General features: G+C 39.1%; 7 protein-coding genes across 12 annotated transcripts; 3 read left to right on the top strand and 4 right to left on the bottom strand.

The window, feature by feature from the left end:
- The first annotated feature begins 1,807 nt into the window (after nt 1-1,807).
- On the top strand, nt 1,808-11,571 carry enpep (glutamyl aminopeptidase). Its single transcript, XM_053620913.1, has 20 exons — nt 1,808-2,828; nt 4,064-4,205; nt 4,420-4,551; nt 4,662-4,782; nt 5,013-5,167; nt 5,864-5,977; nt 6,210-6,344; nt 6,492-6,557; nt 6,662-6,727; nt 6,845-7,005; nt 7,184-7,266; nt 7,396-7,532; nt 7,640-7,695; nt 8,263-8,413; nt 9,602-9,675; nt 9,807-9,911; nt 10,003-10,176; nt 10,389-10,529; nt 10,705-10,786; nt 11,055-11,571. Exons 1-20 carry the CDS (start codon nt 2,197-2,199, stop codon nt 11,199-11,201), a joined length of 2,874 nt encoding a protein of 957 aa, XP_053476888.1. The 5' UTR covers nt 1,808-2,196; the 3' UTR covers nt 11,202-11,571.
- Nucleotides 11,572-11,800: 229 nt separating this feature from the next.
- rrh (retinal pigment epithelium-derived rhodopsin homolog) lies at nt 11,801-16,702 on the bottom strand. The gene is made up of 7 exons (XM_053620912.1): nt 16,496-16,702; nt 15,905-16,095; nt 14,727-14,826; nt 14,472-14,625; nt 12,519-12,687; nt 12,256-12,434; nt 11,801-12,153 (listed from the first exon to the last, which is right to left on the bottom strand). The coding sequence occupies exons 1-7, from the start codon at nt 16,602-16,604 to the stop codon at nt 12,048-12,050; spliced, it is 1,008 nt and encodes a 335-aa protein (XP_053476887.1). The 5' UTR covers nt 16,605-16,702; the 3' UTR covers nt 11,801-12,047.
- A 4,497-nt stretch (nt 16,703-21,199) lies between these two features.
- Nucleotides 21,200-23,882, top strand: lamtor3 (late endosomal/lysosomal adaptor, MAPK and MTOR activator 3). The gene is made up of 7 exons (XM_053620908.1): nt 21,200-21,279; nt 21,505-21,544; nt 21,636-21,670; nt 21,836-21,894; nt 23,027-23,160; nt 23,247-23,310; nt 23,593-23,882. Exons 2-7 carry the CDS (start codon nt 21,536-21,538, stop codon nt 23,664-23,666), a joined length of 375 nt encoding a protein of 124 aa, XP_053476883.1. The 5' UTR covers nt 21,200-21,279; nt 21,505-21,535; the 3' UTR covers nt 23,667-23,882.
- Nucleotides 23,883-23,921: 39 nt separating this feature from the next.
- dapp1 (dual adaptor of phosphotyrosine and 3-phosphoinositides) lies at nt 23,922-33,024 on the bottom strand. Its single transcript, XM_053620906.1, has 9 exons — nt 31,881-33,024; nt 30,271-30,393; nt 29,382-29,515; nt 28,907-29,037; nt 27,856-27,903; nt 26,639-26,701; nt 26,452-26,537; nt 26,078-26,165; nt 23,922-25,559 (listed from the first exon to the last, which is right to left on the bottom strand). Exons 1-9 carry the CDS (start codon nt 31,940-31,942, stop codon nt 25,536-25,538), a joined length of 759 nt encoding a protein of 252 aa, XP_053476881.1. The 5' UTR covers nt 31,943-33,024; the 3' UTR covers nt 23,922-25,535.
- A 118-nt stretch (nt 33,025-33,142) lies between these two features.
- On the bottom strand, nt 33,143-79,089 carry atp10d (ATPase phospholipid transporting 10D). Of its 6 annotated transcripts, none has more exons than XM_053620901.1 (23): nt 79,009-79,089; nt 73,432-73,802; nt 65,016-65,210; nt 60,467-60,671; nt 60,250-60,335; nt 58,827-58,933; nt 58,538-58,669; nt 58,263-58,375; nt 56,834-57,086; nt 54,500-54,696; nt 54,219-54,395; nt 53,425-53,995; nt 52,363-52,460; nt 52,015-52,141; nt 50,237-50,421; nt 49,820-50,114; nt 49,080-49,156; nt 46,755-46,880; nt 46,440-46,640; nt 44,734-44,814; nt 41,399-41,503; nt 35,522-35,709; nt 33,148-35,292 (listed from the first exon to the last, which is right to left on the bottom strand). In XM_053620901.1, the coding sequence occupies exons 2-23, from the start codon at nt 73,719-73,721 to the stop codon at nt 35,061-35,063; spliced, it is 4,041 nt and encodes a 1,346-aa protein (XP_053476876.1). In that variant the 5' UTR covers nt 73,722-73,802; nt 79,009-79,089; the 3' UTR covers nt 33,148-35,060. The 6 variants fall into 6 exon arrangements, with proteins under 6 accessions (XP_053476880.1, XP_053476877.1, XP_053476876.1 ...); XM_053620900.1 differs by lacking the exon at nt 79,009-79,089 and adding an exon at nt 75,184-75,685; XM_053620902.1 differs by lacking the exons at nt 46,755-46,880; nt 79,009-79,089 and adding an exon at nt 75,184-75,686 and having other exon boundaries at nt 33,147-35,292.
- Nucleotides 78,468-83,195, top strand: commd8 (COMM domain containing 8). Its single transcript, XM_053620907.1, has 5 exons — nt 78,468-78,689; nt 79,029-79,184; nt 81,226-81,378; nt 81,831-81,986; nt 82,101-83,195. Exons 1-5 carry the CDS (start codon nt 78,483-78,485, stop codon nt 82,119-82,121), a joined length of 693 nt encoding a protein of 230 aa, XP_053476882.1. The 5' UTR covers nt 78,468-78,482; the 3' UTR covers nt 82,122-83,195.
- A 1,678-nt stretch (nt 83,196-84,873) lies between these two features.
- gabrb1 (gamma-aminobutyric acid type A receptor subunit beta1) lies at nt 84,874-103,655 on the bottom strand. Its single transcript, XM_053620910.1, has 9 exons — nt 102,934-103,655; nt 102,736-102,827; nt 102,569-102,636; nt 94,981-95,201; nt 88,806-88,888; nt 86,526-86,660; nt 85,818-85,970; nt 85,364-85,614; nt 84,874-85,263 (listed from the first exon to the last, which is right to left on the bottom strand). The coding sequence occupies exons 1-9, from the start codon at nt 103,023-103,025 to the stop codon at nt 84,916-84,918; spliced, it is 1,443 nt and encodes a 480-aa protein (XP_053476885.1). The 5' UTR covers nt 103,026-103,655; the 3' UTR covers nt 84,874-84,915.
- Between the last annotated feature and the right edge of the window lie 10,284 nt (nt 103,656-113,939).

Below are 113,939 nucleotides of genomic sequence, written 5' to 3'. Positions count from 1 at the left end.
CCCCAAAGCAAGGGGAAAACATGCAAACTCCACACACAAACACAGGGCGGTGGTGGCGGGAATCAAACCTGATGGAAAATTATGCAAAACACCTACAAGAGGTTATTTCTGCTAAAGTTGGCAGTGCTAGTTTCTGAGGCCAAGGGTGTATTTACTTTTTCCACAAACGAATATCACATCTGTTGATATTTATGTTGAATAAATGATTGAAAAAGCTAACTTTCCTTGTGTTTTTTTCAAGCATATCATTAATAGGCACTGTTTCAAAGATGATTAAATGTTTGCTTATCCATATATGTTAAAAAAAAAAAAAAAAAAAAAAGGCAACAATTTCCATGGGGTGTACTTATTTTTCACATGACTGTACCACATATACGTATTTAGTTGTTCTGTATTTGTTCTTGACATGTACTGGCATGCCTGAATGAACCACACTGATGATAGTCCTTGGTGATGGCCTCTGCCACATAGGTAACAATCTGATTGGGTGATTATGTCCTGCTGTGCAGTGATGCCAGAGGATACCCTACCTCCGCTCTCATCTGGATCAGATCAGCCAGACGTAACCTCTGCAACAGAAGTCTCTACTGACACCCATACAATATAATTATAAAAAATTTTACCTACTAATGTAATGTGTTTTATTTTGCAGGCAGGATGACTCAAAATGACATTTTTGAAGGGTAATTAGATCTCCTGTCTTGTGTGTGTTGTAACACTGTTTGTTAACGTGTTTTTATTAAACTGACCTCTAGAGGGCTACCTTTACCTAATCATATGCATGAAATGCGAATTACTGTATTGCTACATTCTAAAAAACTGGTTAAGGAACTGAGATTTCCTTACAGTTAACTGTGCTTAAACTGATCAGCTACACTGACAGTCACAGACTTTCAGATTACTCCTATTTGCATGTGCACACCCAAGGTATTTGCATATATGCAGTGGTACTTTTGAACTCTGCCCTCTGGGTTTAAAGGTTCCAACCCCACCTTTCAGGTATTAGATGCAGCACATAAGAGTAAAATTTTGGCTAATTTATGAGTTGCCATATTTAGAATATGTCTGCTCAGCGTACCGCCCATTTTATTCTTATTCTTAGTCTTATTATTAAGACAGCACTGTTTACAGCGCACATAAAAGGTAATAATTGAATAACTGAATAGCTGAATAACCTTTAATCCCAGAATAGCTCTCATGCATCCCTAAAATGAAAAAATAAAAATAAAAATAGGAAAGAATTCCTCCACTTGTAGAATTTACTGACATTATTGGTTATATTTAAGTTTCGTTATTTATATTTATATGAACATAATGAATTATTATTATTATTATTATTATTATTATTATTATTATTATTATTATTATTCCTGTGAAGCTTAAATTAGTAAGTGAATGCTTAGAATCATGAACTTAGAATCAGGAGGCACAGATGATAAAGGACAATAATTGTTTGTACCATTTCCCCCCATTGTTTCCATTTTAATTGTAGGATTGACTATTTGTAAATTCTTCTTCAAATGCCACCTGTAAGACCATGATAATCCCAGTGGTCTCACTCTAAACAAGTGTAAAGCTCAAGAGAGTACAGTTATTTTCACCACTCCCATGTTTTAAGCCCCCTCCTCTTACTCACTTTCTTCTCCAGTCTCTCATTCTTTGCCCTTCTCTCTCTTTCCTTCTATTTTCCAAACCTACCTCCCTTTCTCCCTCTCACTCTCCCTCTCTTTCAGAGTTTGTGATCATTCCTCTCGATTGTTGATTAACCTGCATAGATTGATGGCTAACTAGATGAGGGTATGAAGTACAGGACATCTAGCTGTGTATGTCATTGCTATCAGACTGTTCAGAGGTTAACATCAGTCAGTGAATCCCCTTATTTGGACATTTGGACCAAAGCGAGTGCTTGTGGTCTTACAAACATTTAAATTATCGTCTTTGGGAAAACCTGCTGTTTTTATAATCTCTGTCTTGTATCTACATGTCCTGCATTTATATGCACATTCTGTAGACAGATTTTGATGAATGAGTGTGAGTGTATGCTTTACACAGCTGGAAAACTCTGAGATACCCAGTTGCAGCTGCTTTCTCTTTTGGGAGGGATAAGGAAGTAAGTGTGGATATCTGTGGAGTGTGTGACTATATAACAGAGGGAGTCTTTGAGTTGAGGTGAGTAAAAGTTTCCTACTGCTCACCATGGAACGGTTTGATCTGGAGACAAATCAGAAACGCTACTGCATTCAAGGGAAGCATGTTGCTCTCATATGCTTGGCTATAATAGTAACAGGCATCGCAGTGGGTCTTGGGGTGGGCCTGAGCCAGAAGACCTCCTCCACTGTTGATGAGACCAAGCCAACACCAACAACACCCACAACCACAAGCAGCCCGGTGACCAACAGGGGCCCCTGCAAACCCTCCAACAATACCAGCGGTGGCTGGACCAATTTTCGGCTGCCTGACTACATCAAACCAATACACTACGACCTGCACCTGGACCCCAACCTAGATACAGATGTTTATACTGGCAGCGTGGACATTCATCTGCATCTGACTAAGGCCAGTATGCATCTATGGCTACACATTCGAGAGACATTTGTATCAAACATGCCCACTCTGCAGCTCAAGGGCTCAACTGGTACCACCTCCATTGGGCTGAAGGGGTGCTTTGAGTACACTGCACAGGAGTATGTAGTCGTGGAGGCCACAGAGGAGCTTAGAGCCACTGGCACAGATGAGTACTACATCCTCACTCTGCAGTTCCAGGGCTGGCTGAACGGCTCTCTCGTCGGCTTCTACAAGACAACCTACGTTGAGGGTGGAGAAATCAAGTCAGTGCTCTTTCTTTTTCATCTCTGCTGTGGGAATGTAGGATGACACTGTATTAAAATGCATTGCTTCCACCAAACAATTATGTCGACACAGCTGGTATTTCATGGTGTGAGGGGAAATCTAATAGTGCAAAAATGTCATCACTGTGCTTTATCTCAGTGATTCAATGAAAAATAATCTCTAGTCATCATCCTCCCTTACAGTTTGTACCAGAATTGGATATATCTTAAATTTTTACTCCTAAAATTGTTTTCATCATATAGTCTTATCTAACAGTATATCTGACTTTTTTTTCTGGAGTGGAAACAGACGTCTGCGCAGCTGCTTAGGGACAGCTTTCACATTCCTTACAAGACCATTAGTGTGTAAGAGCAAAGATCAGAGCACAGATCACAGAAAAGGCCAAACATGAAAGACAGCAGAATGAGTTATAGCTTCCAGGGGGAGCACTGCAGACAGTAAAGGATCCCAGTGGATTGTTCCACAATAGTGTTCTTGGTCATATAGTGGAAATGGCCGAGGTGAAGTTTTATTTGACCACAAGTAGCATTAAGCATGTGTGAAGTATGCAAAATCTAAAGAGAATCTGAAGGCAAATGATTATAAAGTGTTTCTTGGGGCTGGACTGTAGCCTTGTGCAACAGTAGCTCTTTATTATCCTATTTGAGAATTGGTGGGAAATTTCACAAATTTCACAGCACAGGCAAATGTAGTAACCAGAGCAGAAATCCACATATTTACACTACACTGTTTGATCTTGTATTAATTGTGGGGTGTAAAATTATAATAATCAATAATTTGCATACAAAACTGTCATATGGGGTGCCATTTTGCTGCATAAAGTGTTAAGGCATAAAACAGGGATTGTTAATAGAATGCCCTTAGCCAATTTATATTGTACTGAATTACACTTACCTATTGTTGCATTGTTTCCCCACTTGGTTGGGTCAGTAGATTTAAAACTTGGTGGTAGTGCATGACTTGTGAAACTACTATATAGCACTACACAACACTATATCCTTGAGTATTATTTTGTGTCTAATACACAGAATCTGTCTAAAATCACCAAAATGAATTCTGCTGCACTTTAGAACCAAATGAGTCAAATCTTAATTCATCTTCATTAAGACTTTAATATGAAAGTGTCGTTGTGATGGAGTGTTCTCCACTTGAACTGTAGAAGAAAATGTCAACAAAGTGTTGGGTTTTACAAGTCCCTGATGCTCTCTTACAGAAAAATTGCAGCCACAGACCACGAACCCACCGATGCTCGTAAATCTTTCCCCTGTTTTGACGAGCCTAACAAAAAAGCCACATTCAAAATCTCCATCACCCATGACCAAGCTTATGAAGCGTTGTCCAACATGCCAGTGGAGGTATGCTGCACATGCTCAAACACACACAATTTGTAGAAATGCAGATTTTTAGACTTTTTCTATACTGTGCTGTAAATGTGTGTGTATGTTTGTGTATGTTTGTGTATGTGTGTGTATGTATATCTTAGCCCATTCACTTTCCCTTACCTTCTACTATTCCAGAAGCCTGACTGACAAATTAACTGACCTTTACTTTTATATGTTTCTTTAACAGAATATAGAGACGCTTCCTAACCAAAAGAAAAAAACGACTTTTAACACATCAGTTAAGATGAGCACCTACTTGGTGTGTTTTGCAGTGCACCGGTTCATTTCTGTGGAACGGACTTCTAAAAACAACGTTACTGTAAGTACACTCTTCTCCAATCATCAGTGTTTTCACTGTTTATGTTTCTATCAAAGACAAGAGTGGCACTTTTACGAAGGTCCTGTTTAGTCTCTTCTCTTACCCTTCAGCTTAAGATCTACGCCCAGCCTTCACAGATCCACACTGCTGTATATGCTGCAGATGTCACTAAGACCATCTTTGACTACTTTGAAGAATACTTTGATATGGAATACTCCATTCAAAAGCTTGGTAAATATATTTAATAGATTTACACACAGATTTATTATACAGTATATACAGTATACTTAGCATGTTTCCTTCAGGTTAACTACATATGACTCACTTTCTTTGTGTACATCATATTAAGTATATTGAAATTTTTAAAAATGTTTTTAATGTTTTTATAATGTTTTTAAAAAGTCCTCTTTATGACATGCAATGACTGCTACAAAAGAAACCAGTGCAGTTTCCTATTGCAGACAAGATAGCAATCCCAGACTTTGGGACAGGAGCAATGGAGAACTGGGGCTTGATCACCTACAGAGAGAGCAACCTGCTGTATGATGAGAAGGAATCTTCCTCTTATAATAAGCAGCGTGTGGCCAGTGTCATCGCTCATGAACTTGTGCACCAGGTTAATGACTCAAGTATCCTATAACAACCTTTAAAAGAATGCTTTAGAAGGCAGTGTTGAATGCTTGTCACAGTTTTATAGTCATTTCTAAATATGGCTCAGAATAGGATTCATAAGAGCCAAGGACTTTTCATACTCCTCTGACACTGTAATTTGTAACTAGCATGTTGCTACCTGAATCAATTGTCAGAATTTGCTATATGCCACAGGAATGATTACAATCCTGTTATTGTGTCATATTTTTACATAATATACTGCAGTTCTTCATATACGCATTTCATTTACAGTAATAAGCAAAGCAGAGATTACCCACATAAAGATAACTAACACAGTTACTTATCAAACTGTTTTATGATAAAAGTCACATTTTTCTCCTTTGATGAGCACATCCACCTCTGATTATGACCTTTGAATTACACCAGAACACTGATAAGCATATTTCATCTACAGGTTCAAGGTTGTTGGACATAATCCACATCCATAAAACAATCTTATTTTCAGAGATATCTGGCATTCATGCACTTGGATGAAACCCAAGTCATTTCCAACATACAAAGCCTCAGATTTTATCTCTTTCGTCAGTGTTTCCAACCCCTTTAATGGCAAAATCAAACGGGGTATATGATACGCTGTGTTGTTTTTTGATAAATGTTATTGCTCATGATTACTATATGATTGCTTGCACTGTACCTGCAGTGGTTTGGCAATATTGTCACGATGGACTGGTGGGATGACTTGTGGCTGAATGAGGGATTTGCCAGTTTTTTTGAGTATGTTGGCGTGGAGCAGGCTGAGCCCAGTTGGGGAATGGTGAGTCAGAACATTAACAATACGCACAACTAAACTTTATTGTTAAACATAACTTTACTAAGTTTTGGTAAATATTGATTAAAACCACAAGACAGATTTGCTAAGCTGTTAACCCCAGAATCACACAGGCAAGAGCACCAGCACCATAATGTAAACAAGTGTCATAGATATCTGATATAAGTATTTGATAAACCTGTTAAAAATTGCTTTGAAAATGTTTTTCTCTGACCAGCGTGACATCATGCTCATTGATGATGTATTTCCTGTGTTGGTTGATGACGCGCTCCTCACTTCTCACCCCATCATTGTTGACGTGTCCACCCCTTCAGAAATCACTTCTGTGTTTGATGCCATCTCATACAGCAAGGTGTGCTTACATCATGTCCTCACAGCAGTTATTGGTTAAAGCCATTTCATGGCTTTGTGGGCTTTTTTTTGTTTTGTTATTATATTGAATACATGAGTAAAAAAATTCAAAATGTCCAGATGTTAACCTGGTACCTCTAATTTTTAGGGAGCGTCTATTTTAAGAATGTTGGAGGGCTGGATGGGTCGAGACAAATTTAGAGATGGCTGTCGGGTAAGCTTTAAAAATGTTTAGATTTATTTAGTCATTTCTATTATGTCTATCTGTGTATCATCAATGTATCAACCATCCAACTCTGACCCTATTACTTTCAACAGAAATATTTGAAAGACTTCCCTTTTCAGAATGCCAAGACATCAGATTTTTGGAAAGCCCAGTCTGAGGTAGTCACTTTATTGAAGAGAATTTAAAAACAAAATATTGGTTTGTTTGGAGCAAATTCTACATTTTTACAATAAACGCCAGTGTCTTTCTAATAGCATGAATATGGATCATATTAGGTAAGTGGGTTGCCAGTAGCAGAAATCATGGATACGTGGACCAAACAGATGGGTTACCCAGTGCTGAGTCTTAATGATATAAATACAGAGGCTAAACTCACCCAAAAGAGGTTCCTCCTGGATCCTAATGCAGACCCAACTCAGCCCAGCTCTCCCATGGGGTGAGTCTGTTTACATCATTATGTCTTTCATTATCTCTGGTCCTCTACATTTACCAAATAAGGCATACATTACTTTGTCAAAATCTCCTCAATCTACATTATTTGAGTGCTACCCCATGCCTTCAGTTCAGAGCAATGTCTCTCCTTTGAGATTATTCATGATGAATCCCTCTCACAGTTACAAATGGACTATTCCTGTGCAGTGGAATTCACTCAACACCAGCAATGGTGGGATCATTCTGTTTGATAAAGGGCTAACAGGTACTAGTATGGAATCATGCTTACTGGATCAAATTAATTTCATTAATATCATTATCTAAATTCCTAAATCTCTTAACTGGAGATTAAGCACCTTTTAGAAAAATAGCTCTGATGTAATTTTTATTCCAGAGGTAATTATTAATAACTACTCCCTTGCTACTGATGGACTCATCAAAGTTAACAGCGACCACATGGGCTTTTACCGTGTCAATCATCCTGATGACATATGGGTTGACATCAGTCAGCAGCTGCTAACAGACCACCTGGTACTACTTCCTGTGTTTATACCTCATTTAATGCTTATTGCTGTGATAATGTGCACCCATAAAGGTTTCTAAATTGCCATTGCTTGTTTTTTATGGCTTTATTGCAGGTCTTGAGTGCAGCAGACAGAAGTGGTTATATTGATGATGTATTTGCTTTAGCAAGGTATATTTATTAATCAAAAACAGGGCCAGTGGTGGGTGGTGGTGATACTACATTTACATTTACATTTATTCACTTAGCAGATGCTTTTATCCAAAGCGACTTACAAATGAGAAAGCTGCAAGCAAACTAGATACTAGTTGGGAGGGCTAAAATCTTATACCTATCAATAGCTTGACAATTACACTATTAGAGTTAATCAATACATTGATACTACTACTACTACTACTACTACTACTACTACTAATAATAATAATAATAATAATAATCTGTTAGTTGTTCTGGATAAGGGCATATGTTAAATGCTGTAAATGTGCATAATATTGTCACACCCACATCCACACACACACACTTAAAGAAGATAGGGAGCTGATTATACCTGATATGCTATTGATACTAGCCTTACTAATCATGTCTAAATGATTGTCTACATGTCTATAATGAAAATCTCTACAAATTTGACCCATCCTTCCATATTTCTATGGATTGTATACTTGATTTTATTGTTTTTGCATACTTGAATGTTTAAAAGCATAGTTTTAAATTTCTTTTAACAATGTATTTCCACAGGGCAGACATAGTTAATTATAAAAACACTTTTGACTTACTCAAGTACCTGGCCAATGAGACAGAGTATATTGTATGGGACCGGGTTTCCGCATCAATAGCCTATGTGAGGGACATGTTGGCAAGTGACTCTACACTCTATTCCCAATTTCAGGTGAGCCTCTTGGGCTGAGACCACAATGCCTTTTTGTTAAAGTGAAAATATATACAGTCCCCTCAGAAGGTATTGGAATGGCAAGGTCAATTGTTTTGTTTTTGCTATACACTGAAGACATTTGGGTTTGAGATCAGAAGATGAATATGATATGATAGATCAGAAATTCATCTTTTATTTCCTGATATTTACATCTAGATTTGTTAAACAACTTAAAACATGGAACCTTTGGAGGCAGAGCAAAGGTTAGGTGAGCAACAGTATTGTAACAGATATTGTTAAAGTAAAGTAACTTAACAATATTACTTAATATTTGCATATTCCTTGCTAGCAATGAAGCTGGCAACATCACCAAACTATTGCCATTTCCAGACTTGTACCACAGCTTCTTCCAGTTGTTGTTTGTTTTGGAGGTTTCCTGTCGGTCTCCTCTGGTGAAATGCATGGTCAACTGGGTTAAGGTCTGGTGGTGAATGACTTGGCCAGTCTAAAACCTTTCACTTTTTCACCCTGATTGTCCTTATGTTGTGTTGGCAGTGTGTTTATTGTCTGCATGACGAAGTTCCTCCCAATTAGATTGGATGTATTTCTCTGCAAATTGGCAGACTATATAGCCTCTATATTTCTGCTTTTAAAGACTTCTCTGAATGGTGGGTTGTGATAGCTTCACCCCTGCCCTGTGGAGGTTATTCGTGATGTCACTGACTGTTGTTTTTGTATTTTTCTTCACAGCTCTTACAATGTTTCTGGTCTTCATGTTGGTTTATCATTTTTAATAACAAATGCGGTCTTCACAGGTGAAACTCATAACTCAAAACCAAGAGTACACATTCAAAGCTATCAATTGTTTAAAATCAGTGTAACAGTGCACGCCTGAGTAACAAGAAACACCTGTCAGTCACTTGTTCCAGTATTTTTGATTACTTGAAAAATGGGTGGGTTCAAACAAAAGGTGCCATGTTCTAAAGTTATTTAACGCATTTAAATGTAAATATCAGGAAATGAAAGTGGAAATTCTGATCTATCATCTTTTTATTATTATTAGCTCAAACTCAAATGTCTTTTGTTATAAATAATGGGCCTTGCCATTCCAATACTTTTGGTGGGGACTGAACATTCATGATTCTTAAGAACATTACCACAGTGTAAGTATTGTTCTAATTAAATTTTTCACTTATCCATGGTTAGAAACTTTTTCGTCACCATGTACAGAAGATCTCTAGAGAGCTGGGCTGGGATGATGTGGGCAACCAAACTGAACGGTGTGTGTTACTTGGCAGGCCCAAAAAAAGGAAACGAAACTCAACAGACAGATATGTACAAATATTCTATGCGTACGAACTCTACCTGTATAGCAAATATATTCTGATTGTGGTTTATTTGTCTTGCGTAGGCTTTTGAGGGAGACGGTTCTCAGCATTGCCTGCCAGATGGGCGATACAGAGGTTCTCTCTGAGGCTTCTGTCATTTTTGAAAAGTGGATTAATGGAACTATCAGGTACAGTCAATGATGATACAAAAATATAATCAACTCTACAAGTTGCTAAATAAGTAATGTGAACAGGATTTTCTTATCACTGTGAGTGCAGCAGTGTACCGGTGAATCTCAGGCTACTTGTGTACCGATACGGGATGAAGAATTCAGGAACAGAGGCAAGCTGGGAGATTATGTTTGAGAGGTACCTGAGTGCCACACTCGCTCAAGAAAAAGACAAGCTGCTCTATGGCCTGGCTTCTGTAGAAAATGTTTCACTCCTCAACAGGTAAAACATTCAATTTCACAAGGGGGCATTATGAAGAGTTACAAAAAATAAAATTACTGAGGGCAACATTCTATTAAGTTCTATGAACGTTCTAGTAATAATTATAAAAAATAATTTTCACTGACGTTGCATTTCTAATCTATGACTTCCTGTAAAGGAAACTGTAGCCTTGACAAATGATCTACAGAGACCTACAATTTTTTTTATGACAGGCTGCTTGAGGCATCTAAGAATGAGACCATTGTGAGGAGTCAAGACTTGTTCACCCTAGTGCGATATGTGTCCCTAAGCAAGTATGGTGAGAGCATGGCTTGGGACTGGGTGACTCTTAACTGGGATTACCTAGTGAAAAGGTGAGTGTATCCGAAGAAGACAGTCAGAAAGGTTTGAATTTAAATCAAAATAACAGCTAATAAGTTGTTGACACACCTTGTAAATCATATGTGTTCTGTTACATTAAACAAAAGTAGATATATTTTCTGTCATGTTATCAGCTGGCCTTTATCTGTGTCTTGCTATCTGATTTAGATACACAATTACAGACAGGAACCTGGGACGTCTGCTTAACAGAATCAGTACGTCATACAACACAGAGCTGCAGCTGTGGAAGGTAACACATACACATTATATGTGTATAGTCACAATCACAATCAGGTGGATATGTGAAACAATATATTGTTTTAAAGTACACAAGTTATTGTCTAAATTTACTTTGTAACATAAATTGAGTAGTATGTGGAAAAATAAAAGTGAGTGACAAGTGACTGTCTCTTTTTTTTTTGTACACCTTAGCTTTGCTAGATCTGCAGATGTCCTGGTGATTTCTACTAATAAATGCACCCACTATTTATTTATTTATTTATTCATTCTGTTTTCAGATGGAACACTTTTTTGCCCTACACCCAAATGCTGGAGCAGGAGAGACACCCAGAAAGCAGGCTTTGGAGAGAGTAAAGAGCAATATTGAGTGGGTGAAGCGCAACCGAGACGAGATCCAGTCCTGGCTGGACCAGAATGTGTCTTAAAAATATCACACACTTAAGCACACACTTAATCAAAACACTCCCCCATCCTCCTTAGAATTTTCTTTTTTTCCATAGAAACTACCCTTAAAATGGGAAGACTGAGAAAAACTGAAAAGACTGAACTCACAACCCCACAGACATAATTAATCAGTGCATAAGAGAACAGAAGGCTCTAATGATAAAAATACAGCTGTGTTTTGTTCTAGATTCAATATTAATCACTCCGACCTGACTCCTTGTTTTAGAAAAATTGACTGTACATATGTTTCTTTGTATTTAAGTGCACAGGTTGGTGTTATATGATTATATGTTATTATTACAACTGTCATCGTCATTCTATTAATGCAATCATTATATATATATATATATATATATATATATATATATATATATATATATACACACACACATACATATACACACACGCGCACACACACACACACACACACACACACACACACACACACATCTATCTATATATATATATATATATATATATATATATACACACACATATATATATATATATATATATATATATATATATATATATATATATATATATATATATATATATAAATAAACAGGGGTTAATGGGGTCATTCATATGATCACAACCTACAAATAATTTTATTTCTTTTGTGTCAAGACATTTCTATAGTGATAAGGCAAAATTAATTTCCACCCTGAAACTCAGTTTTTTTAAAAAATGGCAATGTTTAACTTACAGTACGTCTAGTAGCAAACAATCTACATCAGATCCTATGGTGCTATAACAATGCAAGGAAATATCAGCAGCCAGCGCTGAGTAGAGGACATGATGGGCTCTGTAAATATTATCGTAGGTCACTGGTTAAGAGGCAATTGTGAGATCGTCATAGGAACTTGGTTGTTGATGGTGACATGTCGTCGGGTCTGGCATCGCAACATACCCATGATGGCTCTTCTGAACCTTAAGCAAACAAAATGTAAATGTTGGCATGACCTGATCACAATCATTTCTTTTGCAAGAATTCATGTTCCAAACCATCTGAGCAAATTAGAATGACATTACTTCCTGTTGGCGATAACATAGATGCAGGGATTGTAGAATGTGGAGGACTTTGCAAAGAGTGGGGCGATGATGGCCATTGGTGCAGGAATCTTTCTAGGATCACTAAATGATGCCCAAAGACACACAATAGAGTATGGAGACCAGGCCACCAAGAACATCACAATCATCACGATAGACATCTGTAAAACACAGTTAAATATCAAGCTAACACCAACAACAGAATGAACACACATTAATTACATTGTAATATGAAAAATACTTGCCTTAGTCACATCTATCTGGTCTGACCAATCAATGTTAATTCTGTCCAGGCAGTTGCTTGCTTTGTACCTCTTCATGGTGACCGAAACATTGTAATAGCAATAGAACATGACAGACAGTGGTATGATAAAGTTAACAAAAATCACAGCCATTGTATAGGAGATAAAGGACCTGAGGGGACATAGGAAAAAAACATGTATTAACACAAACACAAAATTGCTGAGGTCCTATGTAAAATGGATTTAAATTATATTAAATGAGCACATTGTACAACCCCTGGCAAAAATTATGGCATCACCACACTTAAAGGATGCTCACTCTGCTTTTTTTTTTTTTTTTTCTTCATGAAACATACCTCAAACATATAAAAATAAATTGTTTTATTTAATGACATAAAAAAAATTCCAGATCAAGTAGGGGAAAAAAACAGGGAATCATTCAGTGTTGAGGAAAAAATTATGGAATGATCAACAAATCACAATTAGTACTTTGTTGCTCCTCCTTGGGCTTTTATGACAGCTTAATTTTTTGAGTCATGGACTTCACTAATTAAAAACAATATTCTCCATCAAGCTGCTTCCAACTTTCTCGTATAGCAGTTGATAGATCAGCTTTGCAGGATGGAGCCTTGTCATGGACCAATTTTTAAATTTCCACCATAAATTTTAAATTGGATTGAGATCTGGTCTGTTTGCTGGAAATTGTCATTGAGTTGATAAGCCTTTACTGAAGAAAAGCTTTTTGGCTCTGTGGCAAAATGCATTATCATCCTGACAAATGACTTCATCATCAACAAACCTAATTTCATTCAATGGAATGAGAAAAGTGTCCAAAACTTCAACGGAAACTTGTGCATTGACTGGAAATTGACAGGATTGTTTTATTCAGTCAGTCATCTTTATATGTTTCATTAGAATGGCACCAGACAAAAGTTCCAGCATCATCTCCTTGACCAATGCAGATTTGTGATTTATCACTGAATATCACTTTCATCCAATCATCCACACTCCATGATTGCTTCTCTTTAGCCCACTGTAACCTTGTTGTCTTCTGTTTAGGTGTTATTGTTGGCTTTTCTATACGTAAATCCAGTTTCATTCAGCCGATTTCTTACAGTTTTGTCACAAACATTGACTTGTGTTTCCGCCCGTTTGTTTTCCATTTGTTTTGTTGTGTATTTTCTATTTTCAAGGCATATTGCTTTGAGTTTTCTATCCTGATGCTTTACCATCTTCCTTGGTCTACCCATATGTTTTCCTTTTATAACCTTCCCATTTTGTTTATACCTGCACCAAATTTTAGACACCGCTGACTGACCAATATCTTTTGCCACTCTCCGTGTTGGATTTCCTTCTTGAATGAGTTTGAATATTTTCCATTGTTTCATTTGACAACTCTCTTGTTCGGACCATGTTTCCTTTCAAAAAGTCTAAGGTTAAGGTCTGTACACACTATTTTAATGTCTGTAAGCACTCTCTTATAACAGTAGACTAATTTGCATTTTTAAACTTGTGCTGGTATTTGTTTGGAAGTTTTACAAGGTGATTCCATAATTTTTTTCCTCTACTTGATTTGTAAAAAAAAATGCCATTAATTAAAATAATTTCATTTAACTTGTTTGAGGTATGTTTCACGAAGCCAGAATGTTCAGCTATTAAACAAACATTGTTTTTGTCATATCTGTGCTTTCTTTATTGGCTACGAAGTTAAAAAACCCTGACGAACATCCACGAAGTGTGGTGATTCCATAACTTTTGCCAGGGGTTGTAGCACAATAGTTCAGTATCATGTTTCCTAGGATTGTAATGAGATGTTACAGCAATGAAATAGAGTTGAGCAGAGAAAACATAAAGCTGACATTTTAAAACCACTGGTATATGTAAATGACTGGCTAAGTGACTGCCTATAAGAGAAGAGATGAGTTGTGAGTTGATGCCTCTTTGTGGAGAACCCACGCATCATTGTTCCTCCAGTTGATGGTGCATGTGGCTCCAGTCGGATCAGGAGCATATCCAGCCCAACCCACGATTGGCATGGCAGACCAGAACACTGCATTGAGCCATGCAGCCATAATCAACAGTGTATATGAGTGTGCCGTCATCTTCTGGCCTACAAGCACACCAACATGCAAAAAGTTCAGTCAGGTCAGTGTAAAAAAATCCATATAAACAATTCATAAAATTGATGTTGGAACACAAGTATGTTCATACCTATATGAGGTCTGCAGATGCTTATATATCTATCAATGGCTACCACAGTAAGCAGCCCAATGCTGGCCATCCCAAAGAATATATTCAAGGCAGCATAGACCTACAAGAGAGATATAAATAGATTATATATTCAACACTCATGAATAGATTAGCTCAGTGAACAATGTATCTCTAAAAAAAAGGCACACTCTTATAGTGAGAGGTGTAAAGATACACTCCAATAATGATTCAAATAAATTCATGATACTGGCTTCATGATTCAATTCAATTCTATACAATTCAATGCTCAGAATACTTTGAACAAAATTTTAATTAAACATTATGACTGAAAAGTCTCTGCTTTTATTTCTGACTCATAAACAATGTAAAACAATGTGTATTTTTGTCTATATGAAAGTAAATAAATCAAAAAATGGCTATGAACAGAAGTTTAATATTGTAAACAAAACGTACTACAGGGTCACCATATCTTTAAAAATAAATCAATTTATAAATTCTTCCAGAAATTTGATTGCATAATTAAAGTCTCTGCCCAGGTGAAATGATAAACTGAAACATAATGACCTCCTGTAGCAGCACCTCAGATGTCATTTTAACCGGAAATAGAGCTCTAAAGTCAACTTCAATGCCCGGCTTCCGCAACCTCTGAGCTATCGGTCACTTCACAAGTACAGATGGTTCTCAGTAACTGCACAGACTCTCCACAAAAGAATGAAATCATGTCACCAGTGTCCTCTCTATAAATTTTAACTCTATGGGTTGCGCAGATTGGGATCTCTAAAGTTCAAAAAGTGTAACTGTGTTAGATGTATAATTAATAGAATGCTGATATCCAAGATGTGAATCGTACCTTTCCACAATCCAATCATCACATTGTTTTGCATTACAATGCAAATGACACAATGCATCCGTACACCCCTAATGATAATGTAGCATATTATGAGCATTCTTAGGCAGCAGGCCCCCCTATTAAAGAACAAGCTAATTTCTCAGATTAGCATCACATGCTATTCCATGTTCTGTACACACACACACCATCCAACTCTGCACACAAACAAGGGTGGCAAATAATAATAAAAAGATAATAATTTGGGGTCTATAAATCTTCAATTGTATAATAACTATCAGTTCTTTGATTTCACCATATATGTCATCAGTAAATAAATATCGCAACAAACCTGGCAACCAGTGTACCCGAATTTCCAGCTGCCATGCAGATCAGAAGCAGCAGACATGGGGTAACCAATACCTGCTACTCCAACATCAGTGAAAGCCAGATTAATGATGATGGCATTAGTGGCATTACGCAGTTCTTTAAACTTTACAAACATAATCAGCACCACAAGGTTACTGGACAAACTGATCACACCTGCACATGGAAAAAAAAGAAAGAAAGAAAGAAAGAAAGATAGAAAGAAAGAAAGAAAGAAAGAAATACAAGCACATTTTATAACATTATGAATTTAGTTTAATGGCTCACTGAGCACTCCTGCTGGTTAGGTTTGGCCACTATACAGCTACACTATACAAGTTTGGGAACAAGACACCAGGTATTTATTATAAATATCTATTAAAACCCCTCAGCCACATAATATCCAAATCTATTATGAATTGATTGCTCTACGTTCTGTATCCAGCAATAAGCTCTGTGCTATTTCTCTAACATAAGCACTACAAAATAGTATAGACATGTAACCATAGATCTATGTTATATTTTACAACACACTGTCACATCCATACAGACACACAGATACACGAATACTCTTTACATGCAACAATGAGGTATCCAGCAACAATGTTGTGTTCCAGTTGTGAGAAGGCACTTTGTCCACCAAAGCTGACGGCTTCATTTGAGGAATTCAGGATTTCAGCTTCCATGTCTCAAAAATACACTCACTCCCACACCAAAAGCACTAGTCAGACGTCGTTACTGTCCAGCCTAGTTCACATAGATGAATGGAACGTCCTCCAGCATATCCAGCAAGCAGTGAGGAGAAAAAAGAGAGGAGAGAGGGAAAGGTTTGGAGATGAGGTTTGGGGGTTTAGGCCCTCTGAACGTTGCCAGGGGGACTGTGTGATTGAGTAAGTGAAGTGAATTCGACATGAGGATTAAGCTCTTTATTGGTTTGCAAATACTGAGAAGCTCATTGTTTTTGTTCTAATCCTCACATGAAGGATTTTCATTCTTGCATGAGACTAGCTTTCTAAAAAAGACAGCAGAACAGCACATTCTCAGCTCAACCAAGAAAATATCAGTGCAGCCAAGCAACATGACAAACCCAAAGCTCAACATCACTGCTGGAAAAAGAACAACTTACACCAACAAAGTTGGTCACCAGCCTACAGTGCATCTGGAAAGTATTCACAGCGCTTCACTTTTTCCACATTTTGTTATGTTACAGCCTTATTCCAAAATGGATTCAATTCATTATTTTCCTCAAAATTCTACAAACAATACCCCATAATGACCACATGAAAGAAGTTTGTTTGAAATCTTTGCAAATTTATTAAAAATAATAATAAAAATAAAGCACATGTACATAAGTATTCACAGCCTTTGCTCAATACTTTGTTGAAGCACCTTTGGCACCAATTACAGTCTCGAGTCTTTTTAAGTATGATGCTACAAGCTTGACACACCTATTTTTGGGCAGTTTCTCCCATTCTTCTTTGCAGGACCTCTCAAGCTCCATCAGGCTGGATGGGGGCGTCGGTGCACAGCCATTTTCAGATCTCTCCAGAGATGTTCAATCGGTTTCAAGTCTGGGCTCTGGCTGAGCCACTCAAGGACATTCACAAGGACTCCTTTGTTATCTTGGCTGTGTGCTTAGGGTCGTTGTCCTGTTGTAAGATGAACCTTTGCCCCAGACTGAGGTCCAGAGCGCTCTGGAGCAGGTTTTCATCAAGGATGTCTCTGTACATTGCTGCATTCATCTTTCCCTCGATCCTGACCAGTCTCCCAGTTCCTGTTGCTGAAAAAGATCCCTACAACATGATGCTGCCACCACCATGCTTCACTGTAGGGATGGTATTGGCCAGGTGATGACTGGTGCCTGGTTTCCTCCAGACATGATGCTTGCCTTTCAGGCCAAAGAGTTCAATCTTTGTCTTGGTCTTGGTCTGAGAGTCCTTCAGGTGCCTTTTGGCAAACTCCAGGGGGGCTGTCATGAAGCCACTGATGAGTGGCTTCCGTCTGGCCACTCTTCCATACAGGCTTGATTGGTGGAGTGCTGCAGAGATGGTTGTTCTTCTGGAAGGTTCTCCTCTCTCCACAGAGACATGCTGGAGCTCTGTCAGAGTGACCATCAGGTTTTTGGTCACCTCCCTGAATAAGGCCCTTCTCCCCCGATCGCTCAGTTTGGCTGGGCGGCCAGCTCTAGGAAGAGTCCTGGTGGTTCCAAACTTCTTAGATTTACGGATGATGGAGGCCACTGTGCTCATTGGGACCTTCAATGCTGCAGAAATGTTTCTGTACCCTTCCCCAGATCTGTGCCTGGATACAATCCTGTCTCGGAGGTTTACAGACAATTCCTTGGACTTCATGGCTTGGTTTGTGCTCTGACATGCATTGTTAACTGTGGGACCTTATATAGACAGGTGTGTGCCTTTCCAAATCATGTCCAATCAACTGAATTTACCACAGGTGGACTCCAATCGTTGAAGAAACATCTCAAGGATGATCAGTGGAAACAGGATGCACCTGAGCTCAATTTTGAGTGTCATGGCAAAGGCTGTGAATACTAATGTACATGTGCTTTTTTTGATTTTTAATAAATTTGCAAAGATTTCAAATAAACTTCTTTCATGTTGTCATTATGGGGTATTGTTTGTAGAATTTTGAGGAAAATAATGAATTGAATCCATTTTGGAATAAGGCTGTAACATAACTAAATGTGGAAAAAGTGAAGTGCTGTGAATACTTTCCGGATGCACTGTACATGCAATAATCAGCAAAACCATATTAGTTCCACCAGCAAAGTTCAAAGATCTGCTCATCACAAGCATGGCCATACTAAAGCAGCACTAGACTAGCACAAACAAGCATAACACCTTGGACCATCATGGAATTCACAATGGTCAAAACTGTTGTTTTTCAGCAGGGATTAAAAGACCAAGAATAGTTAAAAGCAGTAGAATTTAGGCTAGACAAAATCCTAGGATTTTAAATAAAATCCTGAATGTTATATATCCTAACTTGCACACATCAGCATAAGTATTAAAATAAAATGAGAAGTGCTTTAAAATCAGCATTACATGTTTATTCACATAAATTAAACCTGGGAATGTGTTAGATTGAAATGGTTTATCTTTGCTGAGGTAACAAGAGAAAACTTAGCTCCTAGCAGCAAATAACTTTTTGATTGTAGGAGTTATTCATGTAAAACTAAATATACTTGGATACAGTTCATTATTGGTATCAACTAAAGCAAATAGATTAAAAAAAATTTTGTTTTATTTTATTTATTTTTTTAAAAGAAATTTTAAATGTTTAGAATGTTTTTTGCATAACTCCTACAATCAAAAAGTTATTATTTTTCTTTTTTTCTTTTTTTTTCCTTTTTAACAAAAACAACCCTTTTCAAAATCGAGTTGTGTCTGATAGGAACAATTGAATATATTATAGTGTGAATCATAACATTTGTTGAGTGTCATTTCTGTTTGTTTGCAGGTAAAATATGTGGCAATAAAAACCACTTCCTTTTTTTCTTACAGCATTTTGCTGTAGTTGCTAAGATTAACCCAGGGTTTTATGTGGCATAATAATGTTTATATAATAATAATTGTTTATATGTGTAATCACTCATTTAAAAATGTATATCATTATATGTATATCATGTTGTCCTTTGTGTGTATTTATTGTTTGAGAAATAGAAGAGAGAATCTCAGTGAATGTCCGGAGGCAGTCTAAAATGCGGTCGTCTGTGAGTGACGTCACTTCCAAATACAAACACGCCCCATAGTATATTCCCACCCCAACAGTGATTGACAGGTTTCTGTGTAAGGCATGGGAAATGCAGATGCAAATGGATTTTGCGTTTCCGTTTGAAATTTGGCAGACACTGAAAATGCAAACGGTAATACACTATTTGCCTTTTCATTTGAATTATGTCACAATTTATGCATCCACAAATAGGAAATGCAATTGCAAGTACAATTTGCAATTGCTTTTGAATATTGTCCGCAAAATACTTCCATATAAGATGTTAGTTAAGATGTTATGCTCTTAAGTAAGGGTCAAGCTGTTAATAGTTATTAAAAACTGTTAAACTGCCACTCACGCATTATTATTATTGTTGTTGTTGTTGTTATTATTATTATTATTATTATTATTATTATTATTATTATTATTATTATTATTATTATTATAGGGCGCACGGTGGCTTAGTGGCTAGCACTAGTGATGTGCCGTTCATGAACGATTCGTTTCATTTTGAACGAATCTTTAATATGACTCAGGAGCAGAGAGTTGTCTCAGAGAGTGATTCGTTCATTTTTGACTGCGCATGCGCTGCAACATCCCCATATATTCTATACCGGAAACCGAAATGATTAGTTCACCTCTCGTCTTCTGGTTTGATTCGTTCGTTCATCCGATGACCGCCCCGTGCAGTGCCGGAAACGGGATGAACGAATGACTCGAACCCGAAGACTCGAGACGTTAACTAATCATTTCTGTTTCCGGGGAACAGACGTGACAAATGTGACGTGAGAAAAGAAAGAAGGACTCGGATTGGGAGATGAAGTGAACTAACAGACTGCATAGCCTGAAGACCTAATGCGAAAGCAATTAATTAATCATTTCTGTTTCTCATAATTCGGCCTTGGGTGCGGTAGCCTATAGTTTATTGTATAGTTTATTAAGGACTAGATGTGTTGGGGGAATTTAACATGTAACATTTTAATTATATTCTACTGAAATGAACGAAATGACTCGATTCATAAAAAAAATTCAAAAAAATGAAAAAGATTTGTTCATTTTGCTGAACGAGATTCAAAGATCCGAGTCAGTAAAATGACCCGAACTTCCCATCACTAGTTAGCACGTTCCCTTCACACCTCCAGAGTCGGGGGATCGATTCCTGCCAAGGCCCTGTGTGTGCGGAGTTTGCATGTTCTCCCCGTGCTTCGGGGGTTGTAGGCTGATTGGCATGTCCCAAGTGTCCGTAGTGTATGAATGGGTGTGTGAATGTATATGTGATTGTGCCCTGCGATGGATTGGCACCCTGTCCAGGGTGTCTTGTTTTTGTGCCCCATTCTCCCTGTGATAGGCTCCAGGTTCCCCGCGACCCTGTTGGATAAGTGGTATAGAAAAATGGATGGACAATTATAATAATCATAATCATAATAATAATTATTATTATGGTTATGATTATTATTATTATTATTATTATTGATGCAATCAGCGGGACTATATCTGTAATTACACTGGCTTACCACTAGAGGGCGCACGAAACGATTTCTCAATGGCAGGAAATTACGATTACGGAAGTGTGTGTCATGTGATATATACATTACGCGACGCAGAGAGCGTCAAAAAAAGGGCTAAATAAAGGTAATGGCAGTTGTATTGATTTTCGTTCTTCACGTATTATTTGCAGGCATGCAGCCTAATGTGGTCGTGTAACAACGTACGTAATGTAAACATAAAAGCGCTGCAAAGATAACTAACTTCGCTACAGATCCTGCTGTCTGAGCTGGTGTGACTTACATGTCGAGTGTTCAGGATGTTTATCTGTTTCTTATTTTAAAGTTAACGTAAATAAGCGTTTTGTTACAGGAAGAGGCGCACGCACTTGCCAGTTTTCACCATGGCAGATGTAAGTATTATCGGTTATTTACATGAAGCAGTGCTCTGATCTCTGTAGTGAACTGTAGATGTGTATAACGGATGTGATGTAATGTTTGCAGGATTTGAAGAGGTACCTGTACAAACAGCTGCCAACGTAAGTTGTGTTTTTTGTGTTAGGGTTAGCTTTTCATTGTTTAAAGATTTAACTCAAATATAATTCACCAGTATTAAAAACAGTAAAAACGTAGTGTTTATACTATTATGGGATTATACTACTACTACTTATAATAATAATAAATTACCTATTTTCTCTTGTCAGGGTTGAAGGCCTCCACGCAATAGTAGTAACAGACAGAGATGGAGTTCCTATAATCAAAGGTAATCAAAATAGTCTTAGTTATACACTATATAGCTAAAAGTATGTGACACCTGACGATCACACCAATATGTGCTTTTTGAACATCCCATTCCAGATGTATCCCTCCTTTGCTGTTATAATAACCTCTATTTGTCTGGGAAGATTTTGCACTAGATTTGGCTATAGACAGTGGCTATAGGGATTTGTGTTCATTCACAAACAGGAGCATTAGTGAAGTTCATCCCAAAGGTATTCAGTGGGGATGAGGTCAGGGCTCTGTGCAGGACACTCATGTACACTTCTTCTCCAACCTTGGCACATCATGGGCGTTTCTCAAATGGAAAGCTGAGTCCTAGTAAGGTTGCGTATCTCGGCTGCTACGTCATCAAGCGCCGTCGAAGGCCGTCTCAGTCTGAAGGATCCTTAGAAATTCACGAAAAAATGGTGGGACACTAGTCGGCACTGAGCTTCCCTCGAGTTTGTTATGAAATGTAAGCCCAAAAATGTTTTCGGAGATGGAAGCATTCGAGTTTTGTTTTGTCGTAAATTAAATGCTGCCCATGTTACAGACGGTTGTCATACTATTCGCATTTAATGTATTGCATTATATAAAAAGTCAGTTATAAAGATTTTTTAAAAGTATTTTTTCCTAAATTATTTTTAAATAGTATAACAATTCTACAATTATAACAAAAATCAATAGTACTTATAAAAATATTAGGGCATTACTGTCACGACTGGGGGGGGCGGAAAACTTCATGACGTAGACATGCGTACTTACTAGGCCATCTCATTGCGTCAATGCGTCTAGCATTGAAGCCTCAGAAGGACATTTTTAGGGAGGACTCAACTTTACTTGTGCTTGAGAAACACCCCATGTTTAAATGGGCCTTGTTTTGTGCACAGGTGCATTGTTATGCTGGAACACATTTTGGCCCCTTCTTTGAAGTGAAGAGAAATTGCAGAGACATCCTATACAATCTTTGTGGCAACAGTTTGGTGAATGTCCACATGTGGGTGTGATGGTCAGGTGTCCTCATACCTTTGGCCATATTGTGTATAATTAACCACTGTGGTTACAGTATCTCAAATGTTACATGGTTTAGTTTCCCATTGCTCTTAAGTGGTCACTGATGTGGTTGTGCTCTGTAGTTGCCAATGACAATGCTCCAGAGTATGCTCTGCGACCAGGCTTTCTCTCAACATTTGCGCTGGCCACAGATCAAGGCAGCAAGCTGGGTCTGTCCAAAAATAAGAGCATCATTTGCTACTACAACACATATCAGGTATTGTGCCTCACAATCTCTACTCAGCTGAAATTATTTGTATGACTTGCTAAATGTTTTCACTGTCATTTTGTTGTTGTTTTCAGATTGTGCAATTTAACCGATTGCCCTTAGTGATCAGCTTCATTGCAAGTAGCAGTGCCAACACAGGTAAGTGTGCCATGGATGTGAATAACTGACAGTTAAGGAGCTGGCAGATAAATATTTTATTTGGAAACACTTTACAACTTTAGCTTAAACAATACATGGTGACTCAAAGCCTGAAAATACATTGGTTTACTAGAGATATTGTTATTAAAAAAAAAATTCCTAACACACTCAGATCCTTGCCACAGTTAAATACTATTAAATACATTCCACTTGGTGTGTTTTTAATGCACACTGATATTTGCATCACAGGGTTAGTGAATCAGTTTCTTATGTTATTTTTAGGTTTGATCATCAGTTTGGAGAAGGAGCTTGTTCCACTGATAGAGGAACTGAGACAGGTGGTTGAGGTTGCCTAGAAGACAGACAGCTTGATAACCACTGCAGTGTATACCTGGACTGGATCAAGACACACATACACATATGCACCTTGGACATTATTATAATAATAGTATGATGTTGGCTGTGAACTTGGATTTCATGTCAGTTGCTCTTGATGCTGTATGTTTCTCTTTTGAATGTAACCCTGTCTGGTTGTATTTTTGATTTCTTCTAATTAATAAATTTGTTTATGACTTTGATGTACAAAATACATTTACCCCCCCCCCCCCCCCCCCCCCATTTTCACAGTGTTATCTCAAAGCATTATCTGAAACCAGCATGAGGACAAATGTAAACTAATTTTTTTTTTCTTCTCACAAAAGCATGTACACATAGATGCACAGCAGTCTTTACTCATTATTCATGTTTTACATAATTTTGCCATCACTCCAGTCAATGGTACAATGTTAAATGAACACATATTACTCCATCAGACATGCTGAACCCAAAAGCTGGTGGATAACACAATAATATCAATATGGAGCAAGATCACGATTTATATAACAAAAAAACTCATTCAATTCTTCTGGAAAAGGTCTTACTGCACAATTCAAATATTAAATATGGTTTTATGAATCAAGTAGGAGGAAGTAATCTACTACAGACTATTCTCTAGAATATTCTATAATGAGACCATGTAAAGTGTTTGACTTCCTCCTTGTGTTAAAGCAACTACAGAATTTAGCAACAAATGTAGGGACATCTTGAAGGACAGGTGCACCTGGTCCAGTGAAATGCAGCCCCATGTTCCTATACAAAGCAATTCTCTGAACTAATTACAATCCCTTTGTAATGCTTTTCCAGGCTTTTACCACAGCTTACGTCAGTTGTTTTTTTTTTTTCTTTTTTCTTTTTTGGGGTGGGGAGGCAGAGGCACTGAATGGGGGTTTGCTTTTCTCCCACAGACATCTCTCTGGCCTTCATGTTGGTTTATCCTTTTTAACAACAAATGTAGTCTTCAAAGGTGAAACCCATGACTCAAACCAAGAATAGACATTCAGAGCTAATAAATGTTTAAACCATCAATCAATCAGTCGCATGTCACAATATTTTTGATCACTTGAAAAATGGGTGGGTCAAACAAAAGGTGCTATGTTCCAATTTGTTTAACACATCTAGATGCAAGTATGAGGAAATAAAGTTTGATATTCTGATGTATCATCTTATGTTCAACTTTTAATGTCAAACCCAAATGTATGGGGGGGAAAAAACTACAGAATTAGCCATGCCATTCCAATATGTTCGGTGGGTCTATACATAACAAAAACTGAAACTTATAGTTGAAACACTGATCAATGTGCTGATTGTCAACCCTTTTTTCAAGAACTGCTAACCATAATTTAATGAGGTAGGGGTCACCAGTGTAGCTGCCTTTATATTTCTTACTTAGTACAAAGTTAAATTCCTGTTTCCATCCAGGGTTTTAGTATTTTATGAATAACTTGCAATGCATTGCACTGATGCAGCATTGCACAACTACAGCATGCATTGCACAACTACAGGCACTTCATGGTTCCACAGTGGAAAGCTTAATTAGTTACACCATTAATGATGTCAGTTTGTAAATGCCATTAGGCCCATTCTCTTCCTTCATTTGATCACTGAAATTCAACATCTCCATATGTGGTCTGCATAACAGAAGGTCAGGACTTACTTAGCCATCCTTAGAGAGTCACATCTGAGACACAGACATTCTTCACACCACAGATTACAGTGGCCACAGGAGCAAATACAAACCCACAGCTGATACTGTACTCTGACTAAGTTCATCCTATTATATCATTCCTAACTGCCCTCACAGCTCACACTCCTACTTGTTCCTTTTCATCTTTTCCACATTATGGTCATCATCTTCCTTTTCTTATCTGTGACTGGAAAAAAGATGGGTATAATGACTGTTAGGCAATGCAGGAAACAATGGAAAACAATTTTCTTAGTTTCACCAATAACTAATCATCCATCCATCTTCTATACCACTTATCCTACAGAGTCGTGGGGGGACCCTGGAGCCTATCCCAGGGAGCATGGGGCACAAGGCGGGGTACACCCTGGACGGGGTGACAATCCATCGCAGGGCACAATCATATACACATTCACACACCCATTCATATACTACGGACACTTTGGACATGCCAATCAGCCTACCATGCATGTCTTTGGACTGCAGGAGGAAACTCCCAAAGCACGGGGAGAACATGCAAACTCTGCACACACAGGGCAGTGGCGGGAATCAAACCCCCAACCCTGGAGGTGAGGCGAACATGTTAACCACTAAGCCACTGTGCCCAAAACTAATCATTTTCTATTCTAAAACAATCACTGTAACTTAAGATGAAAACCTAATACACAATTAATAGGGTTTTTTTGCCATTTATATCTCTATTCTTACCAATTTCCAGCGTAGTATCTTTATCCATTCATCAGCCTCCACGCCTGATTTTGCACACAAATAAAACGTCCTCTCAGGGAACACTAGACTATAATAGAGAGTGGAAATAATGAGAAACTGTAAGAGAAGTATAAAAATAACCACAATGTTTACTGAGACATTTATGTATAGATTTGGGAACTGTAACGTATAATGTGAAGTGTGTTTTTTAGTAAGTGTGGGTGGTGTGAATAGAATGAGTGGTAGCTAAATGCTGCCATTTCTGCCTGTATGGAGGTGCTTCTAGTTGCACTTCCCCATTTTAGAGTTCAACAGACAGGAAATAAACCCATAACATACGCCAATGCAGTGTAACGCATTGTAAGTGTTCCTACCAGAAGCAGTTAACCCTCTCCTGGCTGTAATCAAACTGAACGGCAGAGCATGCAGTCAGATCCAGGGTCCGAATAGGTTGTGGAAACTGACAGAGAGAAGTAAAAACGAAGAAAAAAATCAGAATGGCTTTATTCATTTTACACTGCATACTGATTAAACTAACTGTAAGATTTTTTTTAGAATTACCATTTTGTCTTTGAAGTACTTTAGCTCGTTTCTGTTCAGTGTGAACCATCGTTGTTTCCAGTTCTAAAAGAAACACTAATAAGTACTCAAAGCATCTAGGAAATTCAGTTAACTTATTAGTATTAATGATTTAATACAGATATTAATAACAGATTATTTATATATAGACACTCACCAGCCACTTTATTTGTAACACCTGTACACCTGCACATTTATGCAATGTGGCAGCAGTACAATGGATAAATTCATACAGATTCAAGTCAAGAGCTTCAGTTAATGTTCACATCAGAATTAGGAAAAAATGTGATCATAGACTTTGACTGTGGCATCATTGTTGGTGCTAGATGGACTGGTTCGACCTGACCGGAACACTACAATAACTCAAATAATCACACTTTACAACAGTGGTGATCAGAAAAGTATCTCAGAATGCACCATGCACCATGATGTGGGGGCTATAAGAGCAGAAGTCCATGTAAGGTTCCACTGCTGTCAGTGAAGGGCAGGAATCTGAGTTAACAGGGGCAGCTGTGTTTCATGTGGTAGAGCGGGTTGTCCACCAATCGTAGGGTTGGCGGTTTGATTCCCCATGACTCCACATCCCAAAGTGTCCTTGGACAAGACACCGAACCCCAAGTTGCTCCTTGAATGGCAGCTCTGCTACCATTGGTGTGAGTGTGAATGGGTGAATGAAAAATGAGTGTAAAGCGCTTTGGAACCTAAGGTTAAAAAAGCACTATATAAGTGCAGACCATTTACCACAAGCTCACCAAAATTGGACAGGTGAAAAATGTCTGCAGATAAATCTTGATTTCTGCTGCAAAATGCCCATGAATTTGGCATCAGCAGCATGAATCCTTCCTTGTGTCAACAACTCAGGTTGGTAATTAGTTGAATGCCTAATCTACCCCAGCTTATCTACCACTGGGATGTCATAGAAATGGAGACTCAGAGCATGAATATCCAGCTGAAAAATCTGCAGCAATTATGTGATGCAATCATGTCAACATTGACCACAATATCAAAGTCATTTTCCCAACACTTGGTGGAATCAATGGCACGAAGAATTAAGGCTGTTCAGAGAACAAAAGCGGGGTCCTACCCAGTATTAGTATGATAATATAGTGGCTGGTGAGTATATCATGTATAACTATTGTTGCTACTCAAAAATAAAGACTGTATACTGTACAAGAAGATGGAATTTCACACTGACTCACCTTTATGATGCCTCCTTGTTTCACCAGATAGCCCTCTTTTGTGCCAAGCTGCAGGAGGGTGTTCAATTAATAACAGATAGAAATAGTTTTAAAAAAAACAACACACTTTTGAATCACTTCCTGATCTGAAAGAACATGTTCTGTGATGTGTCGAGTTGCTTTTGATATTTACCTAATTAGCGGCTTCATAAAAAATAAGTTACTTAAAGGAACTAAACTGCACAACTTGAACATTAATAGATACATTTTTTTATCTTCAGTGATGTCCAAGATTTATTTTGTAATGAAATTCTGAGCTAAACATCATTTATTGACATCTTTGTCTGTTTTCACTTATTGTTTAACAGTTTCCTACATTACCCACAATGTTATCTATACTATTGATGTTCCAGTGGGATTTACCCCTTGCTTTATCTCTACCTAATAAGTGATGCAGCAGCACTTTAGTCCTTTAATCTGTCCAGCTTTCTGACCTCCGTATCCATACTCTCTGCTCAAACACATAAGTTTCTAAAGCTTAGACTGTCATACTAATACGGCATTAGAGATATCATGCTTATTCTCTCATAGACCACTAACTAGCTGAGCTGAGTATCTGCCATAACTAAGCACAAATGTGTCCGATAGCGGCATTACATTCTGGAACCCATTTGGAGCCCAACTTTTGTTCTCTCCACTACGTCTACACTGGACATCTTATTAATGGTTAGTGAGGAAAAAGAAGCCCTGAAACCTCTTATTAAACGACATTGTAACCGAGTTAGTTATGTCCCCCTGTAACGTCAGAGCAGCACACAACCACTAACTTCTCACAGGAATAATGACAATACAGCACCAAGCAACATATTAGCACCAAAATATCTAAGCGTACTACAAACACGCTGAACGTGTTTCAGGGTGGAGGTTTCTTTGGAATCAGACTGTCATGTCTGTGATGAACAAAACTGACCTTCGGGGTATTTTATATGAATGCTTAGTGAGATTCTCGTCATAAAAATCAGCCAAACATTATGAATGCGTTAACGCAAAATGTAAAGTGCTGCTAACGTACTGATGGAGCACTGGGGACCAAGTCACTTTCACTCCGTCCTGTCTGTATAGTCGTGTGCACACAGACAGACTCGTAAATGGATGGCTCCTCCACCTGTCGGGGGTACGGGAACCGTAGCACTATCAGGCTACCTATAAAACCATAATAAGAGCACTGTAAAGCCGGATACGTTCATTTAACTCAAAAAATTTGAGGAAACTAATTACCTCAAAATTTTTAAGTTGATAAATCCATTTCTTTAAGCCAAATACACTTAAATATAACAAGTTTGAGTTAAATTTTTGTTATATTTAAGTGTAATTGGCTTAAAGAAATGGATTTATCATCTTAAAAATTTTAAGGTAATTAGTTTCCTCAAATTTTTTTGAGTTAAATGAACTATCCAGTTTTACAGTGAGGGAAGACATGGAGGTTAGACAATCAGACAGAAATAAAGGGATTTGTTTGTGTGTTTGTGTGTGTCTGTGTGACAAACCTGTCTCACTGCCCAGTAGCGGCTGATTGGCAAGGTGACTGGTGAAATCCTGAAGGTATGAAAACTCGTTGAATCCAAAAGAATACCTCCCGTTCTGCCGCTGGACGTAGAAGTGCTTCACCGAGTCCTTTGCCCTGATTGAATCAAACCAAGACATTTAGTCTAATAAGGGCTATTTAATATTACAGATACCTTCCTGATTTCTCCTAGCACAATGTGCAGTACAGTGAACAACATTCATGGCACAAAGGTAAGAGCTAAACTAACCTGGGAGGTGATGACCTCGGCTACAGACCTGGACTCCATAAAATCTGAATGTATTTAAATGTAATGTCAAACAAAGAGCACAATCCACATATACGCTAAAGTTCTGCTAGTGAATAAATAGCACAATATAATCTATTCAGCATGATGGTCCAGGATTTGAATATATAATACTGATTGTGCTGATATGGGCTTATTTTCTCTGAAATTGAATGATAAGCTTATTATTCGCATGCTACTACCATAACTTTAAAAAGGGGGAACTGATACAATTAAAAGGAAACAGAAAAAAAGTAGTCTAAATCAAAATCTAAACTTAGAGGAATGCAATGCACAAGAATGCTCTTTATGATTTCAAGCATTTACTCAGGGCAATTTCCAAATCTGTGAGTTACTACTCATAAACAAGGACACTAAACACACTGGCCCTGGCAAAGAAAAGCTGACAGACTGCATTCCCTATCAACTGGTTCATCAGTGCCCTTCAAAAAAGACCACATATCAAATACTGGCATGGAATGTGAGCAAGCAAGTAACAAAGTAACATGAGTAAATAAACGTGCACATGCAGATCCTGTGCTATTCGAAAATGAGAAAGAAGAGAAGAGATGGAGGAACAACTAACCTGACAGACAGGGCAAAGCATTCGGGTCCCTTGTTGCTGTTTCTGAGCAGAAAACTCCCATCAACACCATTTGACATGAGCAGAGCCTCAGCAGCATGCCGGGACAAGTCATAATGGTACCAACTAGAGGGGAGAGAGAGGGAGAGAGAGAGAGAGAGAGAGAGAGAGAGAGAGCTGAATTCAGAGTGCTGACTTTTGCTAATGACAAATGAAGGTCAATTGTTGATGGCTATAATTATAAAAATAAATCTATAGTAACATCATGTCTATTGTCAGAAATTATCCAGAACAGAATATCTTACTGTATCAGTGCTTTTTGTCATCTAGACTGCTTGTAAATTTTATATTACCGTCCACTCAACACACACATGTACTGATGGATTGTTTTTGTTTTGTTTTCACATATATTCACTAACATATGAGCTTTATGTATAATACACTCATCCATTCAGTTTCAGGAACTGATTTAGCCCGGCCAGGGTAGGTGTAGATCTTGAGTCTATCCAAGAAATGAAAGTGGGAATACCCTGGATGGGATACCAGTCCATCACAGGGCACCATGCACACACACATTCACACACTCAAGAGTAGCCAAGAAGGAAAGCTAAGGTGGTGGAAATGAGTGAACCTGAAAGATGGGAGGAAACCAGAGAACCCAGAGGAAACCCACTGCAATATAAAAAGAACAATCAAAACCCAAGCTCAGAATTGTATCGGGGGTCCTGGAGCTGTGAGGTCGCAATGTGCCATCACAGCGCTAGATGTTATACACATCTGCCTTAAACAACCAAATGATAAGTGAAGGAAACAGAACACATACTAAAACATATCAATCTTGAGACTTCTTTATTTACCAGATGCATATCAACTGTAACTGTTGAGACATGTCTAAGCAGGGAAATACCCCTGCCAGGAGAACTGGACCTCTAAACCAAACATACAAATAATGTAATGGCAAAGTGGCCTAATAAAGGCACAGCTTTCTTGCATGATGTAAGTCAAATTCCTTATTAAAAACAAAAGAACAAAAATAGAAAAGTGCCTTTGTCTTTGAAATCCATTACGCAGATCACATTTCATTCTCAAAATACATTTAACTTAAACACACTAAGTTTTAGAGACACATGTTTACCGCTCTGTGTTCATTAGAGCATATCTAAAATCAGAGACTCGTTTCCTCCTACTGCAGCTTTTCAGCAGAGGTATTTTCCATTTGAACTTTTAATGCAAAAATAGCAGTATGAAACTCACAAACCTAACATGCGAATAACCAACATTTGCCAATCATACCTTGACTTTTGGTTTTGTTCCCCCCACCCTACTCTGGACACAGAAGGTCAAATGGGACCAACACTAATCAGCTACAGGAACTAAATAGTTACTCTGGTGGTCTTGATGTTGTTTGACAGTGAAATGAATACAAGTGAATACAAAGACTAAATGGAAAGAGGGATAAAAACTTTTTAAACAGTAATATAGGGCTGAAGTGTCTAAAGGCCAAAGTTCATACAGTTCAAACCTTGACACACGGCATAGATGAACGTCTCTGTATGACAGCCCGACGTTTAAAATGCTGAACTGATTGTTTATTTATAAAATGCACAACTCACCCAACCGACTCCAACTCGTCCATATCCTCTGGACCACTGAATGTGGAGCTGCATACACTCATTGCAGCTTCAGGTCACTGAGAACAGATTTACTGAGAATTAGACACTTCAGCAGAGCAGACTGATTTGCGAGGAATCTAAAAGAGGAAGCTGAACCTGTCACACTGACACGCCCACACAACATTAGACACATAGCAATGACCACGCCCACAATGCTGTAGACGTCCAAAAAGCCTGGGTTGTGCCAAACTGTCATACCTTCATGCTGGAAGCATTTTCTCAATACCATTTACACTATAATAAACTTTACTTACATTTTTTTATACTTACAATTTTATACACCTTTCAAATTATACAAAAAAAGGTGTTTGCAGTTTAACAGAAATAAAGGTAACCAAAAATAAAACAGTTAAATTGCCAAACAATAGAAATGCAAAATTGTTAAATGCTGAAGTGGGAAAAAAAAAACGAAAAAAAAAACGAAAAAAAAAAAAACAATTCACACCTTCAGGGTTGGGGGCTCAATTCCTGCCTCTGGCCTGCGAGCCTGCATGTTCACCCGATGCTTCAAGGGTTTCCTCCGGATATACATTTCCTCCCACAGTACAAAGACATGCGTTTTAGGCTGATTGGCATCTCTAAATTGTCTGTAGTGTGTGAGTGTGTATGTGTGTGATTGGGCCCTGTGATGGGTTGGCACCATGTCTAGGGTGCCTCTCTCATCCCCCAAGATAGGCTGAAGGCTCACCATGACCCTGTATAGAATAAGCAGTACAGAAAATGGATGGAAGGATGGAACTAAGAGGCCCAAACCTGTTCCAGCATGACAGTGCCCCTGTGCACAAAGCAAGCTCCATGAAGACATGGTTTGCCAAAGTCGGAGTGGAAGACCTCGAGTGACCTGACCTCATCCCCACTGAATACCTTTGGGATGATCTGAAACACTGACTGCACCACAGGCCTCCTCACCCAACATCAGTGCTTGACCTCACCAATGCTCTTGTAGCTGAATGAGCAAATTCCCACAGCCAGAATCCAGAATCTAGTGGAAAGCCTTCAAAGAAAAGCTATTATAACAAATAAATCTGGAATGAAATGTATAACAAGCACATATGGGTGTGATGATCAGGTGTCCGCATACTTTTGGCCGTATAATGTATGCTAGAACGCTTCTGGAAGACTGTAAATTGTAAAATACTGTGATATCAACTTTTGCATGAAATGATGAAATGAAATAATCTACAGTTACAGGCTGCCAATACAACATACAATACAAAGAGCAACAACAGTGGTTTTCATATATATTTTTTTTTATTTTCAAACAATTGTTTTTACAATATAAAAAAAAAAAAACTTTTAAAAACAGTTCATAAGAGTGCACACAGAACAAAACAAAAAATAACCTTGAAAAACTCACATAATTGCATAAGGCTTTAGAAATGACTACCATGTGAACATTTCCTTTATGTTTTATGCTTACTGCAAGATTTGAACAATATGAATGTTAGCTGTTATTACAACATAGCAGTACTGGTATAAAAGGCTGTAATGTACAAATGAGCTCTCTAAAAAATGACTAAATGATTTATTGTGTGCTATGAACTTCTTTGACCCAGATGTTTTTTGGGTATGTTGATGAATGTTAACATTTATGTAAACATTTAAGTCACAAGGCATATCCCGGTTAAACTCATAGTGTTTACATTATAGTGTTTTGTTCATATTGTGCAGTAACAAGTACATGTACATACCCTACAGTTCTTTAAAAAGTACTCAGTCTGTATCCCCAAACTTAATACTCTCAAAGAATCTCAAAGTCCAGTGTTGCTTTTGCAGTGTGGTCTGGAAGCAAGGTTTTCTATTTCTCCATTAGTAGGATGGAGGTGTGTTGGGAATCTTATTAAACCTTGGTTCAAATTGTGCTGTGCTGAACAATGAAATTCAACAGTTGCTTTTTGGTCTTTGGTAAGAATTTCTCTGTAATGTGTGACATTTGTTTCGACAACCTTGGCTTGTATTGTTTGTGTGTACTACCTCGTTGTACTAACTCTTGTCTACCAGGATTTTAGCTTAGTATTATTAGACCCTGAACTTTATGTATGACAATATGATTTTGATGGAAACTAAAACACTTCTAAGGGCTTCTACCTGTTAAATGCAGTACATCCATCTATCCCGCTTATCCTTCGGAGTCATGAGGAACCTGGAGCCTAGACCAGGAGGCATGGGGCACAAGGCGGCATACACCCTTGACAGGGTAGCAGTCCATCACAGGGCACCCACAACATGGGGAGAACATACAAACGCCACACACACAGGGTGGGAATCGAACCCCCAATCCCGGAGGTGTGAGGTGAACATGCTAACCACTAAGCCACCATGTGCCCAAAAGCTACACATGTAAATGTAAACATTAATCCTAAAATTGCCAGTTCCTGTGTGTTGCTAAAGAACAGGCCATTGCAGGGGCATAATGTCCACCATCTGTGATATTACGTTGGAAATGCTGATAGTTTCCTCGAGATTGGAGATAGACAATGTTATCCACTTAGGGCCAGTGTGGTAGCAAGTCTTCCTAGGAGCACAGCAGGAGCAAACCTCACTTTCTCCTCATTTTCTCCTCTTACAATCACTGTCTTCTGAAACTATTCAGAGTCGCAGTTCTTACAGTAGCTTACAGGAGCTTCTCTGACAAGTGCCCTGTTTGTTCAGAATTTTAGCATTTAGTAACCTTTAACATCATCATAGTGCACTAAAATAACCAACGTTGTCCAACAAAACCAATTCCAACCTTGAAAGTACAAAGGTTATGAACATTTTCACAATATACTGCTATTTTAAAATTATATTGTGAAAAATTACTTTTGTGTCAGGAAGGTGTCCAACCAACGCACCCCCAACCCCCTTTATTTATTTATTTATTTTGAATTCATACTTATGTCTGTTTCAGATATTCTGATATCAGTCAGACTTAGTGCTTTCTCAAGGCACTCTACAACAGAGAATGCACGTACAGATATATAAAATCGGTATGGCTAATGTGTGTAGTTTTGATAAAAGAAGATGGGAACGTGGAGGGATGTTAGTGATGGTAAACGTTTGGACATTTGACTGGTTTTGCTAGTCTCAAAAGTACAATGTGGACAAATTCTCAGCATTGAGGCAACGTCTGCTCATGAATCAGGAGGGTACAGGACCAATCTCTGAACTGCAATTGGCAAAGTGGGGCATGTCAGCATTCACACTAAGAGTCTGAGGGATGGGCCTGGAGTTCAATTTTTCTTTGGCAGATTTGTCTTCTTCCCAGTGATGCATACTGCTCCAACGCTGCCCTGTGAAGGACTTGTCCAGTTTCTGAGCCTTCACCAAATCAGACGGACAGAGGGAGTTAGAGAGGGCATGATAGAACACCCTGCGAGAGAAAAAAAAACAGAGAGAGAGAGAGAGAGAGAATGTGAGAACTCACTGCAAATCTGAACAATCACAGTCCAGCAGGTAGGCTGTCCTGGAGTTCTTTTTGTGTGTGTGTGTGTGTGTGTGTGTGTGTGTGTGTGTGTGTGTGTGTATGTATGTATGTATGTATGTATGTATGGAGGGGGGGGGGGTGTTTTGTGTGTGTGTGTGTGTGTGTGTGTGTGTACCTGGGCAGCAGTGCTAGGACAGTAGTCAGTCCACACACACAGTAATACAGTGACTCAGACATCAGTCTGGTCTCTATGCCAAATGGGTTTGTAGGAGAGTTACATGTCACACATGTGACACTGAACACTAGCACAAACGCGTAGTAGAAGATGCCACTGCCTAGTAACACCACTGCATGGAGCCATGTCTGCAGATCACACAACAATCCAGTGTTAATATGAGGCAAAGACAATAGATAAATAAGTAAATCTAGACCAAATCTAATACACTTAGAGAAATTCTCAGACAAACAGAATTTGGTCTTTTTGAGAACCAAACCTATAATGTTCAAAATCAGTTAGTGATAGCAGTTTGGTTTATTGGTTTTGCTTCATTATTAATATTTAGAGGTAGATCAGGGCCTTCTAGGTTTTTTCTACATTACCATAAAAATGTATCACCATTACCGTATCATCATTACACCATGTCCTCTATCAGTCAGCAATTTTATAAGGTATGCTTAGATATGGCTTGTCTACTATGCTCACTATGCATGGACGACGACTGATGGAAACAACAGCAGAGAGGACACAGTGTGTAGGAACAGTAATTCCACCAGAAATGTGATAATTATCCTGATGACTATACAGTACAAACTAACAGCAGCTCCATCATGCAGCTTGTGGGCATAATTACAGTGGTGGAAATAAGTAGTGAACGCGTCAACATTTTTTTCAGTAAATATATTTCCAATGAGGCTATTTACAGGAAAAAAGTATTGAACACACTAACTGAAATTTATTTAATACTTAGTGGAGAAGCCTTTGTTTGTAATGACAGCTTCAAGACGCTGCCTGTATGAAGAAATTAATCGGCCGCAGTATTCAGGTGTGATTTTGGCCTATTCTTCTAAACATATTGACAAGACCAAGGCCTCTTAATTTCCTGTTAGTGATCATGATTGACTACAGCTGGCAGCTTCTCTGTGCGAACATAAAAACGGCTTGTTTGACAGCACTCTTTGGATTGACCAACACACAGTACTATCAGAAAGTCCAAGGAGAATAGTGCAGATCTGAAAAAGAGGATGGTGGATTTAGTCAGGAATGTCTCTTGGAGCCTTTTCTAAACAATCGCAGATTCCAATATCAATTTATTAGTTTATCAGTTCAAAGTTATTGGGAAGTATAGCCACTTTGCCAAGGTCTGGAAGAAGAACCAAACTGTCACCCTCAGCTGAGAGGAAACTGGTTCGGATGGTCAGGTAAAACCCAGGAACCACCAAGGCACAGGTCTGCCATGAACTTGAAGCTGCTGGAACATCAGTGTCACTGTCTACATTCGAGCGAGTTTTACATTGCCATGGACTGAAAGGCTGCCATCCAATAAAGAAGCTCCTGCTCCAAAATCGACACTTTCAAGCACATGTAAAGTTTGCGGCTGACCATATGAACAAAGAAAAAGTCCTCTGGAGGAAAGTTTTATGGACAGATGAGACAGATTGAGTTGTTTGGCCACAATGACCAGAGGTATGTTTGGATGAGTAAAGGTGGTGTGTTCAACCCTAAGAACACTGTACCAACTATAAAGCGTGGTGGTAGCATTATGCTCTGGGTCTGCTTTTGCTGCCGGAGGAACTGGTGCATTACACAAAGTGGATGGAATAATGAAGAAGAAGGACTATCTTAGAATTATTCAGCATAATCTCAAACCATCAGCCAGACGGTTGAAACTTGGACACAGTTGGGTGTTTCAGCAGGACAGTGATCCCAAACACACATCAGTGCTGGTTGTGGAATGGATAAAGCAGGCGAACATTAAGCTTTTGGAATGGCCTTCCCAAAGTCCTGATCTCAACCATATCGAAAATTTGTGGACTGTGCTTAAAAGTCGAGTCAGGGCCAAGAAACCAACAAATGTCATTGAACTTTACCAATTCTGCCAAGAAGAATGGTCAAATATCCAACCAGAATTCCACCAGAAACTGGTGGATGGCTACCAAAAGTTTCTGCTTGAGGGGAAACTTGCTAAAGGACATGCAACTAAATATTAGGTGTGCTGTCTGTATAATTTTGACCTTGTGTTGACTACAGAAAACCCCAAATAAATTCAAACTTGTGAACCAAATTCTTGATTTAGTTTTTTATTAAAAGATGTATGCTGTACAATCATTCTGCCCCAGAAAAAGAACAGTTAAAAAAAATCATGATGAGTGTATGTAAACTTCCAACCACAACTGTATATGCTTCCTTTTTAAGTTCCTCAAAGTTTTATAAATGGGACAGACCTCCAAAGGCATCATATCCCTACATAAATTAACAGCTCATAAAAGGTACGTTGACAAATACTTAATTCAACAAATTCCAAAGCTCATATGTGCTCATGTTATCAATGATGCTCGTCCATCGGTGTCGATGAGGACCATTTATGTCATCTATTCACTTGGGAGGTGGGTCCGGAGATAGCTGATCAGTCCAATCCGGGCCCGGAAGAGTCTGTTGCAGTGAGGACAAGGATAAGCAGGTTGCTGACTGGAAGATGTGTAACTGCTATTCCTGAATTTGCGGAGAGCAACTTTTCATGTTATCAATATAATCTAACTGTCTATCAATCATGAGAGGCCTTTTCTCTCCACTCCTATAATGTCACCTTACAAGATTCGACCTAGATCATTTTATATTATATAAATTGTCTAATGCTGCTTAGTAAAATTTTTTGTAATCTTTATCAATGTTTGTTTATTCAAATTTTTTTTTTATGAACATATTACATAAATCCTATAATGTCACCTGACGAGTTTTGACATAAGACTTTATGTATTATGAAGCCCATATGTAGGTACCCTTCAAATAAAGTGTTATCAATATGTTTTATAACACTTCTTCTCATAGAAGAAAAGGCTCAAAATATAAAAATGTGTGCAGGTGAGGCTGTAGACAAAAATAAATAAACAAACAAACTGTAATAATAGCCTTCTCTCTACTAAGATACTATTAATCATCGGTGACGGGGGGGGGGGGGGGGGTTGCCCCCCTCCCATATCGCCATCAATTTATTGTAGTCATGGAGTTTTCAGATTTGAAAATTGTTTAATGTGTGTTTATATGTACATCTCCGCCTTGATAGGGGGCAGTAGAAGAAAATAAGAGCAGTTACTTATTAGTTTACCGTAGTTAGTATGACTAGCAGAGAAAACTAAATGATTGGACAAAATGGCTAAGCATCCCAATACACTGGATAATTACTTCTCCAAGAAAACAAGAACAGAAATTGCTGATGGAGGACAAGTAACTGAGCAGACAAGTGTCACTCATGCAGAAGAGGAGAATTTCCGATGTGAGCCATCAGCTCCGCAGCAATTTGGAATGGTTAGTCAGGCCTCCACAGATCGAGATCCAGTTCATGGACCCAAAACGTCTGCAAACTTTATTGAGATTGGGCTGTATCAACCAGTAATTTCATTTCCAGTGACTGATGGTAGAAAGTTCAGGAAAGAATGGTATGGGATTTATGAATGGCTTGAATATAGTCCCACCATTGCTCTGGCTTTTTGTTTCACGTGTCACCCATTTGGTGGCAACGAGTCTAAGATGTACTCATTTCAAGTGAGTGGATTTGACAACTGGAAAAAAGCCACTGAAAAATTCAATGAAGATCAGAAAAGCATCGTGCACATTTCTGCTAGGTTAAAAACGAAAGGTCATCAACAGACACTTAAAACGGGAAGCGTAGCCATGCAAATCAGCAGTGAACACGCAAAGCAAGTCGATGAGAACAGAGAATATCTGAAAAAAATATGCGAGACTTTGCTCTTCTGTTGCCGCTCCGTTATTGCTCTTCGTGGTCACGATGAAACAGATGAATCAGAAAATCTGGGAAATTTCTTACAGTTGATGGATTTAAGGGCCAATGATAACCAACTAATTAACAGGCTATTCAAAAATAGAGAGAGATCATTTAATTATGTTCATAGCAAGCACCAGAATGAGTTGATCAATATAATGGCCAGTCAGGTTAAAAGTGACATCATACAACGAGTGCATGAAGCCAGAATTTTTGCCCTTATTGCAGATGAAACGCAAGACATAAGTAGGCATGAGCAAGTTGCAGTGGTTTTAAGATCTGTCCATAGAGACCTCAATGTCCATGAATCATTCATCGGATTTTATAGGACTGACAGAACAGATGGTGAATCTTTGACCCTTCTTTTAAAGAATGTACTGACAAGCTTTAATCTTGATATCTGCAACTTGAGAGCACAATGTTATGATGGTGTGGCGAGTAGGTGAGGAACCTACCGTGGTGTAGCTACACGCATTTTAAGAGAAAATCCACTGGCGATGTACGTCCATTGTCACTCGCATATCCTCAACCTCTGCATTGTGGATGTCGGTCGCACCAATACAGCTGTGAGACACATGCTGACCAATGTTCAATCTCTCTATAACTTCATCGAGGGGTCAGCAAAACGACATGCTGTTTTTGAGTCTTTGCAAGAACGGAGCAGTGACTTTTCAGGTAAATCTACCACACTGACATCTCTAAGCGACACAAGATGAAGCTGACACGCACAGGCTCTCGAGGCCATACTTGATAACTTTGAGACTATCGTTGACACTCTTAGTGAAATTCCTGAAAATGGTGTGCGAGTCGGGGGACAGGCAAGTAGTTTGCTGATATCTGTGACGGATGTTCACTTTTTGTACCCTTGCATTTTGATGCGATGAATTCTCATACAGTGCAATGTACAGTGCAAAGTGTTATAGTCATCCACCTTACATTATGCCAGTGTAAAAAGCCTAGCATATTTCACAATCTCTGCTCTTTTAGCAATGAGAACTGATCACCACTTTCAGAGTTTGGGAGTTCACAGGCGAGTTGTGCGAAAAGAACAACTACCGCGGCCCGCAAAGTCCATGGAAGAGAACAACCCAAGCTACGGTGCCTTGACCGAATTCAGCCTCAGCTCAGGACTATTACAAGGAATTGCATTTCAGCATACTGAACAACACTATTAAAGAGATCTCCCAGCGATTTCAGGAAAATTACATTAACATTTTGACTGCACTTAATCACATCCTCAGCTCTAATACGGACACCGAAGAGGACTTGACATTTATTTTTCATCACTATGGATTTCCAGAAGAGGAGATGAATGAAGAATTGTCACTTTCAATGCTATGTCAACTGGAGAAGCGAGTTTTGAACAACGACTGTCACTGTTCAGAGAGTCAAAGCTAGTCCACAGTCTTTTAAACGTTGGCAACCTCTAAGTTATTCTTGATTGTGCCAATGAACACTGCATCGTGTGAAAGAATTTTTCTTGCTTGTGTCGACTGAAAACATATATGAGAAACACCATACATGAGAGACTCTTGGACATTGCAGTACTAAACATTGAACAGGCCATTCATGTGGATTTGGATAAAACAATTAATTGCTTTGATGCCATGCCTGGTGGTCGCCGTTTAGCTCTTCACTAAGGTATGCTGTTGTTTTGATACTTAAATTCGTAAAATTTCTGTGAATATTTTGCTGAGACAGGTACAAAAAGACTCTTAATTTTTTTCTTGCCCCCCCCCGCCCCAACTCGAGAGCCAAATGTCACCCATGCTACTAATATATATATTTATATCAAAATTTATATATTTATATATATATATATATATATATATATATATATATATATATATATATATATATATATATATATATACACACATACACACACACAGTTAACCAGCATTACAAATGCCCTACTTTTATCTCTGTGCAGAGAATATGGTATTATTTGGTGACAGGAGGAATGCATATATATTATACACTTGCCATTAAAAATAATGTAATCCATTAAAGAATCATTTTGATCGATTCTACAATATTTTTGAGTGGCTCACCAGTGTGTGACTCTCTATGACCTGGTGCAGAAGGATGATGAGAAGAGCTGAACCATTGATTGGAGAACCAAAAGAGAACAGATCAATGTCTGAACCTGCGTACGTCTGATAAAGACACACAACACATAAATAAATAAGAATATTAACATCATGTGTTATAACAAATACTGTACCTGGCAACAAATTGATGAGAAAACATGGTCCGTAACTAATCCCATTTTTCCACTAGACAGTGCAACACAACTTATCTCATCCTGCATTTTGTTGCTATTTCCATATACATACGATCCATGCTGTACTCAACTACTCCTGCTGAATTTGGTTATACCTCTTGACATGAGTGGGGCTCATTGAAACAGTGCAGACTGTTAGATTGTTAGATTGTTCTAACACGATTGTCACTGAATCTTACAGATTGATGTTTCTGACTGGAATCACTTCTCTACGACACAAAAAACATCAGAAGTGTAGTGACTTTTTGCCAAAGTTTCCTTTACTGAATTAAATTTATGATGTGCTCATTTGTCCTCATGCACAGCACATAATTTGAGGTTCAGCCACGGTCATTACTTCACACTGTGGCATGTCTCTCACACATTTGAACTTTTTATTTCTACTTTTATGATGTTTTTATTTTTGGAATAGTATTTTACAAAATCTGGTGGTATACTTCAAATGATGGTAAAACAAAACATAAACAAACATGCACTTTACAGTTAAATGAATTTGTTGTGTTTTAGCCATGCATAACCATCCTTCTGTTTACACCAAAACCCAGGCTTTCTTCTGGCACACCATGCAAAGAGCTGGCATGGAGTGTTAGCATATTGGCATGACATGCTATGCTATTCCTCTGCAAATTTTCTACCATGATCCTTTCTTGCCTCTCTAACCATTTTCCTCACTTTTTGTGGGAGCAAAACATACTTCTTCTTCCAGCTCTACTAGTTTTAAAATTTCAAAAAAGTTTGTGGACAGCTGACCATCACACCCATAAGTGGTTCTTCCCCAAAACTTTGGCACAAAGTTGGAAGAACACAATTGTATATGAAATCCTTGTATGCTGTAGCATTACAATTTCCAGTCAGTGTAAATAAGGGGCCCAAACTTGTTCCAACATGACAATGCCCATGTGCTCAAAGAGAGGTCCATGAAGACATGGTTTGCCAAGGTTGGTGTGGAAGAACTTGAGTGTCATGCACACAGTCCTGACCTCAACCCCACTGAACACCATGGCTTGAACTGGAACTCTGACTGTGCCCCAGGCCTCTTCACCCAACATCAGTGCCTGACTATACTATTGCTTTTGTGCCTGAATGGGCAAGAGCCACGCTCCAAAATCTAATGGAAAGCCTTCCCAGAAGAGTAGAGGTTATTATAGCAGCAAAAAGGGAATAAATGTGTTAATAATAATAATAATAATAATAATAATAATAATATGTTCAACAAACACATATGGGTGTGATGTCTATCATTACGTCCCACCTGATGAGCTCTAGAGAACTACTACTACTTTCCCTAGTAGTTTTAAATGATGGGAACACACTTGGCCAGGAAATGGACAGCCTTAAATTAAGATTTGTTGTTGAGTTATTCTGATACAGTCATGTGAAAAAATAAGTACACCTCATAGAAATTGTTTTTTTTTGGTTGTTTTTTTTTTTTTTTTAACATATTTGGACAAGCAAACATTTGATCCTCTTTGAAACAGTGCCTATTAATAAAGGTGATACATGATATCAAATGACATAAAATTGACATTTTGTAGTAATTTTCACAATTTAAATTAACAACAACAACAAAAAAAAACAGATCAGTTGCATGGAAAATGTAAGTACACCCCTACATTTATCAAGCCTTCAAATCCATAAAATTAGAATCAGGTGTTGAAGACTGGGTGCCAGTGATTAGAACCTGCTTAGTTAGTGCAGGTGGAACCTGTCTTATGTATACCCCTCTCATATCTAGTGTCTGGTGTTCCCTTTGTTATTGAGGTGTGTGGTGCCATCATGCCAAGATCTAAAGAGTTCTGTAAAGCCTTCAGAAAAAAAGGCTGTGGATGCATGAGTCTGGCAAGGGATTTTAAAAGATCTCCAAATAATTTGAAATTCATTGTTCCACTCTAAGGAAAATCATCTACAAATGGCATAGATTTCAAATGACTGCCTATTTATCCAGGACTGGCCGTCCCAGCAAATTCAGCCCAAGAGCAGACCATCTGATGCACAAAGAAGTCTCCAAGAACCCCCAAAATTAATCACAGGATCTGATAGTAAGTCTTGCAACTGTTGGTGTCAAAGTGCATGCTTCTACAATCAGAAAGAGATTTTTGACCTGACCTGCGTGGGAGGCATGCCAGGAAAAAGCCTTTGCTGTATAAAAATAACATTAGAGCAAGAATACAGTTTGCTAATCAGCATATAGGCAAAGACCAGACCTTTTGGAATAATGTGCTCTGGACAGATGAATTAAAGTTAGAGCTGTTTGGCCACAGTAACAGCAGACATGTTTGGTGCTGACCAAAGACAGCTTTTCAGGAGAAGCACCTCATACCAACTGTGAAGCACAATGCTGGAAATGTTATGGTTTGGGGTTGCGTTGCTGCCGCAGGGACTGGACAGCTTGCATTCATTGATTCGACTATGAATTATGCATCATATCAAAGAGTGCTTGATGATAATGTGAGGCCATCTGTCCAAAAATTGAAGTTGAACTGAAAGTGGACCTTTCAGAATTATAATGATCCTAAGCACACTAGCAAATCCACCAAGGAATGGCTCAAAAAGAAGAAATGGAGGGTTATGGAATGGCCTAGTCAAAGGCTGGATTTGAATCCCATTGTTAAGGGGGGGGGTGTTTGTTGGGGGGGCATTGAAACAGGCAGTAGATGCAAGAAAACCCTCAAACATCTGAAAGAATATTGCTTGGAACAGTGGTCAAATGAATCCAGCAGCCTGGTGGACAATTATGCAGAACACCAACAAGAGGTTATTTCTGCTAAAGAGGGCATCCACTAGTTTCTGAGGCCAAGGGTGTACTTACTTTTTCCACAGAAAAATCACATCTATTCATCTGTTGAATAAATCATTTTAAAAGCTAATTTTCCTTGTTGTTTTGTTCAAGTATATCAACGTTATTAACAGGCACTGTTTCGAAGAGGATCAAATGTTTGCTTGTCTAAATATGTCAAAAAAGCCAACGATTTCCATGGTGTATTCTTATTTTTTTTCACATGATTGTATATATTCAAATATTTACAGAGGTGAGTTAAAATTTGCAAAGAAGAGTGTTATGAAAATATGTAGACAGTGTAGTGGACGTCAAGATGAACTCACACAATATGGAATAAAGAAGCAGACCAGGCTTTGGTAAAAAGCATCCACCATGTTCAGCCAGAAGGTGGAGGGGAGGTAGGCCTGCAAGCAAAGAGAAGACATGAGCATATTGTAAACCCAAAACAGAAAAAAAGGTTAATTGATAAAGATAAAGGTTGTATGATTTCAGAGCTTCAAGGTAGGATAGACTGATTAATAATGGTTTTATTACACGGAAGGTTTGTGAAGCCTTTAGTATTTTCAATATGACTGCATAAATATAATAATATTGATTAGGGATGCACTGAAATGAAAATTCTTGGCCGAAGCCGAAACCGAATATGATGAAAAACTTGGCCGAAAGCCGAAACCGAACACGTTTTTTGGCGTTTTTTCCATTTATTTCGCCTTTTTTTCACCACTGCATAAATTAAATAGTCAAAATGTGCTTTTCAAAGAAAAAAAAGTCAATTACAAAAACTACAATTCCGAACTATTTATTTAACACTGAACATTTTTTTTAATTCCAGCAGGCATAGGCTACCAACAAGGCACAATATAACTTTAAATAAATAAATGAGTAAAATAAAAAGATTTTTATGTGGTCATCTTTGAGCCCCCTTGAATAGCCTATGTTAAGCCTATAACTGACTGCTGAAAGAATGGAACACTCTGTAGCCTACAACAAAAAAGTGCATTAAAAATTGCATTGACAAGAGTGCAAAAAATGGTTCTATTCGTCTGATAATATTGGGGATATATACCGCTCGCGTCCCTGTACACCTCGAGGAGTATTATAGTGGATATAGTATAGTTAGATATAGATGTCCCTTGATAGATTTAGTTAGCTTAAACTATAGATTAGTTCATTTAGTCCCCGCTGGTTTTTCCGCTCCCAGTCCATAGTACTAGTTCATGTTTCTTGTTTTGACCCTGTTTTCTGTGACTGCGACTCTGGTTCCCTTTACCTGTCTTGACTACGTTTTTTGGATTACGATTTGGATTTGTCCGCCTGCCCTTAAATAAATACATCTTTACCTGCTTCCATACTCTACTCCCTTACGTCTCGCGACGTGACAGAATACTCCAGAACAGAAACAAAAAAGTAAACATCCGAAGAGCACGTAGCACGTGCACATAGCTTGTGCATGCGGGCGCCCCCTCATCGAGGTCGTGACATTCGCGCATCTCAGTCTGGTTGCTAGGCTATTTGGTCGCATCATCAAACACGTCATTGTTCGGTCAAATCTATTCAGCATTTTCACTTATTCGGCCGAACACCAAAAATCCTTTTTTTTTTTTTTTTTTGCTATTTTTGGCCGAATAATTTCGGTTGCCGAACATTTGGTGCATCCCTAATATTAATATGTAATATTGGATAAATGAATGAGCAAGTATAATATTTTTGTCTTGTTCGTTTAATCGGGTTCTCTTTGTCTACTTTTTGGACTTGTGTGAAAATCTGATGATGTTTTAGGTCATATTTATGCAGATATATAGAAAATCCCACAAACTTTTAAGCACCACTGTATATGAAAACTAAGGGGCATTCAAATAATTTTCAGTCTCAACATATTCATCCAACCTGAATAAAAAGATAGAAAAAAAAAGTCAATTGCAATGTGAGTGGCCAGAAAACAATCCCTACATCTAAAATGCTGCATTGAACAAAAGCATAAAGAGTGTAGCAGCAGATCAGCAAGATGACTGCCAGGATACTTCCCCACCTGAGAGTTCTGTCCAGCTTTATAAAGCTGTGGTAGGGACAGGAGTGTGTCAGAAGACACGTCTTTATCCAGCACGCCATACAGCAGCGGTGGAATTGACGTAAACAGCAGGTTAAAGAAGATGAGCACCCAAGAATTACTCATAGTGCTTCCTGAGAAACCACAGAATAACTGGAACCAGAACAGCAGATTCACAAACATCTACAGAGAGAAAGTACAGAATTTAATTAATCATTGCTTTATGTTTAAAAAGCGGTTTTGTGTTCTGTTCTGCTAGAAAAATCTGTGTGTACATGTGTGTTACTTGATACTCACAACATTCTTATAAAAGAAGTACAGGATCATGTTAGCTAGTCGTGTGTAGCACCAGTGCCCATGAACCAGCAAGAGTTTTCTCAGATATTTAAATCTGGAGATGGCAAAATCACTGGACATCACAGCCTTGAGAGCACATAACAGAACCAGGCACATAATGTTCCATTACTTACTCTATACAAAACTTTCAGTAGGTAATGCACACTCATTCATATTGACTACGTTTACATGGACGACAGTAATCTAATGACCTTATTCTGAATAAGACAATATTGTGATTAAGGTGTTTACATGAGTCACGTTTAGAATACTCCTTTCATGTTCCCGTTTTACATGTTATAGAACATAGATCGATTAAAGTCACACATCATTACGTCCCCACGCCACACTGTCCGACGTTTCCTCCAGAATTTCATGCATCAACATACAGTTAGTCTTCATTCTGGTACCGTATACAGTTTTGGGTTTTTCATTTTCAATTTTACGAAAGCTTTGTCGTGGAAATTAGACAACACTCGCAGACTCGTCCTCTGAAGGAAAAAGGGTTTATTACAGAAAGATGGTTAATACAGGATAGAATAAAGCAGGATAGAATAATGAGAGCGCTCTGGAGTCCTTGTACTAAACCACTACTATATATATGAAACAAAGAGCATGACATAATTCTGTGTACCGATAAGAAGCAGTTTGAGGCAGTTCGAACAGGCTTTGTTTTAGGATCTTGGAAGATGTTTAGACGAACCTTGAACAGAAGAATATGTCTGTGTCTCTGTAAGCAGATAAACATTCTCTACTGATCTCAGTGACATGACATGGCCTTCTTAGGCATTATCCTCACATGAGAATGAAAAAGAGTAATTTCCCTTACAGCTTCAAGTGCAGTTAATTATTTGTCATGCTATACGTGCTAATAGATGACTACTTGAAAAAATGGGCTGCATCCGAAACCGTGTACTTACCTACTATATAGTCAGTAAGTATGCCTGTGTGTGTCCTGTCGCAAAATGTTACTCTCACACAATGTTAATAGTGTGATTAAGGTGTGTACATGTCTGTAATACACGTCGATAACGCAACAAAAATAGGAATACTCCACATGTCTTAATTCGACTTGTGTTTAGTTCGAGTATGACTTTAGCCGGATTAAGGTAATCAATAATCGCTGTTTACAGGGTAGTTTCTTAATCAGGGTATTGTCTTAATCGGGTTAATATCGGATTATTGTCGTCCATGTAAACGTACTGACTGTTTCTTTTCTATTTGTGAAGATGTACAAGAAATGGAAAGCGCATTCTAATGTTACAGTGTTTTAATGTACCCTTGAATATTTGATTTTAAACTATTCAAATGAATTGTACTGTAGAACAAATTTTCTTTTTTGATACATAAGAAAATGATTTAAATGGCCTAGGAGTACAATTTAAACCACTACAAAGAATGCCAGAAGAGTGGTTGAATCTGCATGAAGAAGAAACCTGGAGACCTGGAAACCTCCCCTACTCTGTTTATGCTAGTAATTGTGTATACTTCACTGTTAATCAGTCCTCCACTGGGGAATGCAAACGGTGTGTCTGAACCTCAGTCTGACTCAAAATTCAAAAAGGAGTCCATTTACTAAAATAAGCAACTTTGATGTACTTTTAATTTTGGAGTGTATCAACTGATACTGATTTTCAGAGATGTATATAACAGTAGCCTATTAAGGAAATACACCAAAACAATCAAGATTTGTTCATCAAAACTTGTGGTGAGAAATCTGGACCAATCTTAAATAATTTTACTTCCTTTTCACCTACACAACCAAGTCATCATTTATATCATTATATTATATTATTTCACATTATTAGATATACATGTGCAACTGGCAGAAGCAGTAAAGCACAAAATTATTCCTAATTTACATTATGACAGTAACCTAATCCTAACGTCCTAACGAATAAAAAAATTTGAATATCCTTAAACAATGGACCAGTGCTTCTTCAATACTAAAGATACTCACTCACACACACACACACACACACACACACACACACACACACACACACACACACACACACATTCCACTGCTATCAATGATTCATAAACTGTCCAAGGAGCAGTCTGATGAGCTCATGACTAAAGGATTTATGAGTTTGGACCTGAGTGGGAAGCTGTTTCCATTACCAACAAGCATAGTGTGTATCAATTTCAAGTCTCCAGAGGTTATACAGATGTTGCCTCTATATTGAGGTCAATGCTGAAATCTGACTCCCCAGTAACTCCTGTAACTAGAGCACAGGAGAGCAGAGAGAAAAAAAGAAGAATGGGAGGCGTGAACAAGCATACCTGCATGCCTTCCTGACCTGAGATCCCAACACCCACATCTGCCACCTGAATCATACTGACATCATTTGCTCCATCACCTGAATACCACACACACACACACACACACACACACGATTTAGCACATTACAGCAATTGACACACAAACACAATCTGATATTTCAGATGTAATGAAATACACGGTAATGTCCATTCTTCTGTTAACTTATTATTAATCTTCAAGGACTGAATAAATGTATATCCAATATTCACAGCATTGCCTGGTGCAACATTCTACTGACTGGGATTATGTACTTTAGTTTTATAAACAACAAACACTGCTAAAATTGTGATTAAAATAAACTATATGGCCAAAGGTTTGTGGACACTTGACCATCACACCTTCATGTGGTTTTTGAACATCCCCTTCCAGATTTAGTCCCCACTTTGCTGCTATAAATAACATTCAAGGGAAAATGTGATGCTACAGCATACAAAGACATCCATATACAAAGTGTGCTTCCAACTTTTCACTGTGGCAACAGTTTTGGGAAGACCCACATATGGGCGTGATGGTCTGGTGTCTACAAACCATATAAACACAAGCCATATAGTGCATTTCAGTTTGATACTCATGACATGATCATGGAGATAGCAGTGTGGTCTCCGAAAAAAAATTCAGGAAACACACTGTGGCTGAACCTGTACTCTAACTTAAATAGTCAAACCAATTAGTTCAACACTTTCATGGAACACACACTGACCTATAGCGAGGGTCATGACCCCCAGTGAGTCACCAACAAGTCGAACTACTTGGCTCTTTTGCAGGGGGGTAGATCTGCAGCATATGACCGATCGGCAGCTGACTGTTACATCCAGGAATACTTTCTGTAACTCCTTCTGCAGGGCAAAGTCTAACGTACGGCCATCAATCACTAGTGTAAAGCCGGAGATGCCAGCATCATCCTGAGACATAGCCACATCAAAATCAGACAACCCTTTGTCTTTAGCGACTTTGATCTCCTGCTGGAGTTCTAAAAGCCGAGCTTCACATGCTTCCTGTGAGAGGAAAGAAACATACACAAGATATTTACACTATAGTTATGTTCATAAAGGAAATTTAGTAAGCTGAACAAACTGTATACTTTTTGAATACTCAAGAGATCTAATTATTGCCTCACCTTGCTGTCACAGTTGGCAGTAAGTAACTGGTCAGTCGCTTGTAAGAGTTTACAGGCACATGCGATGTTAATGGCGGTCTCTTGTTTGTCCCCTGTGAGCACCCATACTTTAATCCCTGCCTTCTGTAAAGCTTCAATGGTCTCTGGAACATCTTCCTGTAATCGATCCACTATACCTGTCGCCCCTGAAGACAGAAAGGTTTGTGATGGTGCCAGAAGTAAAAAAAAAATTATTTAAGAAATAACAGCCATTTCAATTACAAGTATAATCTTATACATTATATGGCCAAAAGTATGTAGACATCTGACCATTACATCTATATGAGCTTAGTGGACGTTCCCATTCTAAAACCAATGGCATTAATTGGCCACCCCTATGTGGCTATAACAGCCTTTGCTCTTCTGGGAGGGCTTTCTACAAGATTTTGTCATGGGTCTGTGGGAATTTGTGCTCATTTAGTCAAAAGAGCATTTGTGAGTCATTGAGGCAGGTTACTCGAGTTCCTCCACACCAAACTCATCAAAGTTGTGTCTTTATGGAACTTCCTTTGTACACATGGGTACAGTCTCGCTGGAACAGGAAACTACTGCCGCAAAATTGAGAGCGTACAATTCTACAAAGTCTAAAATGTTTCTGCATGCCGTAGCATTAACATTAAGCTTCAAAGGAACTCAAACCCAAACTTGAAAATCAGCCCCAGACCATTATCCTACCTCCACCAAACTTTAATGTTGGCATTATGCATTCTGGTAGGTAGCATTTTCCTGGCATCTGCCAAGCCCAAATGCACCCACCAGACTAGACTGCCTTATAGTGAAGTGTGATTCATCACTCCAGAGAACACGGTTCCACTGAGTCCAGTTGTGGCATGCTTTACACCAATCTTAGGCTTGTGTGCTGCTGCTTGGCCATGGAAACCCGTTTCATGAAGTTCCTGACACACACTGCCTGTGCTGATGTTGCTCACAGAGAGTTTAAAATCTCTGTAATGAGCGATACAACAGAAGATAGGCGATTTTGACACACTATGCACTTCAACACTTGACAGCCCTGCTCTGTGAGTTTGTGTGGTCTACTGTATAGCAGTGGTACTCCATCCATCCTCTGTACCACTTATCCTACACAGGGTCACGTGGGAGCCTGGAGCCTATCACAGGGATCTCGGGGCATAGGGTGCCAATCCATCACAGGGCACAATTTCACACCCATTCACACAGACAATTCTGAAATCCACCTACAACACATGTTTTTGAACTGGGGAGGAAACGGGAGTACCCGGAGGAAATCCCAAAAGCACAGGAAGAACATGTACACTCCACACACATGGGGCGCACACAGAGTGGGATTTGAACCCCCAACCCCGGAGGTGCGAGGCAAACGTGCTAACCACTAAGTCACCACGCCCCCTAGTGGTACTCCATGACCCAAAATTAAGAAACACTGAGTTAGACGCATAAAAAAACAACAATTGCATCCTTTTTCTTCAGTTTTCCCTCCAAAGACATGTTCCAAAACACAAGGCTAAGACAGCCTACATAATCTGGCACAAAGTTTTCATCTGAACAATACTGCTGGAGGTGGAGCTTTCTGTACTGGCAGGCAATTGACAGCTTGTGGGCAATAAGGTGGTATTTATAAAATATAACAAAAAGTGTTGAAAATAACTGAGCCAATATTTAACCTTCTTATATACAGGTTTAGTAACAGAAAGACGAAGAACAGATTAAGAAAGTCCTTTTCAGCCTTTTTTTTTAATGAAATCACTTCAGTGCCTTACCTAATAATGTAAGGTTAGTTTCCAATCTCTGAGCGGATTCTAAAAGTAGTTCTTCCCTGTTTTCAATACTGGTTTCAGCAACAGTATGTTCAGTTAGCCATGCCTTATACTCCGCCTCCTGCAGGACCTGCCAATCGACAACAAACTTCCATATTACCGAGAACAGGAACAAAGAAAAGGGAATATATTCTTCAATACCAGTTTTTAACACAATTAAAAGGTAAAATTTTTAGATCAATTGTGACTAAACACCAAACCGTGAATCTCATTTCCCCTTTTTTTTTTTTTTTTAAAGTGCTGGCCATTCAAAGTAGTGGAGAGGGGAAGTGAAAAAAGTAGAATACATACTCTTTTTGCAACACAGAGTGTTCGCAGGCCTTCCTTGGCATAGTCATTTAGGTGTCGCTGTGTTCGCATCATGATCTCTCTAGAATTATCACCATTGTCTGGAAAACACACATCATTCAAACAGTGTCACAACAGCCCCAAGAGTACTGTATTAACATTATGTTAGCATTATAAAAAAGCCCAAGATGCAGTACTAAACAATGGTCTATAAGTTCTTTCAGTGAATGCAGACATTTTGCAATTAAGACTACTCTCTTCTCTGATAATCATGATGATCACTGATGACGGTAAAGACAGTTGGCGTTGTCAAGCATTTGCTCAACTTCTTAGTAATAAACAACTTTGTTGTTGCCGCCATCTTGGCAACTCTCTTGAGCAGTCATGTCCAATTATAAAAGACCAATTGCCTATCAACTTGAATGAGGAGACACGTAAACCCGACACAGATAAATTGAGGTTTCAAACACGGATTTGAAATCATGTTTAATGTCTAAAGAAATGGCATAAGTACATCCTTTGGGCACAATAACGTAAAGTTGTTTCTCCTAAAAAGTTGTGAAAAGGCTTGACACCAGCCTTCTTGACCATCATCAGTGATTCATCAGTATACATCATGATCAGTCCAGAGAATCAATCCCAAACCGCTGCTTTCACAAATACCTTCATGTAGCTAATCCACAATAACTCATATATTCTGTATATTATCTTAATTTTGGTAAGAGTAATAGATTAACATTTATGAGAAAGTTAAAGGATAACACTGGTGAAAAATCAGTAAGGACGGTCACAGAGATAGACAACAGTGCTCTATATCTGCACCTGCGTTAATGTAAGAATATGACTTTTTTTTTTTTAAATTTAACCATCTTTACCAAGTTCTTTTTGTTGAAGGGTGGGAGTTCCTGTAATAGAGCTACCACATGGAGTGTAAAGCACTATACTGTACAATTCATGTTTAAATCAGTAACTAACAGCTAGTTCAAAAAGATTCTCAGTCAATGCTGATTACTGACTGGAGACACCCATAGACACTGGCACAGAAAGACTGATGGAATCACACACCTGATGTCCCAGCCAGTTCCATAATGACACTGTCAGCTCCTTTGGTGTAGAGTACCACCTGGCTGGTGAGTGGATGACGTACCACTACTGACATTCTTTTGCGGGCAGAGTGGAAGGGCAGTAGGTGAAGCAGCGGCACAGTGAGTGGCCCGGTGCCTGGCAGGGCAACCAGCAGTTGCTCCGGGGACCTGCCCAGCAGAGTGCAGCCATACGCCCTCGCAGCCTGTACCAGTGCAGCCTCATCTGGGCTCTCTGCCTCATATAGCAACTCCTCTTCTTTATCATCGTTATCTTCTTCTTTATCATCTTCATCGTAGTCTTGGTCGAGGACCTCTGTGTGGTGCTGCTGTTGAGGCGTGATGGCAGAGCTGGGTGATGGAGAGTGTGTAGGTATATGTGGAGGCGTAGAGTGACTGTGACGACTGAGAGAAAATAACTTCCTGGTGTTACCAGAAGGGCTGTCAGAGTTCTCAGTGGGGGACAGTGAAAAGCGAGGGCGACTCAGTTTCTGCAGCAGAGTCTTCATCTCCTCCAGAGAGCGTAAAGGAGTGCGAGCCACTGGTGTCTTCACCTAAGGCAATCACACAAGCACAACTGAAGTTCACAAGTCATATTATAAGTTATGTACACTAAATGGAATAACTAAAAACACTACCATTACTCAATCTCTAGCGCTGAAAATCTGTAAATGATATGGCTAAACCGTAGCTGTTGGCACAGGTAACACAAGAGGAAGTGATTTACCAGAGAATAATAGAGAAGGTGTACTGTGAAGTGTATTGTGCGGTTCGTACCACATGACGTGGCTGACTGGGGGAGGAAACCACCACAGAGTTGCAGACAGCCAGGGCAAGGAAGAAGTCTAGGATTTGTGAGAGATCTGCAGTATCATACTTAATAGAAGAGCACTGAGGAAATGAAAGTGCTTGCAGCTTTTCATGCAGCTTCACATCTGGAATCACTGCACACTCCTGAGAAAGATTTATATGAAATCATATTCAAATAGCAACACAATCAAACACACATGAAAAAAAAAAAAGATGTGTTGCTTCTGTTTCAGTTTTCCAGTACTTACCATGGCGCTGCTAAAAGCCCCAGCTACATGATGATGGAGTGTGCTATGTGGCGAGTGTGTGTCAGAAGCAGCAGTGAGGGTGTTGAGGGATAAGGAACTGCGGTTGCAGCTGAGAGACTTCCTGGAGCTAGAACGCAATGCGAGTGTGCGCTCAGGTCGGCCAGCAACCTGCTCCTCATACTGCTCCATAGCTTGTGCTGGAAGACACACACACAAAGCACACGTGCACGCACACACGCACAGTTCAATTAAGATTCATTCTTCAGGGCCTAATTCACAATACACACTACTGGACTCCCCAAGTTAATTTAATAGGAACACCCATACCCCTGTTCATTCATGCAGTTATCTGAACAGCCAATCAAGAGCTTCAGCCTCAATGACTTTGTCCATTTTTGAGCATTTCAGAAACTGTTAATCTCCTAAGAGTTTCAAACACAACTGTCTCTAGTGTTTACACAGAATGGTGCCTGATTGGAAAAAGACCACATGTCCAGTTTTGGTTTGTAGCCACTGATTACTCTTCTTGGCTGACAAGACAGTTGTAGCCCATCTGCCTCATGGTTCATGATGTTGTGCTTGGAGATGATTTTCTGCTCACCATGGCTGTAAGGAATAGATATTTGAGCTTCTGTGGCCTTCTTGTCAGCTTAAAACAGTCTGGCCATTCTCTTTTGACCTCTCAACAACATGGCATTTCTGACTACAGAACTGCTGCTCACTGGATGTTTTTAACAGCATGCTGTGTGAACTCTACCTGCAGCCGTCTGTGAAAATCCCAGTTTATTGGTACATAGTAAAGTAGTATTTTTGTATGATAGAGGTATATTAAGTAAAAATTCCTATAACTAGAGGTGGGTAGTAATGCTATATATTTACTTCCTTACGTTTACTTGAGTAACTTTTCGGGGAAAAAAACTAACTTTTAAGAGTAGGTTTAACTTGCCATTCCTCTGTTACTGTTAAATGTTAATGAATATATGTAGTTTTAATAATTTGTTTATATCACTTAAAATGAGGTCTCAAGTCTCACGACATGCTGCAATGGTCTGAATGCGGATGCAACAACCGCTCACTTTTTTAGTGCCTCAGTCCTGATAGACAATGGGAAGATGGAAGCAGGAAGATGCGAGCGTGTCCACGGAGGCAGGACACACACACACACACACATAAGCACACACGCGCACACACACACAAACACACAAACACTCTCTCTCTACCCACACTTTCTCTTCTGTTCCATAGTCTGTTCATTTGTTCTCTGTTGTCTTGTTTAAATGCAGATGCTGCCAAGTGTGTGTTGTTAACATGTGAAAATAAGGACAGTCATTTGAAAATGTTTGTTTTTTTAGAGGTGGTGTGAGATTTTGTGTTGAAAATGACAGGTTCTGTGTTATTGTACCATCACAAGATGCTTCATCTTTAACCCAGGTTTTAATGATAATGATAATAATGAGTCTTTATTGATCACATATACATATGCACAGTGAATATGCACATTCTTCTCTTTGCATATCCCAGCATGTTAGGAAGCTAAGGGTCAGAGCGCAGGATCAGCCATGATACAGCACCCCTGGAGCAGAGAGGCTTAAGGGCCTTGCTCAAGGGCCCAACAGTGGCAGCCTGGCAGTGCTGGGGCTTGAGCTCCTGACCTTCCGATCAGTAACCCAGAGCCTTAACCGCCAAGCCACCACCAATAATTAGACATAATAAATAATTAAATAATTAGTGGTTGACTTGCACAGCATATTATATACAGAAAATACCTTTATGTAACATATACCTGACTCGCCGAGTTACATTTGTGGCACTTGTATTCAAAACATTTTTGAAGTTTTTGTCCACTTGACAATCTGACTTACATACAGTCAGGCATTTCCAAGCCACAGCTATTTCACTATGTGGTCTTGAACTCTTTTTTTTACTGCCAATGGGCATGCAGCATGTTTACTTTAATCCACAATGAGCAAACTAATTATATATCTGTAAACATGACTGCATCACTTAACAGTTCCTCTTGTCACTATTAAACAGAAGTGTTGTGGTCTCAGTAATAGAACGACTACAGCAGCCCAGACCAAAGAGTGTTTTCCAATTTGGTAAAAGAAAGTTGACGTGCCCTAAATGTACAAATTTAAAATCAATAAAGCATATTCTAATGCAATTAAAATAGCATTTTTAAATGTTGGACAGCGCTAGTACAACTCATTTGTAGTATAAACAAACCAGAGAAGAAAAGTAGTTGAGGTAGTTTAACAAGCTCAGACAAAAGCACAGCCGCATGGACACGTTTGTTGTCAAATCAGAATGGGATAAGTGCAGGGCAAAACTCACCATGCTCATTATGAGGGTACTCCTTGCCGGCGACAGTGCACCGACGAAACAGCATGCGATTTTCTGTCAGGGTTCCTGTCTTATCTGAGAACAAGTACTGGATCTGTCCCAGGTCCTCAGTGATATTCAGTGCCCTGCACTGTATACCAGTATCCAGCCTGGCATCATATAGATCCAGATCATTCTGGATAAAATAGATCTGCCCTAATTTCACTACTTCTATAGACACGTACAGAGAAATGGGAATGAGAACCTGTAACACAGAGGCACAGTGAGATGAACATGGGAGTAGGTGGGAACCCGAGACTTCTGTTCAGTTGGATAAGCCTTGTTTCACACAGTATGAGGAGCGGATCAGACATGTAAGCAGAAGAAAACTACACGGTGGACTTTTTCCAAACAAGGAATGCTAGTTTATTACATTGTGTTGATCATGATATTGTGAAATCTACTGGATTAAAAAAAAAAAAAAAAATTAATTTAAAGTGCACCTATTATGGTTTTTCAAACATGACCTTTCATGTAGTGTGTTATAGAGCTGTTTGTGAAGGTAAAAAGTCTGCAAAGTTTCAAAAATCAAAGCGCACGACAAACTGAGTTATTGACTCTCAAAAGAAGGAACCGATTCTGAACAGCTGAAACGAGTCGTTAGTAATTCCAGACTTACTTCCTGTACTAACCTACGTAGGTTTGTAACAAAAAGCCCCACCTCTGGTCTTCATTAGCTGCTCGCTGACAGCGGTAAACCAATCACAACAGACTGGGGCACCTGACCAATCAGAGCAGAGTATACCCTCTGAAGGGAGGAGTTTAGAATGAATCCTTTAGAGCGGATCATTTAACAAGTAACAGGTAATGCTGCAATTTAAATTATGAGCACATTAAAGTGTTTTTTGACCTTGGATGCATGTAAATCTATTGTATGAGACCTTTAAAACAAAATTAGGCACGTTTCGAAACCTAATAGGTGCGCTTTAAAGATGTTTATTAGACATTAATTTAATTACTGACCTTTTTAATTTATTCTGGTCAGGGCATGAGGTGGGAATACAGGGCACCATGCACACACACGCATACATTCTCTCTCTCTCTCTCTCACACACACACACACACACACACACTCGTTCACACTTTGGGACAATCTAGCAAATCCACCTACTAGAATGTATTTGTAAGTGGGAAGAAACTGGAGAACCCAGAGAAAACCACACGGACATGGGGAAAACATGCAAAACTCCACAAAATCAGTGGTGTAAAAGACATTGATGTATAAACAAACAGAATTACTATGGATGGTTACTTGAAGCATCCATAATTCGAAGCACCGTATTTCCTATAGCCTGTGTGAAAACGGGGTAAGAAGCAGATGAAGACATGCAGACAGTGCGAACAGGTGAATAAGTGTTTGTGTATTGTTACAAATACACACCTGCAGAACAATGATCATGGTCCAGAACATGTAGAAGCCAGCAAGAGCTGGGTGTGTGCCATCTGAGATCATAAAGATCGGATCCTTCAGGCTGCTCAACCACACACCATGGCCTAATTAACAGCAACATCAACCATTTTTTAACAAGATTTCAAGAAGTAGATTTCAAGAAGTAACATCACCTTGATATAATTTGTCCACACTCTGTTGATTTAGCTGATGCAGAGTATGTATTAGATATGTGTGTGATTGTGTGTATGTGTGCTTGTTCTTACCCACAGCAGCAGTAATGCACAAGAGCAGTAGTAAGACTACACTCCAAATAATGTCTATGTTGAGTTTGCGCTCCAGATTACTTCGCTTATAGCGTGGGCCACTGTTATTCTGCATTGCTTTTGTCTCATGACCTACACACACACACACACACACACACACACACACACACACACACAAACAGTCAAACATTTTCAGCCATTTAAATAATCCATGTTTCCCATTGTACGTAAAGAAGTGTTTATGTCCTTGTCAGCATAATGAATTGTGTGTTTACTTGATGCGCTGTACCTGCATAGACCACAATGCCAATCACAGTCTCAGTGTTCCTCACTGTACAGCTCCTCAACAAGAGATTTTCACTATGTAATCCCACCCGTACTTTATCAGGGTGCTCCCTGAAAACACACGCACACAGTATTTGTTAAAGCTGCAGTATCTAACATTTTTTTGGTTAAAAATGACCAAAAATCAATTATTGAGCAAGTACGTAAAAATCAGTGTTCAAAACTGTCTCGTTACCTTACCCTGATTCGCAATGGTAAACTTAAAATAATGATTTATAATTTGAGCTGTCGGGTTGGATTTGGTGGGAAATTGGTCTTTGCGTGGTTGCATGAGGATGGTGGAGTGTTTGTAGCTTGTTCTTACAAGAGTCGCTTAGAATTACATTTTAATCTGGATAGTTCTAAACGCAATCACTGTTGACAGAAACCTTGAACTGCGTAGAGCCTGCAGTCATAAAGGGAAAGCGACAGAGCCCGTGCTAAAACGTGAATAAATATCAGCATGGCTTTCAATAGGTGGAGACAACTCTGAAGGGACTGAAGACTGATGGAGAGATGGCTTTTTTTTCCTGCTGAACAGGTAAGACATTTCAGTGGCTCAACAGGTAGCTAGCTAATATTAGCGCACTTGTTCACTTGATTCAGCTAGGTATCGAGTTTCCTATGTTGTTTGTTCGTTTTATTTTGCTGTGGTCAGTGTGGTAAATTGCACTTATTTTCTGCTAGCAATTCAACTCTACTCCAAGAAAACCGTATCCGCCGCCACCTCCGATTACATGATTAGAAATCATTATTAGCACTAATTTTGTGAGTCTTTAGTAGTTTCATGTCATTTCTATATGATCTCAACTGTAATTACCTTAACCTGCTTTAATATACTCATGAAATGACAGGCTATAATTTATTTATTTTTTTTAATCAAATCAAACGCCTAATCCAAACATTTTGAAAACTTTGTCTGCTGGCATCAGAGTGTATAAGCACTTTTTATCTGATTATAAGTTGTGCTGATTATAAGACAGTGTGCACTACAGGCATTTTGACAGTCGGTATCTGATTATAACCTAAACTGTTATGCTTTCATTATGGCACGTAGCTATCGAAATAGTTGACCAGTGAATGGCATGTATTCACTGTATGAGGAAGTCACACCTAACTAGCAAGGCTCTAGATATCTTTCACATATGCAGACTGATGGTTTTTACTGCCTATTCTTGTTAAACTGGGCTTCTAATCCAACATGATCTTTGAAGAAAGCCTAGGTAAGATTAGGATGTTGTTAAAAGCAGCAAAAACAAATTTTGGTCAAAACCCAATTGTTTGTCTTTTCTTTTGGCCTTTTGGCAGAATTCAGTCACAGCAAAATCTGACGGTTTTCCCCCAAACTCCACACTTCTCTGAAATTTCAGTCGTTAAGCCACACTCACATGTAGCCTCTAAAACGTCTCAGATCATCATTGGGGGTTTCACACTCAATGCGGCTGCTGAAGTTCTCTGGAGTAAATTCCGATCCCTGAGGCAGAAGCGCGTGCACACACACACACACACACACACACACAGTTATTGTGCTTATATTTCTTTTGACATTTTGATAAAGTCATTACCATTAAAAAGGAGAAGCAAACACTAAGGGTGATGGCTCACTTGTTGTGGTAGGTCTTTGACCACCTGTCTCTGTTTCAGATTGGTTTCTCCGTCCAAGTTGGCAGTTTCGATGTGACACACTCCATTTGGGTCGGATGAGTGGAGCAGCACCAGGTCAGCGGGAATGATCTCATTACAGCACAAATGCACCACATCACCCACACACACATCAGCCCAGCGCCTCTCCACGTAGCACTGCTGTTTACTGCAACACAAAGAAATATTTAAAGCATGAGAAGTGGAAGTCAGAAATATTTTTTTTTACGGTAACGTAAAACAACAACAAAAAAAAAACATTAAACATATTTGAATTCTAGAGCACAAACATACATATCTGCACCACCCCATGTGTAATAGCTGCTTCAATAAACAAATCATCATTCATCCGTTCAACTTAAAACCCAGAAATTGACTTCTGAATGGCTACAGAAGACAAAAATGAAGGTGTTAGGCCCTGAAAACTAAAAACATATAATTGAAGGAGGGACATTTTCTTTTTCCACATGACTGCATGTATACTAATTATGTATAAACATACAGCCGACTTTAATGTTTAATTTAGTAACTGTGATTGAAATGCATTCAACCCTTTTGTTTATACATCAGGTTTTTGTGTTGGGAGAAGGACATGTACACACTGTGACTGTGATTATTTGTGTACCAGTATAGAATGCTGCACTGTATTCTCAGAGGCAAAAACACAAACACAAAACAGGGCCTGATTCAGGTTTAGTGCACCTGTACCTTGGATATCTGCACACAAAAAAAAACATGTCAGTGCTATAAAGACTATGTTGTGGATTAACCATTAACTCAAGTCTCACTATCATGATCATAGAACCCCTGAAATGTGGTCTTAAACAATAACACATCATATTCAAAAGTTCCACATGTGAAAATTGTACAGTAAATTGTTTCACTGTATTTAATCTGAAATGGCCAGCACCTCTGTTAATCAGAACAATGCCAAACTGAAAAACAACCTACCCATTGAGGGGGGAAAAAAACAGAAGTAAGATAAAAGGATATGAGCACATCACTAGGCCAAGACTAACAACAGAAAGCCATAAATTACAGCTCAATTATTTACACCTTTAACTTGGGCAGGAAAATAGCTTTCAGGGTTTCTTACATACGTGTGCAATCCTTATCAATAAATAACAGCTTTAAGAGACTGCATTTAGTAGAAAAGAATTAAAAGAATTAAAACAAGCCCAACTGAGAAAAACATCAAGGTTTTAAACCAGAAGCATACGAGAATAACTGAATACTGTAACACTGTGAAAGTGAAAATTAAAAAATAAAAGTAAACAGAAATAATATGAGCAAAGCATCATTTCATTTTGCTCATTTATGTAAATCGACTGGACACTAACTGCACTGAAGGTGCATACGCTCAAATAAGTTGTATAGTTAGTCGAAGATGGCTTTTCCTATCTTTGGATTAGCATCCAGTTTGTCTGCACGTTTGTTCACCTGTTATACAATTTACATGGCAGGTTGTTGGCCTGCCGGTCAGATATTCTTCTTCGCTGATCCTCCCATAGGTCCTTTATTGCCGTGATTGACATTACCAGAAAAATAGGTATTACTCCAATCTCGGGCTGAAACGCGTTCACGATAGGCACGAAATTTAACGAAGCCAGAAAAATAAAATAGATGTTGGCAAAGCGGTGAAGCTGTTCAAACAGGTTTTTGGGGATAAAGGAGAGGAAAGTGTACTTTGTGGTCCTTATCTTATTCCCGCAGTATGTCCGGTGCCGACCCTCAGCTTTTTCAATCCAGTTTGGGACCACCAACCTCCTCTTCTTAGCCTTTGCGTATCTTGGCATGTTAAATTCCAGACAGAAAAGTCCAGGCATATAAGCTCTGGACATTTAGTTATTATTAATAAATTTGAACCATTTCCCCCCAGCTTTTGATCAATTTAAGCTCCAACGCTTGCACTGCGGTACTCAGTTCTTCCTAAGAGAGCATGTGTGTGATGTATATATCTGCCACACCTAATGATAAGGCTAAAATACACAAATTGAGGGGCCATAAACCAGCCCGCATAGAGACATGCTTTCAATAACTGATAAACGGGAAACTCATTGTAGTATGCAACCTGCTGGTTGCTAAGAGGTCCACAGCTATGAGAGTTACTAACTGTATATCACAAGTGAGACGTATAAAAGAACAGGGTGATCACTGTACAAAAATAATATCAGTAATTTAACAGTTAAAACGTACAATTATAACAATTAATACAATAATGGCAGTTAATATTACATTTTATTGAAAAGGGGATAGTATATTTTGTATAAATCCAGCATATTAATTACATTAATACTCAATAATTTTCAGTAACTCCAGTAATTAATTTATTCTGGTCAGGGTCACTGTGGACCTGAAGCCATTCCCAAGAACACAGGGTGTGAGATGGGAATTCAGCCTGGATAGGATGCCAGTCCATCGCAGGGTACAATGCACACAGACATTCACACACTCATTTACACTTGAGGCTAATTTATCTTAGCCAATCCACCTATTGGCATTTAGAGATGGGAGAAAGCCAGAGAACCTGGAGTAAACACAAAATGCACAGAAACTCCATGCAGACAATAACCCAAGCTCACAACCATGACACTCTGTACATGATACTCAAGATTTTTAATTTTGAGTATATTGGCTTAAAATGAAGTCTTGTCTAGTGTCTAAAAGTGTTGCTAGAGGCTTGCACTTGATTGAAGGTCTCAACCTACCTCTCAAAACTTTGTGTGCTGTACTGGTAGGACCCAAGTGTCTACATGGTGGGTGAACCCTAAGAAATAGACTATGGAAACAGTTTACAAACTCCCCTAAAGCAGAGAAATAATGTGCTGTGTATGGACATACACTGATCAGCCATAACATTAAAACCACTCACAGGTAACATGAATAACATTGATTATCTCATTACACTAGCACCTGGCAAGGGGTGGGTTATATTAGGCAACAAGTCAACAGTCAGTTCTCAAAGTTGATGTGTTGGTTGCAGGAAAAATGGGCAAGCGTAAGGATCTGAGTGACTCTGACAAGGGCCAAATTGTGATGGCTGGACAACTGGGTCAGAGCATCTCCAAAACCACAGGTTTTGTGGGGTGTTCCCGGTATGCAGTGGTTAGTACCTACCAAAATTGGTCCAAGGAAGGACAACTGGTGAACCACAGACAGGGCCATGGGTACCCAAGGCTCACTGAGACATATGGGGAGTGAAGGCTAGCCCGCCTGGTCTGATCCCCACAGAAAAGCTACTGTAGCACAAACTGCTGGCTATAATAGACAGGTAAGAGGCTGTGTACCCGCAGACCAGTCAGAGTGCCTATGCTGACCCCTGTCCACCACAGAAAGCACCTACAATGGGCACATGAAGCATTGGAAGAAGGTACCTGGTCTGATGAACCACGTTTTCTTTTACATCATCATGTGGACGGCCGGGTGCGTGTGTCGCTTATCTGGGGAAGACATGGCACTAGGATGTACTATATGAAGAAGGCAAGCTGGCAGAGGTGGTGTGATGCTCTGGGAAATGTTCTGCTGGGAAACCTTGGGTCCTGGCATTCATGTGGCTGTAACTTTGACACGTACCACCTACCAAAGCATTGTTGCAGACCAAGTACACCCCTTTATGGCAACGGTATTCCCGAATGGCAGTATCCTCTTTCAGCAGGATAATGCACCCTGTCACACTGCAAAAATTGTTCAAGAATGGTTTGAGGAACATGACAAGTAGCAGGATGTGCTGGACAAACAAGTCCGATCCATGGAGGCACCACCTCGCAACTTACAGGACTTAAAGGATCTGCTGCTAATGTCTAGGTGCAAGATACCACAGCACACCTTCAAAGGTCTTGTGAAGTCCATGTTTCGACGAGTCAGAGCTGTTTTGGCGGCACAAGGGGGACCTACACAATATTAGGCAGGTGTTTTTACTGATAATGCTGATCTGTGTATTTGACGACAATGTCTGATGCCATGACTGGAAAAAAAAAGCCACCTATCAAAAATCAGGTAAAACGGTTCGTTCAACGGATTTTGTACAAAGTGCTATAAAAGATTCAGAGGCGATTTGGAATGAGCATATATCAATTACCCTATCTGTAACACAATGACGTTTAATGCCGCTACTACGGGAAATCTGACTATATATGTGTGAAAGCCTGACTGAAGCTATTCTCATTCAAAGAAAGTGCAGCCTGTCACATGCAATTATGGCATAGGCCATACACTGAATCTAATAGGGCATATAGTGTGTCACAGCTAGGCAAAGTACCCATAATCCTCCAAATTATCACTATTTCCACTGCCACAAGGGCCATGCTATACCCAATGCTCATGTTGAATTTGGTTATCTTTCTTGACCAAATAGATTATACTGCCATAGATATTAGAAGAAGCATTAGATTATGTGCTCATGTCAAATAAATTGCAGATGATAACATTTGTAATTTCCTTTAAAGAAAATCAAAGGGAGGCAATATCATAGATTTATCCATTTTTATTTTCATTTATATACCCACATACTGACCCACTGTACACGTGTGTGAGATTGTTGTTTATCCTCTGGTCATAGCAGTAGCGCCTGTAGTCTTCTATGGCATCTTTGAAGGCGATGACAGTGAGCACGACAATGAGAGGGATCATGGTAATCTCCTTCTGAAAGGCCTCCACCACTGGAACCCAGTTCAGCAACACCAGGAACAGGAAGTACAGGTTTGCCGCTCTGTAGAAAAAAAAAAAAAAAAAATTCACTTGGATTAAAGTCTGGGCTTTGACTTCATACAGTGATTCTTACTCATTTTTCATATACCAACTGACTCACTGTGAATTGTCTTTTTTCAGCAACTTCCAGATCAAGCCACAGATTTTCAATTGGATTTAAGTCTGGGTTTTGACTTTGGCCATTTCAAAACACAAACCTTCTTTTTTCAAACCATTCCTTTGTAGTTTTTTCCCTTTTGGAACATGCATTTTTGAACATATACTAAATGCCAATGTCTGGCTGACTGGAACAGGTTCTCCAACAATTTGGCTCCAGCTATGCCGCCTGTGATGGCAACAAGCTTTCTAGTACCTCCGGCTAAAAAGCAACCCTAGAGCATGATGCTACCACCACTGTGCTTAATCACAGGAATTGTGTTACCTGTTATTGGTGCTTGGCTGTATTTGGTTGCACAAAATATGCATGGATTCATGCTTGTATATTTAGACCAAATGGCTCAAGTTTAGTCTCATCAGACTACAAAATATTTGTCCCAAATCTCTCAGATTTGCTGGCCTTTCTCAGAAGTGGCTTCCTTCTTGCCACTCTTTCATAGAGGGTGGCTCTGTGATGAGCTGATTATATTAAGCTTTGCACAGGTTATCCTATTTCAGCTAGTGAGCTCTGTAATCCCTTCATGGTTGTAGTTGACTCTTGGATGTTTCTCTGACAAGTGCCCTTCTTGTCTGATCTTGGTAGTATCTGGGTTGTGCCACACATTTTCCACTTTATTATTATGTCAGAGACATTTATTATTTATGTAATGTGAGCTCTCACTAATTAAAAACGAGTCCTAATTCAGATTACTAAAACAAAGAGAATGAATACTAATTTGATGTTGCAAGGCAGCTAAAAGAGAATTAATCACCGGAGGATGAACACTTTCTGGATGTGCTGATGTACTCAGACAGCAACCATTCCGCTGTGACTAAAGGACCTCTCTACTTTCCTACTGTGTTATAACCTTAACGTGATTCTGTGTTAGCTCCACCATTTGCATCTGTCCAGCTGTGACATCAGAAGCCTGTCTGAATAAAAGTAATCAGGGAAAACATAGCTTTGTTTCAAATGAGAAATGTTTACAGCTCCAATCCCTACAGTCCATACATGCAAATTAGGGTAAGGATAAAAATGACTGACTATAAATCATTATCATGAAAACCTTTACATAACTACCTACAGTAAGTTTCAATAAGGCCGCCTACTCAGTCTATAGCAGCTTGGTCTGTCCAGACACTGAGGTGATAAATATTGCTTACAAGGCAGATATATCTGGGCTATGGACACATCACTTGCTACAGCTTTGTTAATTCTTTATTCATTATCCATAAGGGTAGGATTTACATCGGGTAGGATTTACAAGGCCGCATTTACACTACATGGTTCAAGTGACCCAATTCCGATTTCTTTAGTTGACTGGAAGTTACCCTGGATTCCTTTGCGAGCTTGGGGACTATTACATGTCTTGCTCTTGGAGTGATCTTTGTTGGTTGACCACTCCTGGGGAGCGTAATAGTGTTGAATTTCCTCTATTTGTACACAATCTGTCTGACTGTGGATTGGTGGAGCTCAAACTCAGCCTAATGAGCATCAATAACTGTTTTTTCTGAGGTCATCAGAAATCTCCATTGTTTCTGATACACTTCCACAAACATGTTGTGAAGATCAGTCTTTAACAGAACACCGTTCTTTAAATAAAACAGGGTGCTCAGTCAAACCTGACTGTCATCCCATGGATTGAAAACACCTGGCTCTAATTTCACCTTCTAATTGCCTGCTAATCCTAGAGGTTCACATACTTTTTCCACTCACAGAGTGTAATATTAGATGATTTTCCTTAATAAATAAATTATCAAGTATAATATTCTTGTCTCATTTGTTTAATTGGGTTCTCTTTGTCTACTTTTAGGTCATATGTATTCAGAAATATAGAAAATTCTAAAGGGTTCACAAACTTTCAAGCACCACTATATATTGTACTTATAGCCAGTCCCAGTTTGACAATTACACTCTGGTTCAAATATACACTGAGTCGACTGTGTGAAAGTTGGAAGTGAGTTGGTGAGTAATACACCAACATTACAACATTTCACACGATTGACATGACTAAGGAAGAAGAGCGTTTCAAGCTTTTAGAATGTCAAGTGTTTTAACCTCTCTCTTGCATGAATCTAAGCTTGACCCACCTATTTTCAATAATACTGATCTCTCGAGTGGCTTCATGCGATCAATTACAGTACATGAAACATAATTCAAATCTGACAAACCCACATTACCCACTCAAGTCCTTAGAACTACCATGTGAGTCAAGCTACTAGTTTCAAGTGCTCAAACCTTACCTTACAACGACTTATTTTTCACTATTCTTTTTCAAATTCTTTTTTTAAGTGCCCTTAGTTAAACAGTAAAGGATGTGGAGAGGTGCGTTGGACCATGCTCACTTTAGCACACAAGCTATGTGAATTTTCTAAGCTTAGGTACCAACCACATAAGGCAGAATATGTGTAAATCATTTGTAAACATGCATCAGAAAAGTATAGTCGCTTTTCATGGTTTGCTGTGCCGCATTTGTTGTACGGGTTTGAGGGATGAATCCTTACTATGATACTGAAAGCTTAAAGTTATTACATTTCATACTCATGTATGCGATTTCACACTTATTCAGAATTTATTGTTTAACACTAGGACAACCTTAGACACAGCATCTGTTAGAAAAAGTTCAGTACAACACAACCATCACGCTTTTTCAGCTATCTTGTTTTGTTGGCTTGTTGAATGAGAGATACGGTATATGATGAAAAACATGTCACAACACTAAATGTAGTTTTTTCTCTATTCAAATTTTTTTCCTTTTCTGCAACATTTCACTTACTGACAAAGAATTTACCTGCTAAACTCTAATAAAAGTACGCATGTGAAATATAATACATAATTGTTGCTTCCATTTCCTACATTTCAAAACACTAACATAAAACCTTTCAGATAGAGGATAGAGACCTGCTCAACAAGAACTCTTTCAATTTAAGTCTATGCCATTCAGTTTGTGCACAGAGGGCTATGAGCATGAATTTGGCTGACCTTAAATGCAAATTCTGCAGCTTGTCCTTGGATGATTGCTTCTGTCTTTTGACATTCTGAAGATATATGCTGTATTATGTTTTCCTGGCATTAAATCGCCCGTTCTACAGCCACAAATGGTGCATAAAACATTCTATAACCAGTCTGTACAGGATATTGTGAAGTTGTTTGTGATAGCTGCGGCAAAAAACGCTTGATTTTGCTGTGGCATTTTTCTGAATTTGCGATGCAATTTGCGAGCTTTTTTTGTGTTTATTGTTTTTGCGGAAAACTACTTGAGTTGGAGAAATTGCAATTGTATGCAGTGATGTTTATTGGTAAATGAGACCTTATAGCTGTCCTCATGTTCAACGCACATGAATTGAAGAGGGCTTTGGCTGAATGCATGTTGTGATGATGCTACATGATGCTTCTTGGCTCAAATCTGTGGAAAATCTGCGGTAATTTTTAAATATTGCAAGCTCCTCTGAATATTGAGGAGTTTGCTTGATTTTGCGTTAATTTCTATGATCGCAAAATCATGAAATGCTGGAGGGACTGTATTACAGAACATAGCAGATGTACGCCGCACATTGCACAAATCAATAATGTCCTACTCAGCCAACTGTTGGAATGATCCATATTAAATGGCTTTTTCTTAAGGTCTACATCACAGCAGTGACATACCGTAATTTCCGGACTATAAGCCGCGACTTTTTTCACACGCTTTGAACACTGCGGCTTAAACAATGATGCGGCTAATTTATGGATTTTTACGGGCTAACGAGCTTCATGCCGCCAAAACATTTAGCCTCGTCACATCAGACCAATGAAATTACCGAACAGGTCACAATGGACCAATGAAACTGTTCGAATTAAATCAAACGCATTCACACTAAATTCTTCAGATCAGTCATTTTGTGCTTCATGCACACCCCCTCATCATGGAAAACACACAAAGAAATGCATATGATGCAACTTTCAAGTTAAAGGCGATCGATCTGGCTGTCGAAGAAGGAAATAGCATGCGAAGAGCAACTTTTGCTCAAGTCTGCCAGTGGATCCTAACAGCGTGGAGCAGTGTCAAAAAATCTACAATCACCAACGGGTTTCGAAAGGCTGGACTGCTGCGTGATGAAGAGGACAGCACAAGCTCAAGGGCAAATTTGCCTCAAGACGTAAGTGACATTGAGAGTGACAACGAAAGAGAGACTGAGGAAGTGTGTGACGAAGTACCGGTAATTCTGTGGCTGTTCAATTCCAACACCGAAGATGACGACTTAGTTTTAGTGCGCAGGAGGAAGATGAAGATAGTGATCAATGACTTTTCCTGGTAGGCAACTGTATATTTTTTTTAACCAGCCGTGTTACAGGCACTGTTCAGAAAAAAGCATTTACGGTACGTATTTAATTAAAAGTTTAAAAAAAAGCTTTCTGTGTAACATCTTTCTGTGTAAATATCTCATGTTACAACGTGGACACCTGCGGCTTATAGACAAGTGCGGCCTATATATGTACAAATTTTTTTTTCTTTTTAAAGTTAGTGGGTGCGGCTTATATTCAGGTGCGCTCAATAGTCCGAAAATTACAGTAGTCTGATATAGCATCTGTCCCAACCAAAGAACTCAGGACAATTGAAAAAATTGTGTCTAAGCCATGCATATCTTATTTTTAGAATCATGACATTAACAAACCAAGACTCTGATGCATTGTCCTGGAGCCTGATGCCAAAGGACTAGAGTTGCAAAGATCTGTTTCAGAACTACAGTATTGTAGTAGGTCTAGACCTCCAGGCCCAACACTTAGCAGAACTGACAGATAAAGAGCCATCTTGTTAACTTCAGAAAAAGACACATTGATGGTTTACATACTCCAGAGGCTGCAAAGTTCTCAGAATACAGATACTAAGAAGAACTTGGAAACAAGGCTTCTTATTTATGACAGAACTACAAAGACAGATGGTTTTAGCATGTGCCTGGTTTTAGCAGGTTTTAGCTGTTATTTGCATCCAGTGTACAAGCTTAAGTCCCATGAGGGCACTTCTGTCCTCAAAAAGAGAAAACAACTGATTTTCACTGCTGTCTTTTTAAGAGCATCTGCTTTGTGAACTCCTAGAAAAACCTCTAATCGTTTAGGAAGTCATCCAAAATATGCAGGATTCTAAATCCCCAGGACCAGATGTATGGGTTTTACAAAAGCGATCTCATCTTATCTTCGCTGCTTGAGGAATTTAGTGAAGCACTTTCAAATTTATTTACATGACACATAAAGACAAAGACCCATTAGCTATAAGCTCATACAGGCCAGTGAGTCTGCTTGATAAAACACTAGCATAATATTTTAGACACCCGCATGGAAAATATTCTTCCTTCTGTGATTCATACAAATCAGACAGGGTTTAATAAAAACTGGCTTTTTTTTTTTTTTAACATCAGAAGATTGCTTAATATTATTTATATCCCCAGTATTGACCATAATCACCCAGAGATTCTTATTTCCTTGCAAAATGAGAGGGCCTTTACAGGGTAGAATGCAATTATATATTCATGGCCCTGTCACGGTTTGAATTTGGCCCAACATTCATCACGATCATTAAACTACTGCCCTCTTTCTCACTTTCTCCCCTCTTATTCATGCTAGCTATCACTAGCCATCTCACTGCAGGCTGCAAATCAATAGCCATCTCACTGCAGGCTGCAAAGACCTACCGTGTGTCTCAACCAGCTTCCTAGTTCAGTAGCCAGGGCACTGATCAGGGAGTCGGCTATTTTAAGGACTGTCAATCGCAAAATCCTTCCAGTACACTGGAAAGTTCGCTCCCTAAAAAAATCCCACAATGCACTGCAAAAACCAGGGAGCATCGACACTCACTATGTTCTCTTACTGGAAATGATGCCATGTTTTCTGAAGCCTCTCAGCTCGAGAAAAATGGGGGCTGAACACTCAGCCAACTTCGTCTACAAATATAAGCAGCTTGTTATCGTTGTTGTAGCTCTAAAATTATTACTTACGTTCACGATTTTTAACTTTATTTGACGTTCTATATACAGTTTGTTTGAGTCCAATGACTTAAGTGTTTCATGATTTAAAAAAACAAATCCAGTAGCTAGTGTAATATTTAATTTTTTTTTTTTTAATTATGATTTACAACACGAGTACATAGTCATGGCACCGGAAATTGAGTTATCAGTGTCCCAATGTGAGGTGAGCCAGGGTCCTTACCAGTGCCCAAACTCTTGTACATTATATACTGATTCACGACCTAGGGAGCTGATGAGACACACCCCTACAGTGAGATCCTCAGAGGATGGAAGGAACACAAAGAGTCATTATTTACTGACGACTTACTTTTGTAGATCTCCAACCCTTCAAAGTTAATGCTGGTCATCAAATCAACCCTGGAGAGGTTTGGAGTCGCATCAGGGTATAATATCAATCTCTCAAAGAGCATATTGTTTATAATTAACCCAACAGCTCAGCAACAAACATTCACTTTCCTCCCCTTCACAATCTCAAGGTATTATCTAGGGGTTGACATTACCATATCATTCTCTGAATTATTTAAGCAAAATTATTTGGAATGATATGATCATGCAGTGCAAAACACTGAAAGGTGATCTAATCTCTCTTACCTTTGTTAAAATGAATATCGGGCCTAAATATCTAGATCTTTTTAAATGTATCCCTCTTTATTAATAAGGCTTTTTTTTTTTAAATCGATAAGTTTATAACTTGATTTATTTGGACAAAAAGACCCCCAGTATTAAGAATAGTTATTTACAGAGACCCAAACCACAGGGAGGAATGCATTTGCCCCACTTCCAACTATTCCCGGTCATGCATTAATAATCTAGCTCTTTAATTTTTTCTGAATGGTCACACATTGAAAATCAAATCTTTCCATCAAATGTTTCCATCTGTTGCCCCAGCTTGCAATCGCTGTGGACAGATACCAGCTTCACTAGGCCATATGCTTTGTTATGGGCCATATGTCCGAACACTGATAGCTACTGGCTCACAATTGTTCAGGTCCTGTCTAAAATACTAAATCACTGGATCTAGATCCAGTCCTAGTTATTTTTGGTGTTAAATATCTCAGTATAAAGTTATCAAATCAACACAATTGCATTTATAATACTGTTAGCACATAGATTGATATTACTTAATTGGAAACAAAAGAATCCTCCTACCCACTCAGCCCTGATGAGGGACGTAATGCAACATTTTCAGTTAGACTAAAATTAGGTTTAGGGGAATGTTTGTAAACTTTTCTCTATATAGCAATCTTTCATAAGCTATATAAATAAGAGTGTATTAAACCTTTAAAAACCTGACCTGATTTGTAAAAGCAGAAAATATGTGAATGTAACCATATGATATCTCTTTTTTTTTTTTTTCTTTTGTTTTATTTTGTTTTTGGATCTCTATAGTGCTCCAACCTGGCTATTAGATATTATCATATTTGAATATTATCAAACACCCTTTCGGTATAAACAAGGAAGCAAAATACCAAAATAATTTAAATAATGAGTGTAGCTTAATAGTTGTTAAGTCATGTGATTCAAAAAGGGTTCAACACAGACACACAGAAAAGAGTTAAATCCATAATGCATCATGTACATTTTCAAGAGAATGAATGGATGAAAAGAATTCAAGATGTATCAGCTAGTTTTGTGAAACAAAAGTCTGTAGAAGTATAAAACAATTCATATATGGTCTGTAAATTTAAGGAGACAAAATACAAAAAAAAAAAAAGTTGTCACTTTCTGCATTACATGCGACACCATGATTCTAACTGCCTGTTGTTCACTATTTTGTCAACATTCAAGTGATTTGAATGTGGTCATTTATTTCATCCAGCCATTGAACTATTGCTGTTGTACTGCATTCAATACACTTCCACATGTGACTTACTTGAGGAGGTGGTGATACGTCATTCTCCATTATCACTCATGTTACACACAACAGAGATCATTTACCTATATCAGGCTTAAAGGCACAGTAACAAAACCAACCATGCTTACGTCTAAAGTATAAAGGCTGGTTACAAAGGATTATGTTATAACGACTTACATAACTTTAAAGTAAAGGGTGAAATACGAGCCCTTTAAATATGAGTTTTTACCTGTGAAACTGCTGGAACAGATTCATGGGTATGAAGCTGAGGACGGTGTACTTGGTGGTCCGAATACTGTTCCCTTGATAACCTTTAGAGATGCTTTGGTATTCTGCCCGGTGTGGACCATATCGTGCCACCACTGTTCTTCGTTTTCCTGAAAGCCTGTGTCGCGAGTGGTCCCGGGAATCTAAATCACCTTTTGAGGCTGGTGAGTCATTGGCAGAGGACCAGCCGTGCTTCGACTCTGTGGAGGCCACCTGTTGCCGTCCGTGCCGAAACCAATGGAACCACTCCATTAGTGGATCAAGAGGTCCCAAAGACTGGTGTAGAAAGGCTCAGTTCAGGCCCCTGCTTCCTGCCGAGCCTTTAGTTCTTTCCTGCACACACAAGTAAACATAAAACTAAAAACTACTAGCTTAATAGTAGCATAAACCAGCAATCACAACTATCTAAACAGCTGTAAGCCTCCAAATCATCATTCCACCCTAGTCATGTTTGTGTTGATGGAGCCTTCATCATGCTGACCACCTGCCTGGATCAAACTCAAGAGAGTTATTCAACACATTTAACATTAAACATTAACGACCAGCTATCATCTGTAGCAGAAATTTGCTGAATGTTTCACAATAAGACTTTCTTCTAAATGATGGTGGCGACATCTTGCCAAAACAGCAACCAGCCCAAAATATACATATATTTTCTGCTCAAAATGACCTATTCTTCATTTTTCATTATGGCAATAACGGAATTGTTTGTCTAAGACATTAATTTAACTGTGAAAGGTTTACAATAAAGCTGTAAACTTTATGGCGCTCTGGAAGTATCATGCTTGTGTTTTTGTGCTACAAAATGTAGTTGACAAAAAAAAAAAAAAGGAAGTGGAAAAAAACACCTCCTAAAACCACCATTTAAATTATGCAGTGTTTATGTGAAAATAAACCGAGGGTTGATTAGTCCCTCCAGGACTGATTAGGAACTATATGAACCTAAACATGCACTCAGATAATTAACCATCTATGTTTTTTCAAACACACAGTACAATTAAATAGGCATATAATACAACACACACTTTTTGTTACTTCATTTCCGGTTTTGGGACAGTCTGAACTGATTTCTGATATCCTGTGGATTAAGTCCATCTCAGTTTAAACAACATTATGACTGGTTTCCGAATTTATATCTCTGAGATATGTTTTGTCTTGAGACTCCTCGGGAAATGATGTGCTTTTTAGTGACATGTTTATCAAGCTTTACATAGTCAAGCTGGAGGAAACAAAAGCTAACGATAAGTACAGTTTGAGTTTACTCCCCTCATGGGCTCTAGTATGAAATAGCACGAAATAATGAAGTAGAAATCACGAGATATTCATAAGACAAAGCCTTAGACACGAAATACACACTCGTTTTATTTTATTTATTTATTTTTAATTACATTAGTAAAGCTTCCTACTAACGGTACAGATGAACTGATAGTGCAAACCGGTACAGCCTATAATAACAAGCACATCTTTTACAAAATTGTACAAACAACAGCATTAGTTTCCAGGCGTAATGATGCCTGGAAAATCTTCCAACTTAAAAAAACAAAAACACGTTAATATTTAGATTATTTTCGCGTATCATACTCCTTCTCCGGCTCTTTTTAAGCTCAGTTTTCGGCTAGACAACGCTTGCTAGCTGGCCGGCTAATTTAACACTAGCCCGCTAACATAGTTGCCGGTACTGTAAAAGAAGCTCTCAGCTTCAGTATAAACTTACCCACTCAACTCATCAGATCTGCCGCACGATCAGGGGAGGTTTACGAGAATCAAGTCCACGCACTGAGATATATGTTTTTTTAAAAAAAAATCAGTGTGGGCGGCTGAGCGTTTTCCCGGCTCATATATCAGTTTTCTCGGCGTTAGTTACATTTTCGACTTGAAGCCGCTTTACAGCAGGAATCTCCTCCTGCAACCAGCTATTTTGTTCATCAGCTGCAGCAGCATCTACCTCCTGGGGCATTTGCATTTGTGGGAAGTTCCACCTTAATAGTAGTGCTTTATTATGATAAGAATTAGAATAAGAAAAAGAATACTTGTCTAAAGTTCCTCTTGTCTATTTCCATCATATAGCGATAGTTAGGTTTTCACTGCTGGATATTTTGAAAATACATGGAATATTAATTCTACATACACACACACACACACACACACACACACACACACACATTTACCTTATTTCATGTGATTCATTAGACTTGGACACACAATTCTGATTTACAAATGGTCTATACTTCGTCTAATTTAGTCAGTAAACATATATTTGTCAATAATAACAATAATCAAATAACAACATGTAGCATATTATAATCATATAACAACATTGTTGTTAAATAGCTTGTCCCCTAATAATAATCATCATCATCATCTTTTAATGGTTCTGAGGCCTATGACATATGTGACATGTTATTGTATATATTGTTGTACTCTAATACAGGGGTTCACAAACTTTTCCAGGGCAAGGCCCCCCAAATGGCATTAACATTTGACCGAGGACCCCCTTTTGCAAGATGTCTTTAAAACACATTAAAAATACAGACTTCTGAATATATCCCTTCCTTTTTTAATTAATAATTACATCTTACATCCTTACATTACATTACATTAGGAATTGTGTGTGTGTGTGTGCGTGTGTGTGTGGATGTGTGTGTGTGTGGTGGTTGTCTGAGAGTGAGAAAGAGAAAACATACTAGTGGGAGGGATGGGCTTGGTGGCTCCAACACAGTTTGTCAAACATGGGCTTTATGTCTGTCAGTGCCTTGTGTAGACGTGCTCTGTGTTTTGTTTTAAGTGTTTTTAAAGTGGAAAAGCCAGACTCTCGCAAGTAAGTTGTTGCAAAAGGGAGTTAGGTATAGCAAATGAGATTTTAATATGTATTGTTACAAATAACATGTTATAGTAATGTGCATATATATATATATATATATATATATATATATATATATATATATATATATATATAATGTTTTTAAAAAATCATGTGTTTATTTTTTTTTTAAACCAAATTGTTGAGGCCCCCCGGGGCCAACCACTGCTCCAATATGTCTGTACTTTTATGTAGATATAGTAAACGTGCAGCATACTACACTTCTGGGAAGCATGCTGCTTGCACAGATGATGGACGACCTTTGTCCGACATGTCCTGTTTGTCTGGAAACTTAATGTATTGCATTTAATGCATTTAATCTCCCTTGTAGATTAAACCTTTGTACTACATGTACTTTATTACTGCTGTAAGTCAGCCTGCACTGCAGTTTCTTCTTTTATTGTGTATGAATAATATGAATCTCATATTTTAATGAGAGATAAACAATGTTTTCACTATATGTTGAAGACATTTGGGTTAGATTAAAAAAAGAACATGAGATCTGAATTTCATCTTTCCTTTCCTGATATTTACATCTAGATGTGTTGAACTTAAAACATGGCATATTTTGTTTGAACCCACCCATTTTTTCAAGTGATCAAAAATATTTGAAGCATGTGACTGACAGGTGTTTCTTGTTACCAGGTATGCCCTGTTAAATTGATTCTTTAAAGAATTAATAGCTCTGAATGACTACTCTTGGTTTGAGTCATGGGTGTCATGTGTGAAGACTGAACTTGTTGTTAAAAAGGATAAACCAAAATGAGGACCAGAGAGCTGTCTATAGGAGAAAAGCAAACCATTTTGAAGCTGAGAAAAGAAAGAAAATGAATTAGAGCCATGGTGTCAGCATTGGGAATGGCCAATAAAACAACTTGGAATGTCCTGAAAAAGGAAAAAACACTAACGACCAGACATGGAAGAGGTTGACAAAGAAAAGCAACAGCAGTTGATGAAAGAAACATTGTAAGAACTGTGGGGAAAAATAAAACAAATCAGCAACTTCACCAACAACCTCCACAGGGCAGGGGTGAACGTACCACAATCCAACTTTTGAAGAAGACTTCATGTGCATGTGCAGAAATATAGAGGCCAAGATGCAAGATGCAATATACAAGATGCAAACCACTCATCGGCATTAAGAATATGAAGGCCAGATTGGAATTCACAAAGAAATACAGAGATGATCCACAAAAGTTCTGGAACCAAGATTAACCTCTACCACAGTGGTGGAAATACCAAAGTGTGGAGAAAAACTGGATCTGCTCATGATCCAAAACATAGAAGCTCATCAGTCAAGCATTGTGGAGGTAGTGTCATGGCTTGGGCTTGCATGACTGCTCCTGGAACAGGCTCACTAATCTTTATTGATAATGTAACTCATGATGGTAGCAACAAAATGAATTCGAATTCTACAGAAACAGTCTGTCTTTCAGTTGACAAATGCTTACCATCCCACTGCCAAAAGCATTGGTTCTTTATTCATTCCAGTGCACATTTCATGTGTTTCCTGTGTAAAACCTTTAAATGAATTCATGAGACTTTTATAAAGCCCTTCATAATGTGTGATATGTTTGTACAGCAGAAACACGGGAATGGAGGTTAAACTCCCCCAAGAGGGGCCAAGAGTCAAATTCAATTCCAGTAACCATGTATTGACTGTCAATAAAATTGGTCATTACAGTACAAGGATCCGATAGCTGACAGTTTGAGCTCAGTGATGACTTTTTCTTGTCATAGACAGAAGACTTTTAGCTTGAAATTCCGCACGTGCTTCCGGGTTTAATCTGTTTTATCAATGTACCTCAAAAGTAGGGTTGCCAGGTCTGTCAAACAAACGTAGCTCTATTGTCAAAAAACGGTCCATAAAACCAGAACCGAAACCTCCTGTCAACCTCTACACAACCTTAATATTGAAAAAGTATATCATTCCACATTTCTAACGAAGCCTTATGAAAAACCCAATAGCTTGTGTGACCTTTCTGTGATTTCCTAAAATCTCGTTTGGTTACGGACATTGTCATAAATTAAGAATTGTCATGAAAATAACTAGACCAGTTGACTATTTGTTTTGGATTAACGTTTCAATTTTTTTTGCTATCAGCTGATATGTGGTATGGAAGTAAGCAAATTATTATATCTCAAGGTGACATATGAAATACAGTGAAATACAGTATAATGGATGCAAATCGCACTTCCCAAACCCACAGCGTAGAAGAGCGACACGAGAAAACTGGCAACACGGCTCTATGGGCTTCAGTCATATGACATGCGTGTCAGCTGATGTGTGGAGGAAAGAGGACCTGCTAGTCACTATGCTCAAATTGCTCGATAAAATATCTCCAACAGAGTGTCCTAAAGTAGGTAACAAGGCGAACTGTGTGTTGTTATATAAAGTCAGTAATTGTACGTGCATCATCTTGTGACGTGTATAAATATATCGGTGCAGACAGTGCGTTTGGTGGAAAAAAAAATTAACGTTTTAACTAGCATGCAACATCAATAATAAATCAGGTGACCAAACTCATTGTGTATAACCGCGACAAAAGACTCACTAGACGAGTCTAGATAAGAGTCTGGTCTAGTGATGTATCGCTAAAGACAGTGGCTTTAAATAATAAATAAATAAACAAGTAATTTGATGAATTATCATGTTATGCGTGTGATGAATACACTTACTGTCGTTACTGTTTGTCCAGCTCTTGCACAGGGTGGTGGATGGGCTCTGTGGTCGGAGTCACCCAAAGCACATAGAGTATGCTGTCACATGGAGTCTGCTGGAGTGGGGAGAACTGATCAGCTCACTAAACTACTTCTTCCGAGTCGCTGTTGGGAGGAAATGCTCAGATCAGGAGGTTAAGTATCTGAATGTTTACATGTTAAGGGCAGTGACTAATAATAATAATAAACTTTATTTTATAGACCACTTTTAAAATCAGCATCTCAAAGCACTGTACACAAAATAAGCAGTACACAGAAAAAAATATATACAAATAATATAAAGAAAAACAGCAATAATAATAAAAGTAGACATCAGCTAATTATTTTAGGGCTTAAATTATGTTTACACAAACTATAAGTTCAACGCCTGACCAATCACACCTATATGTGCTTTTTCTTTCTTTCTTTATTATTTTTTTAAAAATACAATTAAACTGCAAAAGCATTAATGAGGACAGGCACTGATTTTTGGTGATGAGGTCTGGGGTAGGGATGGGCGATATGGACTTAAAACTCTTTCACGATATTTTCTGGTATTTATAGTAGTATGGTAATATAGTACCATGCACCACTGTCTTTGGCTACAAGTGATATCTTCTTTCAGTCTTGAGAGCCTCAGAAACACAAACATTGATCTAAAAGTAAAACTGATTTTCTGAAACCAAACCAGTTCCAGATTGTAGTGGTAGCTCCTTGTTTTGCAATAAACTCCTCCTCAGCTTTACGTTCGCCTTCCGCCATACTTGTTTTCACTCTGCACGTGAGCTGCGAATGGGCCGCACACTATCATACACAGAAATACGTCATCAACTAGGCTTTATCGTTATTATCGCGGGAAGAGTAATTCTTATTGTGGAGAGAATTTCTACCGGTATATCGCAAACTATAAGATATTGCCCATCCCTAGTCTGGGGCACAGTCTGCATTCCAGTTCATCCCAAAGGTGTTTAGTGGGGTTGAGGTCAGGGCTCGGGTCACTCAGATTCTTACACGCCAACCTTGGGAAACCGTATCTATTTGGGCCCCTTATTTCCTGTGAAGGGAAATCATAATGCTACATACAACCTACATAGACATTCTGTACAATTGTGTGCTTTCAACTTTAGGGCCGTTCAGACAGGACTAGTTTATATGGGGAGGTGGGGTAATGTAATAATTACCAGAGCTTCATGTCAGTGTTTTTTTCCATAGACTGTGCATTACTGAGCCGGTGAAGATTACAGCATCTTTCACCTTCTATAAAACAGCCTGTAAAAATAACCCCAGTTTAAAGTAATCCTGTGCAAATGTGCACACTCTGTATTTTTTTAGGTAGTTGATTCGTGCTCGACATTAAGTTCAGTCGCCAAACACCACTTTGACAGAGGGACATTTATCGCAAACAGTGGTAGCTCAGTGGTTAAGACATTGGACTACTGATCGGAAGGTCATGAGTTCAAACTCCAGCACCCCAAGCTGTCACTGTTCGGCCCTTAAGCGCGGAACTTAACCCTCAATTGCTCAGATGTATAAAATAAATAAATAAATGTAAGTCGCTCTGGATAAGGGCGTCTGCCAAATCTCTGTAAATGTAAACTTCCAAAAACATCTCCTCCAACATGTAATGATTATGTACTGTTTGTTCAAACGGTGTTTTATACTGACGTTCTCCCCAAAATGAAACTAAGCATAAAGTTTCAGTTGCAGCCTTTCTTTTGCTTCAGTGGTGGTCTCTTGTATTATCAAACAGTAGTGGTGCAGTACCCCGTTACGTATGACGCACTGAGCTGACGTGATGGATCGTCAGCACGTAAACGATGAAGACACGGCCATCTCTGCAATTTCTACAGAAATCGCTTATCCCATGCAAATTGACGATAAATATCACAGACCTCTGTTGTGACATTGCACAGGGCTTTTGTGACAACAGTTTGGGAAAGACCCACTTATGGGTGAGATGGTCAGGTGTCCACATAGTTTTGGCCATATTGTGTATCACTTTGTATATTATGACTATACAAAATGTATGTAGAAAATATCCAGGACTAATCCCATTTCATTAGGATGTAAACAATGTGGTTCTCAATGTGGGGTGTGGTTTGCATATCCTTCATATTAAATGTTGAGCTCTTAAACACAGTAACTCATGCATTTTTTTATTTTTGGTGCATTTGGTGTGTATGTGTGTGTGTGTAGGTACAGGAATTGCTGGGTGATCTGGAATCTGTACATGCGGAGGCTGTTCAGCAGTGTGTGCATGCCAGGCAGGAGGAGATCAGGCAAGCGCTGGTGGACAGAACCAACAGAATCTGCAGTACACAACTAGATGACTTCAACTGGCAGCTAAAAGTACACAACAGTGCAAAGTTGTCCTGTCTAGGGATGCACCGACAAAATATTGACTATTGCTATCAGGACTGATACTCTCCTAGGAGGCTGGATCGCTATCTGATTAATCTGAATCACTGACCTATTTTATGTCATGAAATCATTCAATGTTGACAGACGTAACACAGATATTGTACATGTACATTGGAGACACATAATTTTAAAGCATGCTGTCCCTGTGGCTCTGATGTTTTGCATAACTTTACAGCAGAAGAGTACAATCTTCTTGCGTGGTTACTAAGAGAATATCAGTATTGGGAATCAGCCAATACCCAGCATTCTGATATTAGGGTTATGTAGAAAATGGAACAAAATGGGGGTGGTGCATTTCTAGCCTTGCTAGTTACGGTGGTGATTTGGTTGATCAAAATGCTTTCTTTTTCATTCTCATCCTTGTTTTTTTTTTTGTTCAGCTTGCATTATCCAGCGATAAGCTGTCTTCTCTAAACACTCCTCTACTGAACCTCTGTCTCGACCTGACAGAGAACGGAATCCAGAGAGCTGTAAACATAGAAATGAGCAAAGAAGAGCTAAACACACTCATCACTTCATTGGAGGCTGCTAATAAGGTACCCTCTTTCTCTCACATGCACCAAATCTCATAATTTTATTAGTCACTGCTGCACACTAGCATGTTTATGCATGCACTGATCTCTCCTCTAACACACTTTGTACTCTCATAGGTGGTCCTGCAGATGAAATGAATGGAGCACATGAAGAGCTGTGGATGTGCAAGGACATGCCTAAGGAATGAGGAAATGCGGGGCTTTTATAGGACGATGCTACTGTGCAAACGGGAAAAAGAAACACTAGGATGAATGTGTGTATTAGAATTAGTGTGTATTGAGCCTAGTGTATGTGGAGGTCACCTCAGTAAACAGCTGTAACTCAGAGCCTCAGTTGGTTGTATGATGTTGAATGAAGTTCAGACCATTATGTTTAACAGCATTGCATATGGACTGACATAACTGAATATTTGCTTCTCTCTTTATTTTTGTTTTTAATGAGACATCAGGAGCTTGATTATGTAACAATATTCTCCAAATTCCCCATGCCTTTTTAAAAAAAGAAATCAAAAATACAAACAAGGTTACATACCATGTCCTGTTCTAAAAGTGTGACTGCATATGGAAGATGATGTATAGAGTTGAGCACTGTTCAAATTAACACGTTGATTATTGAAGATTGAAATTAATGCACATTAACGCAGCCAACACAGTGAAAGGTCCTGGTAGATAATAGCACTGCTCATTCAGGAGTAACATATAATAATTAATGTGAGCAGAGCCTGTAACAGATAATAATTAATGAGAACAGAGTCTATCTGATTTGAATTTTCCTCATCGTTTCCCCTCCCTGGTTTAGCAAAGTCTTTCAGTTTCAATTAACTGTCAGTTCGGTCCATTTGCCCACCCCTATGGAGAGCCCTGGCTGTGTGAGTGTGTGATGGGGGAAAGAATCGATTATTAAATAAACTGCTTTTTCTTTTTTGTTCCACCCTTCATCCATTTGCTTCATGCTGCACAGATGGGCTGCTCAGCTTAGAGCAGCTGAATCTTCTCACTCTTACTCAAGATCTGTAAGTGAAAGTAAAGTACTCGTTTCAAAGGGCTCTTGAGAGGTACTGTAAAGGTCATACATGAGGATGGGAAGCTGCCATGCTACAGCAGTGTCTTCTAAGAAGTGTTCTCCGTAGCACTACGACAAATAACATCAGTGCAGTGGTTTGGTGAAATATTTTATTTGAATCCTTTGAGGTTTCTCATGGTTTAAGAGGATTCCTTAGAACGACTGTGCTGTGTTCATAACAAGCACACGTACACACATACACCCATTGGTCTCACATATGTTCCTGTACCACACATCCCCATCAGCATGGGAGCACAAAGATAAAAAGCATGAATTCAGTTCACATTTATGCTATATAAACAGCTTTAAATGAGACCATCAACAGCATTTTTTTTTTGGCCTCTTCTGTGATCCCCAGTCATCAAATATTTTTTACTTAAATCTTAATAGTATGTTTTGTGTATGTAGTGTTAAATCAGTAAGTGTACAGACATGCTTAATATGCCGTAACTCTGGGTGTCTGTGTCTGTTCTGGATCATGTTTCAATAACTGAGAGGCCTTTCTTACTTACTAAAGAGCAGAAGTACAGTTACCTCACTGAGAATTAATTACATGGATAATCCTCTCCAAGTCATAGATTGTCACTGATATACTGGAATGTTCTTCTATTAGCTACTAGCATGCCTATGCGATATCTATAATGTTAATATAGAACATCGTAAAAGCTCAACTAACCATGTCATTTTGGAAACCTAGAGCTAATATTGTTCTCCAGAAAAGTTCATTCACTGCAGATTTTCACTCTTGCTTTCTGCTTGACCCTGTAAAATCATCACAATTTTAATTCAAAGGCACAAATGAAGCCTGAAGAAATAACAACAGGTTGGTTAGATCCTGTCTGCATTTTGGCCTTTCTCTTTTGTTTTTGAGGTGATCCTGGGTACCACACATTTCACAGTGAATATGATTCAAGCTTAATATAATTGAGAAGGGTTGACTCAAATGACAGGATTGTAAAGAAACCAATAAATCACTGGCCTCTGTTATAAACACGTACCTTTCAAGCAGAGGCAGAATTCACTCCGAGCTTGTGGTGGTTTAATTGAGTAGTATGTACCGAGTGTGAGGCAGGGGATTTGTCAAAACATGCATTTATGAACAATTTGATTTCTTTCGGTGTCTCTTCCTTCAGCCTTTTTAATTTAAAAGTAATATATACAATGACGTGTGGTACTGTTTGTTAGTACAATACATTATGGAGACTTTTTTTTTCTTTTTTAAATACCTGACTTCTTAATTAAAGAAATACACTTTCACACAGGTTTTGTGAAAAGATTCAACTTTTGCCCATATGTATACATCCCTGTTTGCTGAATTTTCAGCTAATTTGTCATCGTGTTGTAACACATTGTGTAGAAGAGCCAAGTGTGGCTATCTAATAGGCAAGTATTTAGCTTAGTGCACCAAGATTGTGTTAGCACATGTGCACATGGGCAGACACACATAAAACTCAAAGCTGCAGTATCCTTTAAGTCTAGAATGAACTCCGTCACAAAACAGTGCAAATATTTCAAAGGCTGGTACATATTCTGAGAATTAACTTTGTTTATTGGCTCAAGCCATAGTGTCTGACTTAAATGCTGCCTACAGTTAGTTGTAGCTGTAGTGTTAGTACTAACTCTGGCCTATAGTGCATTCTTACAGTTAGATGCAGCACCATCATACCCCTGTAGTCCATTCTCACATGAATCAGGGGTGATGAACAGAAAGATCTGATCAGGAACTAATAGTTATTACATTATCTAGATGACTGTGTAGCTTATATGTGGCAGGATATCAAATTAAATTGCAGTTTTAAATAATCCCTAGGTTGAGAAAGCCTGACCCGATCTGCTAAGTGGAAGCTAAGCTGAGTGCACTGCTGTCTCCTAGTGGACATAGTAAAGCCAATAGACTAGGTTGAAGAAAGTGTAGGTGATGGGAAAGATGACACGTGACCACTTGTCGATGGAATTCACATCTGTCAGGTCTGGAATTTTCACCTTAAGCTGAGAGGCCCGCTTCCTCAAGCGACTCTTCTTGTGCTTGATTGGCCGTTCAAGGGAAGCAGTCGGCCGGCCGTAAAGGTCACAGCCTGTCAGGGGCTTGCGGTATTGGATGCTGGCACTGTCATAAGAGAACATGGTATTCCGAGGGTCACCAAGACCACCGAGCATCTCTGCCCCAGTGAGGCGGAGGTCAAGATTGGTAAGGGGAATGTTTCCATGGGCATCCACCTGAGAGAAAGAAAGAGGGAGATGTGGGGTTTAAGATAGAAATGCTATATGAATGTGTGGCACTACTTTTAAAATGACATCAGGTCTTAGATCTGTTCACCTGGATTTTGTTGCTCTCCAGTCTGCTCTTCTCATTGTTGCTCTTAGCAGCTTTTTCTGCCACTTTCTTCTGTAGGTGTGGACCTCGGCCGAAGAAAATGTAGTTAACAAACGCATACTCAAGCAGGGCCAAGAATACGAAGACAAAGCAGCCCATTAGGTATATATCTATGGCTTTTACATAGGGGATCTTGGGTAGCGTCTCTCGCAGATGGGTGTTGATGGTGGTCATGGTCAGTACAGTAGTGATTCCTACAGAGATACAGTAAGACTAAATATAACTCAACTGAGGTCATAAAAGGGGGAAAAAATGGGAATAATACAATAATGTAATTATCCTGTAGTCATCAGGTACTTACAGCAACTAAATTCATTAACATGCATGTGATTAATGCGCCATGGTATTTACAAATATAGTACTAAGCCATTTGTTGTATTCACATACACGCACACACCTAGAGCTACCCGTGCTGCAGAAGCATCATAGTTAATCCAGAAGGAGACCCAGGACAGGATGGTGATCAGGTTTGAGGGCATGTAAGTTTGCAGGATAAAATATCCAATGTTTCTCTTCAGCTTAAAGCTCAGGGACAGACGAGGGTATGACCCTGAAAGGGCGGAGATGAGAGCAGTGTCTATGGGGCCTCTCTTAGCAAACACAATCTGACATATTTTTGTATTGTCTAGATATTTTTAAATCCAAACCTTTGCTGGTCAACTGCTGTAACAACAACGTTTGCTACCAAACCAGGAATTCAATTACACAATAATAATAATAATAATAATAATAATAATAGGTAATTGTAGTAACACTAACAAAATCATTGTTTTGGCTCTCTATCCAGCACATTAGATGTTTTCTAACTGTACATTATTTAGATCAATACGGTAGGTTTGTTATAATGTGTCTGCATTCAAACTATTGCCCTTCAGTCATTTTTCTACTTTTACTGCAACAGTAAAAGAACGTAAAAGAAAGTAGCTTTCATGAGGTCATCATCTGATTTCCTTTAAAGAAGATACTTAAATACAGTACATAAGCTACTTCAATACTATACTATACAGACTGTGTCCTGTTTATTTCAGTACAAACGTCTTTTTAAAAAATAGTATAGACTTTTTAAGCAAAGAAGGTGGGACACCTGTCAGAAGATGTGCTATACCTGTTGCAAAGACCACCTTCTTAGACAAAGTTTTATAGTCAATGATGGAGAACTGTGGCAACTCAATGTTGTCTACTCCAGTCACTGAACTTCCCTCCTGCCAATAAAACTCAATGTCATCTGTGGTATACCCATCTGAGAGAGAAAGACACACACACAGAGACAGAGAGATTGAATATTGCAACTGAGAGGATTAAAAAGCGGTTATAAAATCATACATATAAAGGGTGGGTTATTAGACAACTTTATGTTACTTATGATAATGAGAGAATCTGCAAAAACATCAATTTACTATAGCAACAAATACATTACAAACAGTAGGGGCTGACAAGAGTACACCTTTGTGACAGGTAAACTGGCCAAAGGGTGGATGCTTAAGCCAGGTGTACCTAATAAAATGCCAACTCGGAGTATATTGGCCAGTCAGTGCTTATATAATTTCTAAGGGCGGAGCAAAGAAGAGATAGGTGCCAGCCACCTGTCCCTACACTTTCTTGTCTAGGCACTAAATCGGTGTGTGATTGCAGTGTTGAAATAGTGTGAACAGCTCAGTGAGAACTCCTCATTTAGACTAAACTGACAGGATTTTCTCTCTCTACAGATTTCTGCTACTTTTCTAAAAAGGAACACAGAGCTCCAGCACATTAGAGTGTAATCACAGAACAGTGACTTGTTATGTTTCTTCATCTTCTGCATGCATATGATATCATTCATAGACATGGATTATTTTTGCAATGAAATGTGACCTTAAAATACTTACTGTATAGTGTACATAACAGAGCATGATGATGAGAAATTTGTGTCTCTAAGGTCTGACAAGACAGCAGCCTCACAATGGTCTACCCAACAGAACAAACGGCAAACTATAACCACTGTCCAGTGGGCAGGCAACAGAAAAGTAATGGCAGAAGAGAGTAATGTAGATTTCATTTAGCACAGGTCCTCTAACTCCAGGGTAATGGCATATTATAATACAATGAGTGTAAGAAGCACTATATTCATATTAAAAAATAAAAAAACAAACATCTGTGCTTCTCCTGTTAGTGTGGCTAAACATTGTGAATCCCACTGAGCACTTTTGGGATGAATTGGAACATTGATGTACCACAGGCTTTTGAGCCCTGCATCAGTGCCTGACCTCAGTAATGCTCTTGTAAATGAATGGGAAAACCCCCACAGATATATGCTCCAAAACCTAATGGAAATCCTTCCCAGAAGATTGGAAGTAACAGCAAAGGAGGCCTAACTCTGGAATGGGATGTTCAAAACGCACGTGTGTGACGGTCAGGTTTTTCCCAAACCTTTGTCCATATATGTTGTGTACTTCAATACGCTGGGCAAATGTTGGCATCTGCTCTACAGACATGTAATTATAACTCAACAACATTTAATTTTTTGGAAACAGTAGATTTTAAATGCTCAATTTAATGTTATTTTCTCAAATAAAAATATAAATATATTGATTCCTAATAGAAACATAGATTAATTGTAAATATTTCAGTAGCAGTATGAAAAACTAGGCCTAATTCCTTACTGTTCACACCATGAATGCATAATGAAAGAAAGAGAAAAAGAAAAGATCTTGCCTCAGTCTTTGCTGCAAAGTTACTTTTAAGATGTTCACTGAGTTATTTATTATACTCATAATCACAGAAGGATTTGAAACACTCAGATATGTAGTACAGTGCAACAGTCTTAGGAAATCAAAAACATATATACATTTTGTCTTTTTAAAAAGGTGAAAAGTTTACATGTTAGATTTCCAAACATTAATTTCCCAAAATTTACATATGTTATAACCACTTTTCAGATAAAAACGTGTGTTATATATAATGGTATATATTATGAATTATACTGTATAGTGTATACCTAGTGTTTGGTCACAAGTCACACTACAACTGCTTCAAGTTCTTCAAGCTAATCCCTTATATAACTGCACAACAGTGTAAGAGAATTGATATTGTCTTAAATGGTCATCACACCAAATAACTTTTTTAACAGTAAATAACAGTTTCCTGATTTAGAGCGAATTTATGATATTCAATAACTTTTTATATCTGACACCATATTCGTCATACAAGACGTTTACACAGTTCTGTATGTAATATGAGCATATTTACCATGGATGTCAATGAGGGCTAAGATTTGACTGTTTGACTGGCACCACAACTGGCTGCCAGTAGGTCATATCTTCATATTAGCCATTGCAGCTCACAGAGTTGAACATATTAGTATTGGGTTACTGTGACTACTTTGTGATGAGCATTAAACAGGACTTACAGCTCTCAATCTCCAGGGTGCAGTTCTGTTCATCCAGGGGGTACCTCCGCAGGTCCATCATACAGGCTGCTGTTGTAGTTATCCTAGTCAAATAAACACCGCGATATCTGAACACAATTCACAACGGAACAAACAGTGGTCATCCACACATACATAGTCTGTGAAATGTTCTAGTGTTTTGTACTTATACATAACATAACGTAAATAAAAAAAACCCCGATATATTCACTTAATATAAATACTACTTCACACACTGCTCGCTTCTTTCAACAAATCAAATTATGACTATCATTGCCCTTTCCTCCGAACACTGACTCCCCCTTTTTCTGCACAATCTCCTGTTTTCCAACTCTCTTTCCTGTGCTGGTAATTGCCTTCACACTAACTCAGTCATTGCTGCAGTCACACTAAAATATCACAAGTTAGATTTTAATTACACTTCTTTAATTAACACTGCAGTAGACATTCAGCACATGACTCTTGCACATAGCAAAACTTAAGAATGATCTTTTTTTAGTATTTCAGCCCCAGACAGCTCCAGATGCTTATGGGTATAAAATAAGCCATGCTGCTAGACACATAGCACCTAGGTACCCACTCACACTAACAACAGCAAATCTGTTATTCCCCTGTATTGATTTGTTCAGTGGAACAGAGATCGTTATCTAATCAGTAATACAGTGCCCTCTACTAATATTGGCACCCTTGCTAAATATGAGCAAAGAAGGCTGTGAAAAATTCTTAATCTTTATAAAAGGTCTTTACTGTTTAACCTTTTTATCTTTTGTTAAAAAAAAAAATCACAAATTTACTCTGCGATCATGGATATCAAAGAATTGCAAACAAAACACAGGTTTATCAAAAAAATATTTGTTAAATTTGTGTGCAACAATTATTGGCACCCTTTTAGTCAATACTTTGTGCTACCTCCCTTTGCCAAATGACAGTTCTGAGTCTTCTCCTATAATGCCTGATGAGGTTGGAGAATACATAGCAAGGGATCTGAGACCATTCCTCCATACATAATCTCTCCAGATGCTTCAAACGCTGGTGGAATCTCCTCTTCAGTTCACCACACAGGTTTTCTGTGGGTTTCAAGTCAGGGGACTGGAATGGCCATGGCAGGAGCTTGATTTTGTGGTCAGTAAAACATTTTCATGTTGATTTTGATGTATGTTTTGGATCACTGTCCTGCTGGAAGATCCAACCACGGCACAGTTTAAGATTTCTGGCAGAGGCAGTCAGGTTTTCATTTAATATCTGTTGATATTTGATAGAGTCCATGATGCCATGTATCCTAACAAAATGTCCAGGTCCTCTGGCAGAAACACAGCCCCAAAGCATTAAAGAGCCACCACCATATTTAACCGTGGCCATGAGGTACTTTTCCATATGGCTACCTCTCTGTGTGCGCCAAAATCACCTTGGTGTTTATCGCCAAAAAGCTCTATTTTGGTTTCATGTTACCATAGAACCCGATCCCATTTGAAGTTACAGTAGTGTCTGGCAAACTGAAGACACTTGAGTTTGTTTTTGGATGAGAGTAGAGGATTTTTTCTTGAAACCTTTCCAAACAATTTGTGGTGATGTAGGTGACTTCGGATTGTAGTTTTGGAGACTTTCTGACCCTAAGACACAACTAACTTCTGCAGTTCTCCAGCCGTGATCCTCTTCACGGTGTGTTGAGACAATATTGACATATGTCCAATTCCAGGTTGATTCATAACATTTCCAGTTGACTGGAACTTCTTAATTATTACCCTGATGGTGGAAATGGGCATTTTCAATGCTTATGCTGTTTTCTTATAGCCACTTCCCATTTTGTGAAACTCAACAACCTTTTTGCTGCACATCACAGCTGAATTCCTTGGTCTTACCCATTGTTATGAATGACTAAGGAAATTTGGCCTATGTGTTACCTCATATTTATACTCCTGTGAAACAGAAAGTTATGGGTGAACAATTTCCTGTTCATAGTCACCCAGGTGTACTACAAAAAAACGTTAAATATCAGTGGGAATATAATTCATATATATTTTTTCCTCATATGAATTCATAGGGTGTGCCCTGCGATGGACTGGCACCCTGTCCAGGGTGTACCCCGCCTTGTGCCCGATGCTCCCTGGGATAGGCTCCAGGTCCCCGTGACCCTGAAAAGGAGTAAGCGGTAGAAGATGGATGGATGGATGGAATTCATAGGGGTGCCAGTAATTGTTGTACACCTATATTTAACAAAGATATATTTTTATAAACCTCTGTTGTGTTTGCAATTGTTTGATATCCATGACAGAAGAGAATTTTTGTGAATTTTCTTAAGAAAAGGTTAAACAATAAAGACAATTTCACAGCCTTCTTTGCTCATATTTACCAAGGGTGCCAATATTAGTGGAGGGCACTGTAGGTTGCCACGTACAGTAACAGCTCCTTTTCAGGACAGTAGGCTCACTGTCTACAGCCACATTGGTCATTTCCTAGGGCATCTTGGAATTAAGCGGCCTCCAGAAGTGGGTTACCAGCCTGTAGATAGACTCTAAACATCCTTGTCTCAGCAAGAGGAGCACATGTTCTAGCTCAGTGGAGACACAAAGCTTTCTAACAAAAAAGGAACAGGGGACCTGTACAACCTTAGTGTGAGGTTACAACACATCAACAAGCTATATGATGTACAATATATTACTGGTTGTGATGGTCTGTTACATAAATCTGCACCTGTGGGTTTGGCCCCCACGGAGTGAAGTGAAGGTTGAGAACTGCAACCTACCAGACCAGACTCATGAACACAAGAATATGGACCTTTTATGTTCTCAGGTGAAAACAGTTCCACAAATGAGGTGCACCTCATTATTTAATTCTAGTGTACCGCCCAGTTCCTTGAGGGTTAACATACTTGACCGTTCCTTGTTATTTGTAGTATGTGCCCTACAGTACTCTGTGGACTAGACAGTGTTTTTTTGATCATCAGAACAGTTGCTCATCAGTGATGCTGGAAAGAAGTGGGGAACGCCACTGTCTAAACATAGACTGGCTTCTAATCAATGTGCACATTCTCCAAGTTCTACAACGTTAACATTATCCTTCCTGGTGGTTTGAGTGCAGCATCTCCAAATACCTTTCTGGGTAGTGCTAAGGTGGGTCAGTTCCTCATTATATCGTGGTATGTTTCATCTAGGTGATAACTAGGTGACCCCTGGGGGTGAGGAGGTGTGAGATAGAACACTAGTTACATACTGTATGTAACTGTGTTTTTATGAATGCCAGATAACCACCATGGATCCCTGTAATTCGGAACCAGCTCTGATCCAGAAGGTTCCAGGGAACGAAACATACTACGTCATACAGCCACTTTGTGACTTTGTTGGAAAGTCTTGGCATGCATGCATCCCTGGCGGTTTTCTGGTATTCACAGTTACACTATGTGGCCAAACGTATATGTACACCTAACCATCACAAAAACCATGGGCAAACCCCCCTTTGCTCTTATGACAGCCTCCACTCTTCTGGAAACAAAGGTGTATAGTGGGGCTGAGGTCTAACCATGTCTTTATATACCTCGCTTTGTGCACAGGAGCATTGTCATCATGAAACAGGTTTGGACCCAGGTTTGTATGCTACAGCATGCATAGACATTCTAGACAATTGTGTGCTTCCAACTTTGTGACAACAGTTTGTAAAAGGCCCACATATGAGTGTGATGGGGCATGTGTCCACATACTTTTGGCCACATAGTGGTTATGGCACTGGTTTACTGATCAGATGGTTTGGGGTTCAACACTGCCAAGCTACCACTGTGGAGCAAGACCTTTAACCCTATATGCTCCAGGGGTGCTATACAAAGGTTGACCACAACTTCCTAAGAAGCTAGAATATGCAAAGAGTAGAATTTTACTTTAATGTATATGTGAAATAAATGCTTTCTTTCTTTCTTATATTCAAGATTTGACAACATGCTCACATGTTTGATGCCAGCAACATTCAAAGAACCCATGAAATGTTGATTTACATTTTCATTCACAAGATTTTCATCACTTTAAGCCACTTTAAGCGTTTCTAGAGTTTGATCAGTACTGGGGCACAGGTCCCACAAAAATTGTACAAAAGTACTTAAAAATTTCTGGGGGGGGCGGTTACATTTTACATTTTACTTTAATGTAAAGGGCTTTGCTAAAATTGCCTACATAAGTTTTTTTTAGGTATCAAAACTGGTTACTGTTTGGTTGATGACAATGACAAACTCCATATTTTATATCGTGGAATTCTGTTTTACCATAGTCATTTTTAAACAATTACTAACAGCATTAAATTCCTCAATGCAAGTTTACATTTTATTTGATACTTGACCTAATTTCTGTTAAAATTCCTGAAATAAATACACATAGGTATGCTCTCCATTCAAAAAGACGAGAAGAAATGATTTTTTGAAACACAAAGCTGGCACCTGAAATCCCATCACAGTTATACAGAAGTATTAGAATTTAAAAGCCACCCTCTCCAATCCTAGTCCATCAGAGCCCCAAAACCAAATTCTTTATGTTGTGTTTACACAAATACCACACAATACACTGGAAGAGGCCACTGAAACTGTGAAATTAGCTTCTAAACCAGGGATGGGCAATTCCAGTCCTGGAGGGCCACTGCACTGTCCTGCAGAGTTTAGCTCCACCTCTAATCAAACACATGAAAAATCTAACCAAAGTCTTCAGAATTACTTGAAAATAACAGGTAGGTGTGTTTGATTAGCATTTTCATGAATGAACTAACTAACTAGCCCCCTAAATGAACAAATCCCTCCAAAAAGCTTTCAATGATGAGTATGATTAAATCAAAGAGTAAATCACATTGTTTATGGCAGAATGCCAAATTAGAAGATATAAGCAAGCATTCTTTTAGCAGTTAACAAGCTAACGTTATCGATCAAATCTGTGCCAAGTAAATTAGATCTGGAAAACGGGATTCCACAAAATACAAATTCATATACTACTCATTAACACATCGATAAGCTTTAGCCTGAGAGAACCTCTCTTCAGCTACAACGTCGTATTATGAATTATCGTCTGACTTTCCACAGGGAAAAGTGAAGGGATGAGGAGCACAGCGAGGGGGGTGGGGTGGTTGAAGTGCATGTGTAGTATATTTTTGCTTCAGCCGGCAGTACAATCAGCCTTCGTGTTTGAAATAATTCAAATGATGTAAATGATAACATTCACTGAATAGAAAAGCCTATTTTCAGATGGATCAGCTGTAACCTACCTCATCAGACAATGATTTATTAGGAAAACTTTACTGGAGCTCGTGCCCCATTAAAAAGTGTCTAGCGACACCCCTGCTTTAAGCACAGAACCAACCTGTGGCAAGGTTCAGTTCACATTTCCAGGAAATCTGTTTGATATCTAAATTTCCAATGAAGAACAATTTAGCACATACAAAAATCTCAGTTAAGTATTGTTCCATCCTCCTACTTTGTGTGTGATGTAATTTATGCAATGATTCTTTGTAAACTTCCACAACATGCCCACTAACTGCATGTGCAATTTATCCAATACACTGCACAAATTAGCAGTTTTTTTTATAAATCTTATATGATCCAAAAACTGTTGAGAGAACAAAAATGAGGTAAAGTTAGAGGACAAGGTAAAGGTCAGGAATACAGATTATTAGAGAATATTCATATCAAATTCACAATGGGAAATCACACTTCTGAACTGATCTTTTTTTCCAGTATTAATATCTTAAAGACTGTTTGACATTTTTTTGGTAATGAGGAAATGGCTGTGAAATTGAACAGAAACTAAATGTCCTATTGCGTTAAATGAAATTTCTTTATCTTAATTTTGTTGTCCTTTAGTAGGAAAACTTGTATTTAATGACATACATACTACAAAAACTGTATTTAACTACATCTGACATAAGCAGCTTGAAGATAGCTTTCTTAAGTAGGGCAAAGACAGCTTCATCTATCATCAGTATACAGAAACTGTACAAACTTTATATGACTCACACTGACTAACTCCAAAAATGCAACATTAGGAAAGCCAAGGGAATACTGCTTGCCCCAGAACACGCACACACATATACAAACACCACAAACAAAGAAATAAAGAGACACTAACATGAAATACTGGAAATAACTGACCTGGACACATCCAGTACACCGGTTTGTTCACATTCATACACTAACCTGAGTCCATAGAGCACAGTTCCATCTGGATGCAGCCGAATCATGCGGTTCTTGACGGTGACACCATGAACGAAAGATTTCTTGTCATTTATAAAGTAAGTATCAGGCACCCAGAGTTGATCAGCCACACGGTTATCCAGTGTCAAGTTCAGAGGAATCCCCGTGTAGGACAGGCGTTTATCACGCCATGATTGCTGGAAATACATGGTGATGGTGTAATCCTGTAGCAAAGGCACACACATTTGTTTTTATATCTTATATCAACCCAATTCCACTATGGATTTATAGATTTTTAAAAGACACACACACAGATAGAAAATAGCCCACATGGAATGGTGCTCCTTGTTTCCAGGACACTTAAGCTATTTAGGCAAACAGTCTATTTTCACACATATCTGAGCCCCAACAATTGATCTGTCCTCTATCCTTGAATTTTAAAGACACTGAAGCCCAGGCACAGATCTGGAACACATTTGAAACATATGCTTAACCAACACAGGGTCTTTATTTGATAATTTACATAAAAATTTGCATATTCTAGCCAATAGCATTAGTGGCTTCTCAGTACAGTGGGTGACTTTTCCAATGCAGGCTGTTCTTGATTTTAAATAAATATGTCTCCATGTATAATCCTCTTGTAATACTTTGTAATGTTTCCTTCACAGTGTTCTGGAAGAAGTGTCTCCCAATCAGGGTTCCTGCCCCTTAGTAATATTTCTCTTTTCCAATATCAAATCTTGTTTTTATATTCTTCTTTATTCCAAACTGAAAAAGCAGAGGATTAAAAAATAAATGGAGATCATTTGTAAAGTGCAGCCATGGTCTCTAAGCATGGCCCAAGGGGAAGTTTCTAAATGCACTTGAAATGTTTCAACTGACTGCTGCTGATCTTGAGAGGAAGCTCCTGCACTCCCTCCTCATTTGCCTTATCTGTGCTGCAACACACACACACACACACACACACACACACACACACACACACACACACACACACACACACACACACACACAACAGGCTATTCTGCAGTTTGCAAAGATGCTTATAACAGCAGTTCAGAGCACGCCTTGGGGGAAACAAAGTTTCTGGAAACTTTCTGATTGTTGGATTTCAAGTCATGTAGGGCACCTGAAATAATTCAGGGTTGCAGTGCATTGCTTTGTACACAGTAGTTAAATGCCATCTTGTATCATACAGTAAAGCCTCACGTTTACTATTAAGACATCACTATGTGAAATTGCCACAACATTTAGCCAATAATCCCAAGTTGTTGCCAAAGAATATTTTTTATTTTCATTTTATATTTGTATATTATTTTTTATATAGTATTTTTTAAAATATATGTTTGTATAGGTGATCCACTCAGATCCAGCTAGATCTGCTTGCACCTAAGCTCCTCAGGTGGACCCATCCATGGCCTCACTGAGAGCAACTCATCTGCCAGTGTTGTACAATGGTGCAGCAAAATGCTGACAACAAATACACTCAGGAGAGTTGCATCTACACGCAGCAGTGGGATCTCAGATATGGAAAAGGACTGGCGGCCTGCAGGTAGACCATTTTGCCAATGACAAGTCAAAACACTGCCTATTGTGCTTCTCCTTAGTAGAGTTGGACAGCAGCGACAGGACCCACTGGCCCACAAGTGGCCTTATAATTTACTATACACCTTTCTTCCCCTACTGTTGACTCTTCCTATGTTGCACCGAATTCAGCAAGTAGGTAACATTGAGGTTGTGATAAGCAGACCTGAGCAGATCTGCTGTGCCAAATGGACGGAGCGATTTGGCTCCCCTAGATAGGTCCTGTGCCTGTGGACTTGGCCCCTTGGAGTAAATTACCAACTGAGGACAGTGCAGGAAACACTCCTGAATGCAAGAATTCTACTTGTATGCGCAGAGGTTAAAACTGTTCTGCAAACGCGGTGCCCGATCCCTAAAGTATTAACCTTTCTTCAGAGACTGATAGAACGCAGCAAGTCCCCATTGACACTAAAGGTGTACACGGTGATGATTGCTCAACATCACAGCACCATGGATAGCATCTTTTCGGGGGCCTACAAAATTGTTTGGAACCGTTCTGAAGGGGGAAACTGCCTACATCTTCCACTAATCACAGCACCCGATTTTGCAAATCAATTTACTAATACAGCAGTCAAGGAAAGTGAAGTGAAGTGAAGGATTCCTTGTTGTGCCCAGTATGCAGGAAACAGTAGTATTTAGGCCATCCAATATTCATACCAACTATGTGAATTCTAATAGAGGAAAAACATGAGGGGCCCCATTGGAGGGTGGACATCACCATGGCCTATAGACGAACTGGATGCCAGCCCCTACTATGACATGCCACTCCATGAGAAGCGTCTCCTCCTCAGGTTCATTACTTAGATACAGTTCCCTCCACTAATATTAGCACCCTTTGTAAATATGAGCAAAAATGGCTATAAAAATTTGTCTTTATTATTTAACATTTTGATCTTTTGGTTTGAAAAAAATCACGGAAATACTTTGGTCTCATGGATAGCAAACAATTGCAAACAAAACATAGGTTTGTTAAATAAATCTTTGTTAAATACTTTGTGCTACCTCCCTTTGCTAAGAAAACAGCGCAGAGTCTTCTCCTATAATGCCTGATGAGGTTGGAATATACATAGCAAAGCATCGGAGACCATTCCTCCATAAAGAATCTCTCCAGATCGCTGGTGGACTCTCTTCTTCAGTTCACCTCAAAGGTTTTCTGTGGGTTTCAAGTCAGGGGACTGGGATGGCCATGGCAGGACCTTGATTTTGTGGTGAGTAAACCATTTTGATTTTGATGTATGTTTTGGACCATTGTCCTGCTGGAAGATCCAACCACGGCCCATTTTAAGCTTTCTGGCAGAGGCAAAACTTCAGTTAGTTTTTGGATGAGAGTAGAAGCTTTTTTTCTTGAAACCCTTCCAAACAACTTGTGGTGATGTAGGTGAGTTCAGATTGTAGTTTTGTAGACTTTCTGACCCTAAGACACAACTAACTTCTGAAATTCTCCAGCTGTGATCACTGGAGATTTTTTGGCCACTTGAACCATCCTCTTCACAGTGCGTTGAGACGATATAGACACATGTCCAATTCCAGGTTGATTCATAACATTTCCAGTTGACTGGAACTTCTTAATTATTACCCTGATGGTGGAAATGAGCATTTCCAATGCTTTTTCTATATTCTTATATCCACTTCCCATTTTGTGAATGGGGAAAAAAAAGCTCAACAACCTTTTGCTGCACATCACAGCTATATTCCTTGGTCTTACCCATTGTTATGAATGACTAAGGAAATTTGTTACCTCATATTTATACCCCTGTGAAACAGGAGGTCATGGTTGAACTATTTCCTGTTCCTAGTCACCCAGGTGTACTAAAAAATGTAAAATATCAATGGGAATATACCTCAAATATATTTTTCTCATATGAATTCATAGGGGTGCCAATAGGGGAGCTGTTATCTTGGCAAAGGGAGGTAGCACAAAGTATTGACTAAAAGGGTGCCAATAATTGTTGCACACATATTTAACAAATATTTTTTTTGATAAACCTGTGTTTTGTTTGCAATTCTTTGATATCCATGAGTGCAGAGTAAATTTGTGATTTTTTTTTAACAAAAGATCAAAAGGTTAAACAATAAAGACAATTTTTCACAGACTTCTTTGCTCATATTTACCAAGGGTGCCAATATTAGTGTAGGGCACTGTACGTCTAACTCCAGGAAGTCTCTCCTTCTGCTACCCAGGCATCACTGTGCAAGCTGTGAAAAATGATTGTAACAATGTTACTTATAAATGAGGTATTCTTTTAATTTTGCCTAGATTAAGATTAATTCTAAAAATGTAATTAGGTGAATGCTTGTTCATTTGACAAAGATGCTTAATTAGAGTAATCTTTTGTTTCAGAATTGTATGCAACCAGATAAATTCATCACAGGGTACTTGGGGTAGCAACCCCGCAAATACTGCAGTGTAACTTTCCATGACCTAATTTCACTGCAACCATCACACTAAATACACCGCACTCATCTACTAGAAACAAGCAGGCTAGAGAGTTACAGGTAAAGGGCCCGAGATTCAGAACACAGAAAACAAAAATTTAAAGCTCTGTGGTCTTGTAGAGGGAGTATAGCAAAATCTTCCCCCTCAGCAGCGCTCTTTGATATGCCAGATATCAAATGCACCAGAAGCCAAGTTCTGAAACAGCAGCATCATGCCATGTGTTAAGATTTGGTGTAAGCAGTGTACAATAACAACAAAGTCTCGTATTAATTTAGGTTAGAACAAAGGATACTATAAGAAAAGGCTTCAAAATTACTTAAACTGTCTTCTTAAAGTTGCAGTCAACAAAATGACTCCTGTCAATATAAATACTACTCCTTTTAACAAGAAAAGAACCACAACCACCACTATTATTATTATTATTATTATTATTATTATTAACAATATTGTTATTGTTATTTATTTACTTATTTTTATTATAGGTCTCTGCATGTCATCCAACCCCTTCAGCCAATCCAGAATGCAGCTGCATGACTTGTTTTCAACATCCCCAAGTTCTCTCACATCATCCTATTGGTGTATTCCCTCCACTGGTTTCCTGTTGCTGCCCAAATCAGATCTGAAACACTGACGCTTGCCTACAAAGCCAAAAACAGACTAGCCCCCACCTACCTGTAGGCACTCATCAAACTCAGCTCTGCACCATTTTCCCTTTGAGCCTCTAGCATGGCTCAACTTGACCCACCATCACTCATGGTACACGAAAAGCATTCATCAAGACTCAATTTTTGTACTATAAATGACCTTCTCCTGGCTGTCCAAACAGCTGAGACACAGGCTGTCTTCAAACAAACACTGAAGACCTACATCTTTACCAAGCATTTCACTGCGCACTAATTAAAAAACACAAAACTTCACTTGTACTGTTTGTGTTACTGTACAGGGAGAAGAAAAAGCATTGCTGAGACAGTTGCAGGTCTCCTTTCCCATCCTGCCCAACTCATGTTGGAGTTACATGTACTATCCAAAAAAGGGGCCTTAGACTAAAAAAGCTTGTGAATTTGCCTTCATATCATCATGTATCAGGGAAAAAGGGATGTAGGGCTGGGAATATTTCTAATTCACATATTCACAGAGTCTGGATTTCATGATGATGGTAAAAGTACAGATGCTTCTGTGCATGTTTCTGTTGTCTATTTACATTTCTGTGGAATGGCCACATTGATTAATTTATTTTTCAATATAGATAGAAAATGCTATGGTCTTCAAAACAAGTTAAAAGCAGACCTGTTTAGTGTGCCAGTATCAAAGAGCCAGTGAGCCAGTGTTACTGATATGCTTTAAATTATTTTAGTAAAATATTGTAAAAAATTCATGCCCAGTTACTAGACTGTGGTAAAGTTTGGTAAGATGCTGAGAACATACTGTCCAGTACATTTACATACCTTACAGTATGTTATTACTCTTCCAGAGATATGAAGCCAAGAACTTTAATCTGAACAGGATTCATATGAAAAAATATCAAATAAATCAAATGAATTCAGCATAAGATTATATAAATAATGAATGGATACAGGGCTATGGAACTTATATTGTGGTGTGTAGTTTCAACCAGAATTAATCAAATTAATCATTTGATCAATCTGAACACAAATCTATCCAGGTATAATTTTTCTATACAATGTATGATTTTCAAGCATTTTTTAGAAGAGAATATAAATCATGTGCAGTCTAACATCAATCCAGTTCTGTTGATGAGCTCCTCTTCCTGGGTCCTCTCAGCAAAGCCCACACTGACTCGCTAAAATAACTAATGCATGACTTGCTTCACGGAAATGGCTCTGTTCAGACCGCTATCCATAATTCACTAAAAAGTGTTTTCCGTCATGGGATGATGTGACACTTTGTAAGAACAAAAACTCCGTGGACTCCACAAGACCTCTGAAGGCGTGCTGTGGTATCTGGCACCAAGATGTTAGCAGTAAGTCCTTGAAGTCCTGTAAGTTGAGAGGTGGGGCCTCCATGGATCAGACTTTTTTATCAAGTGCAATTTGGAGGCCAAGTCAACACCTTGAACTCTATGTCATGTTCCTCAAATCACACCTGAACAATTTTTGCAGTGGGGCAGGGCACATTATCCTGCTCAAAGAGGTCACTGCCATTAGGGCAATACCGCTGACATGAAGGAGTATAGGTGGTACAGTATGCAGCTACGTAGCCCCATAAACAACAAGCTGTGATGCACTGTGTGTTTTCTGACACTTTTCTATCATTGCCAGCATTAACATTTTCAGCAATTTGTGCTACAGTAGCTCTTCTGTGGGATTGGACCAGATGAGCTAGCCTTCACCCCCCATGCAAATCAGTGAGCCTTGGGTATCCATGACCCTGTCGCCGGTTCACTGGTTGTCCTTCCTTGGACCACTTTTGGTAGGAACTAACCACTACCTACCGGGAACACCGCACAAGACCTGCCGTTTTGGAGATGCTCTGACCCAATCGTCTAAACATCCCAATCTGGCACTCAGATCTTTACGCTTGCCCATTTTTCCTGCTTCCACCAAATCAACTTCAAGAACTGACTGTTAAGTTGTTGCCTAATATATCCCACCCCTTGACAGGTGCCACTGTAACAAGATAATCAATGTTATTCAAGTCTGGGTTGATTAATAAAGTGATTTATCATGGCTGATTGGTGTATAGTACATTTCTCCCCATCGTATTATTAACAGCAGGCACCAAAACACTAATGTAGGTCCTATCTATACCACCACCCTCATCATAATCAAATTCTCATTGGCAATGTTAGTGGCATTTCATTCTTAGATCTCATATATTACCCACAAATGCCTCTGTATCTATTTCTCAGAGTGTGTTATAGTTGAATTTTGGCAACACAGAAATCCGTCCACCCATCCATCCATCTTCTACCGCTTACTCCTTTTCAGGGTCACGGGGGACCTGGAGCCTATCCCAGGGAGCATCGGGCACATGGCGGGGTACACCCTGGACAGGGTACCAATCCATCACAGGGCACACAATCACACACACATTCATGCACTACGGACACTTTAGTCACGCCAATCAGCCTACCATGCATGTCTTTGGACTGGGGGAGGAAACCAGAGTACCCGGAGGAAACCCCCGCAGCACGGGAAGAACGTGCAAACTCCGCACACACATGGCAGGACTCGAACCCCAGACCCTGGAGGTGTGAGGCAAATGTGCTAACCACTAAGCCACCATGCACTGCAACACAGAAATATTAGCTCTAATTCGAGAGCAATGTTGTGCATTTAAGCATATTCCAAACTAATGTACCTGTGATTATACTTTATAGCCCATACCTATGATTCCAGTTTTTGGAGCACTCCTAATTTAGTTGTGTTGAGCCCCAGAGACAGACTACACTATACAGCCACTGTCATACAGTAGGCCTGACATTCCTTATGAACACACACACACACACACACACACACACACACACAGAGATATAAATAAATAAACAGAAACAAACGCTCTATCTTAATAAGCATACAGGTATAAGCTGAGTATCTGTGTGCAACTCACCATGTTCACCTCAGACACCATGTCGATGCTGGAGATGTCAATACTCATCCCGACGTCAACCGGAGGACCTGCGAAACGCATCAAATCATGAAATCATCATCCCCGACAGTACGATCACTTACACCCACATCGACAGGGCTTTTACCTGTGTTAAACAAGTTCATTACCTCCGAAATCGGGCCTGAGCCGAATGTCGTAGCCTTTCAGCAGTTTGTCCACGGTGACTTTGACGTACGACATGTTGCTGGGCTCGTTAACCCTGCAGGAGGAGAAAGTGATGTTGGATAAAATCGTGGCAGAGAGCGCGGAAGCACATGCATACATCCGCGCACGTGTGTGTGTGTGAACACGGCGGCGAGTCTTACCTGTGCGAGATCGGAGTGCGGCCGAGTGTCACGGCCATCAGCACGGGCAGACACAGCAGCGCCGGGCGCCAGCGCTCTCCAGCCCTCCACATCGCGCAGAGACAGTAAGCTCACGCCGTCCAACTTGTTCCGAAGCGGTCCCGCAATTTCAAGCACGCAGCGACGCACGCACGACGACGTGACCAGCATAAATATGCAAAACAACAAAAAAAGATGGGTTGATCTAAAGAAGAGCGAAACGGAGAGGTGAGAGTGCGCCAGAGCTGCTCCCGGGGCCGGCGGTGCTGAGGTCGTGGAGACGCAGCGCGAGAGGTGTATCAGTATGCCGGTCAGATCCCATTGTTCCCGGCGTGGCGCGGTGTGCTCCAAGCGCTCCGGCTTCTCCGCACCTGCTGGAGCATGCAGAGAAACCCAGAAGTGCAGTAAGCACCAGTGTTCGCCTGCTCGCTCGTCTAAGCGTCACTCCTGTCCGAGGTGTCGCACGCCTCACTAGAATATGCGGATATTTTGGAGCTGCACGAAGACGCTCCGCTCTTTTCGCGCCATTTCTAAATTGGCCACGCGTCACGCGCACACGAGTAAATCACTCGGTAGAAACCCGGAAAGCGAATTAAACTCTAACATAAAACGTACATCACCTCGCGGTGGCATGAATAATGAATGAGCAGAAATATTATTTCTGATAGGAAACGTGTAGACTGTTGTGATAATTTGCAAAGTGATGTATGGTGTATGAAAAGTAGTCTTTAATACATGCATGCATAATTTATAGTAAAACAAAACAAGAAATATACAGTTCTCAAACAATGAATGGGGTTTCTCTCATAGGTGTTACTACTAGCTACTACTACTATCATTATCTACAACTACTAATCATCATCCATCCATCCATCTTCTGTACTGCTTATCCAACACAAGATTGCGGGGAACCTGGAGCCTATCCCAGGGGACTTGGGGCACATGGTGGGGGACACCCTGGATGGGGTGCCAGCCCATTGCTGGACACACTCAAACACCCTTTCACACATTGTGGATAATTTGGAAATGCCAGTCAGCCTACAGCATGTCTTTGGACTGGGGGAGGAAACCGGAGTACCCAGGGAAAACCCCCAAGGCACAGGGAGAACATGCAAACTCCACACCCATTGAACCCCCATATTTCGAGGTACAAGACAAATGTGCTAATCGCTAAGCCACCGTGTTCCCCATTAATAATATTAGTACTACTACTACTACTACTCCTAATATTAATACTACTAAAAATAATAATGATGATGATGATGATGATGATACTGTTCTCAGTTTTATAGATGTTTATGTCTGTCATTCATCAATCACATGTGATCAGCAGCACTAAATAGTCGCGCCTTCCACCCCCATCAAAAACAACAACAACAACAACATAGAACTGTCTCTCAGTCCAACAGTCTCTACCTTAAGATACATGTTCCTGTAACTCTGGGTCCCTGACTTGTTCAGGAGTGCCTCTTTATGCCATCCCTCAATAGTCACATGTTATGGGACATGTATCTGGTTCATAAAATCTTATTTATTGGTCTCCATGAGCTGTCTAAAGAAAAGCTGTCTCTTGTACTTTATCTGCACCATTCTGTAGCCCTTCAGGCCATGAACGCATTTACACTTACATGCACAAAAACAGAGCAAGAGCGAGGAAAGCCATATTATATTCCCTCTAGGAGAGATCACTTAAACCACATTGTATTTTACCTGTCATAAATGGCTCCCAGTTGGAATTAGTTATTGCTTTATAAAACAAAAAGTACCCAGTGGCCTGTGACAATTTCTGAAATAATAATTCAACTAGCGTTTTTACTGTTGTTTGGACAATTTAATATATTTTTACAAATACTTGAATGCAATCTCAGTTAACTCACGTATGCCCTTTTACAGTTTAACTGTGCCATCCAGTATTTAAATATATTTATCCCACTTTTGTTCTGTTTTATTCAGTTTTACGCTGCAAATTATTTACAAAACAAAGATTCTACCACAGATGATGACAAAACGAAATGGACTAATCTCCATAATTTACTCATTCTCAAAGAGCTGTAAATTTATGGATCCTTGACACCTTAAGTGTTGATTTTTGTAGCGTTTAGGTGGTTGATTGAGATTCATAAAAGGTGTCATGGCTGTATAACTATAGCCTATATGTTTACTGATGAAAAGTCTCATGAATGTTTCATCATTCAATTTAAGTAGATTTGGGTAAATTTTGCCATAAAATGGGTGCACACACATATAGAGGTGTTTTTTTTAATGCAGTTTGAGGAATAGTCTTTCCTAATCTTAATCTCAGTACCCAAAGGGAAACCCTTTGGCTGTTTCAGCTTAAAAAAAAAAGAAGCTAAAAGAGCTTTTCTTCAAATTAGCATTCTGTCTCCACAAAAGACTAAAACGTCTACATCTTGCTCCACACGTCCTATATCATGTCATATTGTATTTTAATCTCTAGGGGGCTCCTTAGCCAAAGGAATAGATTTTACTTCATTCTAATGCACTGTGTATCACTGTGGGAGAAGGAAAGGGGAATTATGGAGTGGACAGTGTCTGTATATGAGAAATGTGTGTGCACCATGGTGACCTTGTTTCCCACATAAAATTTGATAAAAAGAAGACAAGTGTGTCTCCCTTTTCCAATGCCTGAATTTATTGGGCTAGTTTCATGTTTTTTGTGTGGTTTGGAAATTTTACTGAAACATGGCAGCCCCTTTAATGACATTAGCTCTCCCTCTCCTGTTCACACTATGTCAAACACAGTCAAACAATGGTATACTATATGGCCAAAAGTTTGTGGACACCTAACCATCACAGTATATGTGCTTATTGAACATCCTATTCCAAAACCACTGGGATTAAAAGTGAGTTGGTCTTATCTTTGCTTTTATAACAGCCTTCACTCTTCTGGGAAGTCTTTCCACTAGATTCTGGAACATGACGCTGTGGCAATTTGTTCATTCAGCCATGATGACATGGTTTGCCAAGGTTGGAGTGGAAGAACCGGAGTGGCCTGTATAGAGCCCTGACCTCAACCCCACTGGACACCTTTGTGTTGGAGAAACTGTAACGCTGGAATGAACTGGAATGCTGACTGTGCACCAGGCAGCTTTCCAGTTCATCCAACACAAAGGTGTTCAGTAGGGTTGAGGTCAGGGCTCTGTGCTGGCCACTCCAATTCTTCCACTCCAACCTTCGCAAACCATGTCTTCATGGAACTTGCTTTGGGCACAGAGGTATTGTCATGCTGGAACATGTTTAGGCCCCTTAGTTTCAGTGAATGGAAACTGTAATGCTACAGTATACAAAGACATCCTAAACCATTGTGTGCTTCCATGTTTGTGTCAATGGTGTGGGGAAGAACGACATATGGTTGTGATGGTCAGGTGTCTACAAACCTTTGGCTATATAGTGTACGTCTAAAATCACTCAAACAAGTCATTCGACTGTACGCTGGATAACTATCCTATTAAACTATTAAATCCTATTTTACTGACCGTTCCCAGTTTATTTCTATGTGTGGCTTTAGGTCTGACACTTGCTCGGTGCTCACTGGTGTTCCTCAGGGTTCAGTTCTAGGCCCTCTACTCTTCAATATTTATCTATCTCCACTTGGGCATCTGCTGCGATCGCTTGGCCTCCATTATCACTTTTATGCCGACGATAGCCAAATCTACATTCACTCTAAATCTGGTGAAAACATTGAAGCTTGTTATCTTTCTGACTGTATTTCTGAGATAAAAACATGGATGAACAATAACTTTCTGTGCCTGAACAGCGGGAAAACTGAGGTTATGCTTATAGGTTCCCGTCATCAAATTTGCAAAGCGGCTCCACTGTCTCTGTTTGTTGATGGTTCTGTTTTAGAGACCCAAAGTAAGATGAGGAACCTTGGTGTAATTTTTGACCCCAGCCTCACTTTTGATTTTTTTGTTCAGGGCACTGTGAAGGCATCCTTTTTTCACCTCAGAAATATAGCCAGACTACGCCCAATGCTAAACTTATCTGTCACTGAAAAGTTGATTAATTCATTTGTTGTCACACGGCTGGATTACTGTAATGCCGTTTTAGCCGGAGTTTCTAAAACCGCAATAAACAAACTGCAACATGTTCAGAACTCTGCCGCCCGGATCCTGACGGGAACCAGGAAATGTGACCATATTACTCCTGTTTTGAAGTCCTTACACTGGCTCCCGGTCAGGTTCCATGTCGATTTCAAGATCATGATGTTGACATTCAAGGCATTACATGGTTTGGCTCCGCAATACTTATCTGGCTTATTAATCCCTTACACCCCAAATCGCAGACTGCGCTCCTCACAGTGTAATCTGTTAACTGTTCCACAAACACACCTAAAATCTATGGGTGACAGGGCTTTTTCTGTCTATGCTCCTTCACTTTGGAACTCTCTTCCTCCTGAACTCAGGGAAGCCCAGACTTTTGGCATTTTTAAAGCTCTTCTCAAGACACACTTTTTTAAACTTGCATTCGACTGCTGATGTGTTTTTAGATTGTTTTATAATTATTTTTATTATTAATGTTGTTGTTTTTGTTCTTATTAACTTTTATTTGTTTTATTTTTCTGTGGACTGTGATTTTATATACAGCGCATTGAGAAGCTGCTTTAAAGGCGCTTTATAAAATAAAGTTTATTATTATTATTACATTGTCGACTGTCAAATGCCTATTGCAGGGTTACTTTAAGATAAAGCATTAGATACAGTGCTGTGAAAAAGTACTTGATTTCTTCTGTTTTTGTGTATAGCTCATACTAAATTGTTTCTGAAATTAAAACAATATCTAAGATAAAACACAGCCTACCTGAGTAAGGTAGATAATAGACTGTAGTAATACAGTTTTCAAATGATAAGGTTATTTATTGGTTCAGCTGGACTAGACACAATCATAATTGAGGGAAACATGAATTCTCTCTACCAGAAAATCCTAAAGGAGAATGTCTGGTCTTCAGACCGTAAGTTGAAACTCAAGAGCAACTGGATTATGCAGCAAGACAATGATCCACAACATAGGAGTAAGTCCTAGTCCTAGAAGTAAGTGAAACACTGATCTCCAGTTATCAGAAGCGTATGGTTGCAGTTATTGCTGCTAAAGGTGGCACAACCAGATTTTACGTTTAAGGGGACAATTAGTTTTTCACATGGGTGACAGGAGTTGGATAATTTTTTTTTGCTTCAAGAAAAATAAATAAATAAATATAATCTGTATTGTATGTTTACTCAGGTCGCCTTTGTTTTATGTTGCATTTCGTTTGATCTAAAACTATTTATTATGAGATATACACAAAACCAGAAGAGATCTGGGGATGAGGATAGGGGCAAATACGTTTTCACAGCACTGTAGTAGCCTTCATTGCAGACTAAAACATTGGATAATTATTAAGAGTAATATAAGTTCTCTTCTAAACTCTCAGTGCCATTTTCAATACATCTTTTATATCTATTGATATGTGCGGCATGGCACTGGCTACACTCTAATACAAAAGTGGTTCTTCATGGTTTCTTCTAGAACCATAGCCTTTCTAAGACCCATTTGAGTACATAATTGGTTGCAGTTACATGCAGTTCTGTGGTTCTTTATGTGTGCTATTGAAATAATTTGACAGTTGCCTCCACAAAGTCAGTTATAAACTTAACAATTTTCTCAGTTTGTTTCCTTTACATAATTAAACAGAGTTATGTCAAATAATTATACCCATAACCTTCGCTTAAACACATGGGTGAGGAAGAACCACAGGTGAAACACAGTGAGAGTGCATGCACAGCTGTGCATTAAAGAACTTACAGTGAAATCACTTCAGGTATTTTGCTCCTTAATTATTTAATTATGTTGCTCATTTTTAGTGTTACTTGTTTTAACCTATAATAACAAAATGAAGGTGTTATGCTGTGTAATGGGGCGGGAAAATATATTTTATCACCAAATGGTTGGTTGAATTAAAGTAAAGTTAAATCGCTATTTAAACTAGTTAATTTTGTAGCTTTTATTTAATTTTATTTTATTTGTACAGGCCTTTGCAGGGGACCATTTTAACACATAATCACACCTAGGGCCAATTTAGCATAACAAATCCTCCTATCTGCATGTTTCAGACCATGACAGGAAACAGGAGAACCTGATCTGTACATTTCCTCCAGGGGAGCACATGAACATGGGAAGAACAGAAGAAACTCTGCACCTGAGCTGAAGCGAACCCAGGAATCTAGAGGTGGTAATGTTACCCATTGCCCCACTGTGACACCTCTTTTGTTTTTCTTCACATCAACTCGTGAAACAGCTAACACAGAATAATCCAAACACAATCTCTTTCAGATAATAGACTGCAATATCTGATATAATGCTGGATTCTTACATTAGATGTGCTATATAATTTGTGTCTTGGGGATGGAAATATCAGTAGCCTCAGTGCCTGGCACAAAAAGATTTTGTGTCCAATTAGTGTTCGGAACTTAGACACAGTCTCAGTCTTTAAGTGTAGACTGAAAACCTATTTGTTTACCCCCCCCCCCCCCCCCATCTCATGATTTCACTCAGGTATGTTGACAGTGGAGTTGTGGACTGCTTAATGTCCTAGAATGTCCTCAATCCTTCAGGCTCTCCCTTTTAGTTACACTATCATAGCTAGTTCTGCTGGAGTCCCTGTTTTGTATTTGCATAATAGGCATAATTTATCAAGCTGGATATGACCAGTTACTAGACTTTTACTGTATATATGGATCATGCTGTGAAGTTTAAATAGCTTGTGTATTTTTAGTTACACACAGAAAATTAATGAAACTTTTGTGAAATCCAGTCATTACATATGAATTGCATTAACTAAAGTAATATTAGATGTTAAAAAAAAGTAAGAAAGCCAAATAAATCCTAAATTAAAACAAATAAAACCAGTCATTCATTTAAGTATGGTAGTGTATAAAAGCAGGGCAGGCTCAGACAGTGTGTTGGCCAGCTCTATTTGCCACAGGATCTTCTTTTGATGCTATGCAGCACTTCATTAGAGCCAGCACTAAATGCCCGATCAGGAATGTCTGAAAATGCAATGTGTCATATACACTGATCAGCCATAACATTCAAACCACTGAAAGATGAAGTGAATAACATTGATTATCTCATTACACTGACACCTGCCAAATATTAGGCAGCAAGTGAACAGTCCGTTCTCTACGGTGTTGCATTGGAAGCCAGAAAAATGGACAAGCGTATGGATCTGAGTGACTTTGACAAGGGCTAGAAGACTGGGTCAGAGAATCTCCAAAACGGCAGGTCTTGAGCCCTGACCTCAACCCCGATTTCACTAATGCTCTTGTAGCTGAATGGGCAAATCCCCACACCCATGCACAAAATTTCATAGAAAGCCTTCCCAGAAGAGTGGAAGCTGTTAAAACAACAAATATGGGACCAGTTCTCTTTTAATGCCCATTGTTTTGGAATAAGATGTTCAACAAGCACATATGCATGTGATACAATTTCAATTACAATTGAAAGTTCAAGTTTGTGTCCACAAACATTTGGCCATATAGTGCACTACTAAAAATAGTCCTCACATGTCCTCACATGTCCTCCCTAAAATTATGTTTAATAAATCCTCAAAGTAAGTTAGTTTGGATTGTCTTTGTCCTGTTTAAATATGCTGTAATCAACCTACTATTATAACAGCCAAGGCTTAAGCCTTAGCCGTCCAGGAAGTTTAATCACCTAATCTGGCATATTGTTGCTGCAAAATTGGTTTGGGCAAAATTGGTTATGTATGTTGATAAGTTTAGCATTATTTAAACTTCCCAGCTAGAGACACAGAAATTGTACACAGCCACAGAAAGTATTTTCCTTAATTGATCAGCTAACACACACACACACACACACACACACACACATACATACGCACATGCACACACACACACACACACACACACACACACACACACACACAAACACAGCAGGAGATTGATTGAGAACTTTGTCTCAGGACCACACACACACACACACACACACACACACACACACACACACACACACACACACACGCGTCTTCTTATATATAGGAACCCACAAAACTCTAGATGACTTTAAGTAAAGATGAGTAGATGACTTTATCCCGGAACCCCCCCCCCCCCCCCCCCCCGCCCTAGATTGTTCCTGTCTGAGGGAGTGGCTGTGGGCTCTGGCATGGAATTGATATCTGAGGCCATTGAGTTTGGGAGACGGTTTGCTGTCCATGGTGCTGAAAAGGACCTCCTATCAAAATCAGCCAAAATCATTCTATGTAGTTGATGGGCTGGGGTTACTTCTGAGAAACAAATGCCCACCAGACAGGCTATAACAGTTGCTATGACAACAATTCCAAGAATCTTTTGAGGAGTGGTCTGAGGAGTTATCACTCACTGCCCAAACAGAACTGAGTAACACTGGCAGCCAAGTGTAAATCTGTAACCTTACAACAATTCAAACAGAATTATAAATGCATCATTAAATCTCCAATGTCACCACAATTTAATTTGATTGGGTTCTTATGGCTGAAAATACCTAAGACACAAAGGTTTTTATACAGTAGAAACCAGACCACAAACACAACACATCATAGAAATAGCCCACTAATATGAGTGCAGCTCATTGCCACCTCCGCTTCAGAGTCCTGGGTTCTGATCAGGTTACTGTCTGTGTGAAGATTCTGTGCATGTTTCCTCCACGTTTACATGGGTTTCGTCCAGGTTCTCTGGTTTCTTCCCACTGTCCAAAAACATGCAGGTAGGTGGATTGGCTATACTAAATTGCCCTGTGTGTAAATGCCCTGTGTGTAAATGCCACTGTGTGAATGGTGCCCTGTGATGGATTGGTGTCTCATCTGGTGTGAATTCTCCCGCCTTGCGTTCAGTGTTACCTGTGATTGGGTCTGGATCCACCACAACCCTGACAAGGATAATGTGCTTACTGAAAATGAATGAATGTAAGAAAATATTGTTATTGCCAAATATACATTCATATACTGTATACTATTGTTTAGGACTGAACAGAAATGAACCATGTACAAGCTGCATTTTCATTTTCTCTGATTTTATCTATTTGATCACACTATGGGTTTTTTTGTGTGTGTGTCTAGTAGCAGAGCATGTCTCTTTTCTACTCTCGCGTTCTAGGACGTACCTAAGGATAAACATGAACTTGGATATATTCTTAGCTTTTCAGTTAATAAATCAAATCTAACATTCTAAAAATGCTACAGTTGAATGTCCACCTTTATATTTATGCAGCATTTTCACATACATAATAGACTACAACGACCCTGGTGTGACGAACTGGCCATGGAGACGGTGTTAGGATGAGAAGTTTATTGAGACATACAAACAAACAATTCAAATCGGTAGGTAGTGAGACGTAGTGGAGGTGCAGGCAGATAAAGTTTGGTAAACCAAAAGACAGTCCAACTAGGCAAACAAAACAAAGGGTAATCCAAAGAATCAATCAATCCAAAAAACAGGCAATGATCATAACATGAAGCATAGATGGCAGGCAATGGAAAACAGATCAGTAATGTAGATAAACTAACAATACATTGCAATGGTGAAGTGGAAAAGGCATGTTTATATATGGTAGCAAACAGGAAGTGAGTGTGAGGCACATGTCCGTGATTACTATTCGGGCAAGGGGTCCCTCTGGTGGGTGGATGAATGTGGGGCAGCCTCATTCATTACAGAAACACCCCCCCCCTTGCCCCAACCCCCCCCAACACAAATGCCTCTTGGTGTTCTACAGTGTGGATGCCCCCTTGGACATGCTGCTGGGCTGTAAGGGTATGTTTGGTGGTAGTCTTGTATCAGAGATGGGTCCATTATGTCCTTGGCGTCTACCCACGATCACTCCTCTGGTCTGTACCCATCCCAGTCCAACAAGTACTGCATCTGGCCCCTTCTTCTTCTAGAGTCCATGATCTTTCTGACCATATACGCTGGCTCTCGATCGACTTCCTACAGAGGTGTAGGCTCAGGATCCGTGGTCCCGGGGCCAGATGCTGGGTACACCTGATGTGTGTACTGGTCCATGCCCTCACGCTCCTCCTAATCCAATCATTCACCACTGGCACCACAGATGGTTCTCCTGACCAAGGGAACATTGGGACTGGTAGCCCAGCATGCAATGGAAGGGGGTAAGTCCTGTAGAGGAATGAATGTGGGAATTCTGTGCATACTCGGCCCATGGCAGGAGATCATTTCATTTATTCTGCTCCTGGCTGCTGTAGGTCCGTAGGTACCTTCTGGTTCGGACATTCCACCTGTCCATTGACTTGTGGGTAATAGCCTGAGGTGAGATTCACGTTGATGTCCAACTAAACTGGATTGCATAATCAATGATCAATGGCCTGGCTTAAATGCAGCAGCTGGATGCAAAAATCTTGACCCCCCTCTGGATATTCAAATACCTCACGGACCTGTTGAGTGAACTAACCGAATGAAGTTTGGCGGTTAAGATCTTTATTCCAAGGAGGCCCAGCTGAATGCATGAAAGCACACATTTTGGCATCTTGACTAAATTATTTGGGTTTCCTCCAGAAATAAACCATACACTGATGCAAAAACCCCTGGCATTTCTCAGCAAAACCATCAAACTTGTCTGGAAGTGCAAAGCTTGCCAGTTTAGTGGGATGAGCTGGCAGTGAGCGAATGTAATGGGTTAAATGCTTGTTAGCAGCTCATAGATCGCGCAACTGGTCTTGATAACCCATTAGCACATTGAATTTGGGCAGCCTCATTCATTACACCTAGTAAGCTGTATATTGTTACTAAAAAGACAGAAGCTACATTGTGGAGCTTTCAGAGCCTTTTCTATGACTATTGATGATGAATTTAAATTTGTCTGTCTTGGGCTGTGCGTCATGCTAAATGAATGCACCCTTAAATGAAGCTAATTAGTAAATCAGTCTCTTAAGGTGTGTCCCAAATAGCACACTTATGCAATATTCTATGCCATTCTGTAGTATA

The sequence above is a fragment of the Ictalurus furcatus genome, chromosome 3, assembly GCF_023375685.1.
Source record: "Ictalurus furcatus strain D&B chromosome 3, Billie_1.0, whole genome shotgun sequence".
Classification (NCBI taxonomy): Eukaryota; Metazoa; Chordata; class Actinopteri; order Siluriformes; family Ictaluridae; genus Ictalurus; species Ictalurus furcatus.
The sequence above is the reverse complement of the archived record's forward strand: the minus strand, read 5'-3'. Positions and strand labels throughout refer to the sequence as shown.

Coding starts and splice junctions, on each gene's coding strand:
- enpep (XM_053620913.1), top strand. CDS start 2,197: ATGGAACGGTTTGATCTGGAGACAAATCAGAAACGCTACTGCATTCAA. Junction 6,558..6,661: donor AATTTAGAGATGGCTGTCGG/GTAAGCTTTAAA, acceptor TACTTTCAACAG/AAATATTTGAAAGACTTCCC. Junction 10,177..10,388: donor AATGTTTCACTCCTCAACAG/GTAAAACATTCA, acceptor TTTTTATGACAG/GCTGCTTGAGGCATCTAAGA.
- rrh (XM_053620912.1), bottom strand. CDS start 16,604: ATGGAAGCTGAAATCCTGAATTCCTCAAATGAAGCCGTCAGCTTTGGT. Junction 14,626..14,726: donor CATCTGCAGACCTCATATAG/GTATGAACATAC, acceptor GTGTGCTTGTAG/GCCAGAAGATGACGGCACAC. Junction 12,154..12,255: donor TATGTTATCGCCAACAGGAA/GTAATGTCATTC, acceptor TGTTTGCTTAAG/GTTCAGAAGAGCCATCATGG.
- lamtor3 (XM_053620908.1), top strand. Junction 21,895..23,026: donor TGGAGTTCCTATAATCAAAG/GTAATCAAAATA, acceptor TGTGCTCTGTAG/TTGCCAATGACAATGCTCCA. Junction 23,161..23,246: donor GCTACTACAACACATATCAG/GTATTGTGCCTC, acceptor TGTTGTTTTCAG/ATTGTGCAATTTAACCGATT.
- dapp1 (XM_053620906.1), bottom strand. CDS start 31,942: ATGAGTGTATGCAGCTCCACATTCAGTGGTCCAGAGGATATGGACGAG. Junction 29,516..30,270: donor TGCTTTGCCCTGTCTGTCAG/GTTAGTTGTTCC, acceptor TGATTCAATCAG/GGCAAAGGACTCGGTGAAGC. Junction 25,560..26,077: donor AGATACTACGCTGGAAATTG/GTAAGAATAGAG, acceptor TCTTTTTTCCAG/TCACAGATAAGAAAAGGAAG.
- atp10d (XM_053620901.1), bottom strand. CDS start 73,721: ATGGAGTGGTTCCATTGGTTTCGGCACGGACGGCAACAGGTGGCCTCC. Junction 60,336..60,466: donor TCAAAGACCTACCACAACAA/GTGAGCCATCAC, acceptor CTTCTGCCTCAG/GGATCGGAATTTACTCCAGA. Junction 35,710..41,398: donor TCATAGAGAGTCACACACTG/GTGAGCCACTCA, acceptor TGTGATCTGCAG/ACATGGCTCCATGCAGTGGT.
- commd8 (XM_053620907.1), top strand. CDS start 78,483: ATGAAATACAGTGAAATACAGTATAATGGATGCAAATCGCACTTCCCA. Junction 78,690..79,028: donor CTCCAACAGAGTGTCCTAAA/GTAGGTAACAAG, acceptor CTGTTTGTCCAG/CTCTTGCACAGGGTGGTGGA. Junction 81,379..81,830: donor ACTTCAACTGGCAGCTAAAA/GTACACAACAGT, acceptor TTTTTTGTTCAG/CTTGCATTATCCAGCGATAA.
- gabrb1 (XM_053620910.1), bottom strand. CDS start 103,025: ATGTGGAGGGCTGGAGAGCGCTGGCGCCCGGCGCTGCTGTGTCTGCCC. Junction 95,202..102,568: donor TGGTGTCTGAGGTGAACATG/GTGAGTTGCACA, acceptor CCTTTGCTACAG/GATTACACCATCACCATGTA. Junction 85,264..85,363: donor TGGAGAGCAACAAAATCCAG/GTGAACAGATCT, acceptor TCTTTCTCTCAG/GTGGATGCCCATGGAAACAT.